Source organism: Schistocerca cancellata, chromosome 8 (assembly GCF_023864275.1).
Source record: "Schistocerca cancellata isolate TAMUIC-IGC-003103 chromosome 8, iqSchCanc2.1, whole genome shotgun sequence".
Taxonomy (NCBI): Eukaryota; Metazoa; Arthropoda; class Insecta; order Orthoptera; family Acrididae; genus Schistocerca; species Schistocerca cancellata.
The window spans coordinates 576,840,938-576,985,116 of record NC_064633.1 but is presented as its reverse complement, the minus strand read 5'-3'; positions in this window follow the sequence as shown (position 1 = coordinate 576,985,116).

Here is a 144,179-nt window from a genome sequence, read left to right as displayed (position 1 = left end):
TTGTCGATAAAGGTCGTCCTTTAGTGTTCTCCACAGGTAAAAGTCCAGAGGAGTTAGGTCTGGGGAACGTGGTGGATACTCCACAGCACCTCTACGGCCTATCAAATGGTCAAATGGCTCTGAGCACTATGGGACTTAACATCTGAGGTCATCAGTTACCTAGAACTTAGAACTAAACCTAACTAACGTAAGTACATCACACACGTCCATGCCCGAGGCAGGATTCGAACCTGCGACCGTAGCAGTCACGCGGTTTGGGAATGAAGCGCCTAGAACCGCTCGGCTACCGCGGCCGGCTACGGCGTATCCATCTTCTTGGTAGATTTTCGTCTAAATACGCTCTAACAGGATTTTGTTAGTGGGCTGGGGCACCATCTTGTTTAAAGTAAACTCTTCCGTCTCCATACAAGTCTCGGATGGCAGGTAAAATGGATGTCTGAAGCTTCTGATGGTGCACCTCACCGGTAACTGTGCCGTCAAAGAAGAATGGCCCAATCAAGCCTCGGTAAGACAACCCACACCACACATTTACTCCTGGCAAATGCACGTCTTTGTCTACATGGACGTTCGGATTTACGGCGGCCAGTAGATGCAATTGTGGCGATTTACTGCACAACTGAGTTTGAACTGTGCCTCATCAGACCACACAATCATCTCTGCAAACTCTTCATCGTTGCGCACCATGTTAGTAAACCACTCGCAGTACTCCATTCTACGACCTGGGTCGGCCTCGTTCATTGCGTGTAGCAATCGTGGGATGTAGCACTTGCATTTCGCTGTCTTCAAAATTTGCCGAACACTTGAGCGACTCACTCCAGTTTCACGGGCACACTATCTCGCAGACTTCTGTGGTGAGCGAGTGAATTGTTGTAATACACGACGGGAGTTAGCTGGACTTGTTACTGTTACAGATCGTCCAGGTCGGTTTTTTTTGTACATCTTTAACACAGCCTTTGGCTTCAAATTTGTCTCGAATGCGACGAATCGTTAAACGTGTCGGTGGCTCTGTTTGATACTCATTTCGCCATTGCCGTTGAACCTCATTAATGTTTTCGTACTTAAAATAACACTTCAAAACTGACTTCCTTTCATCGAATGTATGCCTTGCGCCAGCCATGTTTACTCGAGTAACTAGGTGCAACTAAGAACTAACCACTATCTGGCGACTGTCATCTGACAAAACAAAACAACGCAATACAACGCTTGTGTGGCGATTGCCGGAACTACAAATTATTACACTACCAAAGATGAGACAACTCCGTCAATTAGTTTGCCAGTTAGTGAATACATTTTTTTGGACCCCTCTGTATAAGGCTCAGGATCACTTGCCATAAAGGGCAACAAAACGGGACGTAGGATATCGTCGACGAACCGCTGTCCTGTAAGCTGTTTGGCGGATGACAGCCAAAGGGGTCCTTCTATTAAATGGAATGGCAGCCTGGATCATCACTTCTGGTACGCCCCCGCTCTCTGGGGCGTCTGCAAACGCATCTTTGCTGGTCATGAGGGCTCAGTTCGAAGCTGGACTCATCATTAAGCCAGTTCTGCTTCAGGCAACGAGATTCAAGGTCTGATGGCCCGACACCGCTGCAAACGGGCTTATTGGTGTACGAAGGTCAATGGCAGTCGGCGCAAGGGCCACCGTGAGCTCCGACCCTTTCTTTGAGTAGCCTGTTGTGGTCACTGAGGTACCAGTTGTACGATGTATCGATGATAATGGCGAATCCGCGGCATACTTACTGTCCAACTGAGTACAGGGAATGAAATTCGCTAGGACTTTATGCCCTGGAATCGACATGTCCCCTGTTTACCGTCCTTGCCAGCTGCGCACTGAAATTGGGTTGTAGCGTAAGTGGCCGCCAAAGTTTATAATTCTGCATTTTCATACGATTAGTATATGAATATCAATTTCCGGGCGATTTGCATAACTTCTTTACGGTGCGTCGTTCTTTTTATGTCTCACAATTTTCATCGAGGAGGCACTGTCCAAAGGTGCCTTCCATAATAAGAAGAACCTTCTGTTTATCAAGCACATGAACTCCCAAACTAAGAACAGATCTGTAAAGATCTTTGAATGAAGTGTCCTGACATACGGATGTGAAGTCTGTACGTTTTCAGAGCGAGAGGGAAGTCACCTGAAAGCTGCGATAATGTGGTTCTGGTGCAGAATTACGAGAACTATTGAGGCGTAGCGCCGTATAACGATCGTGCCTTGGAGGCAGTTCAGTGGGAGATGTGTCTCAGAGCTGGAGAGTGACAGATGGTGACGCGAGACTGGACGCGCACGTAGTTTATGTATCAGCCGATAGAGGACAGTATTGGATAGGGGGACTGTGATTTTAGTTTCGATTGTGCCTACTAGAGTCCACTAAACTAATAGAATGGTTTTCATAAACTGTTCTAGTATTTTCATAAAGTGTTATTATGTCTTTTTGTGTATGTAAAATGTTATAAATGTGTTTTAGCAGTATGAATGATGCGTGAGTGTGGTTTAAGGTTAATAGGAAGATAATTGTTTAACGAGTTATGTAGTAGGATTTATTGAGGGAACATTTCGAAAAAGTATGGATATGGACAAAGGGGATTTTTGTAGAATTGTTTTGTAAGGTAAGTTTATGGTAAAGGGAAAGTTAATTCAGCTATAAATAACTGCAGTAAATAACTTTATGCATAAACAAAACTTCAGCATATTAGATAATTACGTCGGTAAAAAGTGCAGTCGTGAGGTTTACTATTTTGCGATTGGTTATTGATGAAAAGCGCGGACTGACGCGGGAGAGTGTTGTTTTGCTATTGGCTGTTGAGTAAACCGACCAATGGTAAAGCAATATTCTTCGCGCGCCTTTCTCTGCTGGTAGAGAAGACATTGAGTATTCTAGAGAGGAGTCGAAGCCTAGCCATGAAACAGATCGGACGTGTGTAGTAGTAGTTCCGATGGAAACGACAAGTTGCCGGATCTAGCAGTGTTTCATACATCAAAAGTGTTGGAAAGTGACGGCACAATTATTCCCATGTGTGCGTAGAAATTTCGGAATTTTTAAGTGAATTTTGTGACGAGAAAACACATATATTCCGCGTGGCGTATTGAGTAGGTCGGTGGCTAAAAACTGTGACTGCATTTGGTACCGACAGACTTAATATTTGGCGAACATTATTGTAGCTATTACGTTTTCGGGAAATGCAACACCATAAACTTGCTAACGTGAGTGAAAGGGGTTGTGAGTGACTGTGTTAAGACTAGCACGGGCTTGGCAGTGATACTTGTTCACCTAAGTTTCAGAATATATTAATTGAGGACAAAATTTCCAACCTTTCATTTCGTGTTCCTCCCGAAACGTAAATTAGTGACTTTAATTGCAGCCTGGTTCAAGTCGAAGTACAGTAGGTTTCGCTCGGCTTTCCTACTGATGATCTGCTGAGACAATGTTCACAGGTAGGTGCAGGTGCATCGTAAAGGGACGGAAAAAATTGTTCAAATGGCTCTGAGCATTATGGGACTTAACATCTACGGTCATCAGTCCCATAGAACTTAGAACCACTTAAACCTAACTAAACTAAGGACATCACACAACACCCAGTCATCACGTGGCAGAGAAAATCCCTGAGCCCGCCGCGAATCGAACCTGGGAACCCGGGCGCGGGAAGCGAGAACGCTACCGCACGACCACGAGCTGCGGACAAGGGACGGAAAGAGCCGCGCCGCCACACTATCTGCAATGGTAGAAAAACGAAAGAGTTCTACAAGAAATAGGAGAGAAGAAAGAACTTCTGACAGCTATAGTCAACGAAAAGAAAAACTCATTGGACACTTAATTAAGCATGATGTTCTTCTATAAAATATTTTCTAAGGCAAGATCGTTGGGGAGAAAACGAAGGGATGACCGAGAACATTCTATATAAAAAATATGGTCAGTGAGTTGGGATGATCTTATTCGTGGAGATGAGCAGCAGTACTGAAGAGAAGACTGTGCTGCAGAGGCTAGGCTTTTGCCGTCGGCACACGGACCGTGCTGTCGAACGTTAACGTTGAGCGTGCCAAGTTCAAAGCTCAGGAACGATGCGACTTGTGCATACGGTACGTGGGCCACAACGTGGTATACGCGATCGCAACGCACTCCAGCGGCAGTTGAGGGATGTTTCTAGTTCGTAAATAACACTGTTTACTCAACGGGCGCGCGTAAAATTCCCACGTTACCTCTATTAAAAACCATATTTCCTCCATCGTCCACGAAAAGGAAAGTACCATGTGCAATGAATAAGGACACAGGTTTATAAAAGTACCATTACAAACAGCGCAGTACAATTTTGGAATACTTCTCCGCATAAGCTACATATTATTTCATCATTCCCACATTTTAGTAAATGTTGTGGGTTGGCAAGAGAGCCAACCAGGTATACTAGAGGAAGCCGAAAGGCACGCGTTTTAGCTAACGCAGGCTGGCGTGAGGTCTGGAACAGGACAAGGAAATTAGACTTTAGAGAAAACTGACGTAGCTGGTGGAATACTTAACTTTAATCCACAAATGGTGAACGTCGCTCTTGACGGTACATGTTTTACAGTATCAATAGTCACTGATAATGGTGCCTTGCTAGGTCGTAGCAAATGACGTAGCTGAAGGCTATGCTGACTATCGTCTCGGCAAATGAGAGCGTATTTTGTCAGTGAACCATCGCTAGCAAAGTCGGCTGTACCACTGGGGCGAGTGCTAGGAAGTCTCTCTAGACCTGCCGTGTGGCGGCGCTCGGTCTGCAATCACTGATAGTGGCGACACGCGGGTCCGACGTATACTAACGGACTGCGCCGATTTAAAGGCTACCACCTAGCAAGTGTGGTGTCTGGCGGTGACACCACAGTAAAACGCCAAGGTCAGTCTTGCTTGATCACTGTTCCTACCCAGTAGCAGAATCTTTGCAACATGTGAATTACGAAGCGTAAAAGAAACAGGAGCAAAATATCTTTGTACAAGTAGCGCAAGCTGTCCTGCAGATTAAGGCAATCGAACAATGTCACCCCTCAAAAAAGGTGAACTTATATTTACATAATATCAAATATTATAGTACATACTTACATTAAACTAATGATGAAGTATCAGAAACTAATAAAAACGCGAATGTTAGGAAAAAAATTTGGAAGTTACAAAACGTGAACCGTCGCCCCAACACTCAACAGCGGACAGTGATGCTAGTCATTACGCTACACCAACAACACTCTCTTTGCATCTAATCACAATATGTTACCCCTGCTGAAAACCTCACTCGTTCATATGTTACTAATTGAAAATTAATTATTATAAATTGTACCAAGAACAATGTGTTTTGGGTGGATATTCAGTGTGTCGCTGCGTTCAAGTAGCGTACTCTCATAATACGCAAGTTACAACAATTCTTTTGCCACGAATATGACGTTTCCCATTATTTTATTGGAAGGAATCACACAGTTAACAACGGGTTTTCCAGTGATTCTCAATTTGCTGGTGCTCACAAACGGCATATATACATATAGGTTTGAAATGAATGACAATATGGCGCCTCCCAACTCTGTACCGAAGGGAGCCGGCGTGCATGTGACGTAGGTGTCGTTGTACCATCTCATTGGTCAAGGCTCAGAATATCTGACATGCCAGATATTGCTCTGCACGTTCGGAAAGAGTCCCAAACGTGCTATTCCACGCTATGACGTCAGAAACTCGGCACGCTCAACGCTCAACGTTCGGATGCACGGTCCCTGTGCCGACGACTTTAGGCTTTTGAAAGAAGAAGAATAATTGCTTTCATTAGAATTTCAGGAGTAGGATGGAAAGGCAAAGTGCCTGCTGTGTGCGGACGCAAGCTGCAGTTCAGTTCCTGAACAGCTGAAAGCGCTTTTGGCTACGATCAGCTGTCTGCAGGCTCCTGTGTTGGAGTGTGACGCTGGCTGAGTGACTAGCGCGCTGCATAGGGAACGTCAAGCGTCGTCTGTTTCGCGCGCGTGCTCCGCTGGACAAGACACCTCAAAGACGGCGCAGCGCGGGGGTGCCACACTCCAAAACAGGGAGTGGCAGGTGCTCACGCGTTTGCGTTGCTCGTGGCTGGAGGTACATACTGGGACCGGCCATCTCACCTCGTCCATTCACACTACGAGTGGTCACGTCAGCAGCGTCAGGGCAGACCAAGCGTGATAATAGTTATCACGAATTCCTACACTACTGGCCATTAAAACTACTACACCAAGAAGAAATGCAGATGAGTAACGGGTATTCATTGGACAAATACATTATACTAGAACTGACATGTGATTACATTCTCACGCAATTTGGGTGCATAGATCCTGAGAAATCAGTACCCAGAACAACCACCTCTGGCCGTAATAACGACCCTGATACGCCTGGGCATTGAGTCAAACAGAGCTTCGATGGCGTGTACAGGTACAGCTGCCCATGCAGCTTCAACACGATACCACAGTTCATCAAGAGTAGTGGCGGGCGTATTGTGACGAACCAGTTGCTCCGCCACCATTGACCAGACGTTTTCAAATGGTGAGAGATCTGGAGAACATGCTGGTCAGGGCAGCAGTCGAGCATCTTCTGTATCCAGAAAGGCCCGTACAGGACCTGCAACATGTGGTCGGGCATTATACTGTTAGAATGTAGAGTTTCTTAGGGATCGAATGAAGGGTAGAGCCACGGGTCGTAACACATCTGAAATGTAACGTCCACTGTTCATCGTGCCGTCAGTGCGAACAAGAGGTGATGGAGACGTGTAAGCAATGGCTCCGTATACTATCACGCCGGGTGATACGCCAGTATGGCGATAACGAATACACGCTTCCAATGTCCGTTCACCGCGATTTCGCCAAACACGCCACTATCATGATGCTGTGAACAGAACCTGGATTCATCCGAAAAAATGACGTTTTGCCATTCGTTCACCCAGATTCGTCGTCGAGTACACCATCGCAGGCGCTCCTGTCTGTGATGCAGCGTCAAGAGTAACCGCAGCCATGGTCTCCGAGCTGATAGTCCATACTGCCGCAAACGTCGTCGAACTGTTCGTGCAGATTTTTCTTGTCTTGCAAACCCCCCTTGTGTTGACTCAGGGATAGTGACGTGGCTGCACGATCCGTTATAGCCATGCCGATAAGATGCCTGTCATCTCGAGTGCTAGTGATACGAGGCCGTTGGGATCCAGCACGGCGTTCCGTATTACCCTCCTGAGCCCACCGATTCCATATTCTGCTAACAGTCATTGGATCACGACCAACGCGAGCAGCAATGTCGCGATACGATAAACCGCAATCGCGATAGGCTACAATCCGACCTTTATCAAAGTCGGAAACGTGATGGTACGCATTTCTCCTCCTTACACGAGGCATCACAACAACGTTTCACCAGGCAACGCCTGATTGGAAACTATCCTCCTGTCAGCACGTTGTAGGTGTCACCACCAGCGTCACCCTTGTGTGGCTGCTCTGAAAAGCTAATCATTTGCATACCACAGCACCTTCTTCCTGACGGTTAAATTTCGCGTCTGTAGCACGTCATGTTCGTGATGTAACAATTTTAATGGCCAGTAGTGTATATAGGTAATTAAACGATGTAACAATTTTGCAAGTCTGGGAAAAATCATTTAGTAAAATGTATTTAAATTTAGGTTTTTCGTGTGTTCTTGTGGAGGTTATAATAACAAAGGAATTTTATGTTTCTGTCAACAGGAGGCTATTTCGCTGAAATAGGATATGGTCTACTAAATATGGATAGTCCTAAAATTTTGAGTGATGTTCAGTGGACTCTAAGTCTTTGTAAATGAGACGTATTGCGTCATACAACATTAATATATTTTTTCTGCCTGTAAATTTGTTGGTGTAGTTGTGTTATTAATTTGTAAATGTTTTAGATCAACAATGACTTTTATTAATAAAGAATTAGTCGACATTGTACTGAGTTATGGATAATGTTAGGACAGGAACTGTTAGGACTGGAACTGAAAAATAAGATAGTAAAGATGCATTATATTGACGAAAGATTGAAGAGCACACGACCCAGGGTAGTTCGCATTAATACAGGTAGTTGTGCCGACCAACCAGCATAGAGATGAGGAGGTGGAAGAATATTATAAAGGTTTCAACAACTTATCGAGAAAGAAAATTGGAAATACCTGCATTATCATCTCGGGGAACTGGAATGCAGTGGTGTACAAAGAAATAAAAGAAGATACAATAGGAAAATTTGGATTAAGGATAAGAAATGAGAGAGGTGAACGTCTAATTAACTTCTGCAAAGAAAACTCACTAATGAAGGATAACACATTATTTGAAAAGCACAAAAGGAGACGTTATACATGTATCTCAAAGTTGAACAGAGAATTTTATCAATTGGAATACATCGTGATTCAAAAAGGAGTTTAGGAACTGTCTCAAGGATGCCAAAGCTTACCCAGGAGCAGGCATAAATTCAGACCACAACCTTGTGGTGGGAGAGATACAAGTGAAGTTGAAGAAAGTGTGGAGACGTAAAGCAAAAGATAGATTAAACTTGGTGATACCCGAGGAGGTAGGTAAGGCTCCCATCCCCCCTTCTAGCTGGCTCACTGGGCTGCTGGGCTGCAGAAGTGACGCGGCCGCACGCTGGCCGGTTTCCGGCACGGCTCTGATGTGACCAACTGCGATTCCCCTCGGTAGCTGCAAATACAGACATTGCTCCGTGTTCGTCGTGGGAAAGTTCCAGCACCTACCCGTCTGGATGATGTCAGCCAGTCAGAAGGGTGTGGCCAGTGCGACTGCTACGGTCGCAGGTTCGAATCCTGCCTCGGGCATGGATGTGTGTGCTGTTCTTAGGTTAGTTAGGTTTAAGTAGTTCTAAGTTCTAGGGGACTGATGACCTCAGATGTTAAGTCCCATTGTGCTCAGAGTCATTTGAACCATTTTGAACCAAATTCTCTACCTTCTCTGATTTCGGCTTATGAGGAAGAATTGGCCGTCATACTACCACAGACATTCTTTGAAAATGTTCATTAAATGTATTCCCAGCAGGGTTCAAGCCATCAGGAAGGTGAAAGGAGGGTGCAACTCATTTTAATGTCCATTAATGGTTATCTCCATGCTTTTGATGAGATAGTGACAACATTCTAGATGAAATTTTCGCTCTACAGTGGACTGTCGCTGAAAAGAAACTTCCTGGCAGATTAAAACTGTGTGCGGACCGAGACTCGAACTCGGGACCTTTGCCTTTCGCGGGCAAGTTCTCTACCAACTGAGCTACCCAAGCACGACTCACGCCCCGCCCTCACAGCTTTAATTCCGCCAGGCTGTGGCTAAGTCATGTCTCCGCAATATACTTTCTTCCAGGAGTGCTAGTTCTGCAAGGTTTGCAGGAGAGCTTCTGTAAAGTTTGGAAGATAGGAGACGAGGTACTGGCGGAATTAAAGCTGTGAGGACGGGGCGTGATTCGTGCTCGGGTAGCTCAGTTGGTAGAGCACTTGCCCGCGATAGGCAAAGGTCCCGAGTTCGATTCTCGGTCCGCACACAGTTTTAATCTGCCCGGAAGTTTCAGTGACAACAATGTCAGAAATTACCATGTACATGCTTTTGTTCACGTACTTTGTGCGTAGCTCATCATAATTATAATAATCTGTGTGGTATCGTTTTGGACGATAATGGAGGTGAAACACTCCTCCGTCTGTCTCAAAAAAACACACACAGAAACTAGATATAGCGTGTTTATTGTCCCCCACTCTTTCAAAAAAGCACAGAGTGGCGCAGTAGTCTAAAGGTCAGATTTACTCGCGAGTCAACTGGATCCACTGACCAGCTGTCCTTCCCAGTGGATCGAATTTCTCCTGAGGTATAACTGCTGGTACTTTGTTTCTCGAGGACGGGTTCGATGCTTCGCTATTTGCACAATCGAACACAGTTTGTGACTGTCAGTGCGACTTGGATTTGTGTGGTCTTCGAAAACGGGCAAGCAGCTTTGGAATGTAGCGTTGATAAATCAGTGCACCGTGAAACTGAAGCGTTCGGGAAACTGTTGGTTATCGTAGCAGCGAGACACAGAATTAAGGGGTAACGAGAGGTAGCAAGGAGCCGGGACAAAGTGGAAGCGTTAACTGGAGGCTAACTGGCTGCGGGCTCTGGAGAGGCCCTCGGCCTGGAACTGGAGGGCCCTCCAGGAGTAGACGGGGGCCGCGTGCCGTAACTTTGCAGCCTTCTCCACCACTCCAGGCGCCTGCGGGAGCAGCCCTCCAATGGAGAAACCTGCCGCCCGGCTTCCAGTAGCCGAAGAGCGCGGCTCGCTGCGTATTCCGAGTAGAGGACTGTTCGTTGATGCTGCAGTTGTGTAGAGGAAAATATCGTTGTTGGACTATCCTGAGGAAGTGGAAGAAGACTTGGACAGCATTTGCACTGTGTGTTATGAATGACAGATCTATACAAATGTGGATAAATGCAAGATTGTCTTTATAACATAGAGGAGGTGTACTATCTGATTACATGATTACTCCAGAATGAGATTTTCACTCTGCAGCGGAGTGTGCGCTGATATGAAACTTCCTGGCAGATTAAAACTGTGTGCCCGACCGAGAATCGAACTCGGGACCTTTGCCTCTCGCGGGCAAGTGCTCTACCATCTGAGCTACCGAAGCACGACTCACGCCCGGTACTCACAGCTTTACTTCTACATCTACATCTACATCCATACTCCGCAAGCCACCTGACGGTGTGTGGCGGAGGGTACCTTCAGTACCTCTATCGGTTCTCCCTTCTATTCCAGTCTCGTATTGTTCGTAAAAAGAAGGATTGTCGGTATGCCTCTGTGTGGGCTCTAATCTCTCTGATTTTATCCTCATGGTCTCTTCGCGAGATATACGTAGGAGGGAGCAATATACTGCTTGACTCTTCGGTGAAGGTATGTTCTCGAAACTTCAATAAAAGCCCGTACCGAGCTACTGAGCGTTTCTCCTGCAGAGTCTTCCACTGGAGTTTATCTATCATCTCCGTAACGCTTTCGCGATTACTAAATGATCCTGTAACGAAGCGCGCTGCTCTCCGTTGGATCTTCTCTATCTCTTCTATCAACCCTATCTGGTACGGATCCCACACTGCTGAGCAGTATTCAAGCAGTGGGCGAACAAGCATACTGTAACCTACTTCCTTTGTTTTCGGATTGCATTTCCTTAGGATTCTTCCAATGAATCTCAGTCTGGCATCCGCTTTACTGACGATCAACATTATATGATCATTCCATTTTAAATCACTCCTAATGCGTACTCCCAGATAATTTATGGTATTAACTGCTTCCAGTTGCTGACCTGCTATTTTGTAGCTAAATGATAAAGGATCTATCTTTCTGTATATTCGCAGCACATTACACTTGTCTACATTGAGATTCAATTGCCATTCCCTGCACCATGCGTCAATTCGCTGCAGATCCTCCTGCATTTCAGTACAATTTTCCATTGTTACTACCTCTCGGTACACCACAGCATCATCTGCAAAAAGCCTCAGTGAACTTCCGATGTCATCCACCAGGTCATTTATGTATATTGTGAATAGCAACGGTCCTATGACACTCCCCTGCGGCACACCTGAAATCACTCTTACTTCGGAAGACTTCTCTCCATTGAGAATAACATGCTGCGTCCTGTTATCTAGGAACTCCTCAATCCAATCACACAATTGGTCTGATAGTCCATATGCTCTTACTTTGTTCATTAAACGACTGTGGGGAACTGTATCGAACGCCTTGCGGAAGTCAAGAAACACGGCATCTACCTGTGAACCCGTGTCTATGGCCCTCTGAGTCTCGTGGACGAATAGCGCGAGCTGGGTTTCACATGACCGTCTTTTTCGAAACACATGCTGATTCCTACAGAGTAGATTTCTAGTCTCCAGAAAAGTCATTATACTCGAACACAATACGTGTTCCAAAATTCTGCAACTGATCGACGTTAGAGATATAGGTCTATAGTTCTGCACATCTGTTCGACGTCCCTTCTTGAAAACGGGGATGACCTGTGCCCTTTTCCAATCCTTTGGAACGCTACGCTCTTCTAGAGACCTACGGTACACCGCTGCAAGAAGGGGGGCAAGTTCCTTCGCGTACTCTGTGTAAAATTGAACTGGTATCCCATCAGGTCCAGAGGCCTTTCCTCTTTTGAGCGATTTTAATTGTTTCTCTATCCCTCTGTCGTCTATTTCGATATCTACCATTTTGTCATCTGTGCGACAATCTAGAGAAGGAACTACAGTGCAATCTTCCTCTGTGAAACAACTTTGGAAAAAGACATTTAGTATTTCGGCCTTTAGTCTGTCATCCTCTGTTTCAGTACCATTTTGGTCACAGAGTGTCTGGACATTTTGTTTTTATCCACCTACCGCTTTGACATAAGACCAAAATTTCTTAGGATTTTCTGCCAAGTCAGTACATAGAACTTTACTTTCGAATTCATTGAACGCCTCTCGCATAGCCCTCCTCACACTACATTTCGCTTCGCGTAATTTTTGTTTGTCTGCAAGGCTTTGGCTATGTTTATGTTTGCTGTGAAGTTCCCTTTGCTTCCGCAGCAGTTTTCTAACTCGGTTGTTGTACCACGGTGGCTCTTTTCCATCTCTTACGATATTGCTTGGCACATACTCATCTAACGCATAATGTACGACGGTTTTGAACTTTGTCCACTGATCCTCAACACTATCTGTACTTGAGACAAAACTTTTGTGTTGAGCCAACAGGTACTCTGAAATCTGCTTTTTGTCACTTTTTCTAAACAGAAAAATCTTCCTACCCTTTTTAATATTCCTATTTACGGCTGAAATCATCGATGCCGTAACCGCTTTATGATCGCTGATTCCCTGTTCTGCGTTAACTTTTTCAAATAGTTCGGGTCTGTTTGTCACCAGAAGGTCTAATATGTTATCTCCACGAGTCGGTTCTCTGTTTAACTGCTCAAGGTAGTTTTCAGATAAAGCACTTAAAAAAATTTCACAGGATTCTTTGTCCCTGCCACCCGTTATGAACGTTTGAGTCTCCCAGTCTATATCTGGCAAATTAAAATCTCCACCCAGAACTATAACATGGTGGGGAAATCTACTCGAAATATTTTCCAAATTATCCTTCAGGTGCTCAGCCACAACAGCTGTTGAGCCAGGGGGCCTATAGAGACATCCAATTACCATGTCTGAGCCTGCTTTAACCGTGACCTTCACCCAAATCATTTCACATTTCGGATCTCCGTCAATTTCCTTCGATACTATTGCACTTCTTATCGCTATAAACACGCCTCCCCCTTCACTGTTCAGCCTGTCTCTACGGTATACATTCCAATCTGAGTTTAGGATTTCATTACTGTTTACGTCTGGTTTCAGCCAACTTCACAATGGGCATTGTGACCGTTTATTAATGAGAGCAGTTCTGGGACCTTTCTATAGACGCTCCTGCAGTTTACTATTAGCACATTAATATTGTTATTCCCTGTTGCATTTTGCCTACTCCTACCTTGCCGCGTCTCAGGAGGCGTCTTGTCGGGCCTAGGGAGGGGATTCTCTAACCTAAAAAACCCCCATGTGCACTCCACACGTACTCCGCTACCCTTGTAGCCGCTTCCGGCGTGTAGTGCACGCCTGACCTATTCAGCGGGACCCTACATTTCTCCACCCGATAGCGGAGGTCGAGAAATTTGCACCCCAGATCTCCGCAGAATCGTCTGAGTCTCTGGTTTAACCTTTCCACTCGGCTCCAAACCAGAGGACCGCGATCGGTTCTGGGAACGATACTACAAATTGTTAGCTCTGATTCCACCCCGCGAGCGAGGCTTTCCGCCTTCACCAATTCCGCCAACCGCCTGTACGAACTGAGGATGACCTCTGAACCCAGACGGCAGGAGTCATTGGTGCCGACATGAGCAACAATTTGCAGTCGGGTGCACCCAGTGCTCTCTATCGCCGCCGGTAGGGCCTCCTCCACATCTCGGATGAGGCCCCCCGGCAAGCAGACAGAGTGAACACTGGCCTTCTTCCCCGACCTTCCCGCTATTTCCCTAAGGGGCTCCATCACCCGCCTAACGTTGGAGCTCCCAATAACTAATAAACCCCTCCCCCCGTGTGCCTGCTCGGACCTTGCTGAAGGAGCAGCCACATGTCCACTCACAGGCAGAGCGGGCGATGCCACACGGCCAGCCTCCACATTGACCCTCCGCCTCGTGCGCCGCGAACGCCGCTGAACCCGCCACTCCCCTTGGGGAGAGGGTGGCCCAACCGCGCCCGGTACCCGCGAAGATGTCTCGACAGTAGGGACAGTGTGTGAAGCATGTAACACCTGGGGTGTACCCTGCGACGCACCAGACTCCCCACTGCCGCTACACTCCGAGGCAGCAGCCTGAAGACGGCTGACCGCGGCCATCAACACGCTCAGCTGTTCGCGAACAGTGGCCAGCTCCTCCTGCGTCCGTACACAGCAGTCACACATTCTATCCATCCTAAGGAATCAATTTACTTTTGCCAGTACCTCCTCTCCTACCTTCCAAACTTTTCAGAAGCTCTCCTGCGAACCTTGCAGATCTAGCACTCCTGAAAGAAAGGATATAGCGGAGACATGGCTTAGCCACAGCCTGGGGGATGTTTCCAGAATGAGATTTCCACTCTGCAGCGGAGTGTGCGCTGATATGGTAGAGCACTTGCCCGCGAAAGGCAAAGGTCCCGAGTTCGAGTCTCGTCGGGCACACAGTTTTAATCTACATGATTACTATTGAGCGCCTCGAGCATGTCAGATCGTATACACCGATAAGAAACTTTATTCCTTCAGACAAAAACTTTACGAAAGAAAATGAGTGTACGAACGATTCCTAGTGTCACCACCACGGGACACGACTCAGAACTTCATATCTTCGTTTTGTTATAATTATTGAAGTATGAGAAGTTAAACAGGATAGTGAGAAACAGTATGAAAAGCTCGTAATGGCGTTGCAGGGTAGGTTGTACTGATAAATAACTGTAAAAAAAATCGATATGTTGCACCCTGAGCGAGTTAATTAGCATTGAAGATAGCCAATCAGGCCGTTGTGCGCGCATATTCAAGCGGCCTCCAGATACGGTACCGCGAAATGTATTCTTTTTTAGTTTCCTAAAACAGAGCAAGGAAAGGATATCAAGATTGGACGTGGGATGGTAGTAATTGTCGAACCCAAACCATAGGCGGAGCGGTGTCGTGCGCTGTTATCTACGCTACAAGAACAACTGAGACTAAGGCTAATCACAAATTGAGACGCGTACAGCACGTGTGACGTCACACGACACTACAGCGCGAAGCACACGTGCCGCGCTGGTCCTGCGCGTACTCATTCTTTGCACGTGCCAGTTCGCGATACGTTGCACTGACAGAATCGAAGCGCGCGACGTTTTTGAGTGTGATCCGTCGGGCACCTCGGAGGAGAGTGTGCGCACGTCGCCCATCTCAGTGCTGAGTTGCGTGCGGCCAGCCGACAGGCCTGAGACTGGACAGGTTTGCGCGACCTTGCTGCGATGATGACAAACGCCTCGCCCGAGGACTAAGAGCGCTTTCGTTCACTGCCAGGTATCTGTAATCATTCTGCAAGCTTCTGTGAATATCTGTGTTGTTCGGGTTTTCTGCCAAAAGAACGTCAAAGACAGCTCTCTGCTTGGAATCCACCTCCATTAAAGACGACATTTTGAAGGCTACGTTTAGCACCGCCATCTAGTGGCACTTCATGAAAGTATAGGAGCCGAAATGGAAATGGCGTGTGGCTAGGGCCTCCGGTCCCCCTGGTGCAATTCTTTCTAGTTGACCCCACTTCGGCGACTTGCGTGTCGATGGGGATGAATTGACGATGATAAGGACAACATCCAGTCCCTGAGCGGAGAAAATCTCCGACCCAGCCGGGAATCGAACCCGGGCCGTTAGGTATGACACTTGACCACTCAGCTACCAGGGGTGGACAGTATAGGAGCTGAAACGGAATATTCCATGATGTCGCAGAACAAATTCCGCATTCTGTTCAACCGAAATTGGTCGAGAAAAAAAAAATATGTGTCGCATTACTTACTGAACACGCATCGTGTTTCTCACACCCAAACCTCCAGATGTCAGACAATCAGATCGGTACCAAACGCTGTACGTAGATAAAGTATCGACCAAAACACCGATTTAGTTCGTGCTGTGTGCTGTCGTCCAGTAGAAGATGCGTAAACGGCCATTAAAAGTAACGCCAGAACTACGGAGCGTCAACTGCTGTTTGTGTATGAGAAATCGGTCGGAAACTTTCCTCATGTCAGCACGTCATAGGTGTCGCCACCGGCGCCAACCTTGTGTGAATGTTCTGAAAAGCTAATCATTTGCATATCACAGCATCTTCTTCAAGTCGGTTAAATTTCGCGTCTGTAGTACTTCATGTTCGTGGTGGCCAATAGTGTAATTAGAGAAACATGTTCTGTATTTCATGTGTCGCCGCAAGATCGCATGTTGCTCTTGCATCCAACTCACCTACCAGAGATCTGCACATTCAGCTCTCACATATATAGTCTGCCTAAACTCCGTAGCTCTGGTGTTACTTTTAGTTACAGTTTACGCATCTTCTACTGGACGGCAGCGCACAGCACGAACTAAACCGCTGCTTTGGTTGATACTCTATCGACACGCAGAGTTTAGTACCATCCGGAGGTTTGGGTGTCAGCACAACCTACCCTGCAACAGCTTTACGAGTTTTCTAACCACCCCGTATTCCGAATGAGATTCTTCACTCTGCAGCGCAGTGTGCGCTTGTATGAAACTTCCTGGCAGATTAAAACTGTGTGCCGGACCGAGACTCGAACTCGGAACCTTTGCCTTTCGCGGGCAAGTGCTCTACCAACTGAGCTACCCAAGCACGACTCACGCCCCGTCCTCACAGCTTTACTTCTGCCAGTACCTCGTCTTCTTTACAGAAGCTCTCCTGCGAACCTTGCAGAACTAGCACTCCTGAAAGAAAGGATATTCCGGAGACATGGCTTACCCACAGCCTGGGGGATGTTTCCAGAATGAGATTTTCACTCTGCAGCGGAGTGTGCGCTGATATGAAACTTCCTGGCAGATTAAAACTGTGTGCCGGACCGAGACTCGAACTCGGAACCTTTGCCTTTCGCGCGCAAGTGCTCTACCAACTGAGCTACGCAAGCACGACTCACGCCCCGTCCTCACAGCTTTACTTCTGCCAGTACCTCGTCTTATTTACAGAAGCTCTCCTGCGAACCTTGCAGAACTAGCACTCCTGAAAGAAAGAATATTGCGGAGACATGGCTTAGCCACAGCCTGGGGGATGTTTCCAGAATGAGATTTTCACTCTGCAGCGGAGTGTGCGCTGATATGAAACTTCCTGGCAGATTAAAACTGTGTGCCGGACCGAGACTCGAACTCGGAACCTTTGCCTTTCGCGGGCAAGTGCTCTACCAACTAATCTACCCAAGCACGACTCACGCCCTGTCCTCACAGGTTTACTTCTGCCAATACCTCGTCTTCTTTACAGAAGCTCTCCTGCGAACCTTGCAGAACTAGCACTCCAGAAAGAAAGGATAGAGGTAGAGCACTTGCCCGCGAAAGGCAAAGGTCCCGAGTTCGAGTCTCGGTCCGGCACACAGTTTTAATCTGCCAGGAAGTTTCATCCTGTATTCTGTTAATGGCATGTATAGTACTGTACCATCAGCAAAGCAAGGTATTTTTCTTGTTTCGCGTGGCTTATAGTTTATTTTCCTGCTGCCCTCGAATCTAATGCGACGAGCGGTGCAAAGCATTTGTGACTAGTGCGGCCTTTCAGTTTTGTACTTCACGGAGCGCGCGGCTTGGCATTTCTCTGCAGACGGGCCTTGCCCTGGCCTTCTGCGGCCCCACCTGTTCCCTTGAGGTCCCCGTGTCGATAACGAGCGCCGGCCACGAGTCGGCAGCGGCCCACCTGTGGCCGCGGCGGTTAGGAGCGGCCACGCCCCGCGTTCCCGTGGGACGCGCCACAATGCCGCCGGCGGGGCAGCGCGGCGCGGCGCAGCGCCCCTTCCTCCTCGCCTTCCCTTATCGACAGCTCTCTGTCGGCGCGCCGGGCCGCAATTAACTGGCCTCCCCGGGACTCTGCTGTCTGCGCCGGTCTGCGCGCCCGCGCTGACGTGTGACTCCGACCCTCCGCCATCACTCATTATGCTGTCGAAGACGGTACGTTCACGGTCCACTAGAAACGTTAGGGTTTGTTTGCGGTCCTAGCAGAGCAGCGCGGTTTCCCATACGGAGATGCCGAACGGCTCCACTGCTCCCGTCCAAAGCGCCTCTGTGTTCGTCCGTTCCTCCTCTCTCTCTCTCTCTCTCCATTCCTCACACCGAGCCTCTTGTGTCCGACGTCTCTGACCTTGTCGTAAACGATAAAGACAACAGCGTGAGAAGCGTTCGGTAAACTCGAAGGCAAGATTCTAGATGGTTTAATCTATGTAGGTCTATTCGATGGAATCTACGAGTGTTTATGATGTGCATCAGATACTTTTTATTCAAAAAATGGTTCAAATGGCTCTGACAAGGGAACCTCCCCATCGCACCCCCCTCAGATTCAGTTATAAGTTGGCACAGTGGATAGGCCCTGAAAAACTGAACACAGATCAATCGAGAAAACAGGAAGAAGTTGTATGCAACTATGAAAAAACAAGCAAAATATAGAAACTGAGTAGTCCATGGGCAACATAGGTAATATCAAGGAGGCTGTAAGCACAGGAGCGCCGTGGTACCGTGGTTAGCGTGAGCAGGTGCGGAGCGAGAGGTCCTTGGTTCAAGTCTTCCCTGGAGCGAAAAGTTTACTTACTTTATTTTTGCAAAGTTATGATCTGTCCGTTCGTTCATTGACGTCTCTGCTCACTGTAATAAGTTTAGTGTCTGTGTTTTGCGACCGCACCGCAAAACCGTGCGATTAGTAGACGAATGGAGGTGCCTCTCTAATGGGAACCGAAAACATTTGATCCAGTAAAACACGTCTTGTATATTCTATACGACACTGGTGACGGCATGTGCGTCACGTGACAGGAATATGTTGTCGACCCATCTAACTTGCACACTTGGCGAATGGGTAAAAAGATTCTTCTACCTTGCCCGATTTAGGTTTTCTTGTGGATGTGATAATCACTCCCGAAAAAGTGATAAAAACATAAGAGTGTGTCACATAAACCTGCAACAAATGAATGCAACAGTTTCACAGTCACACAGTTTTCTCTGTGCTCTGTCAAAACATATGTTTCTAACGTTTTCAAACTTACCCGTGTGTAGACCGTCAAATCCTGCATATGTCCAAGCAAATCTGAACATGTCCTGGAATTTTGGAGAGCGAAGTTGATTATATGTGAGTGGCTGAACTCTGATAATTGTCTGAAAATAAAATTCTTCCCTCGAGGCAAGACTTGAACCAAAGACCTCTAGTTTCGCAGCTGCTCACGCTAACCACGGGACCACGGTGCTCCTGAGCTCAGATTTTCCTAAATGTTGCCTATCTTGCGCAAGGACTACTCAGTTTGTATATTTTGCTTATTTTTTCATAGTTCCACACAACTTCTTCCTGTTTTCTCTGTTGATCTGTGTTCTGTTTTTCAAGGCCTATCCACTGTACCAACTTATAACTAAATCTGAGGGGGGTGCGATGGGGAGGTTCCCTTGTGAGCACTATGGGACTTAACTTCTTAGGTCATCATTCCCATAGACCTTAGAACTACTTAAACCTAACTGACCTAAGGACATCACACACATCCATGCCCGAGGGAGGATTCGGACCTGCGACCGCAGCGGTCACGCGGTTCCAGACTGCAGCGCCTAGAACCCCTCGGCCACTCGCACCGGCCTTTTTTTTTTATTCAACCTGTACCCTTTCATACTGGGCAGTGAAATGAAAACTAAACACCGGCCTCAACGGGACCATTCGAAACTAATCACCACACCCGTTAACACATTTATCCCACAGGGAGACGAGACGAGCAATTCCTGGTTCTTAGAACGCGCCCTGCCGCTGACAGATCCTCAACCGCGTTCACTTCTGCACTTCTTCGTCCGACAGATACCGACGCCCACGCATGTCTTTCTTCTGATGGTCAAAGATGTGAGAATTGCAGGGTGAAGGATCAAGGCTTGTAAGTAGGCTATTTAGGTTTTTATGTTGGTAACGCCACGTAGCGCTCTGCGTGAAAATCACTGACTGTGCTGTGTGAACTCTGTGGCTGGTTTGCATTGTTGGAATATTCGCTATTGTAGTCTTGGGCAGTTGGATGTGAACAGCGCGCAGCGTTGTGCAGTTGGAGGTGAGCCGCCAGCAGCGGTGGATGTGGGGAGAGAGATGTCAGAATTTTGAGAGCGGACGATCTGGACGTGTGTCCATCAGAAAGAGTAAATTTGTAATACGGATATCATGAACTGATATATATATATATATATATATATATATATATATATATATATATTATGACTTTTGAACATTATTAAGGTAAATACATTGTTTGTCCTCTATCAAAATCTTTCATTTGCTAACTATGCCTGTCAGTAGTTAGTGCCTTCAGTAGTTAGAATCTTTTATTTAGCTGGCAGTATTGGCGCTCGCTGTATTGCAGTAGTTATAGTAACGAAGATTTTTGTGAGGTAAGTGATCCATGAAAGGTATAGGTTATTGTTAGTCAGGGCCATTCTTTTGTAGGGATTATTGAAAGTCAGATTGCATTGCGCTAAAAATATTGTGTGTGAGTTTAGTGTTGATCACAATAAGTAAAGAGAGAAATGTCTGTGTACGTTCAGTTCTGCTCAGCTGTTTGAAAATCAAATAACGTAAGAGGTTAACCAGTACAGTAATTGATAAATTTTTGTAAGGGGACGTTTCAGGCTGTACGGAAGATGTTGCAATGTTCGCCAACCAAATCGTTGAAACGTAGCTCTCGTCCGATTGGCAGTTTGAGAGCAGGCGTTATCGTGCAACAGGATGATTCTGTCCGGCAGCAGCCGAGCGGTTCTAGGCCCTTCAGTCTGGAACCACGCGACCGCTACGGTCGCAGGTTCGAATCCTGCGTCGGGCATGGAAGCGTGTGATGTCCTTCGTTAGTTAGGTTTAAGTAGTTCTAAGCTCTAGGGGAATGATGACCTCAGATGTTAAGTCCCACAGTGCTCAGAGCCATTTGAATTTGTGCGACAGCATTCCTGGGAGTTTTGCAGTTGCAGTTGCAGTGGCGCGTTGCAGTTTCTGCAAAGAGTGTTGATGGCGCTGCGCTTTGACTGTGGTTCGACGCTCGAGGAACTCGACGAGCAGGGGAACAACAGCGCCCGCCCCAACACTGCCAATCGGACGAACGCTACACTTCAGAGATTCGGTTGGGAAACATTGCTACATCGTCCGTACAGCCCGGATATTTTACTGTGTGATTTTCACATCTGTGGCGACATGAAAAAAAGACAGACGTGAACACCTTATTGAATTCATATATTTTCACGTATTCAGTTCGTTCAGCAGGAGACAGCGGGCTTAAACTTCAGCAGTATTCCACTACGTGCCAGCTAAATGTTCGCAACAGATCTCCTTCCAGACAGACTACAGAAAACCATTATCCTAGCAATAGAGGCTAATCACTTGTGGAAAATAAATGGCAGATCTGATTTGGAAAAACACTGCAGTGAACGGATACTTGGAAAAAAATTAAAAAATAAATGTTGTCCAAACGAATGTTTGGATCCATTTTCTAATGAGAGTGAAACTTGTGTAATAAGTCATTACATTTTATTGCAGTTAAGATGCTTTTTTGTTTCGTTTTCGAAGTCTCAGAGAAAATGTTTTTCCTGTCGCCTGGTTGAGCAGTGGTGAAATTCTTCAGAAACGGATGCAGTGAAACACCCTTCTTTTTCTTAAATGAAAGTCAGCAACCTTTTCCTCCTGTTCCACCCCTTGAGTAACGTTTCAAAGTAAGAAGGAATAGATGAATGATTTTGAAAGTACTGATATGGCGCAGGTCATAGAGATTCATCCGAATTAGAAGTAGTACCAACTTGCCTTGGACTCCACAGCTTATACACTCATGGGAAAAAAATCGCAATACCGAAGAATTGTACGACGTAAACGAAAGTTGTTAGTCGTGTTTCTTCATTTAAAAGACGATGTCTGTTCAGTCGCGTAAGAACGGTACTACACTACTGGCCATTAAAATTGCTACACCAAGAAGAAATGCAGATGATAAACGGGTATTCAATGGACTAATATATTATACTAGAACTAACATGTGATCACATTGTAAGTAGGCTGTTTATGTTTTCTTATTGGCAACGTTACGTAGCGCTCTGTATGAAAATCACTGGCTGTGCTGTGTGCAGTCTGTGGCTAGTTTTTCTATGTAAGTAGGCTGTTTAGTTTCTTGTATTGGTAACGCCGCCGCCACGTAGCGCTCTGTATGAAAATCACTGGCTGTGCTGTGTGCAGTCTGTGGCTGGTTTGCATTGTTGTCTGCCATTGTAGTGTTGGGCAGTTGGATGTGAACAGCGCGTAGCGTTGAGCAGTTGGAGGTGAGCCTCCAGCAGTGGTGGATGTGGGGAGAGAAATGGCGGAGTTTTGAAATTTGTAAGACTGGATGTCATGAACTGCTATATATATTATGACTATTAAGGTAAATTCATTGTTTGTTCTCTATTGAAATCTTTCATTTGCTAACTATCCCTATCAGTAGTTAGTGCCTTCCATAGTTTGAATCTTTTATTTAGCTGGCAGTAGTGGCGCTCGCTGTATTGCAGTAGTTCGAGTAACGAAGATTTTTGGTGAGGTAAGTGATTTGTGAAAGGTATAGGTTAATGTTAGTCAGGGCCATTCTTTTGTAGGGATTTTTGAAAGTCAGATTGCGTTGCGCTAAAAATATTGTGTGTCAGTTTTAGCACAGTCGTATATAATTTTTCAAAAGGGGACGTTTCTTACGTCGACCCGTAGCCGAGGATACCTCACTGGAGTCTTCTGTTTTTTTCTTGTAGTTTGTGCAATTAGTGTAGATTTTGTTTATTGCTAGCACGTAATTGTAGAGAGAATCTCCTTTGTAGTTGTAGTTTTTCATTCTTGTACAGTAAAACAGTTGTGGCATGCATGTAGATTTGCAGCAAGTATTTCGCAGCTGCGCTTGCAATTAACTAGATATTTTTTTCAGTGCTATGTTAATGTGTTCCCCTATTTTTGCTCTTCAAACTGTGTTTTTCTGTGTTGTCGTGTGAAATATTGTGACAATAATGGCTTGTGAAAAACGTAATACTAGGCTCCAAAGTAAACTGAGAAATGACAGTGAAGACGAAAGCAGTGTGTTAGCGCCACCGTGTAATGAATTAACTAATGTTCAACATAGTAATTTGGTAATTGTGCATAGGGAAATGGAGCGGGCGGCAAACAATGACGTAGGCAGTGAAACAATTAGTGAACAGGGAAGCATTATCGATCGATCGCTCGGCAACAGCTCGCCTCAGGAATCCGAAATGACAGGACACAATTTTGCAAATTCTGTAGATTCAGGTTTTGCGTCCTCACCGTTTTCTCAAATAAGTCAAGACACATTTTCTGCTTGTCAAAATGTGAATGTTGCCGGTGCAAATGCACTGCCGAAAAGCGTAGAGGAACAGATTCCAGACACTAATGCATTGTTATTATTACAGCTAATGCAACAAATGGAACAAAATCAGAGACAAACACAGCAAAAGCTTCAAAAGTTACACACAATGGAGCAAAATCTTCAAAAGTTAGACACAATGGAACAACACCAGAGACAAACACAGCAACAGTTAGACGCAATGGAACAAAATCTTCAAAAGTTAGACACCACACTTGAACAAACACGTGAAGATTTAACTACTGAGTTACATAAAATCGAATCGAAATGTCAAAAAGTCTGTAATGACGTAAAAACACAAATTTGTGAGCATTTCCTACCTATTTTTTCGCGTCATGAAAATGCATTACAGAATCACGAAGCAGCCAAACTACTGTTCATGAAAATCATGAGACCTTGCAAGCTAAAACTGACTCAGTTGCATCTACCGATTCGGTTATGCAACTTGCAAAAACTCAGGAAAACTTAAAGGACACAGTAGATACGATTTCAACACAAATGGACATTCTGAAACTTGGTTCAGAAAAACACACAGAGGAAATAATTTCACTAACGGATAAAGTAGCCGAACTTTCAGATCAGTTCGCTAACTTATCTACAAAGGTAGATGATGATCTGAATGACACAAGACCTGTAGCCATCACAGACACAGAAGAGTATGAACAAATTAAGAAAAAACAAACCCTGTCCTTTCCTTGTATTATTCCGCTATATGTTTGTGTACCCTTGTGTATTTATGTCCTTCCTGTCTTTATATATTTAGCTAATATGATTTATGTTGTAGAATTTTTCTGGTACTAAGCTATATTCACTAATGACGAGGAATACTGTTATCCTCAAATATAATATGTCATTTTCTTTGTAAAGATGTTTACACATTATTAATTCTGTTCTGTTTCAATTCTCATGTGTGAAATTAATGTTTCGAAAACTGTTCTCATTATTTTATTTATTTACTTATGTCATAATTCTTGTAACACTGATGTATATGTTTATTTCTATTCTTTTGTAAAGTCCGTGTTATCTGTACTATTATGTTTTTAATGATGTATTTTGTACCATTATTATTGTATTCTTATGTTATAAAATTGTAATTGACAGCAGTTCATCAAATTAAGTAACTTGTAAGTTCCATTTCACTGCACACATTTCTGTTGGTCATACTATATGGACAATATGTGAGAATTGGGGACTGTTAGTGTTTGCACGTGTGTTAATAATTCGGCAAGGGACTGGATAACAGCATTGCTGGTTCTAAGGACAATTCCAAAAACTTTGTGAGTGCACAAGTGGTGGTTATGGACTTGCTATATTATCCGCAAGACTCTTCAATGGTGATTGTGCACCTGCACAGTCACAGCAGATGGCAGCTGGCCATCTCTACAAAGACTACAGTGGGTCTACACCTTAGATGATCCATCAGTACCACTATTTCTACAAGGACTGCAGTGGGTCTGCACCTTTGATGAATCACCAATACCATTATTTCTAAAAGGACTACAGTGGGTCTGCACCTCTGGTGGCCCACCAATACCATACTCTCTACCAGGACTACAGTGGGTCTGCTCTGTGATGACCTACCTACCAGTATTCTTGAACTTGGACTGACTCTGCTGTGGGTTTGCTCTGTTGTGGCCCATTACCTGTCTGCATGTCAAGAGTCAGCACTGTCTTTCCGTTAGACGGACAACACTACTTCTTCAAGACTGCATGGAAATCCACTACTTCCGTGTGCATTTTCTTTTACTGCTCAGACTTTGACCAAAACACTGCTATTTTACTGTGATGAACGATCAGGACTGTCTTTATAGACGGTGGGAAAATCTTTTGACCAACATTGTATCAATAAGTGTGTGCATTTGATTTCTTTGTTATTCTAATTGTGAAAAAATTTTAACAAATACGTATTGGCCAGTGTCCAAAACAATTTGTAAAATTTTTTGTGGGGAGCATGGGGGCTATGTAAGTAGGCTGTTTATGTTTTCTTATTGGCAACGTTACGTAGCGCTCTGTATGAAAATCACTGGCTGTGCTGTGTGCAGTCTGTGGGTAGTTTTTCTATGTAAGTAGGCTGTTTAGGTTCTTATATTGGTAACGCCGCCGCCACGTAGCGCTCTGTATGAAAATCACTGGCTGTGCTGTGTGCAGTCTGTGGCTAGTTTGCATTGTTGTCTACCATTGTAGTGTTGGCAGCTGGATGTTAACAGCGCGTAGCGTTGCGCAGTTGGAGGTGAGCCGCCAGCAGTGGTGGATGTGGGGAGAGAAATGGCGGAGTTTTGAAATTTGTAAGACTGGATGTCATGAACTGCTATATATATTATGACTATTAAGGTAAATACATTGTTTGTTCTCTATTAAAATCTTTCATTTGCTAACTATCCCTATCAGTAGTTAGTGCCTTCCATAGTTTGAATCTTTTATTTAGCTGGCAGTAGTGGCGCTCGCTGTATTGCAGTAGTTCGAGTAACGAAGATTTTTGGTGAGGTAAGTGATTTGTGAAAGGTATAGGTTAATGTTAGTCAGGGCCATTCTTTTGTAGGGATTTTTGAAAGTCAGATTGCGTTGCGCTAAAAATATTGTGTGTCAGTTTAAGCACAGTCGTATACAATTTTTCAAAAGGGGACGTTTCAACATTTTCACGCAATTTCGGTGCATAGATCCTGAGAAATCAGTACCCATAACAACCACCTCTTGCCGTAATCATGGCGTTGAAACGCTTGGGTATTGAGTCAAACAGCGCTCGGATGGCGTGTACAGGTACAGCTGCCGATGCAGCTTCAATAGGATACCACAGTTCATAAACAGTAGTGACTGGCGTATTGTGACGAGCTAGTTGCTCGGCCGCCATTGACCAGACGTTTTCAGTTGGTGAGAGATCTGGAGAATGTGCTGGCCAGGGCAGCAGTCGAACATTTTCTGTATCCATAAAGGCCCGTACAGGACCTGCAACATGCGGTCTTGCATTCTCCTGCTGAAATGTAGGATTTCACAGGGATCGTATGAAGGGTAGAGCCACGGGTCGTAACACATCTGAAATGTAACGTCCACTGTTCAAAGTGCCGTCAGTGCGAACAAGAGGTGACCGAGACGTGTAACTAATGGCACTCCATACCATCACGCCGGGTGATACGCCAGTATGATGATGAAGAATACACGCTTCCAATGTGCGTTTACCGCGATGTCGCCAAACACGGATGCGACCATCATGATGCTGTAAACAGAACCTATATTAATCCGAAAAAATGACGTGTTGCCATTCGTGCACCCAGGTTCGTCGTTGAGTACACCACCGCAGGCGCTCCTGTTTGTGATGCAGCGTCAAGGGTAAACGCAGCCATGGTCTCCGAGATGATACTCCATGCTGCTGCAAACGTCGTCGAACTGTTCGTGCAGATGGTTGTTGTCTTGCAAACGTCCCCATCTGTTGACTCAGGGATCGAGACGTGGCTGCAGGATCCGTTACAGCCATGCGGGTAAGATGCCTGTCATCTCGATTGCTAGTGATACGAGGCCATTGGGATGTAGCACGGCGTTCGTCATTACCCTCCTAAACTCACCAATTCAATATTCTTCTAACAGTCATTGGATCTCGACCAACGCGAGCAGCAATGTCGCGATACGATAAACGGCAATCACGATAGGCTACAATCCGACCTTTATCAAAGTCGGAAACGTGATGGTACGCATTTCTCCTCCTTACACGAGGCATCACAACAACGTTTCACCAAGCAAAGCCAGTCAATTGCTGTTTGTGTACGAGAAATCGGTTGGAAACTTTCCTCATGTCAGCACGTTGTAGGTGTCGCCACCGGCGCCAACCTTGTGTGAATGCTCTGAAAAGTTAATCATTTGCATATCACAGCATATTCTTCCTGTCGGTTAAATTTCGCGTCTGTTTCACGTCATCTTCGTGGTGTAGCAATTTTAATGGCCAGTAGTGTAGTTACATCACTATGAGGATGCAAATCAGCTTCACTGTAAACACACGCTGTAATAGTCGGAGCGTTAGTTGTGTTTCAGATTAGACGCTGTGAGTTCATGTTGGTCAAGAATACCTTTAACGCGACGAAGATGCCATTATTAACACGTTAATGAGCTTGAACGAGGTCGTGTAATAGCACTACGGGAAGCTGGATGTTGCTTCTGCGATACTTGGCAAGAATGTAGCTACTGCACATGATTGCTGGCAGTGGTGGTCAGGACAATGTCCGGTCGCAAGAAGACTGGACTCTCTCGAGAGGGACCGAGCGAGGTGGCGCAGTGGTTAGCACACTGGACTCGCATTCGGGAGGGCGACGGTTCAATCCCGTCTCCAGCCATCCTGATTTAGGTTTTCCGTGATTTCCCTAAATCGCTTCAGGCAAATGCTGGGATGGTTCCTTTGAAAGGCACGGCCGATTTCCTTCCCCATCCTTCCCTAACCCGAGCTTGTGCTCCGTCTCTAATGACATCGTTGTCGACGGGACGTTAAAAAACACTAACCTAACCTAAATCTCTCGAGAGGAAAGACCATTGTGCGGCCCTGGCGCATCGTACTGCATCTTCAGCAGCAAAGTGATCAGCAGTCGGCACCGCAGCGACACTACGAACTGTTACAAATCGGTTGCTCAAGGGCAGCTCCGAACCAGACGTTCTGTACCGTACATTCCACTGACCGCGAACCACCGCCGTTCGCGACTTCATTGGTGTCAAGCGAGAGTTCTTTGGAGGTCTGTTGTGTTTTCTGATGGAAGCTGGTTCTGCATCGGTGCCAGCTGTGACCGTATCTTGATTAGAACGAGGAGCGTTGAGGGCCTTCAACCAACCCGCTACGTGGTAGACACGTTGGACCTTCACCTGACATTAGGCCTATGGTCTGAGGTGCTGCTTCGTGTGACAGCAATAGCACTCTCGTAGTTATCCCACCTACATTGACTGCAAATTTGTACGTCAGTCTGATGACTCGACCTGTTGTGCTGCCTATCTATATGGTCCTTTTCGGAAATCACAAGTGAGGTACTGCCCTTATCTGACTTAATCACGATTGCGTTGTTAGAATCCAGTTTTAAGTTAATTTCTTTCACTAACCTCATCTCACTATATTTACATTTTTAAAAGTTTTCTGGCATTCAATTGCCTCTTTGGCTTTGATGGCGATACATGTTTCCTGGAATTTAGTTAACTTAGCGTCCCTACATGCTAACTTCTGCGATCATTCTCCTGATGTCTCGATCTTGCAAGTTCGTTCGCGGATTATGCTTAAGCCCCTTATCCAAAAGCTTCTGCTCTTCATTAGAAAAGACAATATCTGTTGGGTTAACGGTTCTGTCATAAAACGTATGTACATACTGTATGTTATCTGTTTCCCTCTCTGCCTTTGCTATTGCTCTACACAGATTAGTAATTTTCTTATTGTGTCTCTTTACGATTTCGTCCCTATGTACCTGGATTCTTACTTCAATCTCATATTCAATTTGTCTAAACTGCAGTGGCGACAACAGATTACCTAACTTCATATGTAAATCGTACGCAAGCTTATTGAGTTTGTCTTTCTCGATGTACCCTGATTTGATCTCCTGTCTTATCCATGACTGTTCTGCTCTCTTCTTAACTTTTGTGGCTGAGATACTGCTATTTATCTTTACCCTTGCGTACTTCGGTACAACACCTAATTGCAAACAGTTCTTATTGAAATGTATTTTTAAATTAGTTTTCACTATATTAAGCTTAGCTTTAAAGAGTGTTTTCACATCTCCCACAGCCTGGTAGTTTTAATAGTTTCATCTTTAACGATAAAGTTTTTATTCAAGATGAAGGTTTAGCTATGGGAAACAGTCTATCAGGTCTATCAGGCATTTTAACTGAAATTTTTTAGGAATGGCTTTGAGAACAAAGTTTTCAGCTCTTTTCCAGAAATTAAGGAGAAGTTAATTTATTACAGACGGTATGTTGACGACACTATTTTATTATTCAAAGGGAAAAGAGAAGACTTGGAGGAAATGACTAAAGTTTTAAACGAGCAGCATCCAAAAATTCAATTCACACTAGAAATGGAAAACAATGGGGCGATTAACTATTTAGATTTGACCGTCAGAAAGGAGGGAGGCAGGCACGTTTTCGGCGTCTATAGAAAAGACACTTCCTCCGACAACATCATAGTAGCGACGTCGCACCACCCGGCACAGCATAAAAGAGCGTACTTTCATGCAATGTGCAACAGAGCCCTCAGATTGCCACAAATCCGCGGGTATCAGTAGCGATTCTAGGAAAATTAAAGTTAAGAAGAAGTTTGTCACCCTGACATACAAAGGGCGTGTGTCGGAAAGAATTGCTAAATGCCTTCCAAAAAACATCGCAGTGGCATTTCAGAATGAAGGGCAAATGGCACATAGACTAAGACATAAACCAGCAACGACAAAACAAATGAAATACAATAATTGCGGAGTATATAAGATCAAATGTGCTGAATGTGACAGTTATTATATAGGACAAACAGGGCGGAATTTTGAAATTCGATACAGGGAACATTGCAGTCATAGCAATCGAACAGCATTTGGAACACATGTAAAAGAGAGTAGACATGAAGTGAGTAATATAAATGAACAAATGGAGGTGCTACATAAAGCTCCAAAAAGTCTCTATCTCAACGTGCTCGAAGAGATTGAAATATACGCTCATCAAAGAAAAACCCCAGGCCTACTACTTAATGAGCAAAGTGATTTTATGCTCAGGAATTATAATGAGATTTTTAAAGACCTGTTTTAGGCTTACTCTTGAATGCAACAGCACCCCCCAGTAAGAAACAGCTACAGCGGAACGGCCCTCAGCGTACTGGCCGCGAGGTGAATTGGGCGCGGCGGAAGAGGACTCGGCGTTGCGTTGTATACGTTCTGACGTAAGGGAAATACACTCCACCACCAATCAAAACAAAGAAGAGGAAACGCACATTTTCGAAAGAATATCTACATTTTAATTATATTTTATGTTTCCTTATAAATAAATTTTAAATTAGTGTAAATTTTTCGTTTTATGGTCCACTCAAAAAAGATTATTCATATGTTATTACCTTAAAATTGTTTTATTAAAAAGAATATTCGCCATTAATATATACGGTGAAATACTAACAGATGCTCAATTGTTATAGGTAGAGGGCACTTTTTACTGTTACCAATCAGGTTACTCTTAAAAACTGCGATATAAAGTTTTAACAGATTAAAATTTACTTTACTTATGACAGCGAACCGAGTGTTCTGTACGGACAAGTTACTCTGTAACTACAGTATATGGTATGTTGGCATTTAATACGCTCCAAAAATTCTTTTTGTGAACTACGATGTTTCTATCACTAACTGTATCTCTCTTATTAATTATATTTTTAACTTTGTCTAACAGATCTGAAGATGGGCAGCTACCCCGAAACCGGTAATTGAAAATAAAGAATAGCGATCGAAGACTGAAACGTCATATTTTATTTTATTCCTCTCTTGGTCTCCCTCTACGGTTTCTACCCTTCACGCTGCTCTCCAATACCAAATTGATGATCCCTTGATGTCTCAGAATATGCCCTGCCAACCGATCCCTTCTTCTAGTCAAATTGTGCCACAAATTTATCTTCTCTCCAATTCTATTCAATACCTCCTCATTAGTTATGTGATCTACCCATCTAATCTTCAGCATTCTTCTGTTGTACCACATTTCGAAAGCTTCTATTCTCTTCTTGTCTAAACTATTTATAGTATACGTTTATACTCGATGTTAACAAATTTATCTCCTTCAGAAACTCTTTCCTTGCTATTGACAGTCTACATTTTATATCCTCTGTACTTCGCCCACCATCAGTTATTTTGTTCCCCAAACAGCAAAACTCATTTACTACTTTAAGCGTCTCATTTCCTAATCTAATTGCCTCAGCATCACCTATTTAATTCGACTACATTCCATTATCCACGTTTTGCTTTTGTTGATGTTCATCTTATACCCTCCTTTCAAGACACTGTCCATTCCTTTCAACTGCTCTTCCAGGTCCTTTGCTGTCTCTGACAGAATTACAATGTCATCGGCGAACCTCAAAGTTTTTATTTCTTCTCCCTGGATTTTAATTCCTACTCCAAATTTTTCTTTTGTTTCCTTTACTGCTTGCTCAATATACAGATTGAATAACATCGGGGATAGGCTACAGCCCTGTCTCACTCCCTTCCCAACCACTGCTTCTCTTTCATGCCCCCCGATTCTTATAACTGCCTTCTGGTATCTGTACAAATTGCAAATAGCCTTTCGCTCCCTGTATTTTACCCCTGCCACCTTCAGAATTTGGAAGATAGTATTCCCGTCAACATTGTCAAAAGCCTTCTCTGAGTCTGCAAATGCTAGAAGCCTAGGTTTGCCTTTTCTTAATCTATTTTCTAAGAGAAGTCAGTATTGACTCACGTGTTCCAACATTTCTACGGAGTCCAAACTGATTTCCCCCAAGGTCGGCTTCTACCAGTTTTTCCATTCGTCTCTAAAGAATTCGTGTTAGTATTTTGGAGCCGTGGCTTATTAAACTGATAGTTCGATAATTTTCATATCTCTCAATACCTGCTTTCTTTAGGATTGGAATTATTATATTCTTCTTGAAGTCTGAGGGCGTTTCGCCTGTCTCATACATCTTGCTCACTAGATGGTAGAGTATTGTTAGGCCTGGCTCTCCCAAGGCTGTCAGTAGTTCTAATGGAATGTTGTCTTCTCCCGGAGCCTTGTTTCGACTTAGGTCTTTCAGTGCGTGTCAAACTCATCACGCAGTATCATATCTCCTATTTCATCTTCCTCTACATTCTCTTCCATTTCTATAATATTGTCGTCAACAACATCGCCCTTTATATAGAGCCTCTATATACTCCTTCCACCTTTCTGCTTTCCCTTCTTTGCTTAGGGTTTCCATCTGAGCTTTTGATATTCGTAGAAGTGGTTCTCTTTTCTCCAAAGGTGTCTTTAATTTTCGTGTAGGCAGTATCTATCTCGCCCCGAGCGAGATAAACCTCTACATCCTTACATTTGTACTCTAGCCCTCTCTCATTAGCCATTTTCCACTTCCTGTCGATCTCATTTTTGAGACGTTTGTATTCCTTTTTGCCTCCTTCATTTACTGCATTTTTGTATTTTCTCCTTTCATCAATTAAATTCAATGTGTCTTCTGTTACCCAAGGATTTCTATTAGCCCTCGTCTTTTTACCTACGTGATCCTCTGCTGCCTTCACTATTTCATCTCTCAAAACTACCCATTCTAGTTCTACAGTATTTCTTTCCCCCATTCTTATCAATCGTTCCCTAATGCTCTCCCTGAAACTCTCTACAACCTCTGGTTCTTTCAGTTTATCCAGATCCCATCTCCTCAAATTCCCAACTTTTTGCAGTTTCTTCATTTTTAATCTACAGTTCATAACCAATAGATTGTATTCAGAGTCCACATCTGTCCCTGGAAATGTCTTACAATTTAAAACCTAGTTCCTGAATCTCTGTCTTACCATTATATAATGTATCTGAAACCTTCTAGTATCCCCTGGCTTCTTCCATGTATACAACCTTCTGTCATGATTCTTGAACCATGTGTTAGCTACGATTAAGTTATGCTCTACGCAAAATTCTACCAGGCGGCTCCTTCTTTCATTCCTTAGTCCCATTCCATATTCACCTTTACGTTTCCTTCTCTTCCTTTTCCTACTATCGAAAAAATGGCTCTGAGCACTGTGGGACTTAACTTCTGAGGTCATCAGTCCCCTAGAACGTACAACTACTTAAACCTAACTAACCTAAGGACATCACACACATCCATGCCCGAGGCAGGATTCGAACCTGCGATGGTAATAGTCGCGCGGTTCCAGACTGTAGCGCCTAGAACCGCTCTGCCACCCTCTACTATCGAGTTCAAGTCAGCCATGACTATTAAATTTTCGTCTCCCTTCATTATCTGAATAATTTCTTTTATCTCATCATACATTTCATCAATCTCTTCATCATCTGTGGAGCTAGTTGGCATATAAACTTGTACTACTGTGGTAGGTGTGGGCTTCGTGTCTGTCTTCGCCACAATAATGCGTTCACTCTGCTGTTTGTAGTAGCTTACCCGCATTCCTATTTTCCTATTCATTATTAAACGTACTCCTGCATTACTCATATTTTAAGAGCCCGAAATATTAACGTCGCCAAACAAGTCTCCTTAAGAAAATTGACGAGTGAAGACAAAAGAAAAAGAAAACAAACCTATTTTAAAAGTACCTAGAGATGTAATCCTCACTTACGGAGAAAGTATTTCAGGAGTTAGGAATTCTTTCTTGCATCATCGTGAAATGATGCTACCTATAAAGAAAAATCGACTGAAAACAGCCGAGAAGAAGCTATATAGACTTGTGGCGACGGACGCAGCAAAAAATAATGCGATACTACTTGCTTGTTGCCAGAGTACTGAACTTGTAAACACCAAATTAGATGGATACAGTATTTAGCGACTTCTGAAAAGCATTTGACTTGTTATCACACCAGCGATTATTAACTGAAGTGTGACTGTATAATAATTTCGGGTATCAAACAATATTTGTGATTAGATTAAGGATTTCGTGTCAGGGACAATGCAGCATATTATTTCAACTGAGAATCATCGACAGAATAATAAATAACTTCAAGTGTGCTTAAGGGAAGAGTATTGTGACCCTTCTTGCTCATGTTGTGTATTAATGACTTGACAAAGCAACCTCATAGTTTTCGCAGATAATGCAGTTATCTATAATGAAGACCATCTGAAAAAATCTGCACGAATAACTAGTCAATGGCTACTTGTCTTAAGTGTTCTGAAATGTCGAACTGGTCACTTCACAAAACGCCGACGAGTAGTCGACGTTGACTCAAAAACCAGCGAGAATCAGTCTACTAGTACAAATGCCGGGATGTAAAATGAAATGATAACATTAGTAGAGTACTGAGAAACTACAGTCAGTCTATAAAGGAGAGAGCTTACAGATCTCTTATGCATTCCATCTTGGAAAACTGCACAAGAGTGTGAGACGCATGCTAAATAGTACTAACAGGGGACGTTGTAATTGGGCAAAGAAGAATGGCACGAACGGTCACAGGTTTGTTACACACACGCGAAGTCACGGAAGTGTTGAAGAAACTGAACTGGTAGACGCTTGAAGACCTACTCCAATGATACCGCGGAACCAACTTACAGAGTTTCGAGAACAAGTAGTAAGCGTAGGATCTAGAAATATTTTGTAAGCCCCTACGAACACAATGTGATCAGAAGTATCCGGACACCCCAAAAACATACGTTTTTCATATTAGTGGCATTGTGCTGCCACCTACTGCCAGGTACCCCGTATCAGGGACTTCAGCAGTCGTTAGACATCGTGAGAGAGCAGAATGGGGCGCTACGCGAAACTCACGGACTTCGAACGTGGTCAGGTGATTGGATGTCACTTGTGTCATACATCTGTACGCGAGATTTCCACAGTCCTAAACATCCCTAAGTCCACTGTTTCCGATGTGATAGTGAAGTGGAAAAATGAAGGGACACGTACAGCACAAAAGCCTACAGGCCGACCTCGTCTGTTGACTGACAGAGACCGCCGATAGTTCAAGAGGGTCGTAATGTGTAATAGGCAGACATCTATCCAGACTGTCACACGGGAATTCCAAACTGCATCAGGATCCACAGTTAAGTACTATGACAGTTAGGCGGGAGGTGAGAAAACTTGGATTTCATGGTCGAACGGCTGCTCATAAGCCACACATCACACCGGTAAATGCCAATCGACGCCTCGCTTGGTGTAAGGAGCGTAAAGATTGGACGATTGTACATACGAAAAACGTTGTGTGGAGTGACTAATCACGGTACACAATGTGGCGATCCGATGGCAGGGTGTGGGTATGGCGAATGCCCGGTGAACGTCATCTGCCAGCGTGTGTAGTGCCAACAGTAAAGTTCGGAGGCGGTGGTGTTATGGTGTGGTCGTGTTTCTCATGGAGGGTGCTTCCACCCCCTGTTGTTTTGCGTGGCACTGTCACAGCACAGGTCTACAATGATGTTTTAAGGACTTTCTTGCTTTCCACTGTTGAAGAGCAATTCGGGGATGACAATTGCTTCTTTCAACACCATCGAGCACCTGATCATAATGCACGGCCTTTGGCGGAGTGGTTACACGACAATAACATCCCTGAAAGGGACTGGCCTGCACAGAGTCCTGATCTGAATCCTACAGAACACCTTTGGGATGTTTTCGAACACTGATTTCGTGCCAGTCCTCACCGACCGACATCGATACCTGTCCTCAGTGCAGCACTCCGTGAAGAATGGTCTGCCATTCCCCAAGAAACCTATGCCTGCGAGTGTGGAAGCTGTCATCAATGTTAAGGGTGGGCCAACACCATACTCAATTCCAGCATTACCTATGGAGGGCGCCACAAACTTGTAAGTCATTTTCAGCCAGGTGTCCGGATACTTTTGATCATTTAGTGTATCTATCTTGCATGGAGGGCTAGTAGCCGCCCGGGATTAGCCGAGCGGTCAGAGGCGCTGCAGTCATGGACTGTGCGGCTGGTCCCGGCGGAGGTTCGAGTCCTCGCTGGGGCATGGGTGTGTGTGTTTGTCCTTAGGATAATTTAGGTTAAGTAGTGCAAGAGCTTAGGGACTGATGACCTTAGCAGTTAATTTCCATAAGATTTCACACACATTTGAACATTTTTGACGGCTAGTAATTACCACACATACAGAAGCTCTTAATTGGTCGTTTTTCCAGCACCATACTTGAAGGGTAGAGGAAGAAACCCCCTTACGTCGTAGAATGGTAAGTACCCTCCACCAAGTTCTTCAGAGTGGTTTCAAAATATGTATGTAGATGTAGATGTGAAACAAATGTTTAGTATGAAACTGAACACTTCCAAAAACATCCAAACATTCAGCAGCAACAGAGGAGCAGAAAGAAGTACGTTTCGACGGAGGAACAGCGGAGCTTTAAGGAGCGCAGCGGGACGGGGTGAAGACGCCGCTCGGGACCGCCTCAGCTCCCCCAGCCTGCCGCGTCCTCCTCTGGTGACGTCACGCGCAAGCGGCCGGAAAATGAATCCTAATGCCGAAGCGGATCAATCAGCAGCGACGTATGAAATTAACGGCGCCGTCTGCGCACGCCGATAAGACGTGGGCCGCTTCGCCAGACGGGGATGGGGGCCTCCTTAGCGATGCTGGATGCCGGCTGCTTGGGTGGTGGGAGCGAACTGCGGCAAGGCGGTCTGCAGCGAGTCAGTCGATTGAGCGGAGAAGGCTTTTGTTAAGGCACTGTGCTCGCAGTCAAAAGAAGCTGAGATGAAACCACACCGTGGTTTAATAGGGCGCTAATGCTCGTGGATGAGTTTTCTGTCAGATTTCGGAGATTTTTCCCGGCTACGTAGAATTTTTTTTTTTTTTTTTTTTTTTTTACAATCAGCCACCTTCAAGTTGTGTGTAAAATACACTCCTGGAAATGGAAAAAAGAACACATTGACACCGGTGTGTCAGACCCACCATACTCGCTCCGGACACTGCGAGAGGGCTGTACAAGCAATGATCACACGCACGGCACAGCGGACACACCAGGAACCGCGGTGTTGGCCGTCGAATGGCGCTAGCTGCGCAGCATTTGCGCACCGCCGCCGTCAGTGTCAGCCAGTTTGCCGTGGCATACGGAGCTCCATCGCAGTCTTTAACACTGGTAGCATGCCGCGACAGCGTGGACGTGAACCGTATGTGCAGTTGACGGACTTTGAGCGAGGGCGTATAGCATCTCTACGATCGTCTCCATGGGAGAATAGCAGCCTGCATTGCTGCGAAAGGTGGATATACACTGTACTAGTGCCGACATTGTGCATGCTCTGTTGCCTGTGTCTATGTGCCTGTGGTTCTGTCAGTGTGATCATGTGATGTATCTGACCCCAGGAACGTGTCAATAAAGTTTCCCCTTCCTGGGACAATGAATTCACGGTGTTCTTATTTCAATTTCCAGGAGCGTATTTATTCTTAAACAGGAGTTTGGGAACTGGCTCATCCTCAGCAAGCTAACGGAGGATACGCTGGACAAAAATTAGATAAAACTGGACATATTTGTTATTAGAATGGAGGAAGAGGTCGCGACTCTGCATTGTGAGTAATGAGAGATCCGTGATCCTTTTCTGCAAAAAATGAAAATAAACATAAAACAAAATAAGCATGCTGTTTATTAATCAGCAATCGAAAGACACAGAGAAAGTGCTTTTTAAAAATTGGACGTTTATTAAAACGCAGTCTTCCCGTTAGATAAGAAATTGATTGCAAGGGTAAACGTGATACACGAATACAATGGCATCAACCACATGCGAGTATGTAATATGTATATAGCACAGTGGCTGTTAGCGTTACGTTTGTCAAAAGAAACTGGACAAATTTAAACTGAAGTGGAAAAAAGTGTTACGATAAGTAACAGCCTGCCACGCACTAAAAAAAACTGTGTTGAATAACAATGTAACATCCCCTTATATATATCAGTTCATGATATACAGTATTAAAAATTTACTCTTTCTGATCGACACACGTCCAGATCGTCCACTCTCAAATTTCTGCCATCTCTCTCCCCACATCCACCACTGCTGGCGGCTCACCTCCAACTGCGCAACGCTATTCGCTGTTCACATCCACCTGCCCAACACTACAATAGCGAATATTCCACGACAGCGCGTAGCGTTGCGCAGTTGGAGGTGAGCCGCCAGCAGTGGTGGATGTGGGGGGAGATATGGCAGAATTTTGAGAGCGGACGATCTGGACGTGGGTCCATCAGAAAGAATGAATTTCTAATACTGTATATCAAGAACTAATATACATGGTGACTTTTGAATATTATTAAGGTAAATATATTGTTTGCTCTCTATCAAAATCCTTCATTTGCTAACTATGCCTATCAGTAGTTAGCGCCTTCAGTAGTTTGAATCTTTTATTTAGCTGGCAGTAGTGGCGCTCACTCTATTGCAGTAGTTCGAGTAACGAAGATTTTTGTGAGGTAAGTGATTCATGAAAGGTATAGGTTATTGTTAGTCACGGCCATTCTTGTGTAGGAATTATTGAAAGTCAAACTGCGTTGCGCTAAAACTATTGTGTGTCAGTTTAGTGTCGATCAGAATTAGTAAAGAGAGAAATGTCTGAGTACGTTCAGTTCTGCTCAACTGTTTGAAAATCAAATAACGTAATTTTCTAAGGGGATGTTACAACAAGCCTGTAAAAACATAGCATAAGGGCCAATCAAAAAGTTTTGGTTCGGAGGCCGTACAGTCCAGACTTGGTGTGCCCATCAGGCAATATTCCATGAGAACTGGGGCAACTCTCCCACGGACGTTGAAGATACCCGTTCGGTAAAATACCGCGTCCTGCTGCGCGAAGAAATTTGGAACTGCCTGCTGCACTGCATCGTCCAGCAGGAATCGTCGACCGTTCAACGCATTTCTTGAGGGACTGAAGGCGCGACAACCGCATGGATCGAGATGAGGGCTGTACGGCGGTGCTCGGGCGTCTCTCAGCTGAGTTGGTGTAACCTCTGCGTTACATTTGCGACATGGGGACGAGCGTTATCATGAAGCAGCAGTATCCCTTCTCGCACCATTTCTCAGTGGTGGCTTTCGACAGACCTGCTACCAGATAACCATTCTTCATTCTTAAGGTTTTTAACATGGCTGTCAATCAGCGACTGTTATATAATACAAAATTATGACAAACACAGCCTTCAGTCGCGAACACAATTAATTTGTAACCTAGGTTTCGGTGTCACAAGGAACGCCTTCTTCGGACAAAATTAAAACTAAATGTTACAGCGTAACGTACCAAAAAATACGAAAGCTGCGGTCATACCAGACAGCGTCAGATAGTCAGAATTAAAATAAAATGCAACAGAGGTGCAAGCCACTAGGGGCTGCCATGTGTCCTCTGCAACAGTCAACACAAAACTGAAACATCATGTGACTTGTGCGCCACGGCAACTTCAAGACAATACCGCCATCCGGTGGCTAATTGGTAAAACAAGCTATCTTGTAAAACTGCAGAGAGGGAAGTAAACAAACACCTGAACGGTGAACATGAAATAATTACAATAGCGGGATACTGCATGATATAAAATACAACTAATGAATGACTGGCTGTAGTACAAAAATTCCAGAATGAATGCATGAAGAAGACATAAACGAAATAATCCATTAAATGACATTTCTGCTTGCTACAACAGATACGTTATAAAAACCAAAAAAGTTTATTTAATTTACGTATATGAGTCGTAAAAAGTAGAAAGAAAAGGTATGTCTGAATGTGCAACAAGTAGTTGGTACATCTCGTCAAGCAGCGGCTTTATACCATTGAAATAACTTCTTCCGCGGAACTGCACCTGCTCGTTGAGAAAAAGTCCGTCATTCGAAAGTAAATGCTTGAAAATACTCAGCTCCTCCAAAACATCAAGTTTACACCTTTTTTTTTCAATATGCAAAATTTCCAACTTCTCAACTCCTTTAGGAGAGTGCCCTGTGATTAACAGGTGATCTGCAAAAGAAGAATTAGGGGCACGCGAATCGTTTTCCCTCAGAAAATGTTCTTTACAGCGAATTGAAAAGGCACGTCCTGTTTGACCAATATAATAGGCACCGCAAGTGTCAAATGAAATCTTGTAGACACCAGAATTCTGCAGAGGACTAGTAGTTGACTTTAAATTATGGATGACATTTTTCCTCAAGTTGTTATTTGTAGAAAAGGCAATATTACATTTGTATTAAATCCGAAGCAACCTTTGAATCTGGTATGACACTGGACCTAAAAATGGAATTGAGAAGAATTTTTTCAAAGATTCTTCTGGGATGCTGATGAAAGAACCAAGTGTAGTATCTTCCTTGCCAATCTTCTTTCTGAGGATATCATCTACCAACCGAGCTTCATAACCATTATTGACCGCCACAGTTTTAATAAGATTGATCTCACTATTTTGCATTCTTCATTCTCCGATGGGTGTTTGCCTTCGTTTCTCCTTCGGCAGCCAAAAAAAAAAAAAAATAACAGCACGCTGCTCAAGTCTGAACGCATTCAGCCACAGTTCACGTTTGCGTATTTATCACACGCACGTAGGAAAGACACGAATTCCACACTTATCCCTTCCCTACACATCGGTCATCGGAGTTGCGATACGTCGAATATACATTACAGTAACGCCCTGAAACGGAAACTTTTTGACCGCGTCGCGTCTTATAACTACACTGAAGCGCCAAGGAAACTGGTATACCCATACACAGAAATGTGTAAACTGCCAGAATACGGCGCAATGTTCGGCGACGCATAGGGGTATAAGACAACAAGTGTCTGGAGCAGTTGTTAGATCGGTTACTGCTGCTACAATGGCGGGTTAGCAAGATTTAAGTGAGTTTGAACGTGGTGTTATAGATGGTGCCCGAGCGATTTGACACAGCATCTCCGAGGAAGTGATGTAATGGGGATTTTCCCATACGACCATTTCACGAACGTACCGTGAATATCAGGAATCTGGTAAAACATTAAATCTTCGACATCGCTGCGCCCGGAAAAAGATACTGCAAGAACGGGACCAACAATGACTGAAGAGATTCCTTCAACGTGACAGAAGTGCACACCTTCCGCAAACGGCTGCAGATTTCAATGCTGAGCCATCAAAAAGTGTCAGCGTGCGAACCATTCAACGAGGCATCATCAAAATGGGCTTTCAGAGCCGAGGGCCCACTCGTGTTCCCTTGACGACTGCACGACAAAAATCTTTATGCCTCACCTGGGCTCGTCAACACCAACATTGGACTGTTGATGATTGAAAACATATTGCCTGGTCGGACAAGTCTCGTTTTAAACTGTATCGAGCGGATTGACGTGTAAGGGGATGGAAACAACCTCTTGAATCCATGGAGCCTGCATGTCGGTAAGGGACTGTTCATACTGGTGGAGGCTCTGTGATAGTGTGCGGCGTGTGTAGTTGGAAGGATATGGAACGTCTCATACGTCTAGATACGACTCTGACAAGGGACCCGTACGTAAGCGTCCTGTCTGATCACCTGGATCCATTCATGTCCATTGTGCATTCCGACGGACTTGGGCAATACCAGCAGAACAATGCGACACCACACACGTCCAGAATTGGTACAAAGTGGCTTCAGAAATAGTCTTCTGAGTTTATAAACACTTCCGTTGGCCACCAAACTCCCCAGACATGAACATTATTGAGCATATCTGGGATACCTTGCAACATGCCGTCCAGAAGAGATCTCCGCCCCCCCCCCCCCCCCCGTACTCTTACGGATTTATGGGTTAGCCCTGCAGTATTCGTGGTGTTAAGTTCCCTCCAGCACTACTTCAGACGTTAGTCGAGTCCATGCCACGTCGTGTAGCGGCACTTGTGCGAGCTCGTGAGGGTCCAACACGATATTAGGCAAGTGTACCCGTTTCTTTGGCTCATCAGTGTAGTTAGCAGAAAGAGTTGGAACCAAAAGTTCATCTCACCTTCCAGTTAATATGTTTTTTTTTTTTGGTCATCAGTCTACTGACTGGTTTGATGCGGCCTGCCACGAATTCCTTTCCTGTGCTAACCTCTTCATCTCAGAGTAGCACTTGCAACCTACATCCTCAATTATTTGCTTGACGTATTCCAATCTCTGTCTTCCTCTACAGTTTTTGCCCTCTACAGCTCCCTCTAGTACCATGGAAGTCATTCCCTCATGTCTTAGCAGATGTCCTATCATCCTGTCCCTTCTCCTTATCAGTGTTTTCCACATATTCCTTTCCTCTCCGATTCTGCGTAGAACCTCCTCATTCCTTACCTTATCAGTCCACCTAATTTTCAACATTCGTCTATAGCACCACATCTCAAATGCTTCGATTCTCTTCTGTTCCGGTTTTCCCACAGTCATGTTTCACTACCATACAATGTTGTACTCCAGACGTACATCGTCAGAAATTTCTTCCTCAAATTAAGGCCGGTATTCGATATTAGTAGACTTCTCTTGGCCAGAAATGCCTTTTTTGCCATAGCGAGTCTGCTTTTGATGACCTCCTTGCTCCGTCCGTCATTGGTTATTTTACTGCCTAGGTAGCAGAGTTCCTTAACTTCATTGACTTCGTGACCATCAATCCTGATGTTAAGTTTCTCGCTGTTCTCATTTCTACTACTTCTCATTACCTTCGTCTTTCTCCGATTTACTCTCAAACCATACTGTGTACTCATTAGACTGTTCATTCCGTTCAGCAGATGATTTAATTCCTCTTCACTTTCACTCAGGATAGCAATGTCATCAGCGAATCATATCATTGATATCCTTTCACCTTGTATTTTAATTCCACTCCTGAACCTTTCTTTTATTTCCATCATTGCTTCCTCGATGTACAGATTGAAGAGTAGGGGCGAAAGGCTACAGCCTTGTCTTACACCCTTCTTAATACGAGCACTTCGTTCTTGATCGTCCACTCTTATTATTCCCTCTTGGTTGTTGTACATATTGTATATGACCCGCCTCTCCCTATAGCTTACCCCTACTTTTTTCAGAATCTCGAACAGCTTGCACCATTTTATATTGTCGAACGCTTTTTCCAGGACGACAAATCCTATGAAAGTGTCTTGATTTTTCTTTAGCCTTGCTTCCACTGTTAGCCGTAACGTCAGAATTGCCTCTCTCGTCCCTTTACTTTTCCTAAAGCCAAACTGATCGTCACCTAGCGCATTCTCAATTTTCTTTTCCATTCTTCTGTAGATTATTCTTGTAAGCAGCTTCGATGCATGAGCTGTTAAGTTGATTGTGCGATAATTCTCGCACTTGTCAGCTCTTGCCGTCTTCGGAATTGTGTGGATGATGCTTTTCCGAAAGTCAGATAGTATATCGCCAGACTCATATATTCTACACACCAACGTGAATAGTCGTTTTGTTGCCACTTCCCCCAATGATTTTAGAAATTCTGATGGAATGTTATCTATCCCTTCTGCCTTATTTGACCGTAAGTCCTCCAAAGCTCTTTTAAATTCCGATTCTAATACTGGATCCCCTATCTCTTCTAAATCGACTGCTGTTTCTTCTTCTATCACATCAGACAAATCTTCACCCTCATAGAGGCGTTCAGTGTATTCTTTCCACCTATCTGCTCTCTCCTCTGCATTTAACAGTGGAATTCCCGTTGCGCTCTTAATGTTACCACCGTTGCTTTTAATGTCACCATAGGTTGTTTTGACTTTCCTCTATGCTGAGTCTGTCCTTCCGACAATCATATCTTTTTCGATGTCTTCACATTTTTCCTGCAGCCATTTCGTCTTAGCTTCCCTGCACTTCCTATTTATTTCATTCCTCAGCGACTTGTATTTCTGTATTCCTGATTTTCCCGGAACATGTTTGTACTTCCTCCTTTCATCAATCAACTGAAGTATTTCTTCTGTTACCCATGGTTTCTTCGCAGCTACCTTCTTTGTACCTATGTTTTCCTTCCCAACTTCTGTGAAGGCCCTTTTTAGAGATGTCCATTCCTCTTCAACTGTACTGCCTACTGCGCTATTCCTTATTGCTGTATCTATAGCGTTAGAGAACTTCAAACGTATATCGTCATTCCTTAGTACTTCCGTATCCCACTTCTTTGCGAATTGATTCTTCCTGACTAATGTCTTGAACTTCAGCTTACTACTATATTGTGAACTGTGTCTATATCTGCTCCTGGGTACGCCTTACAATCCAGTATCTGATTTCGGAATCTCTGTCTGACCATGATGTAATCTAATTGAAATCTTCCCGTATCTTCCGGCCTTTTCCAAGTATACCTCCTCCTCTTGTGATTCTTGAACAGGGTATTCGCTATTACTAGCTGAAACTTGTTACAGAACTCAATTAGTCTTTCTCCTCTTTCATTCCTTGTCCCAAGCCCATATTCTCCTGTAACCTTTTCTTCTACTCCTTCCCCTACAACTGCATTCCAGTCGCCCATGACTATTAGATTTTCGTCCCCCTTTACATACTGCATTACCCTTTCAATATCCTCATACACTTTCTCTATCTGTTCATCTTCAGCTTGCGACGTCGGCATGTATACCTGAACTATCGTTGTCGGTGGTGGTCTGCTGTCGATTCTGATTAGAACAACCTGGTCACTGAACTATTCACAGTAACACACCCTCTGCCCTACCTTCCTATTCATAACGAATCCTACACGTGTTATACCATTTTCTGCTGCTGTTGATATTACCCGATACTCATCTGACCAGAAATCCTTGTCTTCCTTCCACTTCACTTCACTGACCCCTACTATATCTAGATTGATCCTTTGCATTTCCCTTTTCAGATTTTCTATTTCCCTAGCACGTTCAAGCTTCTGACATTCCACGCTCCGACTCGTAGAACGTTATCCTTTCGTAGATTATTCAATCTTTTTCTCATGGTAACCTCCCCCTTAGCAGTTCCCTCCCAGAGATCCGAATGGGGGACTATTCCGGAATCTTTTGCCAATGGAGAGATCATCATGACACTTCTTCAATTACAGGCCACATGTACTGTGGATACACGTTACGTGTCTTTAATGCAGTGGTTTCCATTGCCTTCTGCATCCTCATGTCGTTGATCATTGCTGATTCTTCGCCTTTAGGGGCGATTTCCCACCCCTAGGACAAGAGAGTGCCCTGAACCTCTATCCGCTCCTCCGCCCTCTTTGACAAGGCTGTTGGCAGAATGAGGGTGACTTCTCATGCCGGAAGTCTTCAGCCGCCAATGCTGATTATTTATCAAAATTTAGGCAGTGGCGGGGATAGAACCCGGGACCGAAGACGTTTTGGTTATGAATCAAAGACGCTACCCCCCTTTTTTTTTTTTAATCTCATTTTGTTCGGTAAAGTTCGTTGCAATTGTTCGTGGCGGACGTCGCCTGACGCCCGTTGAAGTTCGTTATTGGTCCATTCACTCAGTTTTTTGATTACAGAGGGCAGCTAAACCTCTGACCGAATCTCATTTTGTTCGCTTTTGTTCGTTGTATCTGCTCGGGGCGGACGTCGTAAGACATCCGTTTAAGTTCGTTGTTGATCGATTAACTCAGTTTTTTGTTACAGAGGGCTGCTAACCCTCTGACCGAACACGCTGAGCTACCGTGCCGGCTACCCCTAGACCACGGGTACCGTTACCTGATCAAAAATCTCAGGACACCCTACGTAATTGATCACTACTGGCGAACGCGCCAGTAGAGAAGCAGTGACACGGGAATGGATGGGTGAGGAGACCCCAGTTAATTTGAACGTTGATTAGTCACTGGATGTCACCTGAGTAACAGATCCATCAGGGACATTTCGACCCATCACTGTTGGTGATGTGATAATGAAGTGGAACAATTAAAACAAGGGCAGGCAAACCTCACGTGTAGACGGATAGGGACCGTCTAGGATCGCAGATGGTGATTATAAAAATCCCACGAAATCAGTGGAAAGCATCACTCGTGAGTTCCAAAGTGCTACCAGCAATCCATCCAGCACAGTTACTGTGCGTAGGAAGTTAAAGAGAATGGGGTGCAATGGTCGAGCAACTCCTCATAAGCGACTCATTTGTGTAAGCTTGAGGTAATGTAAAGGGCGACGTCACTGGGCAGAGGATGGCTGTGATTTGGAGTGATGAATCACGCTGTATCCTGTGGCACCCCGACGAAACGGTTTGCTAATGTCTGGAAAACATTAATTGGATTAATGTGTAGCGCCAGCATTGAAATAAGGAGGAGGTGGTGATACTGAAAGGCGGTGTTTTTCACGTTTAAGGTGTGGTCTCCTTACTGTGCTAAATGCAGATACAAACACATTTTACGGCATTGTGTACTGGACAGAGTAGAGGATGAATGCGGGGACGATGGTTGCCTCTGCATGGTAAGGCAGTTTGTCATAAAGCAGCATTTGTGATACATGTCGATTCACGGTTTGCCAATGGCGACTTTGGCTACTGAGGCAGGATACATCTGAATAGTCTGTGGAAGACAGATGGTAGAGAGCTGAGAGACGGTATAGTTATCAGGTCCTCGTAAGACTACGGTGTCTACATTGTTAAAGAAGCCTTTGACCATTCGCGCCACCCTTCTTTGCAAGCATTCGATGTCTCCTGTTAATCTAATCTGATACAGATTTCATACATTCGAACAGTATTCAAGTACAGGTTGTACAAGCGTTCTTTTTTTTGTTATTTTGTAAACAGTCTGCAGTTTCTCATTATTCTACCAATGACTCGCAGCCTGGCATTTGCTTTACCTAAAAGTCAGTTTATGTGCTTTCTGCATATTGTTAGTGACAAATACTTTTATGAGATGACTGAACCTAGTTGTGACTCATTAATCCTGGCCGGCCGGAGTGGCCGAGGGGTTCTAGGCGCTACCGTCTGGAACCGCGCGACCACTACAGTCGCATGTTCGAATCCTGCCTCGAGCATGGATGTGTGTGATGTCCTTAGGTTAGTTAGGTTTAAGTAGTTCTAAGTTCTAGGGGACTGATGACCTCAGAAGTTCCATAGTGCTCAGAGCCATTTGAATCATTTGAACCATTAATCCTGAATTCAAAGGATATCACGATTTACGGTCTGCACAGCTTTGAATATCTGTACATAAAGAGCAGTTTTACTGTCTTGACATTAGGCTGATATATACTTTCAATTTTTCGAGATTTAACTGGATATTACTGCAATTTTTACTGGACAGTTCTTTATCATAGGTAACTGTTTGGTGTGGGAAAAGTTTGTGACCGCAACTTACGCTATTCGCTAAGACAGTAACGTAATTCGTGAACAGAAATGGTCCAGTTACACTCTCCTGGATCACAACAGACGTTCCTGCGGATGACTCCCAGTCCAGAATAATGTGTTGTGTTTTGTCTGTTCGGAAATTTTCGATCCAATCCCAAACCTCTAACGTACTTTCTTTAGACGATGTCGATATGTGTGTCGAATCAAAAGCTTTTCAAAAGTCCAAAATCAAGTCTTCTAGGTTATTAAAGAGAGTGTTTAAAATCCAGGAATGTGACTGTAGTGTTCCAGCATCATCTGTCGTATAGTACGGTTTTGAGGTTCCAGACCTGTTTAGTAGAGGACCTCCCTTTCCTGAATCCCGCCTGATACTCGTCATATGTTGATCCACTTGCGGCTCAATTCGCCTCAAGAAAGTTTTCGACTGAATTTTATAAGTTACTGGAAGAAGTAAGATTCCTGTGTAAAATTCCGATCTATTTTGTCTCCTCTGTTTTCCACACTTCCGATATTATTTTGCTGATTTTTGGTGTAATGTTTTTGTTGTTCGATTTGCATTATTCTAAAATAATTCAATCTTCTTTTTTTTCAGTGATTTGATTACTTTCACTATTTATTCGTGTGCGGACGGAAGGGAATCAAGGTTTGATCCAGGTTTCCCAAATCTGAGTTGTTCAGATGATGTTTCGCAGTTGAGGAGTATGCTGGAATATATTACTACCCTTTAACAAGTATTTTTATACTAGGATTTTCCCCACAGCTTTAGCCATGTACGCATCTGACATATATATTGAACATATGTCTTCCTCCCCCTCCCTGTGTCCACCTCTTTCTCCTCCTGCCTGTCCACCTCCTCCTCCCACCTGTATCTATATCCTCCCCACTCTCTCTCTCTCTCTCTCTCTCTCCTCATCCCCCTCTTTTTGTCCATTTCCACCACCCCCTTTCTCTGACAATGTTTTCCTCCTACCTCTCCCTCTGATCACATCCTCCTGCCACTCTCTTTTTCCACATCCACCTCCCTCTCCTACTTTTCCAACTATGCACAACCCCCAGCGCTTTCCAACTGCCTTATGCATCACCTCCTCCTCCCATCTCTTCCTCCCTCTGCCGATATCCTCCTTCATTCCCTCTGTCCATCCTCTCTCTATCTCAGCTTCCCACAACCATGCTCATCTGCTTGTGTAATCCCTGCAATAAAGTTCAATAAAGCTGGCCAATACTATTCCCACAACATGTCTGCTTTGCAGGCAGTTTACACATCAGCAGCATGAAAATCATTTATTTGTACCTGATGTATAGGCCACCATGCAAAGCAGGTCGATACAGCAGGTCAATATTACTCCAACACAGGGCAGCCTACATGTCAGGGCCCAAAAAACTGTTTCTTGTCTAGGACATGTAGGCTGCCCTGCAAATCAAGTTGATTTGCAGGCTGTTACTGTTCACACACAACACGCATGTCATACAGGGTGGCCTATATGCCAGGGGCGGGAAACATCTCGTTTCTGCCTGTACCTCCTCTCCCATTGGAACTAGGAGCTTATAAACCCCACAGTGCTGATATTCGTGAGGCCTGCGGTTTCTGTGGCTAATTTGGATAAAATCAATCTATGTGTTTTGAGTAGGAGGTTAGAGAGGCAGCTAAACTTTCTCTGAAAGTTTTGTAAAAACTATGGATAGTTGTTCTTGCTAATGTATCTTTCTGTTTCATCCAGTCTGTAACTGACATAGTTGTGCTTTTCTTGTTGAGTAATTTTATAGATGTCTTCTCATTTTGTCTGTTGTTTTATTACTATTGGCATTATTTCATGCTTTAATCATAAATCTGATAGCTTGATCGAATGTGATGTTCCATCATATATGTTTTCCCTTTCTTTGGAGTTGGCATAATTTTATCGTTTATTTCACTTTCTCTGTGAGTTCAGACCAGCTCATGGTATCCACCCTACAGACTTCTTCAACGATTGTCTGATTGTTGAGTTCTAGGTATTCAGGATCAGTCCAGAAAATATGGGTTACTCTGATCTGTTTACTTTTAGGTTAAAATTTCACTTTGATCTGGAGTAACTGGTATGACTCAAAGACCCTCTCCTGATTTTTACACTGACTTCTTTTGCGATTCTCCACGAGACAGCAAATGGGGTGAATTCCTTTGAGTATTTCTGTGTATGTTTCTGGATTTTTTAAAACTGCCCTTTAAAGTCAGCTAGCAGAATCTTGATGTGATATTCTGGGAATTTGTTTGTGATTCCTTCCAGAAGTTCTCTGAACTCTTTTACACCTATGGGTGTGCATGTTAATGAGTATTTGTGCCTCGTAGCTTGATATTATTGATAGTAGAGTTTCTCTGGAGGTGATATAAAATCAGTGACTGCTGATCTCTTTAATATGTAGAAGTTTCTAAATTTCCGAAAAATAGTGTTTTAAATTACACAAGAAGGGTTAATTGAATATAGGGTAGTTGAAGACAATGACTAGATAAACAGCAACAGAAATAAACAGAACGAAAATATTGGATATAACATCCACCCATTATACAAAATAACTGATGTGCTTTTCTTAAAGTAATCAGAGGCTTCAAAACTAAGTTTGCAACATACACTCCTGGAAATTGAAATAAGAACACCGTGAATTCATTGTCCCAGGAAGGGGAAACTTTGTTGACACATTCCTGGGGTCAGATACATCACATGATCACACTGACAGAACCACAGGCACATAGACACAGGCAACAGAGCATGCACAATGTCGGCACTAGTACAGTGTATATCCACCTTTTGCAGCAATGCAGGCTGCTATTCTCCGATGGAGACGATCGTAGAGATGCTGGATGTAGTCCTGTGGAATGGCTTGCCATGCCATTTCCACCTGGCGCCTCAGTTGGACCAGCGTTCGTGCTGGACGTGCAGACCGCGTGAGACGACGCTTCATCCAGTCCCAAACATGCTCAATGGGGGACAGATCCGGAGATCTTGCTGGCCAGGGTAGTTGACTTACACCTTCTAGAGCACGTTGGGTGGCACGGGATACATGCGGACGTGCATTGTCCTGTTGGAACAGCAAGTTCTCTTGCCGGTCTAGGAATGGTAGAACGATGGGTTCGATGACGGTTTGGATGTACCGTGCACTATTCAGTGTCCCCTCGACGATCACCAGTGGTGTACGGCCAGTGTAGGAGATCGCTCCCCACACCATGATGCCGGGTGTTGGCCCTGTGTGCCTCGGTCGTATGCAGTCCTGATTGTGGCGCTCACCTGCACGGCGCCAAACACGCATACGACCATCATTGGCACCAAGGCAGAAGCGACTCTCATCGCTGAAGACGACACGTCTCCATTCGTCCCTCCATTCACGCCTGTCGCGACACCACTGGAGGCGGGCTGCACGATGTTGGGGCGTGAGCGGAAGACGGCCTAACGGTGTGCGGGACCGTAGCCCAGCTTCATGGAGACGGTTGCGAATGGTCCTCGCCGATACCCCAGGAGCAACAGTGTCCCTAATTTGCTGGGAAGTGGCGGTGCGGTCCCCTACGGCACTGCGTAGGATCCTACGGTCTTGGCGTGCATCTGTGCGTCGCTGCGGTCCGGTCCCAGGTCGACGGGCACGTGCACCTTCCGCCGACCACTGGCAACAACATCGATGTACTGTGGAGACCTCACGCCCCACGTGTTGAGCAATTCGGCGGTACGTCCACCCGGCCTCCCGCATGCCCACTATACGCCCTCGCTCAAAGTCCGTCAACTGCACATACGGTTCACGTCCACGCTGTCGCGGCATGCTACCAGTGTTAAAGACTGCGATGGAGCTCCGTATGCCACGGCAAACTGGCTGACACTGACGGCGGCGGTGCACAAATGCTGCGCAGCTAGCGCCATTCGACGGCCAACACCGCGGTTCCTGGTGTGTCCGCTGTGCCGTGCGTGTGATCATTGCTTGTACAGCCCTCTCGCAGTGTCCGGAGCAAGTATGGTGGGTCTGACACACCGGTGTCAATGTGTTCTTTTTTCCATATCTAGGAGTGTATTTTAAATAAAGATTGCAATCAATGTTCAATATCAGTTATGGCTTTGAAACATGACTTCTAATACGAAAACTTGTAGTTTTAACACACAAGTTTTCATCGCCGTTCATGTAGGATATACACTGTACTTGATCAAAAGTACCCATATACCTATTAGTGGACATTAACATGGAGTGTGTCAGCCCTTCACCTTTATGACGGCTTGAACTCTGCTAGGTATACTTTCAATGAGGTGTGTGAGTGCCTGTGGACGAAAAACAGTCCATTCTTCTGTACGAACCGAAATCTGAGAAGAGAATGATGGCCTTAGGATATAAGTCTAGCTCCTTCGAAAGGTGTTCCATTCGGTACAGGTCGGGACTCTAGACAGACCAGTCCATATCGGGAGTGTTATCGTTCACAAACCTTTGCTTTCCTGAAATATTTAAGTATTAGTTTATCTAACTCACCAACTTGAAGGTTCCGAGATAAAGTATTTACAAGACTAAAGAAAGGGAAGTAAGCGAAAGAAATTATATAATCTCTGTATTCTTTCAATCGAAATTTATAATTTATGTTTAGAAAATGAGTAGTGCAGCTACACTAAATTAAAATCAAACATCCTCTACATTTTCAAGTATACTAAAACAGAAGAAAACAAATAGGAGAAAGTCATTTGATATCTCAACTTATCATATGGTTCAAATGGCTCTCAGCACTATGGGACTTAACTTCTGAGGCCATCAGTCCCCTAGAACTTAGAACGACTTAAACCTAACTAACCTAAGGACATCACACACATCCATGCCCGAGGCAGGATTCTAAACTGCGACCGTAGCGGTCGCGCGTTTCCAGACTGTAGCGGCTAGAACCGCTCGGCCACCAGGCCGGCTCAGCTTATCTTTCTATAATGTACTATTGCAAAATTAATTAATCAAGAGAAGACGATATTGTTAGTTTAAGTCTGAAATGAGAATGGAATTTCTTTCATTTTGCATTATACGCTGTCTGACAAAACAAGTGAAGCTTCCAGAAGTGGAAGAGGAAAGGAAATGAAACTCCGCAGGTTGAGAGGGTGTGTGATTTTATTTTATTGATTACAGAATCGAGGAAAATTTACAAAGGTCTTGGCAGTGTCGTACAGTCGTTATGTGCTCTCCTGAGGCAAGCTGGCTAAAAACTGTTGTAACTGGTCCTTGATGTCCTGTATATTAGCACAGGGACAGGGCTGGAGTGCGAGCAAGTTCCACACATATTTAATCGACGATATATCTAGAGATCTTGCTGCTATAGGAATACCTCTACATTATGCAGACAGTTCACCGAGCCCCGTGCCGTGTGTGTACAAACACTGTCCTGTTGAAAAACGCCACCACGATACTGCCATATGAGGGATAAACATCGACTCCACTCCGTCTACAGTCCACAAGTAGCCCATCGGAACCATCCGATCGCCGTGTCATCCTCATAGGGGGATGCGGATAGGCAGTGTTCAGCACACTGCTCTCCTGGTCGTTATGATGGTATTCTTGACCGAAGCCGCTACTATTTGGTCGAGTAGCTCCTCAACTGCATCACGAGGCTGAGTGCATAGGGTTAAAGATAAGGACAAAGGATGTGCGTGACGTACCGTTTTGCAGTCAGAGTTCACTCAGTCACTACCAGCCATGAACTGAAGTCATACCCTACGGCTCCCGACACCAAGACTCCTGCAGTAGCACCGCTGGGCCTCTGTAAAGTATTGAAAGAATGGGACCTCTTCCCAGGTCTACGCCATTCTCACCAACGATAGTCTTCCAGATAACACATCGCTGAACACAATACTGCTCCATTCGTCAGCAGTGACGGCACCACCCCAAACACAGACGTTCCTGTTGTGGTCTTTACGGCAACCTGCACGTGGGACAGTGATTTCCCAGCCAGCTGCTGGGGTTAGGATGTGTTTGATGCACCTCCCGCCCCCCCCCCCCTTGTGGTTGTAAGACGTGGTCGATGAGTATGCCTGGTCTCACGTCACCACGAAGTCCAGTATCTGGCCAGTGTCACATCCAAATGCGCCACAAGTTTGTACATTGGACGACTCGACCAGCCAGCCAAACGGTGACACACAATGAGGCCCCTTTCAAACTATTTTGCGAATATCTTTTGCTGACACCGACCTACATAGGGAGGAACGATCACCTCGATAAAATAAGGGAAATCAGAGCTCGTACGGAAAGATATAGGTGTTCATTCTTTCCGCGCGCTATACGAGATAAGAATAATAGAGAATCGTGAAGGTGGTTCGATGAACCCTCTGCCAGGCACATAAATGTGATTTGCAGAGTATCCATGTAGATGTAGATGTAGATGTCAGTTGCCGATACCGCTATCTCACACGAGTACACGGCACCTCAGTATCCTCCACAATGATCCATCAACATCTGGCACAGTTCACGGCTTTATGTACCATATCAGGCCTGGTAGCAACACAAAATACGAACAAAAGTAATATACTCTGCTGGCTGCTGTACCTGCCACGGACAGTTGCAACTGAAACATTTACATAAGCTCCGACGATGTTTACGTGTACGTATTTAAACGACGTCCACCTGTTTCTGCTGGGTGCATCACTTTTTTTTTCTTCTGAGATAGGACAAAAATGGCAATGATGCGAGACTGAAAAGGCAAATAAATAATTTGTGTGTGATGCCTGTTCTTTCGAACATGTCCGAAAGAACAGCCACCACACATTCATATAACTGGTATGCCTAGCTGGGAAATGGATCCATTTTCTTCAGTGCGGATGCACAAATACGTCCGACCTCCCATGGGAATTTCAGTGTCGCTAACATTGAGTAAACGGCCAGCGACCGCGGACAGGTGACGCTTGGTGGGAAAGTGAACCGGCCGTGAGGCGTACCGAGGCAGTCTGCCCAGTTGCCATAGCGCTGTGTAACGGAGGGCGCAGTGATCACCGCACCTGCCCAGTAAGAGGTACACACTTTCACTACTCGCCGCCAATTCTGCGTAATGTTCTGCTGCAGCTGGACATATAAATTACCGAGTCAAAGGAAGATACGAAGAGGTGGAAGGAATCTGTTTTTATACACTACTGGCCATTAAAATTGCTACACCGAGAAGAAATGCAGATGATAAACGGGTATTCATTGGACAAATATATTATACTATAACTGACATGTGATTACATTTTCACGCAATTTGGGTGCATAGATCCTGAGAAATCAGTACCCAGACCAACGACCTCTGGCCGTAACAACGGCCTCGATACGCCCGGACATTGAGTCAAACAGAGCTTGGATGTCGTGTACAGGAACAGCTGCCCATGCAGCTTCAACACGATACCACAGTTCATGAAGAGTAGTGACTGGCGTGTTGTGACGAGCCAGTTGCTCGACCACCATTGACCAGACGTTTTCAATTGGTGAGAGATCTGGAGAATGTGCTGGCCAGGACAGCAGTCGAACATTTTCCGTATCCAAAAAACCGTACAGGACCTGCAACATGCGATCGTGCGTTATCCTACTTAATGTAGGGTTTCGCAGGGATCGAATGAAGGGTAGAGCCAAGGGTCGTAACACATCTGAAGTGTAACGTCCACTGTTCAACGTGCCGTCAGTGCGAACAAGAGCTGACCGAGACGTGTATCCAATGGCACCCCATACCATCACGCCGGGTGATACGTCAGTATGGCGATGACGAATACACGCTTCCAATGTGCGTTCATCGCGATGTCGCCAAACACGGATGCGACCATCATGATGCTGTAAACAGAACCTGGATTCATCCGAAAAAATGACGTTTTGCCATTCGTGCACCCAGGTTCGTCGTTGAGTACACCATCGCAGGCGCTCCTGTCTGTGATGCAGCGTCAAGGGTAGCAGCAGCCATGGTCTCCGAGCTGATAGTCCATGCTGCTGCAAACGTCGTCTAACTGTTCGTGTAGATGGTTGTTGTCTTGCAAACGTACCAATCTGTTGACTCAGGTATCGAGACGTGGCTGCAGGATCCGTTACAGCCATGCGGATAAGATGCCTGTCATCTCGACTGTTAGTGATACGTGGCCGTTGGGATACAGCACGGCGTTCCGTATTACCCTCCTGAACCCACCGATTCCATATTCTGCTAACAGTCATTGGATCTCGACCAACGCGAGCACCAATGTCGCGATACGATAAACTGCAATCGCGATAGGCTACAATCCGACCTTTATCAAAGTCGGAAACGTGATGGTACGCATTTCTCTTCCTTACACGAGGCATCACATTAACGTTTCACCAGGCAACGGTTGGAAACTTTCCTCATGTCAGGACGTTGTAGGTGTCCCCACCGGCGTCAAACTTGTGTGAATGCTCTGAAAAGCTAATTATTTGCATATCACAGCATCTTCTTTGTGTCGGTTAAATTTCGTGTCTGTAGCACGTCATCTTCGTAGTGTAGCAATTTTAATGTCCAGTAATAACAATAAAAGATTGTAAAGGTGCCAGACTAGAGGTCCAAAAGTCTCGGAGTCGAACCCCGATTAGCCGAAGGATTTTTATCAGTAGTGCATTACTCCTTTCATTTCTAGCAATGCGAAACTGAAAGAAAAACAAAAACAAAACGATAGGAAAAAATTACAAACGTACTCCTGTGCCGCAGCAGTGAACTAGTGGGGGTAGCCGGTTTAGGTACAGGTACTGGAAAACATTTTCGCCACCAGTGTTTTGAAGGAAAGGGGAGAAGAGGTCGGGGTGTAAAGTTCCTGATCACTAGTATTTGCGATAGTTTCGCAACCTCTCCACTTAATTCATTAAGGGAAGGCGTGTAACACACAATGATGAAGATCTATCCGTCGGGTGGGGACACTAAGCCCGGCAGATTCAAGCGGAGTATGGGGTGTGCCGGTTCCTCACCCACTTATTTCTTCGTGATTCCCAGACAGTGCACGTAGTTGTAGAAAGGAATAATCAAAGACAGAAAAGAGTGCCTTATGAAAGGGATGCAACAATTTGGGTAAGGCGTTTTAGAGTGTGAGCAGAGCAGAATTAAGAAGGATCGTTAATCGAACTGCAGACCCAAGATCTCTCATTTCTCTCATCTTCACACAATACAAGTATAATAACTCGCTTTACACACTCCATCACCTTCGCTTATTCCTAAAAGATACACTTGAGACTTACTGACGCACAGCGAGGAATGGTGTTACTGTACGGTGAGTTAGAGAACCATTTACCATTTGCGATTAAGCGACTGAAGAGAATCATTTCCCTTTAGGCAACTGGATCTCCAATTCGTGATCATCCAGAAATTCCAGACGACTTTTTCTTTCTTTTTTCAGATAAAATTGGGCAAATAAGATTTGACACATAGGCGAACAGTCATTCTTGCGTCGCTACTTCCACGAAAAAGATGGTAAGAAACGTGTAATATTTGGTGCTATAAAAAGTATCCTCACCCATTTATTTTGAAACGTCCCCTTAGAACAATTTTAGAATTACTGTGCTGATAAACCTCTTACATTATTTGCTTTTCAAACAGCTGAGCAAAACTGAACGTACTCAAACATTCACTAAAGTGACACACAATATTTTTAGCGCAACGCAATCTGACTTTCAGAAATCCCTACAAAAGAATGGCCCTGACTAACATTAACCTATACCTTTCACAAATCACTTACCTCACAAAAATCTTCGTTACTCAAGCTACAGCAATACAGCGAGCGCCACTATTGCCAGCTAAATAACAGATTCAAACTACGGAAGGCACTAACTACTAGTAGGCATAGTTAGCAAATGAAAGATTTTAATAGAGAACAAACAATGCATTTACCTTAATAGTCATCAAAAGTCATAATATATACAGCAGTTCATGACATCCATTTTTACAAATTTCAAAACTCCGCCATTTCTCTCCCCACATCCACCACTGCTGGCGGCTCACCTCCAACTGCGCAACGCTACGCGCTGTTCACATCCAGCTGCCCAACACTACAATGGCAGACAACAATGCAAACCAGCCACAGACTGCACACAGCACAGCCAGTGATTTTCATACAGAGCGCTATGTGGCGTTACCAATAAAAAAACCTATACAGTCTACTTACAATTTCTTCATGATCCCCAAACCGTGGACGTAGTTGTAGAAAGGAATAATCAAAGACTGAAAAGAGTGCATTATGAAAGAGATGCAGCAATTTGGGTAACGCATTTTAGAGCGTGAGCAGAGCAGAATTAGAAGGATCGTTAATCGAACCGCAAACCCAAGAATATTCGTAGAAACAATACATTTTTACAATGTTGGAACAACATTTAGTTGAGACCTGAAACAGGACTTAACAGATAAAGAAATCAGTCAGGAGTACAGCCTTTCAAAACCGTTTAGTAAATAGCAGCACCAACAATGTGCCGCTGCTCCCACCCCACCCACTGGAGCTTCCTGCCTCCGCTGTGGTTCGTGAACACACCGACACCAGTGGCTTACGAGAGTTTCAGGTGCGCCCGGCGCCTCTGCACCGCATTCGAAGACGCTGAGTCGATGCCAGGCTGCGCCCACCAGACGAAGGTATTCAGCTGTCTTTGTTCCGGCTCAATGTATAAAAAAAATAGTTGTACTGTAATCCGTCTGTCTTGCTGCGACCACCCTGAACCACACCACCTGGATGTGAGAGCGGCTGCACTTCCCTGAGACACCAGCTAGGTCGAGTTGTTCTTTTGCTTTCTCTTCTCTGGAAATAGCTCAAAAGTTAAATGGTGTCTCTGTCTCTATGAGAAAGAAAGTAAAAGTATTATGCTTTTCTGATTTAGTTATGGGAAAAGAAAAGGTGATAGAAAACGAGGTTCGGTTTGTTGATTAAATCAGTAGGAGTGAGACAGTAAGCCGAGCTTGTCAACTAAGCATAACGATACACAAATCCTAGTAATGTGTCTGAGTGCTTAGTTAAAATACAAAACAATACGCTTGTAAGTTCCTCCACCGCTTACACTGCATCAATGAAACTCTTCCATTTAAGGTGTGAGTGTGTACTAGAAGTTTCCGCTAACAATCTATTGCGTTACTTTAAAAAATATACGTTTCCATTATATTCTAACATTAAATTAGAGAGATTCGAGCCAACATGGAGGTTTACCGGCAATCGTTGTTCCCGCGAAACACATGCGTCTGGACCAGGAGTATTAACAGTGGTGCTCGAAATATCCTCCGCCACACGCCTTAAGGTGGCTTGCAAGGTGTAGATGTAGCTGTAGATGAATACTCATAATATTAGTCCTGCAGCCCCTCATTGTCCTCTAGCGGTGGTCGAACTGAAGTGACTGTAACGACGGAAATTCAGGGTGAACCCGAACTCCGCCAACAAAACTTCTAAGGTTGATGGGCGATATTTTGTGAGCTCGTTACAGATACAAACTACATTACGTTTGGTTTATTACCGGCATTTATCCTTGTATGTGTACTGCGGTGAAAATATCTGTACCAAAGCGTAAAGACCGAAGGTGTGCGCTGTTAGTCTTGTTTGGAAACAAACTTGTTGCATTCTGTCGCGGTACTTGTTGTTCACGACGTATCACTCCCCATTCTCAAGCTTGGCATTCAGTACCGCTTCGTTCTGTCTCGTGTCTATTTTTCTGGCTGTATTGGGTGCACGTTAACAGTACATCTGTACGATAGGGTTACAATGAGACGAGGGATTAGCCAATATGCACCTGGACGTGTGGGTTCACTATGAAGGATAACCGTTTAGAAAGGGTGTATTCCATGCATCACAGGACTTCTCCACTCTCGAGAAATCACTTATTTTGATCAGTCACGCGTCACCTCTTTCTGCTAGAGCGAGGTGTCGTTATCAAAAAAATGGTTCAAATGGCTCTGAGCACTATAGGACTTAACTGCTCAGGTCATCAGTCCTCTAGAACTTAGAACTACTTAAACCTAACTTACCTAAGGACATCACACACATCCATGCCCGAGGCAGGATTCGAACCTGCAACCTTAGCGGTTCCAGACTGTAGCGCCTAGAACCGCTCGGCCACTCCCGCCGGCCTGTCGTTACTAAATCTAGATAGTGTGGGACTCTCTTACTGCGTGCTAATGACTTTCATCGGTATCAGCGAAAGAAACCTCTGGGCGGCAGAACGCGCTTGTCATTCCGCCCAGGTTCGTGAGAAAAAACTTTTATCTCTTCTCGTTTATCGCCCAGGGAAGTATGCTGTAGCAAGTAGTCTTGCAGATATTTAGTCGAGTGTGAGCATGAAGACATTAACCAGCAAACGGCGGTATCTCTATAAGACGCACAGACGGTACAGTCGCTTTCAGTTGATTAGGAACTACGTTAAGAGTCAGGTTAAGTAAAGTCTCTCGTGTCTTTGTTCACATTCTCCTTGATTGCTGATATGAATCTGCCTCTGAATTAGGTGTACGTAAATTGGAGTGACTTACAAGTAACCTTTTCACTCATTTCAAAGTCCAGGGGATCAGTAATATTTCTTTTCTGAATCTGGGATGTTGTTCTGAAGGAGTGCTGAGCTTTCTGACTCAGTGTGTACCTATCGCTACCCTGCCGAAACTGTGTAGCTTACCATCCGGTAAATTATACGACTCATTTATTTCACTTATATTTGATGGATTCATTTCTACTTTTTCGTCATCTGACCCACTTCAACCGCCTTTATTCTCATCCATGTCGGAACTTTCATGTACTTTCATGGGATGGTATGTTCCTTTCTACACATGCGTTCCGTCCTCAGCATTTGTGAGGCAAACAGTTTTCAGCGAACAAGGTAAATCGCTTCCAACTCTAGCATCGGCCGTCATGCCTGGCTCAGCCACACCCTGCAGTGATCACCAGCGGCCCGCAGCAGGCTTATCGGCTGATACAACATTTCAACGATGCTATCCTCAGGAGATGATGCCTGCTTGAAAAGGAGCGGGCGACTGCCTTCGTCTGACTCGGGGTGCCCAAACTCACCCCTGAGCAGTGCCAGATGTGGCACAAACGCCGACAACTGTGCTCTCTAATCAACTCTAGCGCAAGTGCAGCGCTGCTGCAGCTGTCCAACTATCTAATCACTTTGTAACTACCCAGTGGACACCAGGCAACTGTTATATCAAAATACTAAGGAACTGTGCCTGAACACTTCCGATGTTTGTCGATAGAATTCGGGTGCTTCCTGTACGCTGACGATATCTAAAGTTTGCACAGTACATGAATACTCATGCTACATCCTTTACAATCTTTTTTGCGCCCTTAGTAATCTGACTAAACTGATCGCAGAGGCCACCACGGCAACCTGTTCATCTCGAAATACACTACTGGCCATTAAAATTGCTACTCCACGAAGATGACGTGCTACAGACGCCAAATTTAACCGACAAGGAGAAGATGCTGTGATATGCAAATGATTAGCTTCTCAGAGCATTCACACAAGGTTAGCGCCGGTGGCGACATCTACAACGTCCTGACATGAGCAAAGTTTCCAACCGATTTCTCATACACAAACAGCAGTTGACCGGCGTTGCCTGGTGAAACGTTGTTGTGATGCTTCGTGTAAGGAGGCGAAATGCGTACCATCACGTTTCCGACTTTGATAAAGGTCGGATTGTAGCCTATCGCGATTGCGGTTTATCGTATCGCGACATTGCTGCTCGCGTCGGTCGAGATCCAATGACTGTTTGCAGAATACGGAATCAGTGGGTTCAGGAGGGTAATACGGAACGCCGTGCTGGATCCCAACGGCCTCGTATCACTAGCAATCGAGATGACAGGCATCTTATCCGCATGGCTGTAACGGATCGTGCAGCCACGTCTCGATCCCTTAGTCAACAGAAGGGGACGTTTGCAAGACAGCAACCATCTGCACGAACAGTTCGACGACGTTTGCATCAGCAGGGACTATCAGCTCGGAGACCATGGCTGCTGTTACCCTTGACGCTGCATCACAAACAGGAGCGGCTGCGGTGGTGTACTCAACGACGAACCTGGGTGCACGAATGTCAAAACGTCATTTTTCGGATTAATACAGGTTCTGTTTACAGCATCATGATGGTCGCATCCGTGTTTGGCGACATCGCGGTAAACGCACATTGGAAGCGTGTATTCGTCATCGTCATACTGGCGTATCACCCGGCGTGATGGTATGGGGTACAATTGGTTACACGTCTCGGTCACCTCTTGTTCGCATTGACGGCACTTTGAACACTGCACGTTACATTTCAGATGTGTTACGACCCGTGGCTCCACCCTTCATTCGATCCCTGCAAAACCCTACATTTCAGCAGCATAATGCACGATCGCATGTTGCAGGTCCTGTACGGTCCTTTCTGGATACGGAAAATGTTCGACTGCAGCCCTGGCCAGCACATTCTCCAGATCTCTCACAAATCGAAAACGTCAATGGTGGTCCAGCAACTGGCTCGTCACAATACGCCAGTCACTACTCTTGATGAACTTTGGTATCGTGTTGAGGCTGCATGGGCAGCTATACCTGTACACGCCATCCAAGATGTGTTTGACTCAATGCCCAGCCGTATCAAGGCCGTTATTACGGCCAGAGGTGGTTGTTCTGGGTACTGATTTCTCAGGATCTATGCAGCCAAATTGCGTGAAAATGTAATCACATGTAAGTTCTAGTATAATATATTTGTCCAATGAATACCCGTTTATCATCTGCATTTCTTCTTGGTGTAGCAATTTTAATAGCTAGTAGTGTAGTACTTGCACACACGTCCACAATTATATACTGAAAAGATCCCACACTCTCTCTTCATCCACAGTTTGTCCCCTCTACAGCTCTCTCGTCTACCATGGAAGTTACTCCCTGATATGTTAGTATGAGTCCCGCCATACCATCACTTCTTCTTTTCTGTACTTACGAACTATTTTTTCCTGGCCCATTTTGCGGAGAACCTCATTTTTTATAGTATCAGTTCACCAAATTTTTCTTTTTTGCACCACATCTCAAATGCTTCGATTCAATTTCTTGCGGTTCTCCCGTAGTCCACAGACACACAATGTCACAAATTTCTTCCTAAAATTAAGGCCAATGTTTTATACTAATAGACATGTTTTGGCGGGGAATGACATCTTTGCCTGTGCCAGCCTGTTCTTTGTGCCCACATCTCTCTGACCATCACGTGTTATTTTCAACGTAGCAGAATTTCTTCATTTCGTCAATCTGATAGTCCCCAATTTTGATGTTAGGTTATCTGACTTCGCTGCTCCTCATTACGTTCGTCCTTCTTCAGTTAAATCTGAATTCAAATTCTGTGCTAATGAGACTTTTCATTTCATTCAACGTGTTCTGTAATTCTTCCTCAGTCTCTCTGCGGACAACAATGACATCAGTCACCCTTATTGCTGATATCCCTTTACCCTGATTTTTAACCTCACTCTTCAGTCTTTCTAATATTTTCGTAATTGCTTCTTCGATGTACAGATCGAACAATAGTGGAGAAAGACTGCATCTCTGTCTTACATCTTTTTAATCTGAGCACTTTATTCTCAGTCTTCCTTTCTTATTTTCCCGTCTTCATGCTTGTACATACTGTATATTGCCCGTTTTCGGTACAGCTTTATGAGAATTTGGAGTATCTTGCAACATTTTATATTGAGAGGCACCAACATGCCTAGCTCATACTGTGGCATCAAGCAATCAGGCCTGCAAGATGAGTGGTCTGCCAAGAGAGTGGATTTATTCTTATTTCTCGAGTAACATCAATGACTGATTATGAGCTCTAGTACCCAGAATTAAGCTACAAATTCTTTTCCTGTTTGAATATTATGCAACGGAAACGAATAACGCATATCTGACTATGGAATTTACACAACTCTCATTGTTCACTACACTCTGGCAATACCACATTTTCTTTCTTACCCAACGGCTTTGATCAACACGTGGCCATCGCACTGAATATGAATGGCGCACACATTATAAATGACTATCATGACTACACACTATTCGAAGAACAAAGCCACCAATCTTTTTCTTTTCACTATCTTTTTTATTCCGATAAATTCTATTATGATTCAAAGACAACCTAAACACACCATTACAAAAATGGTTCAAATGGCTCTGAGCACTATGGGACTTAACATCTGTGGTCATCAGTCCCCTAGAACTTAGAACTACTTAAACCTAACTAACCTAAGGACATCACACACATCCATGCCCGAGGCAGGATTCGAGCCTGCGACCGTAGCAGTCGCGTGGTTCCGGACTGCGCGCCTAGAACCGCTAGACCACCGCGGCCGGCACACCATTACATTTTATACAACAATTACACATGGGAAACTGCCCAGTGGGCATGGCTTTACATTGGTGATTCTCTATCTTATGGTCTCATAATTATCTAACGCTACAGTGCACTTTCTGGATAGGATGGTGGATCTTTTGCTATATCTCACACTTCGACTCTCACACCCACCATGACGAAAAGGAACATGCATAACCCACTGCCTCTGAACCTATCTTGCTGCTCTCCAGTGCAAACCACACATACTTAAATTACATGAAATACATCACACTGGCAACATACAATACACCACAAAGAATAGTCACTACGTTAGAATCACTTTCAGCTTTCCCACTTCATTTAGTATTCATCCCAGTTTCACACGACACTGCCCCTCTTCGCAACTTTGCTTTCCTACTACGAACTCTGGAAGATATATGCACGTCTTCCTGTGCAATGCAAGCCAAGTGACGTTGCTGGATAGACGGCTGACTCACCTTGCTTCTCTCTCAGAGTATTAGAGTTTGAATCTAGCGTCACACGGAAACATAACACGCGAAGTAATATTAAGATCATATTCGTCACACGCGCGAGTTCTCAACTGATACCTTGGACGAGTACTTGTCTTTATCCTTTGTCTCATACACAGATTGAGACTCACACAGTACTCACCACGTGGAAGTGCTCGTCTGTAATTTCAAGTCCTGCACACACCATTTCTTAAATATTTCCAACTTATAGTACACACGCCAGTAATTCAGCTTAACTTTAGCACTCGGGAAGTATTTCAACTTAGTACTAGCAGTCGCAAGTATTTCAACTTAGTACTAGCACTCGCAAGTATTTCAACTTATTGCTGCACGTGGTTTCATTGTGACAGTTGGCACTTCCAAAGATTACTACGATCCCCTTAATATTACCTGCCTGTCATTTAATTCTCCTCCCAAAAGTTCCTGAAATAGAAAAATAATTATTGCAAACTACTCTTAAGTATTTCACATGCATACCATTTTCTCCACTCTTTTGTCTTTACGGAGCATACCTAAGACATGTCTTACCAACAAAAGATCCAGCGCCAGAGTGCTGCAACATGGCCGTTCTTCAGGCCAGCTCGCACCTCCGTCGAGGTGGGGAAGCACCATGTTACCGTATTGGTCAGCCACATCTCAGGCGCTCAAAGCTCAGGTAAATTTCATCTCTTTGATTCCACCAAAGGTGACCAAAGGACCGTCTCAAAGATGATCATATATAGCATATTCACTATCTGCGGTTAGCAGACGACCATACATTCATTCATTTCACAGATCTCACCAAACTGGATGTAGGGATTTATTTTGTGGGAGTGCACATGTGATCAATTAAATAAATAAATTGTCATTCTTTCCTACTCTGGTATCCGGCTTCGGTGTATTAAGTGAAATTGAGTTATTATTACAAAAAATATGTTGTTCTGACAAGAATAACGAAGAATGTTGTACCTATTTTCAATGTTAGGAGGTACTGTATCCTTTCAATGTCATTAAATACTTTCTCTTGGTCAACAACTCGTATAACAGTGTCTCAATTTTTCTTAAGTTTTGGTTGCACTGGTAAAGAGCTTAACTTCAAAACTACCTCTATCGTACCTTTACCTTTCCTAAGGCCAAAGTGGTCATCTAACAGAGTCTCAATTTTCCTTTACCTTATCGCTTGCTCTCCACTCTCAACTGTGTACAATACCCACATCTAGGAAATGTTACATTAAGATCATTATACCATCCAGCTTACAGTTGAAGATCGTAAGCATCATTGTTTTATCAAATGGAGATAATATGTTTTATCGACGTCATTGTATTTTTACGCATTTAATTGTTTTACTCGAGTGCTGGAGAGCAATAAATTGGCTCTCGGTCCCCCACCCCCACACCAAGGAGGGAATGTAAAGAAGAGTTAAATAAAAAATGAGACGCTACCATCGACAGACGTGTTATTAGCCTCGAATCAGTGTCAGCTAAACAGGGAAAGTAGTACGTTACACGCGTTAATTGGATTCCATGAGCTCGGTTGGCCCGCGCTTTCGTTGTTTGCGCTTCTGGAGCCGGGGAGTGTGTGCGGCGCCCGTGGGAGGTGATACGATAAGGCGGCCGTGTATCGCTGCAGGCGCGGAAGCCGGCAGTCGGGTGCGGGTTTACTCAGGGCGCAGCGGGGAGCAGAGGGGAGCGGAGAGCAGCCGTTTGTTTGCCGGAGGATGTCTGCGCCCCGCCTAGGGACGGGGCGGGGCGGGGGAGGCAGAGCCAGACACGGCGCGCCGGCTAACGACCGTAATCAAATTAATTTTAAATTTTCGTCGCCTGCCAGCGGGGGCGGAAAAGTCGCTGCCGCTCCGCCTTGCTGCGCTCGGCTTGGCTTTCCGGGGCTGCGCGCCCACGGCGCGGCGCGGCGTCGCATTTAATTGCGAGCGTCGCTGCGCTGGCGCAGGGGTGGGTTTGTTAGCCCGCCGCCCTCACCTTGCACGCTGCTCGGAGCCCGCTCCTCCTCCGACTGCCGGCAAATCTTGCGCCGTAGGCAGTACACGGACTGGTTGGCCCCCTACACTTTTATATACCGCACTCGCCTGGCTCAGATCACTCGCAGCCTCCAGCTGCTGTGTTCACCTCAGTCATTTCTACAGCTATAAGAAAACAGCTTCAGTATCACATACGACTACTACGATTCATCGTGTTCCATTCTTCGGGTGGAGGGTGCAATCTTCCATCCCCTCTAGCCTGTATTTCAATGAATAATAGCTGTCGCAAATTTAAAGGCAATCGGAAATTGTTTAGTTGGTGGTCCTAACAACCTTACGACAACAAAGGTCAAAAATTAATTGTGATTGAAGTGTTGCTCACGCTGCTAAATATTGCATTTTCGGGCAACAACAAAGTTATATTGTGTGGCAGGTGTCATTAGAGCACAGTTAATAAAGTCATTTCTTGAAATTATGCAGCATGTTATTCTCAATGGAGAGAAGTCTTCCGAAGTAAGGGTGATTTCAGGTGTGGCGCAGGGGAGTGTCATAGGACCGTTGCTATTCACAACATACATAAATGACCTGGTGGATGACATCGGAAGTTCACTGAGGCTTTTTGCAGATGATGCTGTGGTGTATCGAGAGGTTCTAACAATGGAAAATTGTACTGAAATGCAGGAGGATCTGCAGCGAATTGACGCATGGTGCAGGGAATGGCAATTGAATCTCAATGTAGACAAGTGTAATGTGCTGCGAATACACAGAAAGATAGATCCTTTATCATTTAGCTACAAAATAGCAGGTCAGCAACTGGAAGCAGTTAATACTGTAAGTAGGCTGTTTATGTTTTCTTATTGGCAACGTTACATAGCGCTCTGTATGAAAATCACTGGCTGTGCTGTGTGCAGTCTGTGGCTAGTTTGCATTGTTGTCTGCCATTGTAGTGTTGGGCAGCGGCAGCTGGATGTGAACAGCGCATAGCGTTGGGCAGTTGGAGGTGAGCCGCCAGCAGTGGTGGATGTGGGAAATGAGATGGCGGATTTTTGAGTACAGAATAGATATTATGAACTGCTATGTATATTATGCTTTTCCAACACTATTAAGGTAAATACATTGTTTGTTCTCTACAAAAATCTTTCATTTGCTAACTATCCCTATCAGTAGTTAGTGCCTTCAGTAGTTTGAATCTTTTATTTAGCTGGCAGTAGTGGCGCTCGCCGTATTGCAGTAGTTCGAGTAACGGAGATTTTTGTGAAGTAAGTGATTTGTGAAAGGTATAGGTTAATGTTAGTCAGGGCCATTCTTTTGCAGGGATCTTTGATAGTCAGATTGCGTTGCGCTAAATAATATTGTGTGTCAGGTTAAGCACAGTCTTGTATAAATTTTTCAAAGGGGACGTTTCATATGTCGACCCTTAGCGGACGATACCTCACTGGAATCTTCTAATTTTTTCTTGTAGTTTGTGTATTTAGTGTAGCTTTTGTTTATTGCTAGCGCGTAATTATAGAGAGAATTTCCTTGGTAGTTGTGGTTTTTAATTGTTGCACAGTAAAACAGTTGTGGCATGCATGTAGATTTGCACCAAGTATTTCGCAGCTGCGCTTGCAATTAACTAGATATTATTTTCAGTTCCATGTTAATGTGTTCTCTTATTTTTGCTCTTCAAATTGTGTTTTTCTGTGTTATCGTGTGAAATATTGTGACAATAATGGCCTGTGAAAACGTAACACTAGGCTCCAAAGTAAACTGAGAAATAATAGTGATGACGAGCGTAGCTTATCAGCACCACTGTGTAATGAATTAACAAATATTCAAAGTAGTAATTTGGTAACTGTGCATAGGGAAATGGAGCGGGCATCAAATAATGGTGTAGGCAGTGAAACAATTAGTGAACAAGGAGGCATTATCGATCGATCGGTCGGCAACAGCTCGCCTCAGGAATCTGAAATGACAGAACACAATATTGCAAATACTGTAGACTTAGGTTTTGGGTCCTCACCGTTTTCTCAAATGAGCCAAGACACATTTTCTGCTTGTCAAAATGAGAATGTTGCCGGTGAAAATGCACTGCCAAAAAGCATAGAGAAACAGATTCCAGACACTAATACATTATTATTGCAATTAATGCAACAAATGGGACAAAATCTTCAAAAGTTAGACACAATGGAACAAAATCTTCAAAAGTTAGACACAGTGGAACAACACCAGAGACAAACACAGCAACAGTTACACACAATGGAACAAAATCAGAGACAAACACAGCAAAAGCTTCAAAAGTTAGACTCATTGGAACAAACTCTCGAACAAACACGTGAAGATTTAACTGCTGAGTTACATAACATTGAATCGAAATGTCAAAAAGTCTGTAATGACGTAAAAACACAAATTTGTGAGCATTTCCAACCTATTTTTTCGCGTCATGAAAATGCATTACCGAATCACGAAGCAGCCATAAAAGAACTGCAGACTATTGTTCATGAAAATCATGAGACCTTGCAAGCTAAAATGGACTCAGTTGCATCTACCGATTCGGTTACGCAACTTGCAAAAACTCAGGAAAACTTAAAAGACACAGTAGAAAGACACATGGAGGAAATTAGTTCATTATCAGAGAAAGTAGTTGAACTTTCGGATCAGCTAAATAATTTGTCTACGAAGGTAGATGATAATCTGAATGACACAAAACCAGTAGTCTTTAATGATACAGAAGAGTGCGAACAAATTAGGAAACTGAAACAAAATCTGAATCAAATTAATACGCAACACCAAAGAGAAATCCGGGAAGTACAAGATCAGCTGACGCAGGTAATACAAGAATTACGTATTTCAGAGGCCACTCGCGCTCCAATACGGGAAGAGGGACATAGAAATACGGAACAGCCACAAAATAATAACTCAGGGCACTTCGGAAATTATGAAAGAAATTGGCAAGGTACACTGAATTTTGAGATGGAACCGCCGACACGACGTAACAATGACCGATATGCTACTTGCCGACGCGATGATTTTGACTATAAGCTGTTCATTACTACACGTACATTCAAAACGTTTAAGAATTCTGCCAACGACATTCATCCACAAGCGTGGCTCCATCAATTCTCTCATTGTTTTCCTCCCAACTGGTCATTAGAACACAGATTAGAATTTATGTGTGGCTACTTAGAGAATGAACCAGCTGTAAGAATGCGATCTGTCATTCACGATTGCCACAGTGAAGGAGAATTTTACCATGCGTTCCTCTCAGCATATTGGTCTCAAGCTACACAAGACCGAGTAAAACATAGCATCATAATGATGAAACATTTCGAACAATCTGAATTTTCCAGTCTTGTGAAATATTTTGAAGACATGTTGCATAAGAATAGGTATCTTTCAAACCCATACAGCCCTTCAGAACTCATCCGAATTTGCTTAATGAAATTGCTTGAACATTTAAGAAATATTATTTTGGCAGGACGTTGCAAAGACGTCATTGAAGCTTTTCAGGGACTCTTACAAGAATTAGAAATTGGCACAGACAGTCGCGGGATGCGAAAACAGGAAAACAATCACTACAGGTCACATCCGTCACAATTCCGTGACGACAGAAACAATAACTGGACACGACAATTCTATTCTTACAACGTAAATCGTGACCAAAAGAGACACCACCCGTATGACAACCACTGGCAGAGTAATAGTTACAGAGAGAGATCACATTTCCGTAGTAATGAATATGACAGAGACACCCATAGAAACAGACAATTTGGCAACCAGAACAATTATTATCACGGGAGACAGAATAACTTCAGACGCAACAGTCCAGCGCGCAGTTACGATTCAGGGAGAAATTCCCCAGCACTTAACCTACAAGAAAGAAACTACATGAACTACCGACATGACGACAGACGATGTGATCGTAACGACAGACCTGAATTGCATCAGAACTGGCGGGATTTAAACAGGGACTCTCGGCAAGGCGAATTTGTAGAAGTTAGGTCTCCAAATCCCAATAACGACGCGCGCCATCAAAGGAACAGACAATGACTCGCATCGCAGGCAGCCATTTGCGCCCGCTGGCTCAGGGAAAAATAACATTGACGCTAACATTGAGCAAAATTCCAGTATTCTTTACGGACGAATACCGCATGATAATTCCATTCAAGTTGAAACTCTGCGTACTGAGAAGAAAGAGCAAAGGTTTACACCACATTTCACATGTAAAACCATTTATTGAAAGATAATCTGCATTTTAACTTTGTCTTTGCCATAAAACGTTTCACTTCACGTTACTAGTATGCTTTAGAAACTGTTACCATGCAACAATGTTTGAAGTTAAATATCCAGTCAAGAACCAAGAGAACTTATTTAAACAGAAATTACGAATGCATTGTTATTGCGAACAGACGACACAGTGTTATTGTGTGTGTCCATTCTTGCTTGTTAGTTGCACGATTATGTAACGACTATAAGGCTCACATACTTAGAACATTTACCAGTACTGCTAATGAGATTTTAATGCAACATTTTGGTTTACTTGAAAATACATTCTGGATTTAAAGTACTTTCTGTGAAATGCCAGATGACACAGTGGTTGGTTTGTGTGACAGCTACACGATTTTATCACGACGCTACTAATGAGTGACAATTTACAATGTTGCTTTTGCGGTGTATCTGTTTTATATCTGCGCAGTTTTTCTGAATTCTTCTGGAAAGTAAAACATGTTTAATAGTAACTGTTGTGGTATAGCTACAATGAGACAGCCTCTTTCGTAACACAACAATACGTTACAGCACAGTACTTTCATCATCACAATAATAAGCGTAATAACTAAGATATCTCTACGCAAAGCATTTCACTTTTGTTTATCATGAGGTAAGTACATTGGCTTCTGCAGAACTTAGCTTTTGGAGGAAAATAACTACGACACTTCCACAGAGATTATCTTACAACAAGATGCATATTTAGCGCTACAGGACACGCATTTCAGTGATTAATTTTGTGCTTAAAACATTTATTTTTAAAGATTTTTGAATTACAAAGAAAGTTTTCCGTGATACATTTCATTCCATTGCTGTAATCTGTAACACCTGAGGGTATAATTACATTAATCCTCAGGGGGGTACACGCTTATTTTGTGTATCATGTGTTTGGCAAGCACAAGGAGCCCTAGCTAATATGGTATTTGCTTATACAACTTTACACATCGGTACCCAATTTCTCTAACACAAATTACACAGCTATCTGATCATTTAACTGAGAGATAAACATTTTTTTACTACGTCAGTGACAGATGTTTACACAATTACACAGTTGGATAACATCACACTTATGAAATTGTATTTTGTCTGTACTTTGTGAACTTTTCATATTTTTTCAGACCCATTGTGATATTATGAGAGCTTTCAATGATATATTTGGTATGGGATCATGATTTTTAAAGTACGTTTGAGGCAGATGACACTTTTGACATGAGCAGATAATTTTTTTAGATTTTGAAATTATTGCAGAAAGCTACGACGATTTTGAGATTTGACTTAGGTGTTATGATGTTATTATTACGATGACTATGTGTATTATGCTGTTGCAGTGTGTTTATGATCAATAAGCCGATGTTATATGAGGAATTTGATTATGCTACGTATTTATTCTGATGAAATATTGAAGAAGTGTCGACGAATATGTATATGTGTAATAAGGTAAGGAATAATGAGTAGTGGTTAGGGACTCTGACTTGTGATAAAGGATGTTGGAAACCAAGAATCGTACTTTAAGAGTTATGAAATGTGTGTAAATGCGTGAATGTATCACAATGCCGGCGAATATTTTTTGGACACTGTTATATTCATAAGATTTGTTTCTACACATTTGCAACGCAAATTCTTGACCTGTGAAATATTTTTATATGAGACTGTCACTGTAGCGGAAACTGGTGTCGTAAATATTTCCGTAAGAAAGTTAAGTGACTACCTGGACGTAATGCGTCGTGGGCACCCAGCTGTGTCAGACGCCTGTGGAAAAAGCTTTTCAGAGGCACAGGTAGAAAACAAAAAAAAGGGAGGCCATTATCCTCGCTATTGACATTCCTTTGTAGAAAGCACCGCAAATACTACACGCTCATTACTTGGAAAGATACTTACATCTGCACACCTGATTATGACAAGCATCTTTCTCGAGAATTGAGAGAATTTTTACTGCCTTATGAAATGCCATATGGCTAATGAATGATGTTTCATGCCTTCCTTTGTACATATTTGTTCATTTTCTTTAATATCTAGTTCCTAGCTGCACTGCAGCATTGTTTAAAATAAAATTTTATGAATGTACTAATATAGATATTTTATGCCTACAGATCCAGTAAACAATAACTTAAAAAAAAAAACGAAGCACAAAAAGACATTTCCCTTCACAGGACTTGCATACATAATTTTCTTTTCAACTACTTGGTAATATTTTTCGTAGAATAAGTTGTGGTGCACCACCTTAATTACATAGACATTAAGATGTGAATATACATTTTCCTTTTCTGCATTGTTGTTTTTACTGTAATATTTTTCTGCTTGAGCTATGTCATGTTTAGGTATACATTGCTGCTGTTTGCCTGGCATAGTATTATTGAATTTGACTTTGTATTATTCTGTTAAGCCAGTTTTACCAATTATTTATTTTTATTGTTTGCTGCACATTGCCTTATATTAGTTGTAATATTACAATTGCTTTGCTAATTTCTTAATGCTGCTTGCTTCGCAAATCTGCGTTTTTTTCATTGCTGTTTATATTAATTGTTTTATGTGATGCTGCATTGCCTCGTCCCTTGGTATATACACTCCTGGAAATTGAAATAAGAACACCGTGAATTCATTTTCCCAGGAAGGGGAAACTTTATTGACACATTCCTGGGGTCAGATACATCACATGATCACACTGACAGAACCACAGGCACATAGACACAGGCAACAGAGCATGCACAATGTCGGCACTAGTACAGTGTATATCCACCTTTCGCAGCAATGCAGGCTGCTATTCTCCCATGGAGACGATCGTAGAGATGCTGGATGTAGTCCTGTGGAATGGCTTGCCATGCCATTTCCACCTGGCGCCTCAGTTGGACCAGCGTTCGTGCTGGACGTGCAGACCGCGTGAGACGACGCTTCATCCAGTCCCAAACATGCTCAATGGGGGACAGATCCGGAGATCTTGCTGGCCAGGGTAGTTGACTTACACCTTCTAGAGCACGTTGGGTGGCACGGGATACATGCGGACGTGCATTGTCCTGTTGGAACAGCAAGTTCCCTTGTCGGTCTAGGAATGGTAGAACGATGGGTTCGATGACGGTTTGGATGTACCGTGCACTATTCAGTGTCCTCTCGACGATCACCAGTGGTGTACGGCCAGTGTAGGAGATCGCTTCCCACACCATGATGCCGGGTGTTGGCCCTGTGTGCCTCGGTCGTATGCAGTCCTGATTGTGGCGCTCACCTGCACGGCGCCAAACACGCATACGACCATCATTGGCACCAAGGCAGAAGCGACTCTCATCGCTGAAGACGACACGTCTCCATTCGTCCCTCCATTCACGCCTGTCGCGACACCACTGGAGGCGGGCTGCACGATGTTGGGGCGTGAGCGGAAGACGGCCTAACGGTGTGCGGGACCGTAGCCCAGCATCATGGAGACGGTTGCGAATGGTCCTCGCCGATACCCCAGGAGCAACAGTGTCCCTAATTTGCTGGGAAGTGGCGGTGCGGTCCCCTACGGCACTGCGTAGGATCCTACGGTCTTGGCGTGCATCCGTGCGTCGCTGCGGTCCGGTCCCAGGTCGACGGGCACGTGCACCTTCCGCCGACCACTGGCGACAACATCGATGTACTGTGGAGACCTCACGCCCCATGTGTTGAGCAATTCGGCGGTACGTCCACCCGGCCTCCCACATGCCCACTATACGCCCTCGCTCAAAGTCCGTCAACTGCACATACGGTTCACGTCCACGCTGTCGCGGCATGCTACCAGTGTTAAAGACTGCGATGGAGCTCCGTATGCCACGGCAAACTCGCTGACACTGACGGCGGCGGTGCACAAATGCTGCGCAGCTAGCGCCATTCGACGGCCGACACCGCGGTTCCTGGTGTGTCCGCTGTGCCGTGCGTGTGATCATTGCTTGTACAGCCCTCTCGCAGTGTCCGGAGCAAGTATGGTGGGTCTGACACACCGGTTTCAATGTGTTCTTTTTTCCATTTCCAGGAGTGTATATCTGAGCTCAGTAGATTTCAGTTAGCTTAAGAGGGGTAGACTATATAAGAAACTAACTATGATGACTTGGAAGAAATGTATTTGAGAAGCTATATGAAAATGGTTTGGGCAAAAAAAAAAAAAAAAAAGGATACTGTACAGTGGAGAAAAACTATTTTTGACCGTGGATGTGAACAGAATACAGAAGGCAGGCTTAGATAGGACTTTTGGGAATAATGATGAATGAAGGGAGATCTCCAAGAAGCAAAGAAAGTTTTGTTTGCAAAATACTGCAATGAAACAAACCCTGTCCTTTCCTTTTGTGTTATCCCACTATGTGTTTGGGTACCCGTGTGTAATTATGTTCTTGCTGTCTTTATTTGTTTATCTGATAAGACTTATGTTGTAGAATTTTTCTAATACTCAGCTACATTCACTATGATGAGGAATACTGTTATCCTCAAATATACTTTGCATTAATAATATGTTAGTTACTTCGTAAAGATGTTAGACATTATTTATTCTGTTTTGTTGCTCATGTGTGAAGTTGATGTTTCGAAAGTGATTCTGATCTTTTATTTTTGTACTCATGTCATAATTCCTGTAACACTGATGTATATGTTTATTTCTATTCTGTTGTAAATCCTGTACTACAAATGTTATCTGTATTGTTATGTTTTTAAAGATGTATTTTGTACCTTTGTAATTGGATTCTCATGTTATAATATTGTAATTGACACCAGTTCATCAAATTAAGTAACTTGTAAGCATTCATTTCACTGCACACATTTCTGTTGGTCGTAGTATATGGACAATATGTGAGAAGTTGGGACTGTTAGTGTTTGCACGTGTGTTACTAATTCAGCAAGGGACTGGATAACAGCATTGCTGGTTCTAAGGACAATTCCAAAAACCTTTGTGAATGCACAAGTGGTGATTATGGACTTGCTATATTCTCTGCAAGACTTTTCGACGGTGATTGTGCACCTGCACAGTCGCAACGGATGGCTGCTGGTCATCTCTACCAGGACTACAGTGGGCCTGTCCACACTTTCTACAAGGACTGCAGTGGGTCTGCACCTCTGGTGGCCCACCAATACCATACTCTCTACCAGGACTACAGTGGGTCTGCTCTGTGACGACCTACCTAACAATCTTCTTCAAAATGTCGAATGACTCTGCTGTGGGTTTGCTCTGTTGTGGCCCATTACCTGTCAGCATGTCAAGAGTCAGCACTGTCTTTCCGTTGGAAGGACACCACAACTTCTTCAAGACTGTATGGAAATCCACTACTTCTGTGTGCAATTTTTTTTACTAATGAGACTTTGTGAAAAAAAAACTGTAATTACTATTGTGATGAACAATCTGGACTGTCTTTATGGACTGTGAGAAAATTTTAGCTTTTGACCAACATTGTATTAATAAGTGTGTGCATTTGATATCTTTCTTACTGTAATTATGAAAAAATTTTTCAAATCTGTATTGGCCACTGCCCAAAAAAAAATTTGTAAAATTTTTTGTGGGAAGCATGGGGGCTATGTAAGTAAGCTGTTTATGTTTTCTTATTGGCAACGTTACATAGCGCTCTGTATGAAAATCACTGGCTGTGCTGTGTGCAGTCTGTGGCTAGTTTGCATTGTTGTCTGCCATTGTAGTGTTGGGCAGCGGCAGCTGGATGTGAACAGCGCATAGCGTTGGGCAGTTGGAGGTGAGCCGCCAGCAGTGGTGGATGTGGGAAATGAGATGGCGGATTTTTGAGTACAGAATGGATATTATGAACTGCTATGTATATTATGCTTTTTCAACACTATTAAGGTAAATACATTGTTTGTTCTCTACAAAAATCTTTCATTTGCTAACTATCCCTATGAGTAGTTAGTGCCTTCAGTAGTTTGAATCTTTTATTTAGCTGGCAGTAGTGGCGCTCGCTGTATTGCAGTAGTTCGAGTAACGGAGATTTTTGTGAGGTAAGTGATTTGTGAAAGGTATAGGTTAATGTTAGTCAGGGCCATTCTTTTGCAGGGATCTTTGATAGTCAGATTGCGTTGCGCTAAATAATATTGTGTGTCAGGTTAAGCACAGTCTTGTATAAATTGTTCTAAGGGGACGTTTCAATACCATAAATTAACTGGAAGTACGCATTAGGTGTGATTTAAAATGGAATCATCATATAATGTTGATCGTCGGTAAAGCAGATGCCAGACTGAGATTCATTGGAAGAATCCTAAGGAAATGCAATCCGAAAACAAAGGAAGTAGATTACAGTACGCTTGTTCGCCCACTGCTTGAATACTGCTCAGCAGTGTGAGATCCGTACCAGATAGGGTTGATACAAGACATAGAGAAGATCCAACGAAGAGCAGCGCGCTTCGTTACAGGATCATTTAGTAATCGCGAAAGCGTTACGGAGATGACAGATAAACTCCAGTGGAAGACTCTGCAGGAGAGACGCTCAGTAGCTCGGTACGGGCTTTTGTCAAAGTTTCGAGAACATACCTTCACCGAAGAGTCAAGCAGTATATTGCTCCCTCCTACGTATATCTTGCAAAGAGACCATGAGGATAAAATCAGAGAGATTAGAGCCCACACAGAGGCATACCGACAATACTTCTTTCCACGAACAATACGAGACTGGAATAGAAGGGAGAACCGATAGAGGTACTGAAGGTACCCTCCGCCACACACCGTCAGGTGGCTTGCGGAGTATGTATGTAGATGTAGATGTAGGAACTAGGGACTCATTTTTTCGTGTTTCCCACGCTGGTCTCGTTGTGAACTCTTGGCTTAATCGTCGAAAATCTAGGTAGTGAAGATTCCAAGCTCGGATGCAAAGAGGCCTAGGTGTTATTCTGCGATATTCAAAAGTTTTATAGTTGTGTTTCATAAACCATTCTTGAAGATTAAACTTTAGCAAGTTAGGACAACGGTGACGTAAAAAAGTAATCAGCACTCCGAATTTAAGTTACACTTCTTTTTTATTACTTTTGTTGCAATATCACGTAACTCGTTCCAAAACATAACTTCACAATATAAAACATACTTGAAAATATCTTCCTCACTGTTAAAGTTCACATTTCATAAACTGACTACAATTTGCGTCTTTTTAACATGACGACCAAATCTTGACACTCTAATAACCGCTTACGCGCCCAAAAATCAGAGTTACAACTACGTCCAAGATCATAGTGACAAAAGAAAGAATACACATAAGAATAATATCATTGCAACATATATATATCGATGTATCGATGTACCTCTACATTAATGAAATCAAATCTGAATATTGTCAAAGAAATATGTTAACTATTTTACAGAAACACAGTAGAATATAGCTGGTATCGAGAGGTTGAGGTAAGGTGCCGTAATGGTTATGTAATTCAAGTACCATTACACGGTGAAGGAAAAAAAAAAACAGAGTAATATTACCGTAGGCAGAGATTGTGTAGTACGTATAGGGAGACATATGGGAGACGGACGGTTTTTAATGAAATAATACTCAGTCAACTTTCAACATTTTCTGGTGTCGTTACTCTGCGTCTCGAGCAAGGATGCTTTTTATCCAATATGTTTCCAGTTGATTTTATTTACAAAAAATCAAAGCTCATTATTTACCATTTTAGTTAACAAAGTTATTTGTGAAAAATAACGTCGTCAAGGTGATGTCCATCATTTCGAATGCAGGACTCAAGTCTCTTCTCAAAATCCTCCATCACACGGACTAAAATCTCTGCCGGGATGGCAGTAATTTCTTGAATGATTGCATTCTTCAGCTTATCCAAATTTCGTGGTTTGTGGTTATAGACACAGTTCTTAAGCTACCCCCACAGAAAAAACACCCATACTGACAAGTCGGGAGACCTGGGAGGCCAAGGAACAGTGCCAAAACGTGAGATACTCCAGCCAGGACATGCGTCTAAAAACTGTCATTGAAGTGTTTGCGGTGTGCGATGTTGCCCCATCCTGCTGGAACCAAATGCGTTTTAAAGGGATTCGTTGGCTTCTTAGTTCTGGTTTAAAGAATGTTTCAAGCATACGAATGTAACGAACGGAATTAACAGTAACTGTGGCCCCGTTCTCTTAAAAAAAAATAAGGTCCAATAATGCCAACAGAGCCAAGAGCACATCAGACTGTTACTTTTTCTGAGTGTAGAGGACGCTGGTGGATAAGATGTGGATGCTCTGGAGCTCAGTAACATAGCTTTTGCTTATTCACGGTCCCGTTTAAATAAAAATGAGCTTCATCACTCACCAATAAAACTTAATTTTCATTCGATCTCAAAATCACTTGCGTTCTGTAAGCAAAGTTGTTGGACGCTAAGCATTTTTTAGGGATGAAATTTTAATTCTTTATGCAAAATTCGTCCAACCGATTCACGATTGATTCGTAACTCACTAGCATAACGTCTCGTTGACCGTCCTGGGCTTCTGGCTGCCGCTTGCCTTACCCTTTCAACATTTTCTGGTGTCATTACTCTGCGTCTCGGGCCAGGATGCTTCTTATCCAGTATGTTTACAGTTGATCTGAAGTTTTCCACCCATCTGAGGATTGTGTTACGACTCGGAACAGCTCCATGTCGACCGCGCACGAAACAATCGCTGCGTAGCTATAATAGACTCACGACTTTTCACGAAACTGTCGTAGACTAACACTCGACGTTGGAAGTCCCACTGCTCCATAGTGACTGAGTAAATGAAATGGCGTCTTGTGTGGATCAGAACTATCCCCACCACGACCACCTCCCACCACCGCGCCCTCAGTAAAAAATGGTTCAAATGGCTCTGAGCACTATGGGACTTAACTTGTGAGGTCATCGGTCCCCTAGAACTTCGAGCTACTTAAACCTAACTAACCTAAGGACATCACACACATCCATGCCCGAGGCAGGATTCGAACCTGCGACCGTAGCGGTCGCGCGGTTCCAGACTGTAGCGCCTAGATCCGCTCGGCCACCCCAGCTGGCGCGCACTCAGTACTACGCAGTTCAAAACCGTCCGTCGCTCGTGTGTCATCCTGTATTTCTGCCGCTAGGCGTGTAGCACAAATCATTGCCAGTTCAGTGCCGCCTGTATTGTCGACATGGCTTGTTCTGATCATCTGCAGTGATTATTTTTGCTAGTGCTCTTTTGTTCTTGTTTCGTTTTTAAAGATGGAAAGTTGGAAGAAGTGTGTCAGAATTCCCCATTTTATTGAAAACAATATAGTCAACTTAACGCTTTTCTTTGCATTATGTAAGAACTCGGATATCGATAGTAACAATCTGAATTCAAAATATAGGAGCGCGATTCTAAGCATTGTTGTGAAACGAGGTCTGTCAGCGAAAGTGGAAGAGTAGCGTCAGTCGAGATCTCGGAGAGAGAAGACGTGTCACGCTGCCCTCACGTCGGTGATGGCAGATCTTACCACACTCAAGACCAGATTTCATTTATATAGCCAGGAGAGATTTAGGTGGCTTAACTACGCTTGAAGATGGAATTCAAGGTAAAATTTGCAAGCATAGTCCAAAAGCAATTGCAGTGTTAGGCTCGTGATTGTTAGCCCGAGTTTGCAATAATCCCACGTTTTGCTTGTCAGTGAAAGAAGCCTCCTTATCCTCCAAATAATAATAATTATTCTCCACATCTAATTAATAAATAAATATGCTGTGGTTATTAAATGTTAATGTAACTCTGATATTGAAATTTGTTAATCTGGCACTCAGTCATTATTGATACTTATACTGTCATTGTGAGGCATTTCGCCATTATTACTACTTAGTCATTAGAATTTCTGACGTTTTAAATAGACTTCATTTATGAAATCCCTTCTCACAAGTTATTTAGTAGTTAACAGGATCCAAGCAAACTCCTTTTTATTAAATTCATTCCTAGTAACAATAAGCTTTAGCCGCTGCTACTACATGCCGCTGCGAACTGCTCTAAACCACGTGGGAAAAGGCAGTCACCTAAAGAGGTAAGTGTAAAACTTAGGGCCAAAACAGAGACTCTCACACAGCACAATACGTCATGTACTCTAATCCAGTAAATTCCGTTGCACAAGCCAGATTCTGTCTCACTTGTAAATTATTATTCAAATACGCAGTCAGATAGCATATCCAAATGTTAGTTTTAAGTTTTTTGTGTAACGATCTGTTAAGGGCTTAAATGACAGCGGGGCTGACGCTCATAGAACACGCACGCAGTGTTATGTAGGTTAGATTCCGTTTACTGACAGCTCAGGTTGCTTATCGAGTACAGTTTCACAGACGAACATAAGCATATTGGCTGTAGCTACGTTACAGATACTGGTTGCACATACGTTACAAAGCTTAACTGAACAACGTGCAGCTGTGAAATTTTGTTTTCCACTCGGTAAAAATGCTGCTGAAACTGTTTTAATGTTGAAGACACCTTAACCAGATGACGCTATCTGAAAAACTTAAGCGTACGAGTGGTTTGCTCGATTTAAAAATGGCGACATGTCTATTGATGACAAACCTCATTCTGGACGTCCATCAACTGCCCGAATCGACGAAAATATTGAAAAAATTCGAGAGCTTGTGCTCACAGACCATCGACAGACAATTGATCAACTGTCAGAGATTTTCGGGTTACCTTGGAGATCGGTTCATCGAATTTTGGAAATATTTGGGAGACAAATTGGGTGCTGCCAGGTTCGTTCCTCGTGTTCTGACTAACAATCAAAAGGAACGTCGAGTCGAAACAAGCCATGCTTTGAAACACCATCTTGAAACTGATCCAGATATTTTGTCAAAGGACACTGATGAGTCATGGTGCTGTGGTTACTACCCAGAAATAAAGCAACAGTCAAGCCAGTGGAAGACTTCGTCGTCACCCCGTCCAAAACAATATCGCCAAGTCAAATCAAACATCAAAACAATGCTAATTTGCTTTTTTGATACCAAGGGCGTAGTTCATTTAGAGTTTGTTACCCCAGGTCAGACCGTCAATCAAACCTTTTATTTGGAAGTTTTAAGAAGATTGCGCAACAGTGTTTGTCAAAAAATACCCGATTTGTGGCAGGCGGGAGACTGGCTTTTCCACCACGACAACGCATCTGCACACACAGCCATCTCTGTTGGACAGTTTTTGGCTAAAAATGGCATGGTTCCGCTGCCCCATGCACCTTACTCGCCTGATGTGGCTACGTTCGAATTTTTCTTATTCCCACGCATGAAAAGGGGCATGAAAGGACACTGATTTGACAGCACTGAAGAAATTAGGAAAAAAACGAGAGAGGAGCTGTCAGACATTTCTAAGAATGACTACAAAAAATATTTGTATCTGTAGAAGCACCGGTGGGACAAATGTATTAGTAGTAATGGAGAGAATTTTGAAGGGGATAAGGTTGTTTTGGAAACAGTTTGAAAATATGTAGCTTCTAAAAAATTATTCCGTTTCTTTTTGGTACTCCCTCGTAGGTTAACAATTGTGCCTATGTGCCTAGTTGCAGTCCGATATCCTTATTTCCAACTTTGAATACAGTGCACTGAACTTTTCATTTTAATACATAACAGGATGCGCGTCATTTATACTCAGTAATTAAGAAGGAGCACGTAATTACTATCAATGGTTACTTGACGAGAATTTCACCCTAACAATGCTTAAGTCTGCCTCTCACTCATCATTACTCAGTATTATTTTCATTGGCGTTAGTGTCATATGTAAATTTCACCATGACGGTTACTGCAGTTTATACGAAAAATCCTACAGACCAATTTCTGTTCCTCTTCTTTCATGTACGATTCTTAGCCTTCTACTCTTCAGTCACTAAAAATGCGAGCATAACCTCGTTAATGACGTCTTTTCCTCCGAATTCTCCCCCCTCATCAAATTTCTACTTCTAAACTATCGTTGACATTCTTAACTCAAAACTTCCGGGTTGACAGGTAGTGGTCGATATGTAAAACCTTGGTTCAAATGGTTCAAATGGCTCTGAGCACTATGCGACTTAACTTCTGAGGTCATCAGTCGCCTAGAACTTAGAACTAATTAAACCTAAATAACCTAAGGACATTACACACATCCATGCCCGAGGCAGGATTCGAACCTGCGACCGTAGCGGTCGCTCGGTTCCAGACTGCAGCGCCTAGAACCGCACGGCCACTCCGGCCGGCTGTAAAACCTTCCACCAGCGTTTCGTCTCTGGCGCCGGGAGACACCTGCGGTGATAAACCGGCGAACTGTGATCAGAACTCTAGAGAGCGCCGAATATGTAGGAAGCAAAGAGGGTCCCACGGTCGACCACCTGACACGGGCTAAAAGACATTCTCGATTGACAATAATCAGTAGTCATCTGTCAGTGCAAAGTCGACATCCATATTTCATCTAACTTGACGCCTTCCTCTGTTCTGTTAAAATTTTTTACGGTGTTTATAAATCTCAATAACCTCTCTATACATGCGCCCATAATAATGCGATGTTTTCGATATAACGCTCGTCTCACAGAATTCTATTTCGTGATTGTGCTCTTGGAACACACGTTCTGCTAGGACGCACTACTCTTTTATATAGCTGATAGATTGCTTCAGTCTACCACAGTCACAACTCGGAGACTCCACAATACCCATGTACCGAATGACTCGGAGCACCGAATACATCCAGTGCGGATTCTTTTTAATGTGATCCACATTTTCCCGTCAAATTCGATGCCCACAGTATCAATGGTATATTTCCCGATCCATCACCGTTCTTGGCAATTTCCGATGTATTGGCAGTTGTCTTTCCAGAGATCTCTTACTTTCGTCTTACCTGCAGCTAGCTGTTCAGCGTATGGTAGCGGCGGGTGATTCGAACAAAGCCTATTTCTTAGTAAGACAGGTATGTCGTCATGAACGGGTAATACCTTATTATCTTGTATATTATGGTAATCTCTAAGCAGGGTCTTAATTCTGCGAATCTGTGGTGGGTAGATATTGCTCAGCAGAGGAAGCCATGAGACAGGAATTAGTCTGTGGCCCAAAAAATCAGTGCAAGAGTCGATGTTCGCAAAGTCTCAGGTGAAGCCCCCAGGCTGTGTCATGCAGTCTCTGATGTTGCCAGTTTTTATCTTTTCTGAGGTGTTTTCCAGATGATTTTTATGAGATAGAATGCGATCGAGTGTGATGCCAAGATCTTTGAGTTTTCTGAAAGAGTATATTGCCATCAAATTGCACCTTGAGCTCTGTGTTAGCTTGCTTGTTGTTAAGGTGAAACGCACAAACCTCCCTCTTACTGGTACTGGGCATGAGTTTCCATTTTTTTTTAATATGAGTTAAAGGCCGCTTACTCCTCTGTTAGTGTTCACTCTGACTGACAAAGCCATTTCGACTGACAAGCCAGAGTGATATCGTGTGCATAGCAGAATATCCTGAAGGCTGAAAAGGAGAGGTGTGAGAATTGAGCCCTGTGGCAATCCATTAGTTAGGTTCCTCATTGAGCTTCTGTTTGCACCTTAGCAGATTTGAAATTGTCGCTTACTTATCGTGTTATTAATAAGAGATGATGCTGGATGGAATTTAATTATTTTCAGTAATCATCCCCTCCCACCAGACGGTGTCATATGTTGGCATAAGGTCGATAAAGGCCACAGATGTTTTTAATTTCTCCTGGAAACGCGCCCCTAGGAAAGCTACCAAAGTTAGTACCTGGTTGTTGCATCTTTAGCGAACCCTAAATCTCACTTGGTCTATTGGGATGTGTTCCAAAATACAGCTACTAATTCTACTGCAGATAAGTATTTCCAAAAGACTATTTGTGGCACTAAGCTGGGACACTGGCCAACAGTTCTGGAGGAGATTCAGTGATTTGTTATGTTTTAAAGATAGCGATAGTTTTAGCATTTTTCATTTCCTTGGTAAATGCTACTGTCTTCAAAATAATGGAGAAGAAGCCAGTGTTTGGTGGTTTTCCCAAGATGAGATAAAAATTCTGGATGTACATTATGAGACCCTGGACCCTTACCATTTTTAACCTCCGTTAAGCTACCTCTATTTCATATAGGGTGAATGGCGTAGAGAATTTTGAATCGCTTGGAGATTGAGCTTTCAGATTTGTTAGCTCTTTTTCTGTCCTGGAGATGCCATTTATCCCTGGACGCTGCTGCCTCTGGATCACAGGGCCCCGGGTTCGATTCCCCGCCGGGTTGGGTATTTTCCCTGCCCGGGGCTGGGTATTTGTGATGTCCTCCTCCTCCTCCTCCTCCTCATCATCATCATCATCATTCGTGACAGTGGCTGGCTTGGTCTGTGTAATATTGGGACTGAGTACAGGCGCTGATGACTGCGCAGTTGATCGCACAAGAAACCAAATTTCATCATCATCATCTTTATTCGTGGTCGATATGGACGTTTTTATTATATATACATGAAATGTATTCGCAGTTGAGAGTATGGACAACCATCAACTGTATAATGCAACGACGACAATGAAAATTTGTACCCGACCGAGACGACAACTCGGATTTCCCGCTTAACTCGAGCCGTCGCTTCTCTATTAGGCTACCTGAGCAAACCTCATAGAGAGACCCAAATTTCCATATGCTGTCAGTCATATGTCTATAACCTACACTAGGTCATGCATTGCATTTCTGAACAGCACAGGCACATGGTTAGCAATATCGTTGGCTGAAATAACAAGCTTCTTATAAGATTTATTAAAGAAACCACTAAATTTAGGAGAAAGGACTAAGCTTTAATACTTGAATGTTTAAAATTCAAGTTTTCTGCTATTTCAGATCAACACACTTACTTTTTATTGTATCAAAATGTTTCTGCCCGTTTCGTTCGCGCAACGAACGCGGACTCCTTATAGATCTCCCAGCGTGTTGTCAGACTTATTCTGTCTTTAAGTTCTCCGTGGGAATTGTACGCTATCTGAGCAAAATTATCCGACCACCTATTAGTGGGTATTAATATGGAGTTTGACCACTCCTCGCCTTTATGACGGATTGAACTCTGCTGTGAACACTTTCAGTGAGGTGTCTGAAGGTCTGTGGAGGAATGGCAGCCTATTCTTCCTCAAGATCCCAAACCAGACAATTGTTCGGGCTCGGAAATGACCGACCGGAGAAGTGATGGAGGAAACGACTGTACAAAGGTCTGTATGAGGCACCACTTTGTTCGTCTGGACGTTGGTTCAGTGTGGTGGTGGTGGTGACTAGAATCGCTACTAAGACTGAATCAGACGTTTATTTAGGTACACTGGTGTGGTCTCTGTTGGAGTGGAGGCTGTTGGCCCTAGGAGAGCCGCAGAAGCTCAGCGAGCCGCCGTCAGCAGGACCGTCTGGGCAGCTGAGTGCATGGCTGTCGTCAGCAGTAGGGCGGTAGCTGACAGACACGGCGCGCTGTGGCTGTTGAATGGCAGCCTTATCCGGGCTAATTTCCCACCTTAGGTCACGAAATACGGCACGGGGAAGGACAGATGTCAAACGTTATCTCCAAGAGTGTTTGACGTGGAATGTGTGTATCCACCCTGGTTGGTGATCAGCAACAAGTTGGTCCACAGGGACTAGTACACCGACAGGGTATCCAGACAGCTACCAGCCCACCAGGATGGCGCGAAGGTGGATACCCGCATGAGGTAGTCACACAGTAGGTGACTCGGCTGTGTGAAGACATCAAGTATCCGACACACAATCTTCTGCTCCAGTGGATGTCTGTAACGTCTGGAGCCTAAGTCCAGAGTAGGTGACTCACTGCATCACCGTGTACTGCGAACGTCTTCGTCTCGAAATCAGAGGCTGGTTTTGGAGGCATAGCTCGGCATCAACACCTGGATGAGAGCACTGAGGGGCATAGTCCGATTCAAATACTATTTATGAGAACCATGCGAGCTAGTGTATTCCTTTTGCCAATATATTAGCCCAAAAACCAATACGAATGGCTCTGAGCACTATGGGACTTAACTTCTGAGCTCATCAGTCCCCTAGAACTTAGAACTACTTAAACCTAACTAACCTAAAGACACAAAACACATCCATGCCCGAGGCAGGATTCGAACCTGCGACCGTAGCGGTCGCGCGGTTCCAGACTGTAGCGCCTCGAACCGCTCGGTCACTCCGGCTGGCCAAAACCAATATAAATTAACGCACTCGCTCGCCACCGTAAAGCAACTGTGTCTTCACTTGGCTCGCGTTTCTAATCCAGTCATCTTTTCTGGACGCCCTGTCATAGCTGCAAGTTTTCACAACTCCGCTTTTGAGAAGCGTAGCGAGCGTATTTTGCAGCGTCAGCGTACTGAATATGTGGTCTTCGATTCTCAGTATGTCTTCTTCATTGATCGTGCGTGGTCACTATTTTGATGGCACCTCCCTCCCTTGTGGCGTCGTTTGGTAAATTGACGCCAGGCGGTTCAGAGCTCCAGACCAGGTGGTGGCCCAACAGAAGAGAGTGATGTTGGACGCTGGAGTTTGAAGAGAAATTGGCATTCTTACTCGCTCAACAGATTTTCCACTGGGTTCAGAGCGTGACTCTTGGCAGGCCAGCACGTTTCTTGTCACTGTTGTCACACATTATGGCAGTTAATATTCTCCAGATATTCGTCAGACGCAAACGCTCCTATCCTATTGCCATGGGTAGCGTGATACATCACACTAGATCATTCATTTACAGCCTTCCACTGTCCAGTGACTTCGCTCTTTACCTCAATCTTCACTTAGCAATGAGTGCAGGAATGCATGGCTTAAGAGAGGTTGTTCGACAATTATAGACCAGTCCTTTTAACTTCCAATGTATCGTCATTCTTTACGCTACATGGACTGCTTGAAGCACTTTTGGAACTCAAGCTCACGAGTTTTGGCTGATGCCGTGCGACGTATTACAACCAGACTACGCAACGCTCGACGATTCCTGTTTGTCAGTACCTGAGGTCTATCTGGTTTTGGTTCAGCTGCGGCTGTTCTTTCGTGCCGGCCAGAGTGGCCGAGTGGTTCTAGGCGCTACAGTCTGGAACCGCACGGCCGCTACATTCGCAGGTTCGAATCCTGCCTCGGGCATGGATGTGTGTGATGTCCTTAGGTTAGTTAGGTTTAAGTAGTTCTAAGTTCTAGGGGACTGATGACCTCAGAAGTTAAGTCCCATAGTCCTCAGAGCCATTTGACCCATTTGTTCTTTCGTGTTTTCACTTTAGATTCTCATCACCAACAGTCGACCTGGGCAGCCTTAGAAGAGGTGATATGTCCCTGATGGATTCGTTTCTCAGGTGAAATCCAATGACGACCACGTTTCAAGATCTCCTGACCGACCCATTCCGCTGTTACTATTGCCCTGCTGACAAAGCAATACTCCCTACTTTCTTTGAAACCTGCGAGTTCGGCTCTATGACATTTAGTGGTCTATTCAGCGTTTCATAGGAGTGTCCGGATACTTTTGATCAGACTGTGAGCATAGGGGGCTGAAAAGTGCGAATAGCTTACACTCTGTATACTGGCTCTTTTTTCAATATTATTAGTAAATTATCTCAGATTTCCTGGACTACGTTTTCGCGCGTCTGACAGCTGTTGTTTACCTGAAGTTTCCTTACAGTGTACTTGTGACCATACGTGTTTTACTTCTGTGTGTACAATCTACATCAGCTCTGTGTCATCATCATCATCATCATCATCATCATCATTTAAGACTGATTATGCCTTTCAGCGTTCAGTCTGGAGCATAGCCCCCCTTATACAGTTCCTCCATGATCCCCTATTCAGTGCTAACATTGGCGCCTCTTCTGATGTTAAACCTATTACTTCAAAATCATTCTTAACCGAATCCAGGTACCTTCTCCTCGGTCTGCCCCGACTCCTCCTACCCTCTACTGCTGAACCCATGAGTCTCTTGGGTAACCTTGCTTCTCCCATGCGTGTAACATGACCCCACCATCTAAGCCTGTTCGCCCTGACTGCTACATCTATAGAGTTCATTCCCAGTTTTTCTTTGATTTCCTCATTGTGGACACCCTCCTGCCATTGTTCCCATCTACTAGTACCTGCAATCATCCTAGCTACTTTCATATCCGTAACCTCAACCTTGTTGATAAGGTAACCTGAATCCACCCAGCTTTCGCTCCCATACAACAAAGTTGGTCGAAAGATTGAACGGTGCACAGATAACTTAGTCTTGGTACTGACTTCCTTCTTGCAGAAGAGAGTAGATCGTAGCTGAGCGCTCACTGCATTAGCTTTGCTACACCTCGCTCCCAGTTCTTTCACTATGTTGCCATCCTGTGAGAATATGCATCCTAAGTACTTGAAACCGTCCACCTGTTCTAACTTTGTTCCTCCTATTTGGCACTCAATCCGTTTATATTTCTTTCCCACTGACATTACTTTCGTTTTGGAGATGCTAATCTTCATACCATAGTCCTTACATTTCTGATCTAGCTCTGAAATATTACTTTGCAAACTTTCAATCGAATCTGCCATCACAACTAAGTAATCCGCATATGCAAGATTGCTTATTTTGTGTTCACATATCTTAATCTCACCCAGTCAGTCTATTGTTTTCAACGTATGATCCATAAATAATATGAACAACAGTGGAGACGGGTTGCAGCCTTGTCTTACCCCTGAAACTACTCTGAACCATGAACTCAATTTACCGTCAACTCTAACTGCTGCCTGACTATCCATGTAAAGACCTTTAATTGCTTGCAAAAGTTTGCCTCCTATTCCATAATCTTGTAGAACAGACAATAACTTCCTCCTAGGAACCCGGTCATATGCCTTTTCTAGATCTATCTGTCAGCTCTGTGTATGAACCACAAAAAAATGAGCATTGTGATCGAGTGTCTTAAGTGGGTAAATGCCAGACGGCAAATGCAGAGATCCAGAATTCTTTCCTCACTACGTTCTGCTACTTTCTGTGTCAACTACCGATATTTTCACCTCTGAAAATTATTTATATATTGAAGTATTATTCATATGCCCGCCCGGCTGGCCGTGCGGTCTAACGCACGGCTTTCCGGGCGGGAAGGAGCGCCTGGTCCCCGGCACGAATCTGCCATGCGGATTTGTGTCGAGGTCCGGTGAACCGGTCAGTCTGTGGATCGTTTTTAGGCGGTTTTCCATCTGCCTCGGCGAATGCGGGCTGGTTCCCCTTATTCCGCCTCAGTTACACTATGTCGGCGATTGCTGCGCAACCAAGTTCTCCACGTACGCGTACACCACCATTACTCTACCACGCAAACATAGGGGTTACACTCGTCTGGTGTGAGACGATCCCTGGGGTGTCCACCGGGGGCCGAACCGCACAGTAACCCTGGGTTCGGTGTGGGGCGGCGGAGGGGGTGAAGTAGACTGCGGTAGTCGTCGTGGGGTTGTGGACCACTGCGGCTGCGGCGGGGACGGAGCCTCTCCGTCGTTTCTAGGTCCCCGGTTAACATACAATACAATTATTCATATATTTTATATTTATTTATATATTCAAACATTCACAGCTATTCAGTGCACATGTTTTTATTTCACTTCGTGTCGCTGGCGGCTCTATTACCACAAGTACCGTCTGAATCACTCATTTTTACACTCTTGATGAACCCTCTCCAAGTCTTAAATCCATAGCGCTTCAGAGGAGAGTACACCTTTCATCGACTCTACGTATCTTCCGGAGTTCTGCTGCGTTCCACAAGACGTGTGGATCCAGTACACCGCTCAGTCCGTTGCCCGTTGTCCGACACCTCTGCTCCATGGACTTCGCACTGCCTGTATCTACATGTACATCTGCACGGATACTCTGAAAATGGCACTTAAGTGCTTGCAGACGGCTCATAGAACCATCTACATAATAGTTCCCTATTATTCCAATCTCGAATAGCGCGAGGAAAAAACGAACACCTCTGTCTTTCCGAGCAAGCTATGATTTCCCTTATTTTATTATGATGATCGTTTCTCTCTGCGTAGGTCGGCGTCAACAGAATATTTTCGCATTGAGAGATAAAAGTTGGTGATTGTAATTTCATGAGAAGATGCTGCCGCCGTTATTTAAATGATTTGCGCCCTATATCCTGTATCATGTTCGAACACTATCCTGTATCATGTTCGAACACTCCCCCTCTTTCTCGATATCACAAAAGGCGCTGCTGTTCTTTGAACTTTCTCGATGTACACCGTTAATCCTATCTGGTAAGAACAGTAATTCGTAAAATGTCACTAAATCGGTTATTTCCCTGTTGCTGCTCTGTCTTGGCCGGCAGCTGCCCCTTGACTGACTAATATCAACAAGCGACGACTAGCTTTCAAAACAAAAGAAACGACTATGGACACGCGCTACTAAACTCTGCTGTAGACACTGACGAAGCCGGCCGGAGTGGCCGTGCGGTTCTAGGCGCTACAGTCTGGAGCCGAGCGACCGCTACGGTCGCAGGTTCGAATCCTGCCTCGGGCATGGATGTGTGTGATGTCCTTAGGTTAGTTAGGTAATAGTTCTAAGTTCTAGGCGACTGTTGACCTCAGAAGTTAAGTGTTAAGTCGCATAGTGCTCAGAGCCATTTGAACCATTTTTAGACACTGACGAAAATGCGAGAAATGTGTCTAATAAATTAGATTAACATGCAGAAAAATGAAGAATGCTGAGAATCTTACGGAACAATTAATGAGGACGTAGTGAATCGAGTTGCGGAAACAGGAAATGTATGGCACATCCTGACTGGCCACATCTGAGGCTTCGAGGAATCTTCTACTTAGCATCGGAGGCGGTCAGTTCCTGTAGTCATTCAGAGATGTAGAGGATTGCACAGGATACTTTAGCGTGGAATGCTGAATCAAAATGGAAAGTTGCTCGGTGGTGTTGGATCCACGCTTAACTATAGCCGTAGCGCTTCATTCAGCTTTGGTACTTTAGCAAAAAGTCACCACTTCCAACAGTAGATATCTGAGGTGCAATCCTGAACTTCGCGTTGGAGACAACTTTACCTTTAATAACTGAGCAATATTTCTGTGGGACATACACAAGTGTCGCGGTCGTGTCGTTGGTGTACTCAGCATCCTGGCATAAACAAGGCCTACCTTTCGCTTTGCCTGTAACTTAACCTATGTCATTGTTCTAGTTGATAATCTAACCAATTTCAATATGCGCTTTTTTGCTTGGTGCGACCGGTTTTATTGTGTATTATTCGAGCTTTAGTTAAGGGATACTAGATTTTCGAAGTATACAAATTTGGGCTTCTTTACATAAAGAGACGTTTGCTAGTCTGTACACCATACTGATGTATCCTGAAGATTGGGTTGGTTATTATTACAGCTTTTATTGAATTACATTTCCTCGCAGGCATCTATATCATAGCACAAAAATACTATCCTTTATCAGAATAAGTTATGAGCACTAAAGCTATAATTTCATCGGTTCTTGAGCTACACTGAAAATCACTTCCGTACCCGCCGCTGAGGATTCTTAATATCATGGGGGTTGCTGTTTAACACCCACAGCCAAAGATTACTGAAAAGGCCTTGAAGTATCATACGGTCAAAAGAAATACACTAATATGTGTACTATTTAGACCTATCAAACCCCGGTGTGTATTCTGTGCATAGCCGAGACAGCTTTGTAGATAAGAACGCGTGGCATGATAGGTAAACTGACAGTTGAGGTTCATTGCTAAACTTGCCACAGGACATAGTAAATGTACGAATTATCGAGAGAAGTTACCAACTGTTAAAGCGAGGAGTTCACCACAGTACGCAAATAGAACCCCCTTCGAGGTATCGCATCGTCTTTCACCACCTATTTGAAGAGAGCTCAGCGCCTACACACTTACACAATTGCATATCGCGGCGCGAGAAACATGAGACATATACAGGGTGTTTCAAAAATGACCGGTATATTTGAAACGGCAATAAAAACTAAACGAGCAGCGATAGAAATACACCGTTTATTGCAATATGCTTGGGACAACAGTACATTTTTAGGCGGACGAAGTTTCGAAATTACAGTAGTTACAATTTTCAACAACAGATGGCGCTACAAGTGAAGTGAAAGATATAGAAGACAACGCAGTCTGTGGGTGCACCATTCTGTACGTCGTCTTTCTGCTGTAAGCGTGTGCTGTTCACAACGTGCAAGTGTGCTGTAGACAACATGGTTTATTCCTTAGAACAGAGGATTTTTCTGGTGTGGGAATTCCACCGCCTAGAACACAGTGTTGTTGCAACAAGACGAAGTTTTCAACGGAGGTTTAATGTAACCAAAGGACCGAAAAGCGATACAATAAAGTATCTGTTTGAAAAATTTCAACGGACTGGGAACGTGACGGATGAACGTGCTGGAAAGGTAGGGCGACCGCGTACGGCAACCACAGAGGGCAACGCGCAGCTAGTGCAGCAGGTGATCCGACAGCGGCCTCGGGTTTCCGTTCGCCGTGTTGCAGCTGCGGTCCAAATGACGCCAACGTCCACGTGTCGTCTCATGCGCCAGAGTTTACACCTCTATCCATACAAAATTCAAACGCGGCAACCCCTCAGCGCCGCTACCATTGCTGCACGAGAGACATTCGCTAACGATATAGTGCACAGGATTGATGACGGCGATATGCATGTGGGCAGCATTTGGTTTACTGACGAAGCTTATTTTTACCTGGACGGCTTCGTCAATAAACAGAACTGGCGCATATGGGGAACCGAAAAGCCCCATGTTGCAGTCCCATCGTCCCTGCATCCTCAAAAAGTACTGGTCTGGGCCGCCATTTCTTCCAAAGGAATCATTGGCCCATTTTTCAGATCCGAAACGATTACTGCATCACGCTATCTGGACATTCTTCGTGAATTTGTGGCGGTACAAACTGCCTTAGACGACACTGCGAACACCTCGTGGTTTATGCAAGATGGTGCCCGGCCACATCGCACGGCCGACGTCTTTAATTTCCTGAATGAATATTTCGATGATCGTGTGATTGCTTTGGGCTATCCGAAACATACAGGAGGCGGCGTGGATTGGCCTCCCTATTCGCCAGATACGAACCCCTGTGACTTCTTTCTGTGAGGACACTTGAAAGACCAGGTGTACCGCCATAATCCAGAAACAATTGAACAGCTGAAGCAGTACATCTCATCTGCATGTGAAGCCATTCCGCCAGACACGTTGTCAAAGGTTTCGGGTAATTTCATTCAGAGACTACGCCATATTATTGCTACGCATGGTGGATATGTGGAAAATATCGTACTATAGAGTTTCCCAGACCGCAGCGCCATCTGTTGTTGAAAATTGTAACTACTGTAATTTCGAAAGTTTGTCTGCCTGAAAATGTACTGTTGTCCCAAGCATATTGCAACAAACGGTGTATTTCTATCGCTGCTCGTTTAGTTTTTATTGCCGTTTCAAATATACCGGTCATTTTTGAAACACCCTGTAACATACATGCAGCGGACTTCTGACTGCGAGTTCGGCTTCCTTCAGCACCTCTAAGAAGAATGTGACGCCAACTCCCCGTAATAAACGTTGGTGTCTCAACTTACATATATTTGTCCGTTGCTCCGCAAATCGCGTGAGATGCTTTCTTACGCATTAGCATCATCTGTTGAACTTGCTGCGCACGTCGCCCTTGAATTCTACATTGAGTGTACACTGGCAGCGCAGTTTCCGTCTCTGACACTTGAGTGAAACAACAACGAAGACGAACAGGTTCAGTGAAAAATGCAGTTTTCACTTTTCTGATTTTCATTCCTTTTTCCAAGACTCCTTTATAATCTTGCGCAACATTCCACGTCATAACTATTTAACTCTATTGAAATATTCATTAGCCATGTCTAACTGATATACTGATATGAATCTGACAATGAGAGGCTACACTCCACCTTTCAGCCTCCTGACACTGCGTCACTATCACCCACTATCGCTCAGTCGCTGTCGCATTTATTCAGCTACAATTTTCTGCCTGACTGTAGTATGAATGCTGTATTAAATGGCGTTTGTTTGCGTTGACACGTTTCCTATGTTGGCAAATACTTTTGCCTCTACTTCCGTTCGTCTTCTTATTAATTAAAGGCAGCCGCAGCTGACAGACCTAAGAACGAAGGGCATAAAAACAGTGTAATGGCATGGTGTGACGACGGGCTATGAAATTCAGGTACCTCGAAAATATTTTTAATACTGGACTAGATATCGTGATAGTTTAAGTAAAAGTTCTATTTGTACTGAACATACGTTCTGGAGTACATTGGTTACTTTCCTGTACAACAGATGTTACCCCCTGGCCACCTAACACTTAATTTGCATGTCCCTCACTCTTAACTGCCCGCTGCGCACCCATTTCATGATGTCAAGTCCGCCTCCTACAGAGCGTGTGTTCTCTGTTCTATTGCAACGTAAAGTAACTTATGTCTCAGATCACGTGTTTAACTACTTATTATATTTCAATAGAGACTGTGAGCGTAATGTCACAAGGTCTCGTCTATTGCAGTTCTATAGACCATTTATGAGATCTCGACAAGAGTATGGAGATAATAAAGAAAATCTTGAAAGGTGTCCAGAGGGAACAAATATCTACAAGGGAACAATATCTACACGCAATAATTGTTTTTTGAAGTTCTTATCTCCTAAAAACAAAGTAAAAATATAAGTTAACTGTATAACTTCATTTTGTAGTTATTTAGAAAGATGTCACTCCCCCTGGATAAGGCTAACTTTTGACTAACAGTTTAGTTTGCTACTTTGGTTAGAAATATTATTTACCTAGGCAAACATTGAACGATTAATGTAAATGAAAATGCCACCCAAAATCAATTTAAAGTACATTTGCATTTCTGTATCTATAACTTGGTAGTAAGTACTTATGTGTACTACTGTTTAGTATTAAAAACAATCGTAACAGGAGTAGAGATTCTGACCCAAACAAATAAATTTTGCAGGAGACTGTTCAGATTTAAATAATTAAAAAATTCAGAAAGTCAGAAATTACTACCACAAAACACTTAAATTTGGAAATACAGTTTCCGATTTTCAAAAGAATCAACACCGTTACACTCTGTTAACAAGTTCTTCTGTCATCGAGAGCACTGTCATAACGCACTATATTCTTTTGTCTTGGCACACAGCATCAAAAGTGAACGTCCTAAGTGACCTCTAGTGCTCTGTCTTAGGACAGCTCCAGTTTTCTGTGCGTACACCTGAGCGAAAATCAGCATCTAGTATTGAACGTTCATTTCTCAGACTCTGCAGAGTCCGCTACCCACACTCTGTATGACGTCACATCCGCCTGCTACAGACGGTGCACTCACTACTCAGTATACTGCAGTGGAACCTGTAGACTTTGAGCAGATGTTCAGAAATCAGTCACATACGACCAAACCATTCGGGATGTTTCATGGATCTACTTATTTATTTATAATAGAATAACGAGACAGAGATGGAAAAAACTATTATCCTGGAGTCTTCAAAGCACCAAAACGATTTTAAGTTCGTCACAGTGAAAGAAATCTTGTATCCTAGATTACATTTTTTAATTTGGTTTTCTTTCATTTTAAGCTTATATCAACATTTTTTCATTATGTATGCGTTTAGATCTACATTCCGATTTTCAGCTGTTTCCATGATATGGTCTTCAGAGTTTGTATTCTGGAACAACAAACAAATTTTGATGTCGACGCACATCTGGCTCCCGAAGCCACTAGAGTACTTGAAAAATCATCGTAGTAGATAGCTTCTCATTGCTCTGGTGTTCTTAGAACCTTGCAATCTGTAAAACAAATATATCCAACATCATCATCATCATTTAAGACTGATTATGCCTTTCAGCGTTCAATCTGGAGCATAGCCCCCCTTATACAATTCCTCCATGATCCCCTATTCAGTGCTAACATTGGTGGCTCTTCTGATGTTAAACCTATTACTTCAAAATCATTCTTAACCGAATCCAGGTACCTTCTCCTCGGTCTGCCCCGACTCCTCCTACCCACTACTGCTGAATCCATGAGTCTCTTGGGTAACCTTACTTCTCCCATGCGTGTAACATGACCCCACCATCTAAGCCTGTTTGCCCTGACTGCTACATCTATAGAGTTCATTCCCAGTTTTTCTCTGATTTCCTCATTGTGGACACCCTCCTGCCATTGTTCCCATCTACTAGTACCTGCAATCATCCTAGCTACTTTCATATCCGTAACCTCAACCTTGTTGATAAGGTAACCTGAATCCACCCAGCTTTCGCTCCCATACAACAAAGTTGGTCGAAAGATTGAACGGTGCACAGATAGCTTAGTCTTGGTACTGACTTGGTTCATGGTGTGGGTTCCTGTAGTCATGTCCTAGTTCATGAACCATGGGCAACGTATGAGTGGCCAAGTAAGTGGTCCTGACAGTCGGGATACCAGTTACTTTGGAAAATATATCCAATAGCAAACAAAATTATTCAGGCCGTCTGAAATGCCTTACAGCAGGTCCAGGTTCAAGGCAAAGAGGGAGTGTTCTGCTGAGTACTGGGAGACGCTGGATATGGGAAAATGAGCAGTCAAGGAAGTGCGTAGAGGAGACGACGTAATGTTGTGCACCGCCTCCCTGCACACCATTATTTCATCATCAGAGACAGACCATGCGTCAGGAGGAACCATTAAACTGCAGTCAAAAAAATGGTTCAAATGGCTCTGAGCACTATGGGACTTAACTTCTAAGGTCATCAGTCCCCTAGAACTTAGAACTACATAATCCTAACTAACCTAAGGACATCACACACATCCATTCTCGAGGCAGGATTCGAACCTGCGACCGTAGCGGTCACGCGGTTCCGGGCTGTAGCGCCTAGAACCACTCGGCCACCCCGGCCGGCTCAACTGCAGTCAGTCAGATCGGCCACCAAGACGTGGCAAACTTCATACCAGGCATATCATCGAGCGAAGTGACGCTCAGCAGGTTAAGAACAGCATACACAGTTTCCTCGTCCAGTAGGAAGATCTACCAATATGTGAAGCTTGTGAAATACCACTTTCGGCACAACGTATTTTATCTACTACCCTATTTTTATCAAGTGGTCGGTATTTTTATTCAATTGATTCTCGTGCCATTACGTAGTATCTCATGTCAAGAGTTTTCTTCAACTACGAGGACGACATTGTGAATGGAGATGCTAAAAGTCTCATGAAATTTTTCCAATACCCTCCATATTTACACTAAAATAGCCAAGCTTTCAGTCGTTTTGGCTCATTTCTTAGGAAAAATTTAATGGAACGTAGTAACATTGCTTTTAGATATAGTAAACCACCACCAATTACCCACCCACGGTGAAAACAGTAAGCTGAATATTTTAAGTGTTGTAGTTTAGTGTTTCACTGGGACATTTTTCCAAACGGATGGGGGCTTTTAATGCATGGCAGGAAGACCATTTTATCAGTGACGAACCACATATGTGTGTTGCCACAGTAAGAAATTGCGAAGAAAACTACTAATACGGTTTCGGAAGAATAGTCGCAACCATTTCACTTAGGAGAACAGACATCGTCCATATCGCGAGACATGTGTGTTAATACCCAGTAAGGGCGGTGATGACGATGCTGTTGACCGCCAAATAACCGACAATCTTACCACAAAGTAAGTTTAGGAGGAGTGGGATGAAATGTCATTCAACTGTGACGCAAGTGCGATTGGTACTATTATACACTGTAACGTACCCTCTCTGTTATTGTTTTTCTGTTATTGTATTTTGTTATTATAGTTGTAGAGATATGAAATTATTATAGCGGTTTGCTTAGTCAGCCGTACTTCGGAATTTTTTGACATTAAATGGAGCCTGAAACTTGCGTAATAAATACTTCGCGTGAAGTGCGATTTGCGGCATAAAAAAAAGTTAATCGCGGAGATGCGATCCACAGAATATTAACAGAGAAGCTTTAGAACAATGCGCACGACTGACTAGACACATTCAGAGGGTACGTACATTCGCGTACGACTGGTTGCGATCTGATGAGAAAGATCTATCTTAATTTTTTTGTGTAAAATAATTACGTCGTAACACACTCGGAGATTGCGAACTTACAATCAGGGTAGAGGCACGTACTTTCTATCATTCCACGTGGCCTGGGTAAAAGATTTGCAATTATTTAAATTTAAGAATATTTCTTTTTCAATCGGACTCCTATTTGTATACGAAAACGAAGATTGCAGGTTCTGAATGTCTCGGCAAAAACACGTCGAAATTAATCTTAGCGGCCACCAAAGGAAAGTAGTGAGCACAATCACGTACCTCTATTGTTGAGCAGCGCCGTCGTAAAGACCGTCGCCTCCATCTACAATTCGCCTTCTCGAATTAACAGAATAATTTGTACTCCATTGGTATGGGATTTAGGCTTGATCTTGACAGAAATTATAAAACACATTTTTCATCATTTAACACCTTCATTTAACACACACACAGACATGAAACTATACAGTGCGTCTTTACGCCAGCACATCAGAACAAAAAGGTAGTTAATACTACAAGTAATAAAAGAATTTCGAAATTAGTCCTTCGTCTCTCAATCATAAAGAAGTTTTTTAGAGTATTCCTCTGGTATGACAGTCGAACAAATTTTCTTCTTGTATCTTTGAGATTAAATTACAACATTTTTTAGTTCCTTTTCATCGCCCCCTTGGGCGAATTGTCCGAATAAATGTCAATTTTCCGGGCAATGAGCCCAAACACTTAACACTTGACTGTTATACACACGTAATGGGACTGCACTGTCAGTGTCTTTCTTCCCAAATCTTCATTCTACAAACATGGTTTTGATGCCACTTCTGACACAAGGCAATGAGGACCAAACATACACATTAGGATATACAGAACACACGTAAAACACACAAACTTACATACTATATACACAAAATCCTTTACATTGTATTTACATCGTATTTCACATAAAATCATCACATCTGGATAATTATACACAGAATTGTCACATACTACTTTTACCTTCCTTCTCTTCTTTTCTTTCTTTTTTCTGTGTACAGTATACACAAAATTATTTTTATTATCTCATTGTACATTGTATTATACAAGGGTATTACATTGTTTTATACATAATATATCCTCCCCCCACGAACCATGGACCTTGCCATTGGCTTGCGTGCCCCAACGATACAGATAGCCGTACCGTAGGTGCAACCACAACGGAGGGGTATCTGTTGAGAGGCCAGACAAACGTGTGGTTCCTGAAGAGGGGCAGCAGCCTTTTCAGTAGTTGCAGGGGCAAAAGTCTGGATGATTGACTGATCTGGCCTTGTAACACTAACCAAAACGGCCTTGCTGTTGTGGTACTGCGAACGGCTGAAAGCAAGGGCAAACTACAGCCGTAATTTTTCCCGAGGGCATGCAGCTTTACTGTATGGTTAAATGATGATGGCGTCCTCTTGGGTAAAATATTCCGGAGGTAAAACAGTCCCCCATTCGGATCGCCGGGCGGGGACTACTCAAAAGGACGTCGTTATCAGGAGAAAGAAAACTGGCATTCTACGGATCGGAGCGTGGAATGTCAGATCCCTTAATCGGGCAGGTAGGTTTGAAAATTTAAAAAGGGAAATGGATAGGTTAAAGTTAGATATAGTGGGAATTAGTGGATAGGTTAAAGTTAGATATAGTGGGAATTAGTGAAGTTCGGTGTCAGGAGGAACAAGACATTTGGTCAGGTGAAATCAGGGTTACAAATACAAAATAAAATACGGGTAATGCAGGAGTAGGTTTAAGAATGAATAAAAAATAGGAGTGCGGGTAAGCTAATACAAACAGCATAGTGAACGAATTATTGTGGCGAAGATAGATACGAAGCCCAAGCCTACTACAGCAGTGCAAGTTTATATGCCAACTAGCTCTGCAGATGATGAAGAAGTTGATGAAGTGTATCATGAGATAAAAAAGATTATTCAGGTAGTGAAGGGAGACGAAAATTTAATAGTCATGGGTGACTGGAATTCGACAGTAGGAAAAGGGAGAGAAGGAAACGTAGTAGGTGAATATGGATTGAGGCTAAGAAATGAAAGAGAGAGCCGTCAGGTAGAATTTTGCACAGAGCATAACTAAATCATAGCTAACACTTGGTTCAATAATCATAAAAGTAGGTTGTATACATGGAAGAATCCTGGAGATACTAAAAGGTATCAGCTGATTATGTAATGGTAAGACAGAGATTTAGGAACCAGTTTTAAATTGTAGGACATTTCCAGGGGCTGATGTGCACTCTGACCACAATCTATTGGTTATGAACTGTAGATTAAAACTGAAGAAACTGCAAAAAGGTGGGAATTTGAGGAGATGGGACCTGGATAAACTGAAAGAACTAGAGGTTTTACAGAGTTTCAGGGAGAGCATAAAGGAACAATTGACAGGAATGGGGGAAAGAAATACAGTAGAAGACGAACTGGTAGCTCTCAGGGATGAAATAGTGAAGGCAGCAGAGGATCAAGTAGGTAAAAAGACGAGGGCTAGTAGAAATCCTTGGGTAACAGAAGAAATATTGAATTTAATTGATGAAAGGAGAAAATATAAAAATGCAGTAAATGAAGCAGGCAAAAAGGAATACAAACGTCTCAAAAATGAGATCGACAGGAAGTGCAAAATGGCTAAGCAGGGATGGCTAGAGGACAAATGTAAGGATGTAGAGGCTTATCTCACTAGGGGTAAGATAGATACTGCCTACAGGAAATTAAAGAGACCTTTGGAGAAAAGAGAGCCACTTGTATGAATATTAAGAGCTCAGATGGAAACACAGTTCTAAGGAAAGAGGGGAAAGCAGAATGGTGGAAGGAGTGTATAGAGGGTCTATACAGGGGCGACGTACTTGAGGACAATATTATGGAAATGGGAGAGGATGTAGATGAAGATGAAATGGGAGATACGATACTGCGTGAAGAGTTTGACAGAGCACTGAAAGACCTGAGTCGAAACAAGGCCCCGGGAGTAGACAACATTCCATTAGAACTACTGACGGCCTTGGGAGAGCCAGTCCTGACAAAACTCTACCATCTGGTGAGCAAGATGTATGGGACAGGCGAAATACCCTCAGACTTCAAGAAGAATATAATAATACCAACATCAAAGAAAGCAGTTGTTGACAGATGTGAACATTACCGAACTATCAGTTTAATAAGTCACAGCTGCAAAATACTAACGCGAATTATTTACAGACGAATGGAAAAACTGATAAAAGCCGACCTCGGGGAAGATCAGTTTGGATTCCGTAGAAATGTTGGAACACGTGAGGCAATACTGACCTTACGACTTATCTTAGAAGAAAGATTAAGTAAAGGGAAACCTACGTTTCTAGCATTTGTAGACTTAGAGAAAGCTTTTGACAATGTTAACTGGAATACTCTCTTTCAAATTCTGAAGGTCGCAGGGGTAAAATACAGGGAGCGAAAGGCTATTTACAATTTGTACAGGACAGTGTCTTGAAAGGAGGATATAAGATGAACATCAACAGAAGCAAAACGAGGATAATGGAATGTAGTCGAGTTAAGTCGGGTGATGCTGAGGGAATTAGATTAGGAAATGAGACACTTAAAGTAGTAATGGAGTTTTGGTATTTGGGGAGCAAAATATAAAATGTAGACTGGCAATGGCAAGGAAAGAGGGTAGATCACACAACTAATGAGGAGGTACTGAATAGAATTGGGGGGAAGAGGAGTTTGCGGCACAACTTAACTAGAAGAAGGGATCGGTTGGTAGGACATGTTCTGAGGCAGCAAGGGATCACCAATTTAGTATTGGAGGACAGCGTGGAGGGTAAAAATCGTAGAGGGAGACCAAAGGATGAATACACTAAGCAGATTCAGAATGATGTAGGTTGCAGTAAGTACTGGGAGATGAAGCAGCTTGCACGGGATAGAGTAGCACGGAGAGCTGCATCAAACCAGTCTCAGGACTGAAGACCACTGTGTAGCTGTAACACTGGCTTTTATTTTTCTGTGCAGGTATGAAGTGAACACTGTGCAAGAAAATATATAACTTCACAGTGAAAGAGAGTCGTGCTGTGATTAAGTGCCAGCCGGTGTGGCCGAGCGGTTCTAGGCGCTACAGTCTGGAACCGAGCGACCGCTACGGTCGCAGGTTCGAATCCTGCCTCGGGCATGGATGTGTGTGATGTCCTTAGGTTAGTTAGGTTTAAGTAGCTCTAAGTTCTAGGGGACTGAAGACCTCAGAAGTTAAGTCCCATAGTGCTCAGAGCCATTTGAACCATTTTTTGTGATTAAGTATTTTTTGAAAAGGCAACACAGCCAAACAAATTTATGATCGAATGTCTGGCACACTGGGTAGTAACTGCCCTTCTTACTCCACTATCAAGAATTGGGTTACCGCATTTAAATCGGGCATTTTAGCACTGAAGAGAAGGGCGTGCTGCAAGGCCAGCTGAAGTCAGAGTTCCGGAAACGGTGGATGCTGTTCATTCCACGATACTGGATGATAGGAGGATAGCTGCTTAAAGACGGCAGAGACCATGGGCATATCAAGAAAACGTGTTGGTCATATTATTCATTTTTGACATGAGAAAGCTTTCGGCCAAATGGGTTTCCAAATATCTCAATCCAGACCAAAAGCATTAATGAGCGTTTGCTTTGTCTAATTTCGCCGGGATCCTGTGGGATTTTAGTATGGTCTCGTCACCACCGACGAAACATAAATATGCACTTATGATCCAGAGACCAGAGAACAGCCCAAAGAATGGAGACACAGTTGATCCCCACGTCCAAAGAAGTTCAAAACACAAAGATCAGCAGACAAGTTGGTGAATCCTACTTATTGACTACTTACGACATGGTATAAACCATCACCGCAACGTTCTACACTCCTGGAAATGGAAAAAAGAACACATTGACACCGGTGTGTCAGACCCACCATACTTGCTCCGGACACTGCGAGAGGGCTGTACAAGCAATGAACACACGCACGGCACAGCGGACACACCAGGAACCGCGGTGTTGGCCGTCGAATGGCGCTAGCTGCGCAGCATTTGTGCACCGCCGCCGTCAGTGTCAGCCAGTTTGCCGTGGCATACGGAGCTCCATCGCAGTCTTTAACACTGGTAGCATGCCGCGACAGCGTGGACGTGAACCGTATGTGCAGTTGACGGACTTTGAGCGAGGGCGTATAGTGGGCATGCGGGAGGCCGGGTGGACGTACCGCCGAATTGCTCAACACGTGGGGCGTGAGGTCTCCACAGTACATCGATGTTGTCGCCAGTGGTCGGCGGAAGGTGCACGTGCCCGTCGACCTGGGACCGGACCGCAGCGACGCACGGATGCACGCCAAGACCGTAGGATCCTACGCAGTGCCGTAGGGGACCGCACCGCCACTTCCCAGCAAATTAGGGACACTGTTGCTCCTGGGGTATCGGCGAGGACCATTCGCAACCGTCTCCATGAAGCTGGGCTACGGTCCCGCACACCGTTAGGCCGTCTTCCGCTCACGCCCCAACATCGTGCAGCCCGCCTCCAGTGGTGTCGCGACAGGCGTGAATGGAGGGACGAATGGAGACGTGTCGTCTTCAGCGATGAGAGTCACTTCTGCCTTGGTGCCAATGATGGTCGTATGCATGTTTGGCGCCGTGCAGGTGAGCGCCACAATCAGGACTGCATACGACCGAGGCACACAGGGCCAACACCCGGCATCATGGAGTGGGGAGCGATCTCCTACACTGGCCGTACACCACTGGTGATCGTCGAGGGGACACTGAATAGTGCACGGTACATCCAAACCGTCATGGAACCCATCGTTCTACCATTCCTAGACCGGCAAGGGAACTTGCTGTTCCAACAGGACAATGCACGTCCGCATGTATCCCGTGCCACCCAACGTGCTCTAGAAGGTGTAAGTCAACTACCCTGGCCAGCAAGATCTCCGGATCTGTCCCCCATTGAGCATGTTTGGGACTGGATGAAGCGTCGTCTCACGCGGTCTGCACGTCCAGCACGAACGCTGGTCCAACTGAGGCGCCAGGTGGAAATGGCATGGCAAGCCGTTCCACAGGACTACATCCAGCATCTCTACGATCGTCTCCATGGGAGAATAGCAGCCTGCATTGCTGCGAAAGGTGGATATACACTGTACTAGTGCCGACATTGTGCCTGCTCTGTTGCCTGTGTCTATGTGCCTGTGGTTCTGTCAGTGTGATCATGTGATGTATCTGACCCCAGGAATGTGTCAATAAAGTTTCCCCTTCCTGGGACAATGAATTCACGGTGTTCTTATTTCAATTTCCAGGAGTGTATATTTAACTTCAGGACAAACGTATACCGCAACGTTCTATATTGATCTTCAGGAGAAACGTACACGAAAGTTGAGAAAAGGACTCTTGTTGCTGCAAGACAATGCCCCTCCTCACAAAACCTACATCATGTAGAAAAAAAATTGACATATCTTCACTTTGAAATCCTCAAAAATCCACCATTTTCATCTGATTTAGCCACCTCAGGCTATTATCCGTTCCCAAACCTCAAGAAACATGTCAAAGGAAGACGATTTCTGTACAATGAGGAAGTCAGAAAGTCTGCAGATGAGTGGTTTTACAGCACAACAGTTTTTTTTTAAAGGTAGGTTAAATAAGTTGGAACAGAGATGTTGAAGGGGGAATATGTTGAGTAAATAATTTTTTTCAGATCCATTCAAAAATGGTTCAGGTGGCTCTGAGCACTATGGGACTTAACTGCTGTGGTCATCAGTCCCCTAGAACTCAGAACTACTTAAACCTAAGGACATCACACACATCCATGCCCGAGGCAGGATTCGAACCTGCGACCGTAGCGGTCGCGATGTTCCAGACTGAAGCGCATAGAACCGCTCGACCACTCCGACCGGCTCAAATCCATTACGACACTTTTTCTTTATAAACCCAAGGATTTATCAGCACCCCTGGTATGCCATGGTAGACATCCAGCTCGCCATACATGGAATCTGTGGTAGCAGTTGAAGGCACGATGAAAGCTGTCGATTACGTGAACAAAATTGCAGACCACCTGCCTCTTGCCATGTTTAATGTTTGCACCGATAGTAAGATCTCCCAGCAGGATAATTATTTGTATCAAAGCGCCACATGCTACAGTAATTTGAAGAGCATGATTGTGGACTCTTGTTGATCTTTTAGCCCCTACATTCACCCGATCTGTACGCAATGGAAGGCATCTGAGAAGCTATCCGCCACACAAACCACCCGCACGTAATTTACGGAAATGCGTGACCTGTGAGTAGACACATGGTACCGCATACCTCCAGAAGTCAACCAACGACTTTTCGAGTCAGTAGTAACTGCAATCGCTGCTGTGTTGCGTTCCAGAATTGGATCATTCCACTGTTAAGGAGGTGGTCGTTATAGTTTTGGTTCATCAATGTAAGTTCGTCTCGAAGACCAGCGATTTGCTAACACAAGTTAGTATGTCGAGACCATAGTATAATAAACAAATACTGCACAGATTTATGAACCGCTCTTACATACTGCCCAGCCACACTATTCATTCTTAAACTTTGAACATGGTCGTAGTGTGTTTCAGCCAGACAGCTATTTGCTCTGACTCGATCGTGCGTTCGTTCATGAGCATTAAAATGTTTTTCTGCTTTTTACTCAAAACTTAATGTTCTGTCCTCTAGTATAAAAATGTTGAAATTAAATTACAATTCCGAACAGTGTGTCTTAGTGCACACATTTACATAAAGACAAAACTAACTGGCGTTCACTGTGGAGGAAATTAAATCAAAACTGTTACTCAAGAACCACTACCAAAATCAAACTGTGCACTGCCCAAAAATACTGAAACACTGATATTACGCAGAAACACTATGAAACACATACTGTTGACTGGCCCATTAAAAATCTGAATTAAAAGAGCATGTTTAGAATTTGTGCAATGGAAACTTAAGAAGAGAAAAGAAAGAACCAACAAAATATGAAAAAAATGTCGTATAAAAAATTTCATCATAATTAGCAGCAACAGCACAGCATGAGGAAATCTTACCACCACGCTAAAGTAAAACTAAAATACTGGTAGGAAGAGTGGGATGATTTTCTCATACTAGAAAAAAACATCTTACTTGAAATAAAAATAACAATCCGTTCATTATAATGACAATGCTGTATCTTAAACTCTAGTTTCACAAGAACATAAAAATTACAGACAACCAAAAACTTTACTTTCTTTGCAAAAGTATGACAAGGCAGTGCTTCTGCGATTATGCAAACTGAAATGAATTAAACTGAAAGGACCTAAACAGAGATGTGGATTGGGACTGTTCTGTTGCAAGAATTGCTAACACAATCAGTACGCGCCAGCAAAATTTATTACCTTAAAAACATATCCAGAATGCAAATCCATTTTCTCTGTTCTATAAATACTGCATCTGTAAGTCCTTCCATCAGATTAATAATTCCTAACAATTTTCTTGAGCAAATTCCTCCTCCAATATGCACTACGCTAAAAGTTCTGCTAGCCTACTCCATGTCCAACACACTGCTCCACAACTGAGCCAAAGATACACAAGTTCAGACTACGGTCAATGTCGTTAAGTTGACTAGTCCACAGATGTCACAAACGACTGCTTGCTCTCGCAACATAAACTATCCGCAAATAAATATCCACTCCACCTGTATATGTTGTGAGTTAACGATCATTTCACTCTCATTTAAAGATATGGCCGAAAGAGTCAGCCTTCAGGAATTGTGAAACGATCCCTGTCGTCCAGGGCCGTGTGCCACAAAGATCACAAAGTCGCCACGAAATGGGAAAATTCACAGAAATCTATTGTGCTGAATGAGGCCTAAGCGCTGTAGTGTGCGAGTGAGACAGACGAGAACCTACGTCATAGGGAAACGCAGTAGAAGCCGTTTCTGGCCAGGGAGATGTAGCGGTGTTAAATATGGCGGACCTAAGGTCGGCCGTAAAGAGAAACATTTATGAAAACTGTTTAATTCTGTAGTAGTTCAGGGAATAAAGCCACAGTAATTTTAATCTACCATTCTTCATACATTTTCATGGTAATCATATCTATAATAATTTAGGATTGACTTTTAACGTTAACTTGACAAGTTTTGTAATAAAGGCCTGAATGCTAAAATCTGAACGCTTTTGTCGATCTTAACGGTCGAAATTTCATATAGAAGCGCATCGTTAAAGTGACAAAAGTTGTAAATATCAACTCTTTAACTTTATTTGTTTAAAAGATATAGTAAATTTAAATTATCAGTATTTTCAGTTGAGCATCAGATCATCACTTCCTCCACACAGAACACATTGAACGATGACGGCATGACACCTTATTGAAGCTCAGGTAATAGAATATTTGTTGTAAGGTTTAGTGCATATCAGTTACTTTAGTTCTTTATTTATTTATCAGAAAGCTCATTGGTGCTAGGCTAATGTCTGTGACTTTCAAAGTTAAGAGGGAAATTATATTGGTTTATATAAAAGAATTTAACGTTTATTATCTAATGGATATTATTGTTGGCCGGCCGCTGTGGCCGAGCGGTCCTGGGCGCTTCAGTCCGGAACCGCACTGCTGCTACGGTCGCAGGTTCGAATCTTGCCTTGGGCATGAATGTGTGTGATGTCCTTAGGTTGGTTAGGTTTAATTAGTTCTAAGTTCTAGGGGACTGATGATCTCAGATGTTAAAGTCCCATAGTGCTTAGAACCATTTTGATAGAATTGTTGCTTTATTTAGAAAGTGAAAGTGGTCAAACTTCGATTATTTGAATATGTTAAAATGTAAAATAATGTAGAATAAGCTGTAGCCAATCAGATGGACGGCTTCAGCAAAGGGAACTGCACTAGTCAGTTGAACGATGATGTTCGGTGCGGGCAGAGGGACGGGCAGAGGGACAATTCTGGTCTAGACACCAAAGGGTACAGTGTTGGTGGAGACACGAAAACGAACAGTTCGGATTAAGACGCGAAAGCGGTCAGTCGGCCTTTGGGTAGATATGAAATGAAATGTCTTAGAAAATTTCGCGTTGTGTGGTATCGCGGAACTTGGTCTCTGAGCGGCGAGCAGCCGCGCGCCTGGTGTGAACTCTAACTTTTCGTGTAAATAAAGAGGTGGAGTATTGGACTTGTGTTTAGCGATGAGATTGTGAATGACCGAACTGTGTCAAATGGATATGCGCTAGAGTGTAACAGTAACTCTAAATACGACCACTTTCGCTATTAGTTTGCTTTTTGAGTAAACATTATTCTAACCAAATCGCAACTGTGTGACCTACATCATTTGAAGGGCTTATTTCAATAGTGGCACAAGCTCATTTTTGTTCATTGTGAGATACAGAGTCCTAAAGTTAAATCAGCGCTGAAAAATCTGCAGCTGAGATACCAGAAATATCCAAGCATATGGCTTCTTGCTAGAGATGAACCTTTCTTTCTGTTTGTTTGGATCATTAATTGCAGAAGCATTATAGGCAGAAAAGTGGAGGCAATGGACTTGTACCACTATTGAAATAAGCCCTTCATTTATGGATCGTTAATTTAGTTCCGGATATTATTATTACTGTTATTATACAGGGTTACTACAAATGATTGAAGCGATTTCACAGCTCTACAATAACTATATTATTTGAGATATTTTCAAAATGCTTTGCACACACATACAAAAACTCAAAAAGTTTTTTAGGCATTCACAAATGTTCGATATGTGCCCCTTTAGTGATTCGGCAGACATCAAGCCGATAATCAAGTTCCTCCCACACTCGGCGCAGCATGTCCCCATCAATGAGTTCGAAATCATCGTTGATGCGAGCTCGCAGTTCTGGCACGTTTCTTGGTAGAGGAGGTTTAAACACTGAATCTTTCACATAACCCCACAGAAAGAAATCGCATGGGGTTAAGTCGGGAGAGCGTGGAGGCCATGACATGAATTGCTGATCATGATCTCCACCACGACTGATCCATCGGTTTTCCAATCTCCTGTTTAAGAAATGCCGAACATCATGATGGAAGTGCGGTGGAGCACCATCCTGTTGAAAGATGAAGTCGGCGCTGTCGGTCTCCAGTTGTGGCATGAGCCAATTTTCCGCGGGCTACGCGTAAAACTTGCCCGCACGCGTTCAACCGTTTCTTCGCTCACTGCAGGCCGACCCGTTGATTTCCCCTTAGAGAGGCATCCAGAAGCTTTAAACTGCGCATACCATCGCCGAATGGAGTTAGCAGTTGGTGGATCTTTGTTGAACTTCGTCCTGAAGTGTCGTTGCACTGTTATGACTGACTGATGTGAGTGCATTTCAAGCACGACATACGCTTTCTCGGCTCCTGTCGCCACTTTGTCTCACTGCGCTCTCGAGCGCTCTGACGGCAGAAACCTGAAGTGCGGCTTCAGCCAAACAAAACTTTATGAGTTTTTCTACGTATCTGTAGTGTGTCGTGACCATATGTCAATGAATGGAGCTACAGTGAATTTATGAAGTCGCTTCAATCATTTGTAATAGCCCTGTATATTATATTAAATTTGTATTTCGCAAACTTGCCATCAGCCGGACAATTTAACCAAAGGATCACTAGTATTTAATTTAGGGCGTGTAATGCGACTCGTGCGGTTCAACCCCTAGACGAGTTTGAGCCAAGACATTTCGACGAAGGGGAACCGCATGTGAGCCCGAACATCTTTGGGATATAAGCTCGCAGTGTAGACCTTTAACGTGTTTCTGTTTAAAGCTTGCCTAAATAGATACAGTTGTTTATTAACCTTGGCTTCATATCTGGACAACGTTCGGCGACTTTACTGGCAGCCAATCAAAACGATTCAATGTTGGCACGAGTTAAATCTTGGAAGGGCGAAGGATAAGAATTTACGTGCCCTCTTGTACTGTCTCTGCAAGAGAACAGACGCTGTTTCGATCCCAGATCCGCAATTAGTCAAAGCTTTATGAATTTTCAACTTTGCCCCTGTGATGTATTAACTCTCGAATCCCCCTGTTGCCAGTTGTTCCCCAAGGGCAAGTCATAATGAAACCCTAAGCGAGGCTGCCTATTAAGTTTGCAAATCCCATGGGCAAGACCTTCAGTACACCGTTACGGAATAAATGAAAGGTTTTAAGCTCTAGAGTACTTCTCGACACCTGATTTAAATCACCCTGGATGCCGACAAACTTTTGCCATTTCTTTCAGGGGCTATAACGACTGAGTGTGTATACAATGCACAAGTGTCGTCCATGACATTTTCTGTTGTGGCTTGGCGTACAGTAACGTTCTAGTCTAGATTTTCTAGTCAGATATTTTCAAAGCGTTTACAAAATTTGTTGATGCGGGTCGCATGCAACTGCGACATGAAGGTTAGGTCATATTAATTGAAAGATGCACTCAGCCAGAAAAATTTTATCCATCTAGAAGAATACGAGCAGCCGTTTTCGAGAAAAAGGCGTGCCTTACCGAGCTAACGGTATGAAAACCTAAGCGATCATGCGTTGACTTGATTCACTATAATGCATGCGCCGTCCAGAATGCTCGGGTAAGAATTTTTCGAAAATCTGTTTCCGAGCCCGAATCTCACTCACAGTGAATATCACATCATCCTATAGCAAAAGGTATTGCTTCCTTCTGATCTCTTTGAGGATAGTGAATTGCTGAAAGCTTCATTTCTGAACAACCTAAACCCCACTCACGTAATTCTATCCAGAGAGGTTGTAAAATATCCGTTGGTTCTTGTAGTAAAATTAGTAGAAAGTGTGTGTCCGTGAATCTCATGATAAGTATTCGATCTGTATCATATTAACCCATCCGGTACATGCCTTCCGGACACTTCACGTCATATTCGAACCACCTCTCTTCTGGCTGGATGCGACCGTATCAAAACGATTCAGCGGCGCCCGCCACGGAAACGAACTTACCACTCCTCCCACTTCTCCATTTGCAATATTTCTATCTCTCTTAATCCCTCCCTCTTCTCCCCCCCCCCCCCCCTCACCCTCTCTCTTTTTCTAGAGCAATATCTGAATCTTGTGCAGATGCGGTTGCGGCTAACTCAGGAAAAGTTGTAATGGGCTGACTTAAACGGCAGAGGCGCGCGCGTTGTTACGACACTGAAGATGCGCTTGTTTGCGGCGGTACTTTTTATGTGTTTGGTGAGGGGAGGGGGGGGGGGGGGGTAGGCGGAGGAAGACGAGGAGGAAGCGGCGCTCTCTGTGGAGAGAACTTGGCCGGCGCTGCTGTTGACACCACGAGTGCTCTGAGACCCATGCACAGAGTTCCATTTGCGCTGTAACCGGAAGTTCTGTAGTTCCCTCTTCACCCAGAACTTTGCCGACCGCTCTCTGGAAGAAACAATGGAAACAGACAGTGCATGTTAAAAATCGGAAAATGTACATTGCACGCGACTAATTGCTATTAGCCACAAACTATGAAACATCCCCTTAGAACAATTATGTATTACTGTGCTGATAAACCTCTTACGTTATTTGATTTTCAAACAGCTGAGCAAAACTCAGCGTACTCAAACATTTTTCTCTTTACTTATTCTGATCAACACTAAACTGACACACAATATTTTTAGCGTAACACAATCTGACTTTCAATAATCCCTACAAAAGAATCGCCCTGACTAACAATAACCTATACCTTTCACGAATCACTTACGTCACAAAAATCTTCGTTACTCGAACTACTGCAATACAGCGAGCGCCAATACTGCCAGTTAAATAAAAGATTCTAACTACTTAAGGCACTAACTACTGATAGGCATATAGTTAGAAAATGAAAGATTTTTGATAGAGAATAGTGTTCAAAAGTCATAATACACTCCTGGAAATTGAAATAAGAACACCGTGAATTCATTGTCCCAGGAAGGGGAAACTTTATTGACACATTCCTGGGGTCAGATACATCACATGATCGCACTGACAGAACCACAGGCACATAGACACAGGCAACAGAGCATGCACAATGTCGGCACTAGTACAGTGTATATCCACCTTTCGCAGCAATGCAGGCTGCTATTCTCCCATGGAAACGATCGTAGAGATGCTGGATGTAGTCCTGTGGAACGGCTTGCCATGCCATTTCCACCTGGCGCCTCAGTTGGACCAGCGTTCGTGCTGGACGTGCAGACCGCGTGAGACGACGCTTCATCCAGTCCCAAACATGCTCAATGGGGGACAGATCCGGAGATCTTGCTGGCCAGGGTAGTTGACTTACACCTTCTAGAGCACGTTGGGTGGCACGGCATACATGCGGGCGTGCATTGTCCTGTTGGAACAGCAAGTTCCCTTGCCGGTCTAGGAATGGTAGAACGATGGGTTCGATGACGGTTTGGATGTACCGTGCACTATTCAGTGTCCCCTCGACGATCACCAGTGGTGTACGGCCAGTGTAGGAGATCGCTCCCCACACCATGATGCCGGGTGTTGGCCCTGTGTGCCTCGGTCGTATGCAGTCCTGATTGTGGCGCTCACCTGCACGGCGCCAAACACGCATACGACCATCATTGGCACCGAGGCAGAAGCGACTCTCATCGCTGAAGACGACACGTCTCCATTCGTCCCTCCATTCACGCCTGTCGCGACACCACTGGAGGCGGGCTGCACGATGTTGGGGCGTGAGCGGAAGACGGCCTAACGGTGTGCGGGACCGTAGCCCAGCTTCATGGAGACGGTTGCGAATGGTCCTCGCCGATACCCCAGGAGCAACAGTGTCCCTAATTTGCTGGGAAGTGGCGGTGCGGTCCCCTACGGCACTGCGTAGGATCCTACGGTCTTGGCGTGCATCCGTGCGTCGCTGCGGTCCGGTCCCAGGTCGACGGGCACGTGCACCTTCCGCCGACCACTGGCGACAACATCGATGTACTGTGGAGACCTCACGCCCCACGTGTTGAGCAATTCGGCGGTACGTCCACCCGGCCTCCCGCATGCCCACTATACGCCCTCGCTCAAAGTCCGTCAACTGCACATACGGTTCACGTCCACGCTGTCGCGGCATGCTACCAGTGTTAAAGACTGCGATGGAGCTCCGTATGCCACGGCAAACTGGCTGACACTGACGGCGGCGGTGCACAAATGCTGCGCAGCTAGCGCCATTCGACGGCCAACACCGCGGTTCCTGGTGTGTCCGCTGTGCCGTGCGTGTGATCATTGCTTGTACAGCCCTCTCGCAGTGTCCGGAGCAAGTATGGTGGGTCTGACACACCGGTGTCAATGTGTTCTTTTTTCCATTTCCAGGAGTGTATATATGTATAATTTTTGACATCCAGTTTGGCAAATTTCCTTTTTCTGACGGACACTCGTCCAGCTCGTCCTCTCATATTAACATCTCAAAACTCTGGCTTCTCTCTCCCCACATCCACCACTGCTGGCAGCTCACCTCCAACTGCGCAACGCTAGGCGCTGTTCACATCCAACTGCCCAACACTACAGTAGCAAATATTACAACAATGCAAACCAGCCACAGACTGCACACAGCACAGTCAGTGATTTTCATACAGAGCGCTACGTGGCGTTAGCAACATAAAAACCTAAACAGCCAACTTACGTAGACCCCATGCTCCCCACAAAAAAATTTGCAAATTGTTTTGGGCAGTGCCCAATACAGATTTGAAAAAATTTTTTCATAATTACAATAACAAAGATACCAAATGCACACACTTATTGATACACTGTTGGACAAAAACAAAATTTGTTCTCATAAAGACAGTCCTGATCATTCATCACAGTAATAATTACATTGCAGAAAGTCTGATCAGTAAAAGAAAATGTAGACGGAAGTAGTGGATTTCCATGCAGTCTTGAAGAAGTAGTGTTGTCCTTCCAACGGAAAGACAGTGCTGAGTCTTGACATGCAGACAGGTAATGGGCCACAACAGAGGAAATCCACAGAGAGTCAGCAATTTTCATACAGAGCGCTACGTGGCGTTACCAACATAAAAACCTAAACAGCCTACTTCCAACTGATACAACTACTACGCTATCCTCCAAGGACAAAGAGCAAGGAAAGAAGATAGAACCACGAGTGTTCTTTCACTCCACCACAAGTAGCTAACAGATCATCCATTTAATACTGTTTCAAAATAGATAAATATTTCATTTTTCATATTTAAGGATTACTGAAAACATCGATGTAACAGCAGCTAAACAAATCTCCTACTACATTGACCATTGCACACATTGGGCGCTACACTATTGTTCTACTCGAGAGTGCAGCCTGGGAGGCTTTGTAACGCTACTGGGTTCCTTCAAATGATGTCTGTGCCTCTCTCTCTCTCTTTCAGACTTGTTTTCTGTACTGAGAGTGCCGATCATCGAGGCATTAGAAATAGGGGCTTGCCATCTCCTTATTACCTGCTGTTGGAAGAAATTTCAGTGGATTCAAATCTTTCAAGATTTTTTTATTTTATTTGTTCACGAAAAATATTTAAATTTGCAGCTGTTATAATACGTTTCTGTTTCCTATTTTACGATGCGAAGCAGCTGAAAACCTAACTCTGCGACGTGCTTAATGGATCAATTGGAAGGTGCTACCACGGGGAAGTGAGTTAGTGAGATGGCAGATGTAAGCCAGCTGATGGGACAGAGAGACTGGTGTGAGTGGTGAACAGGTTACGCTCACAGGCGAGAGATGGTGTAGCTCCAAGCAAGGAAATGCAACCTTTTCGACTCAAGTGTAGTGGGAAGAACGTTGCAAAGGAACTGTGTAGCATTTCCATACTGAAAGCCGTGCTAATGACGCTGAGACTAATTGACAAGCAGAGCAGTGTAGCTAAAGGTCATCAAATGTAAACGGCAAATCTGGTTTAACCCATATTGATATGCTTTTGCAAATTGCCTGCAGTTTTCAAAGGGACACTCGCAATAACTTACGACGTAGAAGAGTACGTCTGTTCCCACCGCAGAAGGAAATGAGGTACTAACACTAGGGCATTCGAATGCGCAACACTTAAAGATAGTATCTAATATCAATATGACGAGTGTCTGCACTAATGTACAGAAGCCCGCCCTGGTAGCCGCTCGGTCTAACGCGCTGCTTCCCGCTCCCCGGCACCAATCCGCCCAGCGGGTCAGTGTTGAGCTCCGGTGTGCCGGCCAGCCTGTGGATGGTTTTTAAGGCGGTTTTCCATCTGCCTCGGCGATTGCGGGCCGGTTCCCCTTAGTTCTCCTCAGTTACGAGGTGCATTCCAGTTCTAAGGCCTCCGATTTTTTTTCTAATTAACTACTCAACCGAAATCGATGAAACTGGCGTTACTTCTCGACATAATCGCCCTGCAGACGTACACATTTTTCACAATGCTGACGCCATGATTCCATGGCAGCGGCGAAGGCTTCAAATGGTTCAAATGGCTCTGAGCACTATGGGACTTAACAGCTATGGTCATCAGTCCCCTAGAACTTAGAACTACTTAAACCTAACTAACCTAAGGACAGCCATCACGAGGCAGAGAAAATCCCTGACCCCGCCGGGAATCGAACCCGGGAACCCGGACGTGGGAAGCGAGAACGCTACCGCACGACCACGAGATGCGGGCGGCGAATGCTTCTTTAGGAGTCTGTTTTGACCACTGGAAAATCGCCGAGGCAATAGCAGCACGGCTGGTGAATGTGCGGCCACTGAGAGAGTCTTTCATTGTTGGAAAAAGCCAGAAGTCACTAGAAGCCAGGTCAGGTGAGTAGGGAGCATGAGGAATCACTTCAAAGTTGATATCACGAAGAAACTGTTGCGTAACGTTAGCTCGATGTGCGGGTGCGTTGTCTTGGTCAAACAGCACACGCGCAGCCCTTCCCGGGCGTTTTTGTTGCAGTGCAGGAAGGAATTTGTTCTTGAAAACGTTTTCGTAGGATGCACCTGTTACCTTAATGCCCTTTGGGTAAGGATTACGCCCTCGCTGTCCCAGAACATGGTCACCATCATTTTTTCAGCACTGGCGGTTACCCGAAATTTTTTTGGTGGCGGTGAATCTGTGTGCTTCCATTGAGCTGACTGGCGCTTTGTTTCTGGATTGAAAAATGGCATCCATGTCTCATCCATTGTCACAACCGACGAAAAGAAAGTCCCATTCATGCTGTCGTTGCGCGTCAACATTGCTTGGCAACATGCCACACAGGCAGCCATGTGGTCGTCCGTCAGCATTCGTGGCACCCACCTGGGTGACACTTTTCACATTTTCAGGTCGTCATGCAGGATTGTGTGCACAGAAACCACAGAAATGCCAACTCTGGAGGCGATCTGTTCAACAGTCATTCGGCGATCCCCCAGAACAATTCTCTCCACTTTCTCGATCATGTCGGCTTGTGCGAGCCCGAGGTTGTTTCGGTTTGTTGTCACACGGTGTTCTGCCTTCATTAAACTGTCGCACCCACGAACGCACTTTCGACACATCCATAACTCCATCACCACATGTCTCCTTCAACTGTCGATGAATTTCAATTGGTTTCATACCACGCAAATTCAGAAAACGAATGATTGCACGCTGTTCAAGTAAGGAAAACGTCGCCATTTTAAGTATTTAAAACAGTTCTCATTCTCGCCACTGGCGGTAAAATTCCATCTGTCGTACGGTGCTGCCATCCCTGGGACGTATTGACAATGAACACGGCCTCATTTTAAAACAATGCGCATGTTTCTATCTCTTTCCAGTCCAGAGAAAAAAAATCGGAGGCCTTAGAACTTGAATGCACCTCGTACACTATGTCGGCGATTGCTGCGCTAACACTGTCTCCATGTACGTTTGGGATTACACTCGTGTCGTATGAAACGTTCCTGGGGAGGCCCACTGGGGGCTGAACCGCACAGTAACCCTGGGTTCGGTGTGCGGCGGCGGTGGGGTGAGTGGACTGCTCTGTCCTGTTGTGGGTTTGTGAACCACTGAGGGCTACGGGCGGGACGAAGTCTCTCCATCGTTTCTAGGTCCCTGGTTCAATACGCAATAACAATGTACAGAAGATGCACAAAAATATGAAAACACCAGAAACATAACACAATACCACATCTAATACGCTGTAGCAAAACCGGTGACATTCGAACTATATTCTAGTTTTCTCGATATGGATAAATTTTCTCTAAATAAATAAATTCACGCCCTGAATGGTTTTCAAGGGAATGTTATATCATTCTTCTTGCAAAATTATGGGAGATTCAGGTAACGGTTATGGAGGTGTGCAGTGATCTCGCACCCATCTCTGCAACGTAGACCACAAAGGCTCAATAATAGTGATATCTGGTGACTGGTGGCCAGGGGAGATGCAACAATTCATCACAGAACTTGTCCTGGACAATCTGAGCTGTGAGAGTGAACAGGGGCCCCGTCGTCTTGGAACACTGCGTTATCATCGGGGAACAAACATTGCACCATGGCATGGCTCTTGTAAGTAGTCTATTTAGGCTTTTGTGTTGGTAACGCCACGTATCGCTCTGTATGAAAATCACTGACTGTGCTGTGTGCAGTTTGTGGCTGGTTTGCATTGTTGGAATATTCTCTATTGTAGTGTTGGGCAGTTGTTGGGTGTGAACAGCGCGTAGCGTTGCGCAGTTGGAAGTGAGCTGCCAGCAGTGGTGGATGTGGGGAGAGAGATGACAGAATTTTGAGAGTGGACGATCTGGACGTGTGTCCATCAGTGACAGTAAATTTGTAAGACTGGATGTCATGAACTGATATACAGGGTGATTCAAAAAGAATACCACAACTTTAGGAATTTAAAACTCTGCAACGACAAAAGGCAGAGCTAAGCACTATCTGTCGGCGAATTAAGGGAGCTATAAAGTTTCATTTAGTTGTACATTTGTTCGCTTGAGGCGCTGTTGACTAGGCGTCAGCGTCAGTTGATGCTAAGATGGCGACCGCTCAACAGATAGCTTTTTGTGTTATTGAGTACGGCAGAAGTGAATCGACGACAGTTGTTCAGCGTGCATTTCGAACGAAGTATGGTGTTAAACCTCCTGATAGGTGGTGTATTAAACGTTGGTATAAACGGTTTTCTGTGTCATTTCAGCCAATAAAGTTTTTGGTCCCTTTTTCTTCGAAGGTGCTACTGTAACTGTACTACAGTATCTAGAGATGTTAGAGAATTGGCTGTTCCCTCAGCTCGAACAAGAAGCTCAACAATTCATATTTCAGCAGGATGGAGCGCCACCACATTGGCACTTATCTGTCCGTAACTGCCTGAACGTCAACTACCCGAGGCGATGGATCGGCCGCCAGGCAGCCCGTGACAGAGCACTTCATCACTGGCCTCCAAGAAGCCCTGATCTTACCCCCTGCGATTTTTTCTTATGGGGGTATGTTAAGGATATGGTGTTTCAGCCACCTCTCCCAGCCACCATTGATGATTTGAAACGAGAAATAACAGCAGCTATCCAAACTGTTACGCCTGATATGCTACAGAGAGTGTGGAACGAGTTGGAGTATCGGGTTGATATTGCTCGAGTGTCTGGAGGGGGCCATATTGAACATCTCTGAACTTGTTTTTGAGTGAAAAAAAAACCTTTTTAAATACTCTTTGTAATTATGTATAACAGAAGGTTATATTATGTTTCTTTCATTAAATACACATTTTTAAAGTTGTGGTATTCTTTTTGAATCACCCTGTATTATGCCTTTCGAACACTATTAAGGTAAATACATTGTTTGTTCTCTATCAAAATCTTTCATTTGCTAACTGTGCCTATCAGTAGTTAGTGCCTTCAGTAGTTAGAATCATTTATTTAGCTGTCAGTGTTGGCGCTCGCTATATTGCATTAGTTTGTGTAACGAAGATTTTTGTGAGGTAAGTGATTCGTGAAACGTATAGGTTACTATTAGTCAGAGCCATTCTTTTGTAGGGATTATTGAAATTCAGATTGCGTTGCGCTAAAAATATTGTGTGTCAGTTTAGTGTTGATCAGAATATGTAAAGAGAGAAATGTTTGAGTATGTTCAGTTCTGCTCAGCTGTTTGAAAATCAAATAACGTAGAGGTTTTCCAGCACTGTTATTTATAATTTTTTTCTAAGGCGATGTTTCAAAATATTTACACAAAAATTTTTCTACGGGGATGTTTCAACCTCATCAGCCAAAATATTCACACAATCATCGGCAGTAGTGCGACCGTGTAGAGCAGCCATGGGGCCCATGGAGTACCACGATGTGGCTGACCTAATCATCCCTGAATGCCCACTATATTTCATTACTGGAACGTAAATTCGGCCAGAAGGTGGAAACAATGTGAAACAAGACTCATCCGATCAAATAACTTTCTTCCATTGCTCCACAGTTCATATTGCTGTGGCACTATATTTATCTTTACGAGCATTTGCATCAATGATGAGTGGTTTTGGAGTTCCAGCTAGCACTGCAATTCCCTGCTTGCTTCTGGAGCTCCCTTTGTGTTGCTTTGGTGCGGACAGTGCTCGCGAGTCCAACTTTCTGTTCTGCGGTGACATTTCCAGCTGCCGTCCTCTTGTTTTTAGTCACCATCCTCTTCGACTACCGTCCGTCATGATCACTCAACACACACTTTCGTCCACGTTGTGAGTTAGTGGATGAAGTTTTTCCGCTTTCCCTGTGTGCGTAATCGTTCTCCAGTACGATACGTCTCGCAGCACTGAACACATCGGCTACCTTAATTACGGCAGGACGCAAAGTACGAGAACCAACAATTTGCCCTCGTCCAATTCATTAAGTTCCGACACAGCGCACTCATAGCTGCACAGGACACTCTTTCTGACCACTTCTGACTCTTGCAACGTATCGGGGACATTACACAGGTGGCTTTTTTCGTCAAATACGACAGCGCAACCTGCAGACTTGGCTAGCGTCAGCGTTTATGTTCAACCGTACGTATCTTGCGGCGCTTCCGTATTTTTGTCCAACCCTAAACTTCAGCTTCCACAAGTACTCAACATTTGTAATTACTAAAGTAATAGCAGTAATCTTGATAGTTCTTATAGGAGAACATGACGTTGAACTAGGCAACCTTCCCCAGGGCGCCCATACCGATTGGCAATGTCGGTGGAAAGTGCGTGGTGGGAGGCGCCTCCATAGCTCTCACAGAATGGAAAAAAGTATGTTGTAGTCAGGTGTTTTTCTTTCAAGCAAATGATTTAAAAGTCGGTATTGCACACCGGAGTCACTGTACGTTTTTATCCCATTCCACTTCCATAGTATCCATTAAAAATTCTTGATACACCAAGGTCCAGGCCCCCACTAAAACTATCGTACGGGTACCGTTGTGCCTTCTCTCATCCTCACTATGCGAGATGTTGGCAGTGGCGTTAATTCTGAGGTGATAGGCCTATAATCTATATATTCAGAGAAGAGTCTCCGTTTCTTTGTTTGTAATTCATACAAATCTACATTTTTATTCCGATCTTGACGAGATTTTGCAGACTTTATCTTCAAGAGAAGAGGACGATCACTGGCACCGTAAGATTTCTTGATCTCACTTGAAGCATATAAGCATGTAATATTTCTTAATCTCACTTGAAGCATATAAGCATGTAATATATAAAGGGGAAAGGTTTTTACCAAAAATGTGTAAAAGTTCTTGGCCGATTTACTTCAAATTCCTACACGATTCCCTACAGAACATTTTGACGGACATAGGCTCGATATTTTTTAAGATACACAATATATCAATATACCTACAAAAGTTATAAAGGAGAAAAGTTGTTACCAAACATCTTGAAGAGTACTTGAGCAATCTACTTCAAAGTTCTTGGAGGTTTTACCTTAAATTTCTACATTAAGATGAAACAATGAGGAAAATTAATGAAAAATTAAATATCTAACAAACAAAATATACCGTGATAAACTGTCCGTAATACCTATCGCAAGAATAAACTAGAGTGGCAATACCCGTCTTGGGAGATAGTACAAGCAGACGTCAGTAGGCCGCAAGACGAGAAAAAGCTCCAGTATTTGACAGAAAAATGATTCCAAACTCTCATTTACTGATTAGTTGCCGTGTTACATACGACATATACCGTAGAAAATATTTTAGTGTTTCACAGTTATCTTATTATTAAAATCCACAGTGCAATAGAAACGCTAAGGCAGGTCGTGGATAGGGTGCCAACAAAAGTCACTACATCGCAGCCCGATCAGAAGATCAAACAGAAGCTGAGATTTCCCATACTGTGGCGTAAACTGTTCGAATAGTTCGAGTCGTGAAAGGCTGAAACCTTAGCTGAAACAATAGCAGACGAATTCTCAAAAAATGAGATACTTATCGCAAAATGTAACAACAGATGCTGCAACTAATCATCTTTTCGTACAGCATATTTTTAGAGTAAGAATATTTCATGAAGTAAATCTAGTGTATAGAAATGATAAAACTACGTACTCGTATTTTACAGTTAGCTTTTAGGTACAGTATGGGTTACAGATACATTATTTCAATTTGTAATTTAAAAAGGAACCGATTCATAATCTGTGATATACACTATGTGATCAAAAGTATGCCGACACCCCCAAAAACATACGTTTTTCATATTAGGTGCATTGTGCTGCCACCCACTGCCAGCTATTCCATATCAGCGACCTCGTGAGAGAGCAGAATAGGGCGCTCCGCGGAACTCACGGACTTCGAACGTGGTCAGGTGATTGGGTGTCACTTGTGTCAAACGTCTGTACGCGAGATTTCCACGTTCCTAAACATCCCTAGGTCCACTGTTTCCGATGTGATAGTGAAGTGGAAACGTGAAGGGACACGTACAGCACAAGAGCGTACAGGCCGACCTCGTCTGTTGACTGACAGAGACCGCCCGCATTTGAAGAGGGTCGTAATGTGTAATAGGCAGACATCTATCCAGGCCATCATATACAATTTCCAAACTGCATCAGGATACACTGGTAAGTACTATGACAGTTAGGCGGGAGGTGAGAAAACTTGGATTGGCTAATGGTTCAAATGGCTCTGAGCACTATGGGACTCAACTGCTGTGGTCATAAGTCCCCTAGAACTTAGAACTACTTAAACCTAACTAACCTAAGGACATCACACACATCCATGCCCGAGGCAGGATTCGAACCTGCGACCGTAGCGGTCGTGCGGTTCCAGACTGTAGCGCCTTTAACCGCTCGGCCACTCCGGCCGGCGAAAACTTGGATTTCATGGTCAAACGGCTGCTCATAACCCACACATCACGCCGGTAAATGCCAATCGACACCTCGCTTGGTGTAAGGAGCGTAAACATTGGACGATTGTACAATCGAAAAACGTTGTGTGGAGTGACGAATCACGGTGCACAATGTGGTGATCCGCTGGCAGGGTGTGGGTATGGCGAATGCCCGGCGAACGTCATCTGCCCGCGTGTGTAGTGCCAACAGTAAAATTCGAAGGCGGTGGTGTTACGGTGTGCTCATTTTTTTCATGGAGGAGGCTTGCACCCCTTGTTTTTTTGCGTGGCACTATCACAGCACAGCCCTGCATTGATGTTTTAAGCACCTTCTTGCTTCCCACTGTTGAAGAGCAATTCGGGGATGCGACTGCAGCTTTAAACGCCATCGAGCACATGTTCAAAATGCACGGCCTGTGGCGGAGTGGTTACACGACAGCAACATCCCCATAATGGACTGGCCTGTACAGAGTCCTGACCTGAATCCTATAGAACCCCTTTGGGATGTTTTGGAAAGCCGACTTCGTGCCAGGCCTCATCGACCTACACTGATACCTCTCCTCAGTGCAGCACTGCGTGAAGAATGGACTGCCATTCCCTAAGAAATCTTCCAGCACCTGATTGGACGTATGCCTGCGAGACTGGAAGCTGTCATCAGTGCTAAGGGTGGGCCACTACCATACTGAATTCCATCATTACTGATGGAGGGCGCCAAGAGCTTGCAAGTTATTTTTAACCAGGTGTCAGGATACTGTTCAACACATAGTGTACACTGAAGCGCCAAAGAAACTGATACAGGTATGCATATTCAAATACAGAAATATGTACTCAGGCAGAATACGCCGCTACGGTCGGGAACGCCTATATAGGACAAGAAGGTTCAAATGGCTCTGAGCACTACGGGACTTAACTACTGAGGTCATCAGTCCCCTAGAACTGAGAACTACTTAAACCTAACTAACCTAAGGACATCACACACATCCATGCCCGAGGTAGGATTCGAACCTGCGACCGCAGCGGTCACGCGGTTCCAAACTGACGCGCTTAGAACCGCACGGCCACACCGGCCGGCTGGACAAAAAGGGCATAGCGCATTTGTTAGATCGGTTACTGCTGCTACTATGGCAGGTTATTAAGATTTATGTCAGTTTGAACGTGGTGTTACAGTCTGCACACGAGCGATGGACCCAGCATCTGCGAGGCAGCAATGAAGTGGGAATCTTCCAATACGACCATTTCACGAGTGTACCGTAAACATCAGGAATCCGACGAAACATTAAACTTCCGACATCGCTGCGGCCGGGAAAAGATCCTGTAAGAACGGGACCAACAAAGACTGAACAGAATCGTTCAACGTGACGAAAGTACAACCCTTCCGCAAATTGCTGCAGATTTCAATGATGGGCCATCAATAAGTGTCAGCGTGCGAACCATTCAACGAAACATCGTCGATATGGGCTTTCTGACCCGAAGGCCCACTCGTATACTCCTGATGACTGCTCGGCACAAAGCCTTACCCCTCACCTGGGCCCGTCAGCATCGACATTGGACTGTTGATGACTGGAAACATGTTGCTTGTTCGGACGAGTCTTGTTTCAAAATGTATCGAGCGGATAAACGTGTACGGGTATGGAGGCAACCTCATGAAGCCATGGATCCTGCATGTCAGCAGGGGACTGTTCGAGCTGGTGGAGGCTCTGTAATGGTGTGGGGTGTGTGCAGTTAGGGTGAAATGGGACCACCAAACGTCTAGAAACGACAGGCCACACGTACGTAAGCATCCTGTCTCATCACCTGCATCCATTCATGTCCATTGTGTATTCCGACGGACTTGCGCATTCCCAGCAGTACAATGCGACACCCCACACGTCCAGAATGGCTACAGAGTGACTGCAGGAACACTCTTCTGAGTTTAAACACTTCCGCTGGCCACCAAAGTCCTCACACGTGAACATCATTGAGCATGTATTGGATGCCTTGTAGCGTGCTGTTCAGAAGACATCTCCACGCCTTCGTGCTCCACGGATTTATGGACAGCGCTGCAGGATTCGCTCCAGCACTACTTCAGACTTTAGTGGAGTCCATGCCGCTTCGTGCTGCGGCACTTCTGCGTGGTCGCGGGGGGCCTACGCGGTATCATGCCAGTGTACCAGTTTCTTTGACTCTTCTGTGTAATTGTTATTATTAAACTTTTGGTTTGAAATTGGTGTAAATTAACAAAGGTATGAACTGAAAGCCTAAACCGGATTTCTATGACTGCGGCAGGTGAAGACGTATTCATTCGTCGGATTCCGTTGACACCCTGTGAGTCAAATACGCCCTTCGATTTAAGGGGCTCCGGAAAGGCTCAAAATCATGAAAAGTTCATTTTTTACTTTTTTGCGTTTTCTGAATCTGCAGACTATTACCTTTTAATAGATACATAATTTATTCAATTCCTAAGACTACAACTATTTTTAAATTTTTGTTGAAATGTGTTCTACATGGGCGTGACCCACTGTGGCGCTGTTAAACTGCTGTCAAATGGTGTTATTATTAACGTCCGTGTTCATCGGGTACATTTTAGTGATGTGAGATAAAGTATGTGTTGTGGCTAACCTGTGATGGTTCAATATATATCGCTGGTGTGGTTGTCGATTGTTTCATGTTTATTTACTCTGTCGTTATCTCGAAAATATTCGTAATTAATTCTGTTTCTTGAGTCTCTGTTTTGTTGAAGTATAATAATGAGTAAAAGTAAAGTTATTAGAAATCCTCTGAAGGCTTTTAAGAAAAGGAGAAATGTTGGAAAGCCAAAGGTATGTGTTATTACTGTAAATAATAACATTCTAACATGGTACGAGCGATGCTTGCTTTAGACAAGGAACGCCTTCGGGCTGCAGACAGGGCTGTAAAGAGTCTAGAAATACAAGCAAGAGTAAACAGGAGGAGGAACAAGAGGAAGCTGGAGGAGGAGTTTGCAGAGGATGAAGATAATCCATCCTATGGACCTGGAATGCACTAAAAAGTTAATCCAATCTTTGTCGCTCGATTCCCAAAACTTTTATTTTCTCATACTAATTACATGTTTTCTAAGGATCTTCCAAACATATTTGTTTCAAACTTTCAGTAAATGTTACACAGTACCTTCTGCATAATTTAACACAGCCTTTTTCCAAAAAACTGTATATTTTTGAGTATATAAATAAAAAATTGCAAAAAAATGTGAATTTCCATTACAATTGAAAAAAAAATCAAAATCATCTTTAATAACTGAACTAAAATTTTGTAAAATCCCTGTGTTAAGTTGTAGCCCATATTCCAATAAATATTCTGTAAAAAGTTTAACTTCCTACCTCAAATGCATTGTGAGGAAAGATGTAATTTATAAGCGTTATTTTAACATTGCAAGTATAGGGCGTTCCGGAGCCCCTTAAAGCGGTTCCAGCTTTCCATGCAACTTGCATTCGTTACGATTATCAAGAACGCACGAGCCCAATCACTTTGTGTGGCAGATATTAAACATCCCGAGCAAAGCCGGGCACTGCAGCTAGTTCCTGATATAGGGAAGTTTTCGGTACTTTCTGTGACGTTTTAGATTGTTGTAGGAAGCCTGGTGCTCTCTGTTTGTGATGGTCGTATTTTCGTGTGGTTTTAGTAGTGCAGTTAACGATTCGGCCTGTTTTCACAAGTCTCGAGAGCCCGGCGACCGGAGACGCGCCGCGTGGAGCCCGTGTTTCGGCGTCGCCCCCGTGTCAGCAGTCAGCGCGGCGCTGTCCCGCCGTAATGAGCGCCGCGGCTGACAGACGTCAGCGTGAGTGTCAGCAGACCCTCTGCCCGCAGCGCTGACAGCCTTGTATAAATTCAAATACGCCTCCGCCGCGGAGGGGAGGGGCTGCGCGCCGCCGCAGACGCGCCGCGCCGGCTACCATTGTCTCCGGCCTAATGCTGCTGCCGCGCAACCCCACAACCAGATCTGGCGCCCACAAATACTGACGATTAGCGTCGAACCTGTCACGTAGAAAAGTGAAGATACCTTGCAGTGGCTCGATACTTACGGCACAGAAATACCGAGTGGAGATTTGCTGCCTGTATTTGTTTCAAAGGAATTAAATAGAGCCTTGAATAGTGTTTATTACGCAAATATTTCTGTCAATCATCATCAAACAGCAGCTACATTGAACATGAACCTATCAAGAAATAGTAAGTTAAAAGCGTTTTTTTCTCATCCGTAAGCCTGCCGCTCGCCGGAGCCAGGGCGTTGTACAGTGTGTAAACTTTCAGATGGCAGACCTCTCCCTAGTCCTGAATCGGTAGAAGTCGTAAACGTCGGGAGGCTTCGGTAGGCACGCAGTTTCGACTGCTGCCAACATTACGTAGCTGACTGTGTTGTACAAGGTAGCCATTGTCGTCTGCTTCGTTATTGTTTTTGCGCTGTACTGTTCTGCGTGTTTTTACTGTGCAGTTCTGCTAAACATTATCAAAATGAGTGAAGAGGCAGTTGCTGGCCCATCTCGGGAGTCGCCAACAACCCCTACCGGTAGGCCTACGGTTAGTTTCACCAAAGTTTCATTGCAATCGGATGAATGGTTTGTGAGCGCATAGTAGACATATATATATATATATATATATATATATATATATATATATATATATATATATATATATATATGCCTTTGGTCTGCTTTCGTGTAAGCATGACGCGCAATTTGTAGTGCCAGCACTGCAACTGGTAGTCGTGCCTTGTCCCCCCCCCCCCCTCTCCTCCCCGCGGCTCCTACCACCTCGCCAGCCAATGCTCCGTCTTACAGTTAACACACTGTATCGTTTGTTCCAGTGTTGGTTCCCTTTGAACTGCACCGCGCCTGGACGACACGCATTGTTTGAATCAACAGAGCCTGTAGAATCCTGGGGCTGGAGTGTGCACGCGAGGCTCGTGGTCGCATTAAGAATATGTAAGAGGGTACAATGTAGTTCGTCAAGAGGGCAGAGACGAAGGGATATCGTGACTGACTTACCCAGAATATACACTACTGACCATTAAAATCGCGACACCACGAAGATGACGTGCTACAGACGCGAAATTTAACCGACAGGAAGAAGATGCTGTTGGCGCCGGTGGCCACACCTACAACGTGGTGACATGAGGGAAGTTTCCAGCCGATTTCTCATACACAAACAGCAGTTGACCGGCGTTGCCTGGTGAAACGTTGTTGTGATGCCTCGTGTAAGGAGGAGAAATGCGTACAATCACGTTTCCGACTTTGATAAAGGTTGGATTGTAGCCTATCGCGATCGCGGTTTATCATATCGCGACATTGCTGCTCGTGTTGGTCGAGATCCAATGACAGTTAGCGGAATATGGAATCGGGCGGTTCAGGAGGGTAATACGGAACGCCGTGCTGGATCCCAACGGCCTCGTGTCACTAGCAGTCGAGATGACATGCATTTTATCCGCATCGCTGTAACGGATCGTGCAGCCACGTCTCGATCCCTGAGTCAAGAGATGGGGACGTTTACTAGACAACAACCATCTGCACGAACAGTTCGACGACATTTGCAGCAGCATGGACTATCAGCTCGGAGACCGTGGCCGCGGTTTCCCTTCACGCTGCATCACAGACAGGAGCGCCTGCGATGGTGTACTCGACGACGAACCTGGGAGCACGAATGGCAAAACGTCATGTTTTCGGATGAATCCAGGTTCTGCTTACAACTTCATGATGGTCGTATCCGTGTTTGGCGACATCGCGGTGAACGCACATTGGAAGCGTCTATTCGTCATCGCCATACTGGCATATCACCCGGCGTGATGATATGGGGTGCCATTGGTTACACGTCTCGGTCACCTCTCGTTCGCATTGACTGCAATTTGAAGAGTGGACATTACATTTCAGATGTGTTACGACCCGTGGCTGTACCCTTCATTCGATCCCTGCGAAACCCTACATTTCAGCAGGATAATGCACGACCGCATGTTGTAGGTCCTGTACGGGCCTTTCTGGATACGGAAAATGTTCGACTGCTGCCGTGACCAGCACATTCTCCAGATCTCTCACCAACTGAAAACGTCTGGTCAATGGTGGCCGAGAAACTGGCTCGTCACAATACGCCAGTCACTACTCTTGATGAACTGTGGTATCGTGTTGAAGCTGCATGGGCAGCTGTACCTGTACACGCCATCCAAGCTCTGTTTGACTCAATGCCCAGGCGTATAAAGGCCGTTATTACGGCCAGAGGTGGTTGTTCTGGGTACTGATTTCTCAGGATCTATGCACCCAAATGGCGTGAAAATGTAATCACATGACATTTCTAGTATAATATATTTGTCCAATGAATACCCGTTTATCATCTGCATTTCTTCTTGGCGTAGCAAATTTAATGGCCAGTAGTGTATCTTACGTTGTTCATTTCACGTAAGTGTAAGACTTATCACTGCTAAAAGCCTTGCGTGGGTGAAACGTAAAATTGTGATTTCAACTGTACGAGATGTGTGAGAAAAGTAACGAGATTGACAACACTGTGAGCGGCCTGTTAATACTGCGTCGCCCTACTTGTGTAGACCGGTGTGTTCATCTCTTCCAGATGCCCAGTCTGAGTTTCAGCTACGTACAGCCGTCATGTGATTTTTGAAAGCGCCGTCAGTGACGCTGTGTTTTTGTTGTGTGTTACGAAAATGTAACAGTGGTCTTTACAGCAATGTTATGCCACAATTTTTTGGGTAAAACGTGAAGTATCCGCAGGTGTGACCTGTGAAAAGTTGAAGTATGGCTGCTGGGAACAATCCTTATCAAGAGCACAAGTTTTTCGCTGACCCAAGTCTATTTTGGAAAGCCAAGAACACAATGAAGCTGAACCTCGCTCAGGGACACCTTCAACTTCTAAAGACGGTGAAAATCTCGAATGTGTATGCGCGTGAGATGGGACCGACGTTCAACAATAAGGGTGATGGGTGACCTGTTAAACAATTTCACCATACATCAAATTTTGACAGAAGTTTTGCACATGCGACAGGTTTGTGCCGAAACGGTGCCAAAAAACTTCACAACTGAGCAAAAGAACAATCGAATAAACTTATGCATTGATCTTCTTTAGTGGACTGCCAGTGATTACGAATGATTCAGTCGTGTGCTGACAGGTGATGAACTCTGGGTTTCTGAGTACGAGCCCGAGACAAAGCGGCAAAGTGAAGAGTGGCACATTGCGACATCCCGTCAATCGAAAAAAGATCGAATGAGCAAATCAAAGATCAAAACAAAGACGATTTGCTTTTCTGCCAGTAGGGGTACCGTGCATGAAGCTGCTCCTCCAGGAGAAACTGGCAACCAAGTACGAGGTGCATTCAAGTTCTAAGGCCTCCGATTTTTTTTTCTAATTAACTACTCACCCGCAATAGATGAAACTGGCGTTACTTCTCGACGCAATCGCCCTGCAGAGGTACATATTTTTCACAACACTGACGCCATGATTCCATGGCAGCGGCGAAGGCTTCTTTAGGAGTCTGTTTTGAACACTGGAAAATCGCTGGGGCAATAGCAGCACGGCGGGTGAATGTGCGGCCACGGAGAGTGTCTTTCATTGTTGGAAAAAGCCAAAAGTCACTAGGAGCCAGGTCAGGTGAGTAGGGAGCATGAGGAATCACTTCAAAGTTGTTATCACGAAGAAACTGTTGCGTAACGTTAGCTCGATGTGCGGGTGGGTTGTCTCGGTGGAACAGCACACGCGCAGCCCTTCCCAGACGTTTTTGTTGCAGTGCAGGAAGGAATTTGTTCTTCAAAACATTTTCGTAGGATGCACCTGTTACCGTAGTGCCCTTCGGAACGCAATGGGTAAGGATTACGCCCTCGCTGTCCCAGAACATGGACACCATCATTTTTTCAGCACTGGCGGTTACCCGAAATTTTTTTGTTGGCGGTGAATCTGTGTGCTTCCATTGAGCTGACTGGCGCTATGTTTCTGGATTGAAAAATGCCATCCACGTCTCATCCATTGTCACAACCGACGAAAAGAAAGTCCCATTGATGCTGTCGTTGCGCGTCAACATTGCTCGGCAACATGCCACACGGGCAGCCGTGTGGTCGTCCGTCAGCATTCGTGGCACCCACCTGGATGACACTTTTCGGATTTTCAGGTCGTCATGCAGGATTGTGTGCACAGAACCCACAGAAATGCCAACTCTGGAGGCGATCTGTTCAACAGTCATTCGGCGATCCCCCAAAACAATTCTCTCCACTTTCTCGATCATGTCGTCAGACCGGCTTGTGCGAGCCCGAGGTTGTTTCGGTTTGTTGTCACACGATGTTCTGCCTTCATTAAACTGTCGCACCCACGAACGCACTTTCGACACATCCATAACTCCATCACCACATGCCTCCTTCAACTGTCGATGAATTTCAATTGGTTTCACACCACGCAAATTCAGAAAACGAATGATTGCACGCTGTTCAAGTAAGGAAAACGTCGCCATTTTAAGTATTTAAAACAGTTCTCATTCTCGCCGCTGGCGGTAAAACTCCATCTGTCGTACGGTTCTGCCATCTCTGGGACGTATTGACAATGAACGCGGCCTCATTTTAAAACAATGCGCATGTTTCTATCTCTTTCCAGTCCGGAGAAAAAAAATCGGAGGCCTTAGAACTTGAATGCACCTCGTATTTACGAAGAGGTCTTTGGAAGGTTCAGGAAAAGGATGAATCGAGTGAGACCAGACACTGCAGACAAATGGATACTGCGTTATCAAAACGTCCCCTGTCACACAGCCACTTCCATCAAGGAATTTTGGACCTGAAAATGCAATCATGTTGTTCCACAACCCCCTATTCACCTGATCTGAGTCCCAGTGAATTTTCTATATTCCTGAAACTGAAAAAGTCTTAAGAGGACGTCCTTGTGGTCTTCAGTCCTGAGACTGGTTTGATGCAGCTCTTCATGCTACTCTAGCCTGTGCAAGCTTCTTCATCTCCCAGCACTTGCTGCAACCTACATCCTTCTGAATCTGTTTAGTGTATTCATCTCTTGGTCTCCCTCTACGATTTTTACCCTCCACGCTGCCCTCCAATGCTAAATTTGTGATCCCTTGATGCCTCAGAACATGTCCTGCTAACCGGTCCCTTCTTCTTGTCAAGTTGTGCCATAAACTACTCTTCTCCCCAATTCTATTCAATACCTCCTCATTAGTTACGTGATCTACCCATCTAATCTTCAGCATTCTTCTGTAGCACCACATTTAGAAAGCTTCTATTCTTTTCTTGTCCAAACTATTTATCGTCCATGTTTCACTTCCATACATGGCTACACTCCATACAAATACTTTCAGAAACGACTTCCTGACACTTAAATCTATACTCGATATTAACAAATTTCTCTTCTTCAGAAACGCTTTCCTTGCCATTGCCAGTCCACACTTTATATCCTCTCTACTTCGACCATCAATTATTTTGCTCCCCAAATAGCAAAACTCCTTTACTACTTTAAGCATCTCATTTCCTAATCTAATTCCCTCATAATGACATGACTTAATTCGACTACTTTCCATTATCCTCGTTTAGTTTTTGTTGATGTTCATATTACATCCTTCTTTCAAGACACTGTCCATTCCCTTCAACTGCTCTTCCAAGTCCTTTGCTGTCTCTGACAGAATTACAATGTCATCGGTGAACCTCAAAGTCTTTATTTCTTCTCCATGGATGCCCGAAAGAACAATCGCCATTTTGAATCCAGCAACCAATATGCATTAAGACAAAGGAATTACAGACATTGGTTGCGAGTGCGCATTGATTTAATTCATTGGGAAAAGTTGAAAATTTGTGCTGGACAGAGATCGAACCTCTGTCTCCTGCTTACTAGGTAGATGCTCTGACCACTAAGTCATCCATAGAGTGGCCACCGCAGCATCATGCTAGCACGCTTTCCATCAGACTCGAATTCTCAACTTATCCACACACTACTAATATAGTGCCCCTAGCCCATTGTCCTCATTACTCAAGGCTTCTCGCCGATTGCCGTAAGACTCCAAGCCTGGTGTGCATCCGCATTGACGAACACTGGCCGTCCTCACCTTAGTTGTATGTATATAATGACTGTTCTTTCGGACATGTGGATAAGTTGAGGATTTGGGTCTTACCTGAGGAGTGTCCGGATGGCTTAGTGGTCAGAGCATCTGCCTAGTAAGTGGGAGTTTCCGTTTAGAATCCCGCTCTGGCACTAATTTTCAACTTTCCCTATTGATTTAAATCAATTTACACTCGCAGCCAATGTCTGTAATTTCTTTGTGTCAGCATTTCTTGTTTTCTGTGTCCCCCAGAAGATGTGGTACACACGGCAATACCAGCCTCCAGAGATACGCAACATAGTCACAGGTAGATACCATAAAGAGTGCACACAACACGGACTATATTATACAGGGTGATCAAAAAGTCAGTATAAATTTGAAAACTTAATAAATCATGGAATAATGTAGATAGAGAGGTACAAATTGGCAAACATGCTTGGAATGACATGTGGTTTTATTAGAACCAAAAAAAAAAACAAAGTTCACAAAGTTCCTCAACAATAGCTGTAGTCGAGGAATAATGTTGTGAACAGCACTATAAAGCATGTCCGGAGTTATGGTGAGGCATTGGCGTCGAATGTTGTCTTTCAGCATCCCTAGAGATGTCTGTCGATCACGATACACTTGCGACTTCAAGTAACCCCACAGTCAATAATCACACGGACTGAGATCTGGGGACCTGGGAGGCCAAGCATGACGAAAGTGGCGGCTGAGCACACGATCATCACCAAACGACGCATGCAAGAGATCTTTCACGCGTCTAGCAATATGGGGTGGAGCACCATCGTGCATAAACATCGTACGTTCCAGCAGGTGTTTATCAGCCAGGCTGGGGATGATGCGACTCTGTAACATATCGGCGTACCTCTCACCCGTCACGGTAGCAGTTACAAAACCAGAATCACGCATTTCCTCGAAGAAAAAAGGCCCCATAACGGTAGATGTGGTAAATCGAACCCATACCGTGACTTTCTCCTCATGCAATGGAGTTTCCACGACAGTTCTAGGATTTGCGGTAGCCCAAATTCGTCTTGCTGTCCAGCGCCATCAGTCTGACGTTTTGTGAACTTTGTTTTTTTTTTTTTGTTCTAATAAAACCCCATGTCATTCCAAGCATGTGTGTCAATTTGTACCTCTCTATTTTCATTATTCCGTGATTTATTCAGTGTTCAAATTTATACTGACTTTTTGATCACCCTGTACTTCCAACTTAAGTCATACAAGTAGTTCTCAAGTTCAGTATTCAGATTTGTAGGGCATTCGGATGTGACAGTGGCCCTGTCTTGGATAGCTTTGGGACATGAGGGGCAGGCGTATTGGACATAAAGCTGACGCCATTCAAATACAACAAGGGGGTATCGCCGTATTGCACACGAAGCACATCCTGACCTCCGCCACCCACCACACCCCTCTCCACCACCGGCATCTGCGCCAGCCATCCAAGGTAAGCTAATCGTTTCCCTGCAACATTCTGTGTCATCTTGCACGTGTAGTCGGACTATGGAGTTATCTTCCAGTGAGTAGGCTGCCATTGACACTTTAACGCATACGGCTGGGTTTGGAGTGGTGCTGCTACTGGGAAACATGGACTATCGATTAATGGCGTCGTATTGTGTTCAGCGATGAATCAAGGTTCTGCGGTACTCCGGAAGGCCACCGTCGGCGTTAATGGCAGCGATCTCGGAAGAACTCTCATTCTTCCAATGCTTCGAAGAGGCACCCTGGTATTAGCCCTGGCGTCATTGGGTTTTAAACCTAACTAACCTAAGGACATCACGCACATCCATGCCCGAGGCAGGATTCGAACCTGCGACCGTAGCGGTCACGCGGTTCCAGACTGTAGCGCCTAGAACCGCTCGGCCACTACGGCCGGCAATTACTCATACCTTATGGCGCCAAAAGGTGCAGCAAAGTATACAGTGGGCAACAAGTTGGCTCACTGATCTTAGACTATGCGTCCGTTACTACTGACTGACACAACCAAACTCAGTCGGTAGCAACGGACGCATAGTCTAAGTTCAGTGAGCGAACTTGCCCACTGTATACTTTGCTGCACCTTATGGAGCCATATTACATGAATAATTGCGGCTAATAGCAAGGTGTGTGGTTTGAAAATGGTCGTGTCGGCTGAAATCGGTAACCACTACAACTGAATTTCATATGAGTGCAACTGAGACGGATGAAATAAAAAATTATCCAGTTTCCTCACAACAGATTTATGATACCCTTGTCAACCGAAACAACGTGTGCATCCAGCCTAGGCGGGGCGCAACGTAGTACTGACAAGTAGACTCAACTACCAAGACCTTTGTAAATCTGTTCTGAGTGCTTCACTCTGGCAGGGTAAGTATGTTTGCTCTTCATGTTGAACGGACACGTCTAGCTTCGTTGCTGTAATTGTCTGTGGGCAGAGAAACAGCTAACTATAGCAGCCTAGTGCTAGAGTAGCCGTGGAAAGGGTACGGGGCAGTATGCGTGTTGCTCGTGTCACGTAACCTGAGCCGTTACCCCGATGTGCAGAACGGTAAAATGGCGGCTCACGAGCGGTCTGCCAGTGTAATCTTTCGGCAAGAACTTTCGTGCAAACTGAAGTTCGCTTTTACGTGCACTGACTAGCGCCTCAGACTGTAAAAACGTTCAGCTCAAACTACGAGTACGTCAATAGACCATTCGTGACGGGCCAGTGTCGGCGGCTGGTGGACGAAAACTAGTCGCGTAACAGAGCTCGATCTCCGAGCCCGGCAGTTTTGGAGCGGAGGTTTTTACCAAAGATGAAGTTTCTAAGTTTGATCTACATACCTGAAAAGTCAACGCGTCGAACAGTGGCAGGGTTCTAGGGCGCTGACGCAGTTCACCGCAGAGAAACGCTGTTAACAAACGCCTTATGTTTTTCAGCTGTGGGGATGACCAGAAAAATTTCACAAGAACCATCTAGAACAGACAAGAGCTTTCGAAATTTGGAAACTAGAAACGCAAAGAAGCAGCTTTCATATGACTATTAAAGATCCGATCCGTCCTTTGTCTTTAAATGCAGTCTTTACATGTTAAGATCTCTTACTTCACATGTGAGACTGTCTGCAGTTATCAGTCGTTCCAGAACCTGAGAAGATCTCATAATGGCCGGCCGGCGTGGCCGAGCGGTTCTAGGCGCTACAGTCTGGTACCGCGCGGCCGCTACGGTCGCAGGTTCGAATCCTGCCTCGGGCATGGATGTGTGTGATGTCCTTAGGTTAGTTAGGTTTACGTAGTTCTAAGTTCTAGGGGACTGATGACCTCAGCAGTTAAGTCCCATAGTGCTCAGAGCCATTTGAACCATTTGATCTCATAATGAAACCTAGGAGAAGTGTTCAAAAATGGTTCAAATGGCTCTGAGCACTATGGGACTTAACTTCTGAGGTCATGAGTCCCCTAGAACTTAGAACTACTTAAACCTAACTAACCTAAGGACATCACACACATCCATGCCCGAGGCAGGATTCGAACCTGCGACCGGAGCGGTCGCGCAGTTCCAGACTGTAGCGCCTAGAACCGCTCGGCCACTTCGGCCGGCTAGGAGAACTGTGATTTGGAGCTTCTTCAGTGATGTCGACACCAATAATGCGAAGTGTAAAATTTGCGAAAAAAATCATATTAGAAAGACAAATATAACAACTTCTTTAATAGGACGTTCAAAATCTTTACAAAGTGCTATATATGAGGAAGGCAAAACTCGAACACGAAAGGAGGGTTACGCTACGGTCCTTCACTTCAGCGATAGAAGAAACTAAACAACAGGCAGCTCTGAAGGACTTACAAGCGGAAACAAAAACTGTGATGTACCGAACTTTAAATCAAAATAAACTGCAGTTTTGTGGAAAGTTTGAGTTTCAAAACCTGCCTTGCAATTTCGTCAGAGGTCTGGGAGTTAGAAACTGAATGCAGTTTGTAATGGCACACCATCAGGTAATCGGACGCCATTTATTTATATATTTTGTGACTGTTAACTGCGTAAGCAATTCTCTGACAAGCTACGTTCCTTATATAAATAAATAAGCTGAAAGCCTTACACAGATCTTATTCAGAAACGATAAATGCTTCAATACCGCCTCAGTTTCTGATTACGACTCCGGTTTCTATAAAACCACTTCCGTTACATCCCTAGGTAGAGATGCTGCAGGATGTCATCGCTAGAGCTCCCGATTCGTTTCCGTATGAAAAAAAAAAAACTGCAGAGGCAGAGTCGCACGCAATACAGTCTTTCTCACTGCTGCCCACAAGGTTTATATTGGTACAAGTAGATGCAAAGTGGACCGTAGAGGAAAAGAGAACGTCATGTGTTGAGACCGATGCCCTCTTTACTTTTAGTGAACGGGGTCCATTGCTGAAGTCATAATAGAGAACCAAGGTCAAGCGAGGTGGCTTAGCACGCTGGACGGTGATTTGCCTAATTCGTTTAAGGCAAATGCTGGAGTGGTTTTTTTGGAAAGAGCACGAACGAATTGTTTCCCTCAATGCGACTCTATACGATCTGTCTCTAAGGACGTCATTTTTGACAAGAAGTTAATTTTTTTTTTTTACTTTCATTATTCTTTTTCGCGAACACAGGATGATTTGCACGGCGATAGCATACAAGGAACAGTGCTGTCTACAAAGGGATTTTGCTAAATGGGGACAAAATGCAGGGTACGACCAGGAGCAAGAAAGGTTACATGGACGTATGATCGGAAATTAGCTCGAGGGATGGTACAAAACAATAGTTCAGGTGGCTCTGAGCACTATGGGAATTAACTTCTGAGGTCATCAGTCCGCTAGAACTAAGAACTACTTAAACCTAGCTAACCTAAGGACGTCACACACATCCATGCCCGAGAGAGGGTTCGAGCCTGCGACCGTAACGGTCGCGCGGTTCCAGACTGTAGCGCCTAGAACCGCTCGGCCACCCCGGCCGGCAACGGATGGTGCACCCACTTGTAAGTGGAGATAAAAGATCTTTGACAGTGTAGGTTTCAATGATTGAAAGCACACATGAGAACAAGCCAGGCAAATGAGAATGTTATGTCAGTATCAGAGTTTTGTGTCGACATTCGAGAGAGCAGCGGACTGGCGCGCCATTATGTAGCAGCCCCGTCACCCTTCCTGCCATCAAAAGCACGTTTCCAGCAGAGGACACAGAGTCACACGCAGGAGGTACAGATACACCTCGCCTGTGAGGTGTTCTGGAAGTACGGCTGGCCCACGACGCGGTAATCCCCGCCCATACATTGAGGCTAAGCCGGTGCTGGTGGTTCACTGCCATCATGCCACGTGCATTCTCCTTAGCCCACAGGTCGGTGTTACGATGGTTGACGATACTGCTCGTCGTGCAGGTGGCCTCGTCTTTGAACAGGATGGATGACAAAAATTCCACAGGTAAGTCCGTAGTGAATAAGACCTGCACGCATTGGAAATGATACGGTTAGTAGTAGCTGTGGAGAATCTTCTACTCGAAGATCCCATGATGGAGGGCTACTTTCCTTGTGTGCAAGCTACTTGAAGGTGTGTGGCGGAGGCTACTTCTGGTACCTCTAACTGATCCCCCCTTTCCTGCACCACTTCCTTGCTCCACTCGCGAGTTGATGTTTTACTTCCACTTTCCATTTGTAAGTAGGCTGTTTAGGTTTTCTTATTGGTAACGCCACGTAGCGCTCTGTATGAAAATCACTGGCTGTGCTGTGTGCAGTCTCTGGCTAGTTAGCATTGTTGTCTGCCATTGTAGTGTTGGGCAGTTGGCTGTGAACAGCGTATAGCGTTGGCAGGTGAGCCGCCAGCAGTGGTGGATGTGGGGAGAGAAATGGCGGAGTTTTGAAATTTGTAAAAATGGATGTCATGAACTGCTGTATATATTATGACTTTTGATGACTATTAAGGTAAATACATTGTTTGTTCTCTATCAAAATCTCTCATTTGCTAACTATGCCTATCAGTAGTTAGTGCCTTCCGTAGTTTGAATCTTTTATTTAGCTGGCAGTAGTGGCGCTCGCTGTATTGCAGTAGTTCGACTAACGAAGATTTTTGTGGGGTAAGTGATTTGTGAAAGGTATAGGTTAATGTTAGTCAGGGCCATTCTTTTGTAGGGATTTTTGAAAGTCAGATTGCGTTGCGCTAAAAAATATTGTGTGTCAGTTTAAGCACAGGTATAAATTTTTCTAAGGGGACGTTTCACATTGAGTGTACCTCCACTGGAACAAATAACCGGCCGTACGTCCATTTCAAGTCTCTCGCTCCTTATGATTTCAGGGAACGTTTCCTACACTGTGTCTCCGTTTGGGAAATTCACCCTGTACATTTCGCTGAAATACATTCTATGGACGCTCTAATTGGCGGAAATGATGTTTTTTTCTGTCTGTAGCTAATATGAGCCAAGCACATTGGACAAGCGACTTTACACTTTCATATCATAAAAAACATTGGAAGACAAGAGTTCAACATACCGTCGACGATGAAGTTATTAGAGTCGTAGCAGAAACTCGAACAGGACGAGAAAGATAAAGGAAATTTGCATGTTCTTATCAAAGCGACTTCGAAAGCAGCTCCTCCCAGCTGCCAGTCCTTGGCTTCCACCGCTGTGTCACTTCACTCGGCATTTTTTCGTCAACTGTGTGAAGACTGTAACGTAAGTGTTACACGCTGTTGCCGCGGGATTGGCGAAATGATTGCCCGCTGCGTCACTTGTCATACAGTAGACTTCGACGTATTACCACTGTAGCATAGAGCTGCCTGTTTCCAAACAACGATACAATATTATTAGGAATAACGTGTCAACGGATTACTCATAATTGATACAGATGACGTCACACTGTAATCAGTAAGAACGTAACGCACTATTCGACGTAGTACCGAAACAGGAAAGTTCGCTTTCAGGGTTTAGGTCTGTAGTCTTAACGGGGAACGGGTATAGACGTTTATTTTCTGCACAGTGCCGCTTTATTGCATATGCCACCAAATGTTTTCACTAGGACCCGAATATTTTGGTCTCAGTAAAACATAATATAATAAAAATTAAAGAAGCAATGTGGAATTATAATATTCTTTAGTTGTTGTATAAGTTTCAGGAAAGAACTGCCACTCCAAATAAACAACAAAGATTTTGTACAGCATTCATCGAGGTTGCCAAAATGTGTCGTCGACGGCAGTGTGATCTTTGTACACATGACTTTTATCTACCAAAGGGTCGAAGACTAACTGCAATAGCTGATAACTTCCATATCGAACAGGAAAAGAAAACTATGAACTACAAGCCGAAGGCCGAAAAGGATTACGGCTCCGCAATTTGGGTAATAAAATGGTTCAAATGGCTCTGAACACCATGGGACTTAACAGCTAGAACTTAGAACCACTTAAACCTAACTAACCTAAGGACATCACACACAGCCATGCCCGAGGCAGGATTCGAACCTGCGACCGTAGCAGTCGTGCGGTTCCGGACTGCGCGCCTAGAACCACGACACCACCGCGGCCGGCAATTTGGGTAATACACAAGAAGTAATTCAACGTGCTCTGAACTGACAGACTGCGGTGATTTAAATTTATTCATAACAAGTCGACCATATGGAACAGGAAAAGAAAACTATGAACTACATGCCGAAGGCCGAAAAGGATTACGGCTCCGAAATTTGGGAAATACACAAAAACTGAATTACGTAACTCCCAGTCGTGTATGAAGCGACGAATAAAAATTTGTTCGAAGGCCGAGATTCTAACCCGAGTCTCGAAGTTTGAGACTCGAAAAGGCCTGTGGAACCATATAGTTTCATCTGATAACTTACGTTATATTTAACTGTTAACTTGCAGCACATTCAGGCACATTTAGGAACTCGTAATATATGTTGTAAGGATAGCATATCTACAAAGTTAAGAAATGGAACCGTTCAATTACCACAATTACACAAGCAAATTAAAACAAACGCGAATGTCACAAGCGGATTATCTACAGGCATAAGCTTCACTTTAACGTCTTGTTTCTCCGATATCCTCCGCAAAATGCTCACATATCTAAACGCTGAAACTGAACAGTCCTGCTTTGTTACTAAATCAAAAGAAGGGTTAGGGCGTCATTGCAAGAACACTGTGTCCTACGGCTTCATGATCAATCCATCGACTCATTATTCCGAAGAACGTTGACTATTTTTAAAAATTTAAATTTAGTTAGATTCACTTTATGATGATAAAACTTCGTGCTCCGCAAGATGAAATGAAGAGCTAACTATCCCAGCGAACAGACATTTAACTACACTAAAGCGGCAAGGAAATTAGTATTGTGGGGCGGCGGGTGGAATAATGGAAGACTGATGTGAATTTTATAAGGCGTGAGTATGCTGCTTCCCTACAGTATAGGCATTCGTATTCAAATACAGGAATATGTAAACAGGCAGAATATACAGGGCAACAAATGTATGGCGCTTTTGTTAGATCGGTTACTGCTGCTACAATGGCAGATTATTAAGATTTGTCATTTTGAATGTGGTGTTACAGTCGGCGCACGAGCGATGGGACACTTCATCTCCGAGGTAGCAACGAAGTGGGGATTTACCCGTACGACCATTTCACGAGCGTACCGTGAATATCAAGAATCAGCTAAAACATCAAATCTCCTACGTCGCTGCAGCTGGAAAAAGACCCCGCAAGAACGAAACCACCGACGACTGAAGAGAATCGTTCAACGTAACGGAAGTGCAACCCATCCTCAAATTGCTGCAGATTTCAATGATGGGCCATCAACAAATGTCGGTGTGCAAACCATTCAACAAAACATTATCGACGTGGGCTTTCGGAGCCGATGGTCCACTCGTGTACCCTTGATGACTGCACGACACAAAACTTTACACCTCACATGGACCCGTCAACACCGAAATTGGACTGTCGAAGACTGGAAACATGTTGCCTGCCCGGACGAGTGCCGTTTCAAATTGTATCGAACGAATGGAGGTGTACGGTGTAATGGTCGCCTAGTCGTAGATATTGTTAATTGCTATAATCGCACTATTTTACTCCCATTTACGGAGCTTGTTAGCACTTGATGTTAGGTTGGCACCATTAAAATGCATTGTGTTGTGGCAATCGCTGCTACTTGCTGGATCGCTGCTGTGTTTCGATACTGATGCTGGCTCTAAATCTGGTTGTCTAGGGTTAAAAACATGAGGTCCCGTGTTTTTTATGTGCTTTTGATGATAAAGAACGAGCGAAACCAACAAATATGTAAACTTCATATATTTATTACTCTGGTGGGCATCTTAATTCCACTGTCCACCAAAGACCATGACACAACACAAAGTAGTACTTCCTTTACATGTTCTTTGCATTGTTTATCCACCTCAAACAATAACACACAAACACACTGTACCAAAGTGACATTCCGACTGCCTCCCGACCGTTCTTGCTGCTTGTATTTATAACATTGTCAAAGAACTACTAAAAAGAGATATAGTTTACAAGTCACATGTACATCTGTTATCATAATTTGTGCAGAAAAGTTATTAATTTGCATCGAGTGACATAATTAACATGTTATTAAAATGACAGACAGATTTGTTGACTTGACAGAATAATTCTTTGTTACAAAAAGGCCGTTTTTTAGAAGTTTGTCAATTGACTTCTCTAATTTGCATAAATAAGTAAATAACATGAATTATTAAGAATTACATTGGTTTTCGTCTAAAATAGGGTTGATTACGTGAATACTGAGTGAAAACGCTCCTAGTGAACAAATAGGTTTCACTGGGTGATTTTTATTTAAGGAGATCCAAAATACCTAAGTTGGACACTATTTTTCATACTTCATATTAATTATTTAAGATGAACTTAGTGTTTTTACATGATGACATTTGCTGTATCAGTGATCAAGTGATATCAACTTTTGTGTGGGTCAGTTACTCAGTATAATTTAATGGGTTGACTGTTTATGCAGACATGTTATGCCATCATTGTTAACATACACAATAACTTTTCTATATTCATAAATACTCGTTAAACTGGTTGCATTTGGAGGGTATCGCATACTTCGGTAAAGTAAAGCCTTTAATATGTTCCGTTACAACGGGTATGGAGATAAGTTCGTGAATCCATGGACCCTGCATGTCAGCAGGGGACTGTTCAAGCTGGTGGAGGCTAGGTAACGGTGTGGCGTGTGTGCAATGTGAGTGATACGGAACCTCTGACCTGTCCAGATACGACTCTAACAGGTGACACGTACGTAAGCACCCCGTCTGATCACCTGCGTTCATTCATGTCCATTGTGCATTTCGACGGATTTGCGTAATTCGAGCAGGACAATGCGTCACTCCACACGTCTAGAATTACTACAGAGTGGCTCCAGGGACACTCTGCTGAGTTTCAACACTTCCGCTGGCCACCGAACTCCCCAGACACGAACATTATTGGGCATGTCTGGGATGCCTTGCAACGTGCTGTTCGGAAGAGATCTCCACCTCCTCGTTCTCTTACGGATTTATGGGCAGCCCTGCAGGATTCGTGGTGTCAATTCCCTCCAGCACTAATTCAGACATTAGTCGCTTTCATGCCACTAGTGCTGCGACACTTCTGCGAGCTCGCGGGGGACTACGCGATATTAGGCAGATGTACCAGTTTCTGTGGCTCTTCCAGCCTAACAATACGTAACTATTCGCTGAGTGATAACAGGCAACGAACGAGCAGAGGTGGGCAGCACAGCGCACTTGTCTGACATCTCCGCTCCCAATCCCTCCTGGCACAACAAACCGCGCCAAGTCGACCCGATCTGCCCCCCCCCCCCCCCCCTCCTCGCGCTCGCCGCATTATACAAGACGGTCCCATGGACTTCCTTTCGGAGGGGAACGTTAATATTGTTTCGTAGAACCGCAGTGTGGATAAATATTCGAATTTAAGACAACAAATGCAACGATTTCTGCCCCGGTTTCTCACGGTGGTTGGGCTGCTGACCACGGTCACTGGAATATTTCGCCGTTTCTGGAAGCGGGCGCTTTGTGCCGTCACTTAAATGCCCCCCTGAGGGCGACCTGACTTCCGGTGTATTGACTCGCCCATCGGCGCTGATCAGGGGCGGACGGAGTTGTCACAACACGGCCGGACCACCTCGGGGTCGCCGGACTGCGGAAGCCATTGTCCTGTCCTCTTCCGCTGCGCACCGGACGCGTGGACGGCTTCCGGCCTCCCGCCAACCGAATAAACGCGGCGCACCTATCTTACATCTCGCTCCTTTTTCCTCTCTCTCTGCTCCAAATCTGCGTTTCTCTAACCACGATACGTCACCAGACGTGCAGAGCTTTGTGACAAAGTCCTTCGAGGTCACCTGCTCAAAGGAACTCACGAATAGCCTTCTCTGGTGGAACGAGACAGCGTGGGACACCAGAACGGGCCTTACCTACAGCTTTGAACGAGTAATACGTTCGGGGCTTTTGCTGCCCTGGGTAAATTCAACGCTGTTTTTATTGTTGATCGTGTCGAACGACGCATATCGATCGAAAACACACAATGCGTCTGAGTTTCAATAAAAAGTAAATACCCAATATATCTGAAAATGTCTAGATTAACTCAACTGCATATCACAATGTACACAAAGTAAATACAAGTGACATCTTTGACCTTGAACGCTCAGAACCACCGAAATCATGGTTCAAATGGCTCTGAGCACTATGGGACTTAACAGCGGAGGTCACCAGTCCCCTAGAACTTAGAACTACTTGAACCTAACTAACCTAAGGACATCACACCCACCCATGCCCGAGGCAGGATTCGAACCTGCGAACGTAGCGGTCGCGCGGTTCCAGACTGAAGCGCCTAGAACCGCTCGGCCACTCCGGCCGGCAGAACTCCTGAAGATACGTTGACTGTGGATATTGTATCAAAGACACAGTCCCTTTGACTGTTCAGAGATATCACTAAACCCACCCAAAGATGTAAACAACCATGCATGAGCAGCGCCTATTACACGGAGGAGGTCCGACAGCCGATCAGTTCCAATCAACCAGCAAGGAGGTATACGGCTTGTGTTGTCTGTACTTCAACCATGCCTAGACGGTCAATATCACGGTTCGATCGCGTA